The 134,236-nt window shown below is 40.7% G+C and overlaps 4 protein-coding genes and 1 pseudogene across 14 annotated transcripts; 2 read left to right on the top strand and 3 right to left on the bottom strand.

The window, feature by feature from the left end:
- The first annotated feature begins 12,816 nt into the window (after window positions 1–12,816).
- Window positions 12,817–63,758, top strand: LOC132504228 (zinc finger protein 271). 5 transcript variants are annotated; one of them, XM_060121412.1, is made up of 5 exons: window positions 12,817–12,917; window positions 14,236–14,729; window positions 15,005–15,146; window positions 17,813–18,777; window positions 61,213–63,758. In XM_060121412.1, the coding sequence occupies exons 2-5, from the start codon at window positions 14,322–14,324 to the stop codon at window positions 62,959–62,961; spliced, it is 3,264 nt and encodes a 1,087-aa protein (XP_059977395.1). In that variant the 5' UTR covers window positions 12,817–12,917; window positions 14,236–14,321; the 3' UTR covers window positions 62,962–63,758. The 5 variants fall into 5 exon arrangements, with proteins under 5 accessions (XP_059977395.1, XP_059977394.1, XP_059977393.1 ...); XM_060121411.1 differs by lacking the exons at window positions 12,817–12,917; window positions 14,236–14,729; window positions 15,005–15,146; window positions 17,813–18,777 and adding exons at window positions 44,001–44,065; window positions 52,827–53,058 and having other exon boundaries at window positions 60,950–63,758; XM_060121410.1 differs by lacking the exons at window positions 12,817–12,917; window positions 14,236–14,729; window positions 15,005–15,146; window positions 17,813–18,777 and adding exons at window positions 52,080–52,178; window positions 52,827–53,058 and having other exon boundaries at window positions 60,950–63,758.
- LOC132504230 (zinc finger and SCAN domain-containing protein 30-like) lies at window positions 24,454–31,569 on the bottom strand. The gene is made up of 3 exons (XM_060121413.1): window positions 31,122–31,569; window positions 30,708–30,846; window positions 24,454–25,430 (listed from the first exon to the last, which is right to left on the bottom strand). The coding sequence occupies exons 1-3, from the start codon at window positions 31,527–31,529 to the stop codon at window positions 24,499–24,501; spliced, it is 1,479 nt and encodes a 492-aa protein (XP_059977396.1). The 5' UTR covers window positions 31,530–31,569; the 3' UTR covers window positions 24,454–24,498.
- Window positions 52,833–91,599, bottom strand: ZNF24 (zinc finger protein 24). 6 transcript variants are annotated; one of them, XM_060121420.1, is made up of 4 exons: window positions 91,507–91,599; window positions 89,126–89,628; window positions 88,736–88,883; window positions 52,833–52,928 (listed from the first exon to the last, which is right to left on the bottom strand). In XM_060121420.1, exons 2-4 carry the CDS (start codon window positions 89,543–89,545, stop codon window positions 52,921–52,923), a joined length of 576 nt encoding a protein of 191 aa, XP_059977403.1. In that variant the 5' UTR covers window positions 89,546–89,628; window positions 91,507–91,599; the 3' UTR covers window positions 52,833–52,920. The 6 variants fall into 6 exon arrangements, with proteins under 6 accessions (XP_059977403.1, XP_059977401.1, XP_059977398.1 ...); XM_060121418.1 differs by lacking the exon at window positions 52,833–52,928 and adding an exon at window positions 75,890–76,062; XM_060121415.1 differs by lacking the exon at window positions 52,833–52,928 and adding an exon at window positions 81,168–86,629.
- Window positions 72,964–73,820, top strand: LOC132504373 (small ribosomal subunit protein uS2-like; annotated as a pseudogene).
- Window positions 91,600–108,511: 16,912 nt separating the features above from the next.
- Window positions 108,512–114,651, bottom strand: LOC132504232 (zinc finger protein 396-like). Of its 2 annotated transcripts, none has more exons than XM_060121421.1 (5): window positions 114,539–114,651; window positions 112,336–112,826; window positions 111,921–112,065; window positions 110,677–111,018; window positions 108,512–109,902 (listed from the first exon to the last, which is right to left on the bottom strand). In XM_060121421.1, the coding sequence occupies exons 2-5, from the start codon at window positions 112,753–112,755 to the stop codon at window positions 109,841–109,843; spliced, it is 969 nt and encodes a 322-aa protein (XP_059977404.1). In that variant the 5' UTR covers window positions 112,756–112,826; window positions 114,539–114,651; the 3' UTR covers window positions 108,512–109,840. The 2 variants fall into 2 exon arrangements, 1 of the variants encoding a protein (XP_059977404.1); XR_009534801.1 differs by lacking the exon at window positions 108,512–109,902 and adding an exon at window positions 110,236–110,312 and having other exon boundaries at window positions 110,377–111,018.
- Window positions 114,652–134,236: the final 19,585 nt, after the last annotated feature.

Genomic DNA, 134,236 nt, shown 5'->3' with positions numbered 1-134,236 from the left:
CTCAAGTTGGGGGCAGTATTATGGGACTCAACCTTTAACCTGTGGGGTCTGTGCTGACTGGGTAGTTAGTGTCAGAACTGAATTAAACTGTAGGACACCTAGTTTGTGTCCCCAGAGAACTGGAGAATTGCTGGGTAATGAAAACCCACACATTTGGTGTCAGAAGTGTCATGAATAGAGAAATGGTTTTCCTTTAGTAAACAAGTCAGGAATGAAAATACAAATTGGGGGATCATTTATGTATGAGTAGAAGAGTGAAATCACTCCCCCAACAGAGGGAATACATATGGAGAGTGTTGAAGATGAGCTCAGCAGACGCCTGAAGGAAGGAAGTAGGTGGTAAAGAGGAGCTAGCTAGGCAACGCGTGGCTGGAGTAGTAGAGAAAAATAGTGCCCTAGAAACTAAAAAAAAAAAAAAAAAAAAGGATAGGTTGTCAACAGTGACAAAGTGCTTGAGTTCAGGAAGGATAAGGATTGAGAAGCAGTCACTGGATTTGGCAATTACAAGGTTACTATCTTCTACGGTTCAACTTCACTGGAATGGTAAGAGGAAACTGGATTAATAAATAAGAAGAGAGTATACTGAAAAATTTTAAAGCTATCACTTACTTTTACATTAAAGTATGATTTGGGGGAATTATGGAAGTGTGGAGATAAGGATACATACTTCCTTTTTTTTTTCTGTTCTAAGTTCTTTTACTCAATATGCAAGTGTTATTACCTGCAGCAGTATAATCCCAGTCACAAAAAGATGATATAAAATAATGAATTTTTAAAAGCAATACAAATCCAGAAAAAGTAAGCAAACTGGACTGTACCTCCTGAAAAATCTTTTTTAAATAAAAGTATATGTTGGCATTTGGGAGGCCTAGAGGTAATACTGGGTAGTATATATATTAGTCATTTCCCACCATGTTACCTAACAAGATTAAAAGAAATGAACTTCTCATTAGATGTTGCCAAACAGAAACCCAATGAAGATTCAATAAGTTCACTGTTCGATTAAAAATTCAATTAAAACATCAATCTCCTTCTAGTAACAATTAATAAAACAACAAAAGAATATAGGTAAATAATACAAGCTCAAGACAACCAAATTAGATTTTTAAACAGGTCCAGCTTACCACAAATAACAGTTATAATGAAATGACATGCCTTTTAACACCTAAGTCCTACAGCTTTAAAAAAAAAAACAAAAACCACCCCTCCACAATTTAATGTTTCCTACCCACCAAACCATTAGAAAATATTTCATTCAGCTTCTTTAGTAGAGTTGTTCTTTTCATTACTCATAATCCATTCATTTAGAAAGGCATTGCCTTTCCCCGCCCACCCCCCCAATCTTAGAATGTATCTTTCTTTGTTGAATCACCCCTAAGGCACAACAGAATCCTGGTGGAAGATCTTTCCGAAGTGGCTGGCAGGATTAAGAGCTAGGATGAGATCTGTCATTGTGGTTAACCCATAAAGGGAAAAAAAAAAAGTAAACAACAATAAGAGCCTGTCTGTAGCTTTATCTCTGTTCTAGGCATGGTAAATGAAAGAATGTACCTCATGAGCAACCTCAACGGCTTGCTTTGACATTGAGGCAAAGAGAAACAACTCAGTAAATAAGGCCTTTGTTTACTGTCTTGTGTGCTACAAATAAGCATTGTCTTGTTCTGTTAATACATCTATTATGTCTCTAAAAAATACAAAGCTAAATTGGTGAAATAACAGTAACAGTAATAGAATTTGATTGTGTAATAATTATTCTTGATATTCTGTATTAATGATTCGGCATCTTGGAGTCATGGAGCCATGCTAATGATGCAAGGTTTTTTACAAACACCTCCACCATCAGGCATTCGGAAATCTGTCACAAACCCTCCAATCACAAGCATCAGCTGTGTGTTCTGCTTCCCACTCCGTAGGAGACATCCCCACCTAGCTCTTCTCAGCACTATAACAAAGGTTTAGTCCCAGTTCTCTCTACTTCTCCCTGTAAGTGACGCCTTATGGCCCCATGTGGCACGTGGTGCCTACCATCCTCTGGGTAACTGTGAGTAATAAACTCCTCTTTCAAAGGTTGTTGTCTGCACGTCTGTCAAAACCTGATTAAAATAAATCTTAGGTTAAAATAAAGAGTCTAAGTATATTATTCAAAATTTTCCTTTCTGAATATTCTACGTCTTTGAATCCTTCAATTACTATCACTAGTTTTGGTGTTGTTAAAAGGTAAACTAAGGATCATGAAAATTTTGAAGAGTGTATTTGAGCAAACATCAAAGCAAATCAGGCAGCACCAAACTGAAAATGGCTAGGAGCACTCCACTGCAGGAGCTAAAGCAAAGGGTTTATAGAGCAGACCTGGCGCGGAAGTGAAGCAAGGAAATTGATTGACTATCGCTTAAGTGATGGCTTCATTTGAGAAAGCCTAATTGGCTCTTCGTGACTAGCTGTTCTTAAGTTTCACTTTCTTGACCTTGAGGTATTCACACGAATCAACTCTGGCTTAGGTTTTGGTTTGCTTATACAGGCTGCCAAGGCATTAGAGCCACCTCGCTCAAACGACCTCCTTGTTGAATCACTTTAACAGAACCAATGCTCTCTCTTGTGTATTTGTTTGCTAGTCATACTGGGGAGACGACAACAGAAAAACAAAACCCCTGCCCTCATGAAGTTTATACTCTAGGTGTTATAGTTGTAAGTGAAGTGAGGAAACTTATCGTTTATTTCATTTGATTCCCTCACTTTTCTTACATATACTAATATTCAATAATATTTGCTGAGTGAAAGAATGATCCATTTTCCTTTAAGCATCAGAAGCCATTTTTTTATCTTTACAACTGAATAGTGGTTTACAGTTAAGTTTACCTCACTTGATGAAGACCATGAAGTATAGCATTGCTAAATGATATTTACATAATTCAAGCAGTTGGACTTTACTGAATAAATAGCTTTACTCATCAATCACCAGTTTATGAATGAGTAAGTGGGTCCTCACCAGACACTGAATCTACTGATGCCTTGATCATGACTTCCCAACCTCCAGAACTGTAAGAAATAAATTTATGTTGTTTATAAGCCACTGAGTCTATGGTATTTTTGTTATAGCAAAATGGGCTAAGATACTATGTAAGTGGAAATTGTCGACTAAGGCTCTTAAAAGTAATCAGTTGCTATCCCACTAGGAATTTAAACCAAGCCCTAGAAATTTGCTATAAATCTCTAGTCTACATCTCTTGCAACTAAGTAACTGGTTTATATTTTAAATATCTGTACCATCTTGTAAGGGATGATAGGAATTTGAATTTTTTCAAAGTGTCTCACTTTCTTACCCATATAGGCCTATTACCTATAATAAGATTACCTACTGAAGTAGATGCTACTGTTGCACACTCATTATTCATCTATCTAACCCCTTTTTCTGTCTTTTTAACATAATCCTAATTTTGTTCACCTTCCCCAGACTGTGTCTTTCAGGAGAGCCTGGGATATGAATCTCAATTGGCCGAGCCTATCTTGGAGGCCTCACCCCTTTGTTAGTGCTAGGCATGAACAGGTGAAACGATTTTAACTAATGAGATATGAGGGAAAATCTGCTGGGGGGAAAGGTTTTCCTTAGTCTTAAAAAGAGACCGAATATAAGGGTGTCCCCCTTTTCTTGCCTCTGGGTATTATCTGTAATCTGTAACTGAGACCATTTTAGGACCATAAGGAAAACCAGACTGGAGAACAAGCCAACACACTTAAAGATGGAGGAGCAAAAGGAGGGAAGGAACCTGGGTCCTTGACAATATTGTCAATTCATTGAATTAACCAACCCTGGCGATGGCCTGACCTCCATGCACCTAGCTATGTTAAGTAATAAAAAGGCTTAAACATTAAGGATATTTAGTAAGGTTTTCTACCACTGCAATTGAGAGCATTTCTTCTCTCTCTCAATAGCTCTTCTCCTAAATAGTAGACTTCTCAATATAACAAGGTGTGGTAGATTTTGAATGCAATGATAACTGCTTAAATTTCCTCCTATGTTCAAGCTGCTCTTCCTATTAAAAGGTAATCTATTTCAAGACGCTTCCCATGAGACTAGTCCTGCCAGCAGAATACAGAAGAAGTATTATGCATATATAAATATAATGCCAGTTCCAGACCTAGGTCTTAAGAGATCAAGCATCTTCCCTTCCTCCTTCACTGCTGGAAACCAGGATGACGTAAGAAAGCCTAGGCTAACTCCCGAATGATGGGCCACTACGTGGAGAGAAACTTTATGGAGGAGAATCAAGTAACTCCAGCCAAAAGGCAGCACCAAGACCACAACAATGTGAGTGACACCATCTTGGACCTTCCAGTCCCAATTAGGCCAAGAGGACAGACACATAAAGCATCTCTGCTAAGCCCTGTCTGAATTCCTGACCACAGAATTGTGAGCAATAAAACACCTGCTGTTTTTAGTCACTAACTATTGGAGGGCCTTGTTAGGCAGCAACAGCTGAAACACAAGGTTGTATTATTTGTTCTCTTGCTTTGTAAAATTACCATAGTCTGTGCACAACGATTAAGAATTATTTAGTGAGCCACTCTGAATGCTAGTGAATATTTTTTCCAAATATGTGTTTTAATTGTCCTAGCTCACAAAGGAGAATGTGTTTCTATGCATGTATCATCTTGTACTAACATTTACAAAAAAATTAAATACTAATAAGAGGGGAAATATTTGTAACAATCGAGAGTCCATATCCTCAGCAAATAAAAACCTCTCTCAAATACAAAAGAAAAATAGTAACACCTCAATTTTAAAAATGGGAAAAGCCTGAGATTTATTAAGATGGCGGAAGAGTAAGACGAGGAGATCACCTTCCTCCCCACAGATATATCAGAAATACATCTACACGTGGAACAACTCCTACAGAACACCTACTGAATGCTGGAAGAAGCCCTCAGACCTCCCAAAAGGCAAGAAACTCCCCACGTACCTGGGTAGGGCAAAAGAAAAAAGAAAAAACAGAGACAAAAGAACAGAGACGGGACCTGCACCAGTGAGAGGGAGCTGTGAAGGAGGAAAGGTTTCCATACACTGCAAGCCCCTTCGCGGGCGTAGACTGCGGGTGGCGGAGCGGGGGAGCTTTGGCGCCGCAGATGAGAGCGCAGCAACGGGGGTGCAGAGGGCAAAGCGAAGAGATTCCCGCACGGAGGATCGTTGCCAACCGGCACTCACCAGCCCGAGAGGCTTGTCTGCTCACCCACCAGGGCGGGCGGGGCTGCGAACTGAGGCTCGGGCTTCAGTGGGAGCGCAGGTAGAGGACTAGCGGTGTGAACACAGCCGGAAGGGGTTAGTGCACCACGGCTAGCCGGGAGGGAGTCCGGGGAAAAGTCTGGACCTGCCGAAGAGGCAAGAGACTTTTTCTTCCCTCTTTATTTCCTGGTGTGCGAGGAGAGGGGATTAAGAGCACTGCTTAAAGGAGCTCCAGAGACGGGCGCGAGCCGCAGCTAAAAGCGTGGACCCCAGAGACGGGTATGAGACGCTAAGGCTGTTGCTGCCGCCACCAAGAAGCCTGTGTGTGAGCACAGGTCACTGTCCACACCCCCTTCCGGGGAGCCTGTGCAGCCCGCCACTGCCAGGGTCCCGGGATCCAGGGACAACTCCCCCGGGAGAACGCACGGAGCACCTCAGGCTGGTGAAACGTCACGCCGGCCTCTGCCACCGCAGGGTCACCCCGCATCATGCCCCTCGCTCCCCTCGGCCTGAGTGAGTCAGAGCCCCCGAATCAGCGGCTCCTTTAACCTCGTCCTGTCTGAGCGAAGAACAGACGCCCTCCGGCGACCTACACGCAGAGGCGCGGCCAAATCCAAAGCTGAGCCCCGGGAGCTGTGAGAACAAAGAAGAGAAAGGGAAATCCCACCCAGCAGCATCAGAAGCAGTGGATTAAAGCTCCACAATCAACTTGATGGACCCTGCATCTGTGGAATACCTGAACAGAAAACGAATCATCCCAAATTGAGGAGGTGGACTTTGAGAGCAAGATTTATTATTTTTTTCCCCTTTTCCTCTTTTTGTGAGTGTGTATGTGTATGCTTCTGTGTGCGATTTTGTTTGTATAGCTTTGCTTTCACCATTTGTCCTAGGGTTCTATCTGTCCGTTTTTTTTTTACTTTTTTTTTTTCGTTTTTTTTTACTTTTAAAAAAAATTTTTTGTAATAATTTTTATTTTAATAACTTTATTTTATTTTACCTTACTTTATTTTATTTTATCTTCTTTCTTTCTTTCTACTTTTTCTCCCTTTTATTCTGAGCCATGTGGATGAAAGGCTCTTGGTGCTGCAGCCAGGAGTCAGTGCTGTGCCTCTGAGGTGGGAGAGCCAACTTCAGGACACCGGTCCACAAGAGACCTCCCAGCTCCACGTAATATCAAACAGTGAAAATCTCCCTGAGATCTCCATCTCAGCACCAACACCCAGCTTCACTCAACGATCAGGAAGCTACAGTGCTGGACGCCCTATGCCAAACAATTAGCAAGACAGGAACACAACACCACCCATTAGCAGAGACGCTGCCTAAAATCACAATAAGTCCACAGACACCCCAAAACACACCACCAGACGTAGACCTGCCCACCAGAAAGACAAGATCCAGCCTCATCCACCAGAACCCAGGCACTAGTCCCCTCCACCAGGAAGCCTACACAACCCACTGAAGAAACTTTAGCCACTGGGAAACAGACACCAAAAACAACGGGAACTACGAACCTGCAGCCTGCAAAAGGGAGACCCCCAAACACAGTAAGATAAGCAAAATGAGAAGACAGAAAAACACACAGCAGATGAAGGAGCAAGATAAAAACCCAGCAGACCTAACAAATGAAGAGGAAATAGGCAGTCTACCTGAAAAAGAATTCAGAATAATGATAGTAAAGATGATCCAAAATCTTGGAAATAGAATAGACAAAATGCAAGAAACATTTAACAAGGACCAAGAAGAACTAAAGATGAAACAAGCAACGATGAACAGCAAAATAAATGAAATTAAAAATACCCTAGAAAGGATCAATAGCAGAATAACTCATGCAGAAGAACGGATAAGTGACCTGGAAGATAAAATAGTGGAAATAACTACTGCAGGGCAGAATAAAGAAAAAAGAATGAAAAGACCTGAGGACAGTCTCAGAGACCTCTGGGACAACATTAAACACACCAACGTTCGAATTATAGGGGTTCCAGAAGAAGAAGAGAAAACGAAAGGGACTGAGAAAATATTTGAAGAGATTATAGTTGAAAACATCCCTAATATGGGAAAGGAAATAGTTAATCAAGTCCAGGAAGCACAGAGAGTCCCATACAGGATAAATCCAAGGAGAAACACGCCAAGACACAAATTAATCACACTGTCAAAAATTAAATACAAAGAAAACATATTAAAAGCAGCAAGAAAACAAAAAAAAAAACAAATAACACACAAGGGAATCCCCATAAGGTTAACAGCTGATCTTTCAGCAGAAACTCTGCAAGCCAGAAGGGACTGGCAGGACATATTTAAAGTGATGAAGGAGAAAAACCTACAACCAAGATTACTCTACCCAGCAAGTATCTCACTCAGATTTGATAGAGAAATAAAAACCTTTACAGACAAGCAAAAGCTGAGAGAGTTCAGCACCACCAAACCAGCTTTACAACAAATGCTAAAGGATCTTCTCTAGGCAAGAAACACAAGAGAAGGAAAAGACCAACAATAACAAACCCAAAACAATTAAGAAAATGGGAATAGGAACATACATATCGATAATTACCTTAAATGTAAATGGATTAAATGCTCCCACCAAAAGACACAGATTGGCTGAATGGTTACAAACACAAGACCCATATATATGCTGTCTACAAGAGACCCACTTCAGACCTAGAGACACATACAGACTGAAAATAAGGGGATGGAAAAAGATATTCCATGCAAATGGAAACCAAAAGAAAGCTGGAGTAGCAATTCTCACATCAGACAAAATAGACTTTAAAATAAAGACTATTACAAGAGACAAAGGAGCACATTACGTAAGGATCGAGGGATCGATCCAAGAAGAAGATATAACAATTGTAATATTTATGCATCCAACATAGGAGCACCTCAATACATAAGGCAAATACTAACAGCCATAAAAGGGGAAATCGACAGTAACACATTCATGTTAGGGGACTTTAACACCCCACTTTCACCAATGGACAGATCATCCAAAATGAAAATAAATAAGGAAACACAAGCTTTAAATGACACATTAAACAAGATGGACTTAATTGATATTTATAGGACATTCCATCCAAAAACAACAGAATACACATTTTTCTCAAGTGCTCATGGAACATTCTCCAGGACAGATCATAGCTTGGGTCACAAATCAAGCCTTGGTAAATTTAAGAAAATTGAAATTTTATCAAGTATCTTTTCCGACCACAACCCTATGAGACTAGATATCAATTACAGGAAAAGATGTGTAAAAAATACAAACACATGGAGGCTAAACAATACACTACTTAATAACGAAGTGATCACTGAAGAAATCTAAAAGGAAATTTAAAAATACCTAGAAACAAATGACAATGGAGACACGACAACCCAAAACCTATGGGATGCAGCAAAAGCACTTCTAAGAGGGAACTTTATAGCAATACAATCCTACCTTAAGAAACAGGAAATATCTCGAATAAACAACCTAACCTTGCACCTACAGCAATTAGAAAAAGAAGAACAAAAAAACCCCAGAGGTAGCAGAAGGAAAGAAATCATAAAGATAAGATCAGAAATAAATGAAAAAGAAATGAAGGAAATGATAGCAAAGATCAATAAAACTAAAAGCTGGTTCTTTGAGAAGATAAACCAAATTGATAAACCATTAGCCAGACTCATCAAGAGAAAAAGGGAGAAGACTCAAATCAATAGAATTAGAAATGAAAAAGGAGAAGTAAAAACTGACACTGCAGAAATACGACAGATCATGAGAGATTACTACAAGCAACTCTATGCCAATAAAATGGACAACCTGGAAGAAATGGACAAATTCTTAGAAATGCACAACCTGCCAAGACTGAATCAGGAAGAAATAGTAAATATGAATAGACCAATCACAAGCACTGAAATTGAAACTGTGATTAAAAATCTTCCAACAAACAAAAGCCCAGGACCAGATGGCTTCACAGGCGAATTCTTTCAAACATTTAGAGAAAAGCTAACACCTATCCTCAAACTCTTCCAAAATATAGCAGAGGGAGGAACACTCCCAAACTCATTCTATGAGGCCACGATCACCCTGATACCAAAACCAGACAAGGATGTCACAAAGAAAGAAAACTACAGGCCAATATCACTGATGAACATAGATGCAAAAATCCTCAACAAAACAGTAGCAAACAGAATCCAACAGCACATTAAAAGGATCCTACAGCATGATCAAGTGGGGTTTATTCTAGGAATGCAAGGTTTCTTCAATATACGCAAATCAATCAATGTGATACACCATATTAACAAACTGAAGGAGAAAAACCATATGGTCATCTCAATAGATGCATAGAAAGCTTTCGACAAAATTCAACACCCATTTATGATAAAAACCCTCCAGAAAGTAGGCATAGAGGGAACTTTCCTCAACATAATAAAGGCCATATATGACAAACCCACAGCCAACATCATCCTCAATGGTGAAAAACTGAAAGCATTTCCACTAAGATCAGGAAGAAGACAAAGTTGCCCACTCTCACCACTCTTATTCAACATAGTTTTGGAAGTTTTAGCCACAGCAATCAGAGAAGAAAAGGAAATAAAAGGAATCCAAATCGGAAAAGAAGAAGTAAAGCTGTCACTGTTTGCAGATGACATGATACTATACATAGAGAATCCTAAAGATGCTACCAGAAAACTACTAGAGTTAATCAATGAATTTGGTAAAGTAGCAGGATACAAAATTAATGCACAGAAATCTCTGGCATTCTATTCACTAATGATGAAAAATCTGAACGTGAAGTCAAGAAAACACTCCCATTTACCACTGCAACAAAAAGAATAAAATATCTAGGAATAAACCTACCTAAGAGGACAAAAGACCTGTATGCAGAAAATTATAAGACACTGATGAAAGAAATTAAAGATGATACAAACAGATGGAGAGATATACCATGTTCTTGCATTGGAAGAATCAACATTGTGAAAATGACTCTACTACCCAAAGCAATCTACAGATTCAACGCAATCCCTATCAAACTACCACTGGCATTTTTCACAGAACTAGAACAAAAAATTTCACAACTTGTATGGAAACACCAAAGACCCCGAATAGCCAAAGCAATCTTTAGAACAAAAAACGGAGATGGAAGAATCAGGCTCCCTGACTTCAGACTATACTACAAAGCTACAGTAATCAAGACAGTATGGTACTGGCACAAAAACAGAAAGATACATCAATGGAACAGGATAGAAAGCCCAGAGATAAACCCACGCACATATGGTCACCCTATCTTTGATAAAGGAGGCAGGAGTGTACAGTGGAGAAAGGACAGCCTCTTCAATAAGTGGTGCTGGGAAAACTGGACAGGTACATGTAAAAGTATGAGATTAGATCACTCCCTAACACCATACACAAAAATAAGCTCAAAATGGATTAAAGACCTAAATGTACGGCTAGAAACTATCAAACTCTTAGAGGAAAACATAGGCAGAACACTCTATGACATAAATCACAGCAAGTTCCTTTTTGACCCACCTCCTAGAGAAATGGAAGTTAAAGCAAAAATAAACAAATGGCACCTAATGAAACTTCAAAGCTCTTGCACAGCAAAGGAAACCATAAACAAGACCAAAAGACAACCCTCAGAATGGGAGAAAATATTTGCAAATGAAGCAACTGACAAAGGATTAATCTCCAAAATTTACAAGCAGCTCATGCAGCTCAATACCAAAAAGCAAACAACCCAATCCAAAAATGGGCAGAAGACCTAAATAGACATTTCTCCAAAGAAGATATACCAACTGCCAACAAACACATGAAAGAATGCTCAACATCATTAATCATTAGAGAAATGCAAATCAAAACTACAACGAGATATCATCTCACACCAGTCAGAATGGCCACCATCAAAATATCTAGAAATAATAAATACTGGAGAGGGTGTGGAGAAAAGGGAACACTCTTGCACTGCTGGTGGGAATGTGAATTGGTACAGCCATTATGGAGAACAGTATGGAGGTTCCTTAAAAAACTACAAATAGAACTACCATATGACCCAGCAATCCCATTACTGGGCATATACCCTGAGCAAACCATAATTCAAAAAGAGTCATGTACCAAAATGTTCATTGCAGCTCTATTTACAATAGCCCGGAGATGGAAACAACCTAAGTGCCCATCGTCGAATGAATGGATAAAGAAGATGTGGCACATATATACAATGGAATATTACTCAGCCATAAAAAGGAATGAAATTGAGCTATTTGTAATGAGGTGGATGGACCTAGAGTCTGTCATACAGAGTGAAGTGAGAAAGTGAAAGACAAATACCATATTCTAACATATATATGGAATCTAAGAAAAAAAAGAGTCATGAAGAACCTAGGGGTAAGTCAGGAATAAAGACACAGACCTACTAGAGAATGGACTTGATGATATGGGGAGGGGGAAGGGTAAGCTGTGACAAAGTGAGAGAGTGGCATGGACATATATACACTACCAAACGTAAAATAGCTAGTGGGAAGCAGCGCATAGCACAGGGAGATCAGCTCAGTGCTTTGTGACCACCTAGAGGGGTGGGATAGGGAGGGTGGGAGGGAGGGAGATGCAAGAGGGAAGAGATATGGGAACATATGTATATGTATAACTGATTCACTTTGTTATAAAGCAGAAACTAACACACCATTGTAAAGCAATTATACTCCAATAAAGATGTAAAAAAAAAAAAAAAGGGAAAAGCCATTTCCATGAAGAACCATAAACGGTCAATAAACATGTGAGGAAAATACTATAACTCAAGCTCACTAATTTAAAAGAAATGCAAGTTAAAACATGAGGTGGGCTTCCCTGGTGGCGCAGTGGTTGAGAGTCCGCCTGCTGATGCAGGGGACATGGGTTCATGCCCCGGTCCGGGAAGATCCCACATGCCACGGAGCGGCTAGGCCCGTGAGCCATGGCCACTGAGCCTGCGCGTCCGGAGCCTGTGCTCTGCAACGGGAGAGGCCACAACAGTGAGAGGCCCACGTACCACAAAAAAAAAAAAAAATGAGGCATCATTTTTGAATCTACTGAACAAAGAAAAATATAAACCATAAAACTTAAGCCAGCTAAGTTCCAGTGAAAAATGGAAATTGCATTAGAGGTGCAATGTCTGGGGCCCCAGAGTGTCCTTGAACTACGGCGACTTCGGTGTCTCTTGTCACACGTTGCCTGACATTGGGCAGAGTCTATGGCTGTAAAATGAGCATAAATAGCTATCGCACAGAGTAGTTGTAAGGCTCAAACGATACGCAGAGGGAAAAGGAATATAAATGGTTGTTACTTTTTGTTCAGCGCGTTCATCCACGGGTTTACTTCTGTCGGCAGTACGGGAAATGCACAGGAATTACAGGAAAATGACACGACACAAATCAGGAGGAAGAAAGCCAGGGTAGGAGGTGGCCGAGGCCTGCAACAGTGCCCTAGGGGATGGTGACGTCCCCCTAAGATCCCCGCCTCTAGAGCATCCGAGCCCTGGCGTCGATGCTCCACGGGGCCCGCAGCCACCCCGGGAAGGCGGTGGGAGGGCCGGAGTCACGCGCTGATTGGCTGACTGTGAGCACGGGGCGGGACGGATGGAGGTTCGGGAGTGGGGGGGGGGGGCGCGAGCGGAAGACCGCGAGAGCGCACTTCCGGTCTTTGTGGCTCGCAGCTGCAGGTCCGGGGCTCGTGCCCTGGCGGCTCCTGAGCTTCGCGGTGAGGGACACGGGGCCTGAGACGGAGCGGGGGCGGGGAGGGCGCGCGGCCGGGGCGGTGGGCGCTGGGTGGAGGAGCCCCGCTCCTCGGCCTGCCCATCTCCGGGTCTCGGCACCTTGTCCGGGCGGCGTCTCCGAGTGTCCTGGGGACGGAGAGGAGACCAGCACTGTCCCTGCTTTCCAGCGGAAAGGGCAGTTATTCCCCCACCGCCGTGATTTCGCAGATGCTGCGATTTAACCGGGATATAAAAATAGAAAGGCTAGTGCGGCAGGGCTGGTTAATAAACCACGGATTTGTAGGCTAAATATTCTGTTCTCTAAAGTTAACTGTAGTGTTAGTGTTCAGATGTACTGATCTGTCTTGCTAATTCAGGGGTACACCTTTCTATCAATATTCTCCCATCCAAAGATCAGATCATGATCGGTCTATATATTACAAAATTAAAAACAATTATTTGTTGCCATATTTCACTTTTTAAAATGTTTACTCCCCTATCTTCTAAGCTTTTTGAGAGTTGAGATTAACGTTTTTGCTTTTGTGTCTCTATAATATCTGACATTTGCGCACATGGTAAGCATTTAACAAATACTTCTTGGTTAATTTCTAGGTAGACTCATTTATTCACGAGCAGAAACCTTTGTATCTTAATACCTGGCTCGGGACAGAGCCCATAATAAGTGCCTCAATGTTTGTTGAAGAAGCGCATTAAATACTAAATTTAATCAAATGGCAAACGTCCAACAATGTTTTTATTTAAATCAACTCATGTTTAATATGGATTTTTAAAAATGTTTTATTACTACCTAAATGAAAAGCACCATTGTGTGCCATAGGTTAAAGGTAACTAAAAATAAACGTTTAAAAATCCGCATATCAAATCCTAGCTAGATACTGTTACCCATGGAAGTCTGAGGCCTATAGTTTATTTAAAAGGGAATTCTGTAAGTAACATCTTCAGAAGGTGTTAAAGACAGACTATTCTGCTTGATACAAACAGGATTGAAAGAGGATTGAAAAGGAAATTCCTCAATATGTGATTCATGTTAATATTGCATTCTTTTGCCTCTAAAATAATTTCTCATAGCATAAATGTGGTAGGAATTCTACAAAATGAGAGACGTTGAATGAGGTGATTTTTAGTTTCGTCATTTGATTATTACTTAGTTACAGTCTCAAACCTGATCCCTTTCCATATATTACTCCGATGACTGATCTTTATTATTGTAAGTTCTTAGAGTGATGACTGATCTTTATTATTGTAAGCTCTTAGAGGTTTTTTTTCATTGCTGTAAGTTAACAGTGCTTTTATATCCTTCAGGAAAGAAGAGATTACTCAAAAGCAACTGAAGTAGAGGACCCAGTTGTAGTGAGCTTTTTGCTAAGCTGTTTCAGCCCAGAACGGCTATGGAATCCAGAGCAGTTTCAACCCCAGTACCTCAGAATTCTCAGGAACAAGAGCTAATACTAGTGAAAGTAGAAGAAAGCCTTTCTTGGGGTCAGAAACTTAAGCAGAATGGGAGTACCCGATCCTGCCAGGAATTGTTTCGCCAGCAGTTCAGAAAGTTTTGCTACCAGGAGACACCTGGGCCCCGGGAGGCTCTGGGCCGACTCCAGGAGCTTTGCTGTCAGTGGCTGAGGCCAGAGTTGCATACGAAGGAGCAGATCCTGGAGCTGCTGGTGCTGGAGCAGTTCCTGAGCATCCTGCCTGAGGAGCTGCAGATCTGGGTTCAGCAACACAGTCCAAAAAGTGGCGAGGAAGCTGTGACTCTGTTGGAGGATTTGGAGAGGGAATTTGATGATCCAGGGCAGCAGGTGAGAACAGGGAGATGTGATATGTTTTGGGAAAAGGAATCTACTTCCTGGAGCATGTGGCGGCATCATAAGAATGGGGTGAGAATTTGTCTCTACTGAACCATAACCCTGAAGTGACTACCAGGGCCATACCTGTCTCTGTCCTTAAACAGTTCTTTTGTTCCTATCCGTCATCCCTGGAGATGTCTTCGGTGACCTCTTGGAGATTTTTACTAAGCATTTTCCCTAGGGGTTTTCTCACAAAGAAATTTTCTCACAAATTTTACTGATTTCAGGTCCCAGCTAGTCCACAGGGACCAGCAGTGCCATGGACGGATTTGACATGTCTTGGAGCATCCCAGGAGTTAACACACATCGAACTCCAGCCTTTAAAGACACAGCTGAAACCCTGGGAAGCTTGCCTTTCCCCCAGAAGCGGTAAGAAATAGAAACTCATCTGGGAACTGTTATCAGGCCTCTGGTCTTGAGGGTAGAGAATTAACAACATTTTACAGCATGCCCCATGTGAGCCTCGCGTTTATTATTCTCGAGTGGAGGTGCTCACTCTTGAGCACCTTTGTATTCAGCAATCCTGATGAATTGCAGTCAGCCTTCCTTGCGTCAGTTTCCCCATCATTTATCCACTTATTCCTTCATTTCATGACTTAATAAGGTGCTAATACACGTCTGTATTGTGGTAGGCACTGGGTCTCTATCCTGAAAGAACTTTCAAGCCTAGATGGGGTGGTGGACAAGCAAAAAGGCAATTACAATACAGTATAGGGTAGTAAATTACAGAATAATTAATGTACTGTGGGGGCACGTATAAAGGCACCCACCCTAACTCCACCTTAGAGGTCCAAGGAGTACTTCCTGGAGGGAGAGACATCTAAGCTAGGACTTGAATTCTGAGTAGAAGAAAGCCAGGTAAATAGGTGGGAGGAGGAGATTCCCGAGCTAAAGGGAAAAACTGTTTCTCTGCTCACAACATTTCTGCCACTGCATATGTGGGGTTTTCCCTCCCATCAAGCAATTCTGACACTAACTACCCAGAACCAGTGCAGACCCCACAGGTTAAGGTTTCAGTCCCAAGAGACTGCCTCCCACATCAGATGCCAGTTGCATGTAATGAGTCCCCAGATTATCCACACTTCTGTCCGATATGGCTGCAAATTGGTGCTTCCACAACCCCCTCCTCAGGTTTCATAATTTGCTATAATGGCTCACAGGACTCAGGGAAACACCTTACTTACCATTACCTGTTCATCATAAAGGACAGAAATGAACAGCCAGATGAAGAGGTCCATAGCACAAGGTCCAGAAGGGTCCTGAGCACAGGAGCTTCTGTCTCTCTGGAGTTTGGGGTTCACCACTCTCCTGGGTGCATTCACCATCCCTGAAGCTCTCTGAACCCCTTTGTTTAAGGTTTTTATGGAGGTTTTGTTAATTAAATCATTGGCCATTGGTGATTGATTAACTCAATCTCCAGCCCCTCTCCCTGGAGGTCAGAGGATGGGTCCAAAAGTTCTAACACTCTAATCAACCAGCCGCCCTGCCCTCCAAGAGTCAACTCATTAGCATAACCTCCGGCACCTTCTCATCTCTACCACAGAGGAAATTTTCAGGGGTTTTAAAAGCTCTGTGCCAGGAACTGGGGATGAGGCCAAATCTATATTTCCCACATTACAGTATCACATGAGCAAAGTCCACAAAATCCTGAAGGTGAGAGATTACAATCCATTCCGGGAATTGCAGGTAATTCAATTTAACTTGAAGAGAGGACTCCTAGGGGAGAGCTGGTTAGAAGGAAACTAGAGACGAAACTGGGACACAGGTTGTGAAAACGTGTCTGTCATCCTCATTCGTTTGTACAGTACAGTGGGGAACGGTTGAAGGGTTTTAGACGAGTGAGTGACATGATCAGATTTGTGTTTTAGGACTCAGTTGCAGAGCGGGAATGGATTCGAGGAAGGCAAGAGTAGAGTCTGGTTAGAGACAGTTGTAATCCAAGTGGCCACAGTGAATAAATCAAGATGTATTGTGGTGAGAGGTGGGAAAGATCACGGCTGACTCCTGTTCTTCTCCATTTAACTTGAATTGCAGTAGCTGGTCATTGTTAAACGTGGAGCATGTGGGAGAGGAGTTGAGGGTGATACTCAGGTTTCGGTCTTGAACAACTTGGTTAATGGCGGTGCTATTCATATAAGTGGGAAAACATAAGGGAAAAAATACATATGATGATGCGTTTAGTTTGGGACATTTTGGTGCTTGTCAAATATTTACAAGTAATATGGCCAATTAGCATTGGATACAAGAGTCTGGAGCTTCATAGAACTGGGATAGAATTGGGATCTGGGGAGATATTAGCTTATAACATAAGTAGTGATTGAAGCTTAGGACATAGAGAGTTGGTGGAGTGAGGATATATGAGAGCTCAGAACAGAACCCTGAGGAACTCGTGTTCGAGTGATTGACCTTGAATCTAAGAAGGAACAACCACAGAAATCAGGCTAATGTATTTGGAAGAGAATGGCTCTGGAAGGAAGATGTGGTCCCCAGTGTCAGTGCTACAGAGAGGCCAACTAAGTAAGATCCAGAAAGAAGCCACTGGATTTAGCAGCTATGAAGTTGATTTTGATGAGAGTAGTTTGGGGGGTGGGAGGTGCACAGGTATGGCAGAAATCAGATTACAGAATGGGAACGAGTACCGACAACCATTTGAAGAAGCTTTATTCTCAGTGGGAGTGATGTTGCATGAGGGAGATGTGTAGACAAGGAGCTTGATTTAAAAAGATGAGAGAGACTTGAATTTATTTAAATGCTGACGAACAGGAGTCAGCAGAGAAAGAGATTGAAAACAATAGGAAAGGAATAGTGGGTAACTGATCAACTGAAGTCTCAGAGGAAGCAGGAAAGGATAAATTTCAAACTGTAGATGTAGGCCTTAGTATTAGAAAGGAGGAGGGACCCTATTTTGACCAGTTAAAGAAAAGATACATGCAGATGGCTTTATTTTTGTAAGTAGAAGCATCTATTTTCTCTCACATAGAAAGGGAGTATTGAAAGTGGAGAAATAAAAAGGTTTTTTGCTGTTATCATTTCAGATTGTGAGAACAATGGATCAGCAACAAAGAAGGACATTTCAGGAGAGAAATCGCAAAGACTTCCCCAGGAGCCTTCATTTGGAGGAATTAGTGAACATGAAAGCAGTTCAGAGTGGCAGCAAGGAAGTGCTACAGGGGAGAAATTAAGAAGATCCCCTTCCCAAGGGGGCAGTTTTAGTCAAGTAATCTTCACACACAAATCTCTAGGAAACAAAGACCATCCTGAGCCCCAGAGAAGGTTGATTCTAAATACAAACTCTATAATGTATCAGAAAGTTCCTGCAGAAGAGAGACCTTACAGGTGTGATGTATGCGGGCACAGCTTCAAACAGCATTCTGCTCTAACACAACATCAGAGAATCCATACTGGAGAAAAGCCGTACAAATGTAGCCAGTGTGGGAAGGCCTTTAGTTTGAGGTCCTATCTTATTATTCATCAGAGAATTCATAGTGGTGAGAAAGCATATGAATGTAGTGAATGTGGGAAGGCCTTCAACCAGAGCTCAGCCCTCATTAGACATCGGAAAATCCATACTGGTGAGAAAGCTTGTAAATGTAATGAATGTGGCAAAGCATTCAGTCAAAGTTCATATCTCATTATCCATCAAAGAATTCACACTGGTGAGAAACCCTACGAGTGTAATGAGTGTGGGAAAACCTTTAGCCAAAGCTCAAAGCTTATTAGACACCAGCGAATTCATACAGGAGAAAGACCTTATGAATGTAATGAGTGTGGAAAAGCTTTCAGGCAGAGCTCAGAGCTGATAACCCATCAGAGAATACATAGTGGGGAGAAACCCTATGAATGTAGTGAGTGTGGAAAAGCCTTCAGTCTGAGCTCAAACCTCATCAGACACCAGAGAATTCACAGTGGAGAGGAACCTTATCAGTGTAATGAATGCGGCAAAACCTTCAAAAGGAGCTCAGCCCTTGTTCAACATCAGAGAATCCACTCTGGGGATGAGGCTTACATATGTAGTGAATGTGGGAAGGCTTTCAGGCACAGATCAGTCCTCATGCGCCATCAGAGAGTCCACACTGTAAAGTGACTTATGAATACAATGAATACTGTAAATACTTCAGTCAGGCTTCTATCTTTGTTAGTCAAAAGGGTTTAATTTAATTTGGAGTAAGCCTCCATGGAGGTGGTTGTACAGTACTAGGTCTCGAATCAATCTGACTTTATACAGCACTTGCCAGTGCTCATGCACATTGTCCCCTGAAAGCTTTTCCTGTGACTAATTAGAAGAGCAGACAGAAGAATCATTGCTTCCATCTTTCTCTTACCAGTAAGAATACTCAGGAACTGTGAAAGATGGGACTATAACATTGAAACATCATCTTCCATGAGAATGTCACAAAGGGCACAGCAACTCTGTCACTGCATCTAATTGTCAGTGGGCCAGATTTGGAGGGTGGTGTGGAGAGTATGAGGGACATTTTGTCTCAGGAATGCAAAAATTGTACTGACCAGTTAAGAACAGTGGCAGGGCAGCGAGATATGGGGAAACAGTTTCATCGATGACTTATTGAGCCCACGGCAGACCAGAAGTGAGATAGTGAAAAGGAAATACAAATTAAGTTATCCAACAGTTATTTTTTGAGTGGCTGCTTTGTGCCAGGCACTAGGGATACAGTGGAAAATAAGACCATACCTTCAGTTTCACGGACAACACAAACAGGCAGTGACACTATGGTACGATCAGTGCTGTGTGATGTTAAGGAGTACCTGGCCCAACCTTGGATCGGGGGAGGCTTCTGAGAAAAATTATCTGAAGGATGAGTGGCCAGGAAGGTAGGCCGGCCAGGAAGAAAGTCTGGCACATCTGAGGAAAGGAAAAGGCCATTTTGCCTGGAGTATTCCTTTATGAGTTCCTTTTGAAGTGGATTCCTGTCTGTAGGAAAAGCATGCATGTGGCCAGAATCTCTGTTTACTACAGTGCCTATAGTGAAACGTGAGCCAGTGGAGAAATTTGTTAATAGACAAAACCTGGAGTCCTTGGAGCATGGCGTGGTGAGGAGCTTTGTCTTGGTTTGTATGACCCCAGGGGAAGGGTTAAAACGTAGCTTCCTTGTCCAACCTGGAGGCTAGGCCTTCCATGTGGGTGAGGGCAGAGCCCAGTCTAGAAGTTAAGAGTCTTAAGAGTTCCAAATCTCACCCTCGCAGACATAAGGACTCCTTTGGTTCTTGAGACGTGACCAGCGCTTCTGTCGGCTTCCTCCTAACTCCCCAGGCTCCGGGTCGGAAGCTGCTACGGCTGCCGTATCATTTGTTTCTGGGTCTGTACTCCCACAGTTCCTAGTGCACACCCCTAGGCTCAGGCACTAAAAACTTCCTCCACTGCTGGGTCTGTTACTCTTCAGGTGCCTCACATGTGTTCAGTTTTGTCATATCAGCAGTATTTCAGTCTTGTGAACTTTGTTAAAGACCATGCTAAAGGGAAATAACAGTAATAGTCACGGTCCATCCAGAGAGACTGCCCTCTTCTGAGGGACCCAGCAGGAAAAGGATCCCTAGACTGGTGCTTCTCAGTGCAATGCAGAAAGGTGTATAGGTTAGTCAGCAACAGAAAGACATGTTATTTAAAATACCTAATAGGTCAGAGTTACAACACACCTTACCAAAAATTCAAGCCTTTGGGAATCTCGAGCCCTGCACATAGGAAGAGTTTTCATGAGGATGAATAGAGAAGTAATGCTTCTATTGGGGCATGAGCATGTACTAACCAGTAAGAATGGCAGGAGGACTAGATGCCCATGCTTGGAGAGAATGTGAGAAAAGAAAGGGCTAGGTTAAATAACAAAATAGCGTGGTAAAGCTATTCAACTCATATTCCTCTTCCACAGAGGAAGATCCAATCAAACTGAAAAGGGCAGAACAAATGTTAAGTAGGAATTGATACAACATATATTACAAAAGGCAAATATTCTTTATATAGAGAGTTCTTACATATATCGGTAAGAAACAATAGGTACTTGCAAAGGGCTTTGTGTATATGTATTACTTCTTAGCCCATAGTTTGCAGATGAAGAAATGAAGGCTTGAGGTCATGGCTTACTCAAGGTCATGTAGCTACAAAGTGGTGAGCTCAGACTTTAGACCCAGGCAGTAGGAATCCAGAACGTGTCTGGGGAGCCACTACTCTACTATCTCCCCATGAAAAAGTCCCAGTAGAAAAAAGTAGTACTTAGATAGGCAAATCACAAAAGAATAAATGCCAATGGACAGTAAATATTAGCCTTGCTAGAATTAAAAATGTATATTAAAGCAAGAGTTGAGATGGCGCTTTTTTTCCCTCATAAAATTAACAAAGATTCAGGGAAATTGGGGCTCTAATGCTGCTGGTGAGATGTGAGTAGATGCTGTCTGTGGCAATCAATACCAGAAGCCTTAAACATTGCCTTTTGACTTTAAAATTCTACCTGGAAATGTATGCTTCAGAAACCATCATGAATGTATACAAAGTCTTAAAAGCTGTTAAAAGTGATGTTGATTAATATTAAATAAGAAAGCGTTCATATCTTAAGTAAAAATATAAGACGATATGTACAATACGATTTGTGTAAAAATATATTTATGCATTAAAAATATTGGAAATATATATAATCTTAATGCTATACTGGTTATATCTGAATAATAAGATTATAGGAGATTTAATTTTTTCTTGTGTTTGTGTCTTCCAATTTTTTCTACAATAAATACCTAAAATTTCTAAAGTTAGAGAAAAAAAGGTTTAAAAGGGAATGGAAGCCCAGGATAGCTGAGAAGTTATCAAGAAAAGCATGTGCTTTCTATGGCATCTTTGTGCCTTCCAAGTCCTAGGCAGTTAGCTAACTCGTTAACTGATCTGTGACTTCCTAACTGGTAAGTGACAATGGCAGATATACTCATCTGACTAGTGTACAACAACAACAACAAAAAAAGTGCAAATTATAAATCTCTGTGCAAATATAAGTTATTTGCATGAAAGTGATTATAGTTGAGAAAAGCAATAGCCTTGAAGTGAAGACTTCTGTTCTCATTAGTGCTTCTCCGTGAATTCTGCAGCCATAAGGAAGTCACCTGACAACTCTGGACCCTCAGTTTAAGAAAGCTGAAGTAGGTGATCTCTTACAGTTAAAGCTTCAACAGTCTATATGAAACAGAGGGGGCACCAAGTAGGTGGATGTCAAAGGTAATTGTTTTTTCCTTCACCAGAGTTGCCTGAGGAAAAGTAATCCATCCCTTTCCTTTCTGCTCAGAGCCCTCATTTCTTTTGGCGTAGAGGCAGTCCACTGTTTACCTTAAATGGGTCCTGTGCAGATTCATGGATTTAAAAAGATGTGGAATTTAGGTAAAGTGCTTAATATCAGTTTCCTACCTCTCCACTCCTCCCTCCTCGCTTCCACAGGCTGCAGTTAACACTGTCCAGATGAGAGGATTAGAAATTTAAGCAAGTCTGACCTTGGTCTCTCCAAGCCCCCCTGTGAACAACTTTGCTTCTTTTGCCCCGTAAAGTGAATCCTCAGAGCAAGGAGGATTGCCAATCATTTCCATGCAGAAGGAACTGACCTGAAGAGCATTTCTGCAAAGTCAAGAGGAAGGGTGAGCGGGGTAGGCAGACCTACCCCCTGCTCTCTGATGGCCCAAAACCAGATGTTGCTGCTCAGTAACTTTATCGTTCACAGCTCTCTTGTTGGCAGACACAAACGATGATAGATCTAAAGGGTCATGGGGTGTTCCTGCACATGTGTGTCTATTAAGGACCTGCTGAGAGGGGAGGGGAAAGCTGTGGCATTCTCCCAGGCCCTTGCTCCCAAGGTGGGGAAGCGTCCTGATTCTTGTGGATGATGCTTCTGTTTGTAGAGGCTACTTGCTCTCGTTCCCATGTTCTTTCAACCACAGTGCAGCTCCAGATGTCCCCTCAATTTTGTGACTTCAACTGGTGAACTGCAGCCCCAGGGACTAGGCATCGTTTCCAGACATGTTTTGGCCCAGGAATCAAAGCTAAGACCACCAATTCCCTGCCTTCTTCCCACAACTCCTTCCCCCATTCTCCCAGCACATCTCCATTCGTGTTACGGTGTTCCCTATTACTGAATGATTAATTTCAAAGCAAAACTTAAAACTCAAATTTATTAGAAGACGTCTTGTATTACATTCTAATACTAAATAGTTAAAGTATAAACAATGAGGTCCTACTGTATAGCACAGGGAACTATATTCAATATCCTGAGATAAATCATAATGGAAAAGAATATTAAAAAAGAATGTGTATATATATGTGTGTGTATATATATATATATATATATAACTGAATCACTGCTGTACAGAAGAAATTAACGCCACATTGTAGATCAACTATACTTCAAAAAAATTTTTTAAACAAACAGTTGAAGTATATAATCAAAAGTATAAGTGTTAAAATCAGTTACTAAAAATGATTTACCAAACAAGATTTTCACCAAAAAAAGTACACATATATTAGGGATGGGGGGTAAAAAAAAATCTAGAAGTACTCCAAAATGTTAAGAAAGTTTCTATGGATGGTGGGATCATGGGTGATTTATACTTTCTCATTTTCTGTACTATCAACATTTACAATTAATTCACAATCAGTTTAAAAAACATTAAATGGTATTAAAAACATGAAATCATTTGATTGTCACCCATAGGAAAAGGCAACTCTCTATCCATTTGAAGGATCTTTTAAGACTTCTGACTGGCCTCACTAATAATCCTACAACCTCTGGACACAAAAACTGTCTCCCTAATTTCACCTCTCCTATTACCCACAACAGCTTTGATTATCACATCTTCTTCAGAAGTGACAGTATCAGGAAGGGAAATCAGGACATCTTAGAAGAGGACTCAAACTTCCTCTTAGGTATTAACTGCCCTCAGCAATTGTGAGTTAATTAAAACTGCCAAAATAAAAATTGGAGAAGTAGAGTTTTGAGGAATATTCAACAAATATTCATTGCCCTCACGTAGCTTAGCATCTGTGAGTCTGGTGATGAGAGGAGGGAACAGGGAATGAGGAAGGCAGACCTCCCATTCCCGTGTTCCTGTCAGCTTGCCATTTCCTGGGCCCCAGGGTCATGGGACACAAGCACTTCAGTCCCCACTGTCCCTCTAGCCTCCAACATGTATTCTTTCCTTGGTGTACAAACATGCCTTTTTCCATACAACGCAGCAAAGTCTTCCATCACTAATTCTCCTAAGTACTCCAAGAGAACTGGGATAGGCCACCCAACTCAGTGACTAAATAGGAAGAGAGGAACAAACACCTACCCTGGCTTCTGAACCAGGGGCCCCCAAGAAAAAATTCCTGCCAGAGAGAAGAGTTCAGAGGAAGGGATGTCTCCAGATCCTCTGTTCATGCCATTGCATGTGCTATAACCTCTGCCTGTAACATTCTTCTCTTCCTTCTTGCCTTGGTCTGGCTAACTTCTACCCACCTTTTATGCCTCAACTGAGATTTCATCACATCCAGGAAGCCTTTAGTGACTCATGGACCAGGCTAGGTACTCCCCTGCCATACATGCATTTCAACAGAACCATATATATATATATATATATATATCATATATATATATATCATATATCCCATTATATCACATATATATCATATATACATATCCCATTATTCACCCCCAAAGTGAATTCCTAGTATTTCATAGTTGTACAACTCTTACCCAAAGAGTTAAACTCTGGTGTGAGTTCTCTGATGCTGCATAAGGCCTGATCTATGCCTAAATGTTTTCTTACATTCACTACATTCATAAGGCTTTTCTCCAGTGTGGATTCTCTGGTGCTGGGTGAGGGCTGAGCTCTGATTGAAGGATTTTCCACATTCATTACATTCATAAGGTTTCTCTCCAGTGTGAATTCTTTGATGTTCAGTAAGGATAGAGCTTCTACCAAAAGCCTTACCACATTCAATACATTCATAGCCTTTGTCTCCAGTGTGAATTTTCTTATGCTGAATAAGGGCTGAGCTCCGGCTGAAAGCTCTCCCACATTCACCACATTCATAAGGTTTCTCTCCAGTGTGAATTCTCCGATGCCGGATGAGCTCTGAACTGCCCCTGAAAGCTTTTCTACATTCACAACATTCGTAGGGTTTTTCACCACTATGAATTCTCTGATGTCTAACAAGGTCTGAGCTCAGACTAAAGGCTTTGCCACATTCTTTACATGCATAAGGTCTCTCTCCAGTATGAGTTCTCTGATGTCTAATCAGCTTTGAGCTCTGGCAAAAGGCTTTCCCACAGTCGAAGCACTCATAGAGCTTTCCCCCAGCGTGAATTCTCGGTTGTGTTATAACATTTGAGTTCAGACTGAGACTTCCTTCACCTTCATTACATTCCAGGACACTCTCTTCTGTGGAAATTTCCTTGTTGAAGCTTGTCAGGCTAAAATGTCTTTCCTGGGAAGGGAGCTGACTCATTTTGTCCCCTGAAGCACTTCCTTTTGGCTTCTCAAAATTGTCCAGACCTCCCAAAGCTTCTTCAACTACCTGTCCTGAAGGAGTTTCCCCAGGGAGTCGTCTTGAGGATATCATGGCTGCTGATGCCACACATTCAATAATTTCTTGCTTTGCTGTCAAGAATTTGTCAGCCACCAGCTTGCCATCTAAAAATGTGAACAGAAAATGCAAGTGTCATTTGCTTCCCATGTTGGAAGAAAAGAACTTACTGTAGCAGAAACAGAAAATAAACCAAATGAAATAGGTATTTACCTATTAGAAGGAAAACTCTTAAAAACTAGCTTCCCAACCTAGAATTTAGAAAAGTGGCCTGTGGTAGGGAGAGTTGGCACCCTCAGAGAGTAATATAGACTAGAATGAGAGTCAGCATTGGAAAGGAGGGATGGTGAACAGGGCAAGAAATTAGTTAAAGGAGATAGTGATAAACAGGAGTAGCAGTGAGAGACCAGGAAGCTGGGAGACAATCTTGGGTTAGAGGAGAAGATGTGCTTTTAGGTAGTGAGGGAAAGGAAAAGAGGAGATAAAGAGTAATTAGAATAAAGACAGATGTCTAAGAGTCTTGAATCAGCAGTGCTTCTACAAAAATAGGAGAGCAGGAGATACAATTAGGAAATGCTTTAGAGGTTAGAATTGGACAGAGGTAGGTGGTACAAAGGTAAATTGCAGATTCTGGCAGGTTCTAAGTTGATCAAATGATTATAAGCAAATAGAATAAGACATGCAGAGCATAAGAAAAGTAATATTGTGAGTTCCTGACTCATTCTGGGGCCAGGTGGGAGTCTTCTATGTTCACTTTTTTATGTATAAATGGTCAAAGATGGTGGATGGAAACAAGAGGCAGATGTGACTGCCTGGTGCCAAACCTTCCGCTCTCACATGACACGCCCCTCTCATTTCTAGATTTCTAGTAACTCAGAATAGGAGACTACTGGATGATGGCTGAGGTAACTTCAATTATTTTGAGTGGAGAAAATCTGAAGAACTGTTAAGTTACTTTCGTCTCCCCCAAAGCCCTCTAAACTTATATGCATTTTACAGATCAGGAAACGAAGGCTCAGAGAGGCTATATCACTAGGGTAAGGGAATAGAATTAATAACTGGTAGAGTCAGGATTCTAAAGATGCTTAACATCAAGGCTTGCACTTTCCCCCTATGTCATCTGCTTTCCCTACTGGAAGGAAGCAGGGCTGTAGTTGCACTAAGAAAAAAAAATTAATTTAAAAACCATTTTTATTTAGCTTCAGAAAAGTCATGTTTTTCTATAAAAACAAATACTTCTTTTTGATATTCTTGGAGTTCATCACACTTCAAACACAACAATAAAGGCTCACAATGATTACCTGACCAAAGCACGGGGCTATCCAGCTTCCCTTTTCCTCACTTCTTACCAGAAATCACAGATGGACAACACTGCCTCTTAGATCAGAACACTAAAATTCACACTGTTCTTGGATCTTAAATAGAAATTTAAATTACTCAAGGCTATGCTCGTTCAAAAAGGGAAAATTTATGAATAAAAGCATAATATATTAAAAAGGCAGAAGAATAATAAGCACCAACTTGGTTAAAGTCAGAGACCTGACAACCTAATGAGAAATCTTGTGAAAGTAGTAAATAGGTCAAATTATAAAGAGTATACATTATAAAGGGTATAAAGTGGCAATAAAATTGTGTAGGGACAAATTTAGGGCTGTGAAAATTAGAAAAGCAATGTAATTTATAGGATTTAAAATACTTCTTCAAATTCTATAATCACATGAGGACAAATTGAGACCAGAGAAAAATCTTGACCTTAGATGTATCGATCAGGAAAATACCAAGACTCTTATTCTTTCAACTATATATGTATATTACATTTTAAAAAATTAGGATAAACAGTTAACTAGAGTAATTCCTGGAAATGACAGAGATTAAAAGTAGAATATGAGATGATTACTTGAATATTTAGAAATATTGGTACAAAAATAATCCAAATAATCTAATTGATATCTTCCAAGAGTGAATGATAATTTACAATCAAGCCCAAAGTTCAGATGCTGGAGGGCAGAGTACAGATTATAGGAAGCTCTTTGGAAGAGAAATAAGCCACAGGTTCCTCTGTAGAAGAGCTCTGCTATATAACATCCCCTCACCCCATCCCACTACTTCCCTACCTTTTCAGTGACCTGTATGGTCTAAAATCATCTTAACTCGGACTTGGCCTTTAATTGCACATGGACAAATATGATTCAGCCTTAATACTATATAGATGATGCTCCACTACCCACTCAGATCCCCTTCACCAACACAGTGCCTCCTTCCCCCAGCTGCTGTGAGTGTTGGCTCCTAACGACCCACAGCTTCCCTCTTCTCTGGAGCGTTGCCCTGGCTGATGAAAGCCACCTGGCCTAGGAAATTACTTCCACCCTCACTGCCCCCCAACCCCGCCTCAAGAAGGAACAACTCAGCAGTACAATTATGCTCCAGGGGGTCCTCCCAAAGCCCCACCTCATGGATTAAGCCAAGGCTAGGTTTTACCCGAGACCATATCATTGCTTGATCTTTTCCCTTCCTAACCCTACCTCTCTCACTCCATCACAGAGTTCTCCTGAGGAGCATGCCCTCAGTAAACCACCTGCACTCAAAGGTCCATCGCAGGCTCTTCTTCTAGCAAAACATACTGCTAGGCTAGTGAAGAAGCTAAGGAAAATTATATATTATATTATATAACCAAGAGTGTAAGGTTATAAAAATGACATGGCAACTCTTACAATCCTATCAAGGTGGATTCCTCCAATGATTTAATCCTTATTGACCTAGGTAAAAGATGTGAAATGATCCACATTAATTCTTCAGAGGTGGAGCTAAGACCCTCAAGACTAAAAAAAGATCAGCATAATGAGATTTATCAGAAACCCAGTCAAGGCCATTCAAGACCATATACTTAGCAATCAGGCATAAACGGAGGATGAGGACATTTTGCTAAGGCCAAGGAAGGCTGGAAGATGGAATCACTGTGGCCATAAGTTGATTGAGTCAACAACATAATACCACTGTGAAGGGGCAAACAAATAAAAATATATAGAGTGCAACAAATAAGAGTTGGGGCTGTGTGTGAATCTACCTTGTAAATTGACCAGATCTTCATTAGAGTACTTTATTTTTTTATCCCTGTACTTCAAATGAATGTGGAGAAACTGAAGCACATCCAGAGGAATGAGCTGTGATGACCGGAGAGATGGAATACAGATGGAATCAGAGGCAGTGAGATGCTTAGTTAAAACAAAGTCGAAGGGCAGTGTACTCATTACCTTCAAGAACAGGTGTGTTTTATGAGGATTCTGCTAAACAAATAAAATAAAATGGAATTAAATTAAAACTGGAAGTAGTTCATATGGACACAGAGAAGAAGTTTAATACCGTTTTAGTTTGCCAGTCTGCCTGCTGTAACAAAATACCATACACTGGATGGCTTAAACAACAGAAATTTATTTTCTCACAATTCTGGAGGCTGGAAGTCCAAGATCAAGGTGTTGGCAGGTTTGGTATCATTTGAGGTCTATCTCTCCTTGGCTTGCAGTGGCTCCTTCCCACTGGGTCCTTATACGGTTGTCCCTCGATTTGTGTTATGGCCCAGTCTCTGCTTCTCACAAGGACACCGTCATATTGGGTTAGGGCTCACCCTAACAGTCGCATGTTAACTTATTTACTTCTTTAAAGGCCCTATCTCAAATACAGTCACATTTTGGGGTACTGGGTGGGGGTAGGGCTTCAACATAGAAACTGGGGGGACATAATTCAGGCCACAACAAATATCAGTATGAAAAGCACAAGAACGACTTAAAAAATTACAGCACAGTCTCTGTTCCTCAAGACCTTAAAAGAAGGAAATAGAAGTAATTGACCCTAACTGATTTAGATATTTACCTACTTTAAGGCAGGGGACTTGAGGAGATGATTTTTTTAAATCCACTTGAATGTAGTTTTTGCTTGATGCGGAAAATATTTAAGTGGGCTTACTTGGCTAATGATGTGGGGGGAGGCGGGGCTGGGAGGGAGTTTCCTAGGAGGTCTCAGTGTACAGATGCATGGATACCTTTGGTGAATGCCAAGGTCCAAGATCTAGCCCTTGACCTTGTGGCCTCATAAACCTAACTTTATCATCATACAATGCATAGATTTACCTCTTGGGGTTAACTCTCATTAGCCAAGCTCATGAAACTGAGCAATAAAACCATAACAAAAATTAATGAGTAATTTAACTGTCACACAGACCAGACTAGACTAATGTACGTTTTTATTATAGCTAAGCTTCATAGGAATTTAATAAGATTGCTTGGTAAAGATGAAATCAGAAGGGTAGTTGGCTGTAACAAACTTGTTAATGAGAACAAGTTAATAGGCCTGATGTACATGCTGCCCATAGGGATGATTTTGCCAATAACATAATCGAAGCCCTTTTGGTCAGCTTCAAATCCACCCTTCAGTGCCCCGCCTGTGCTACACTTCTCCCTGGCCAGCTGACAACGATGTGAACTTTAACAGTAGGGGCTGAACAGACCCTGAAGGAGGAAGGGGCTTTTCTTCCTGGTGCTGGTGTGCTCTCTTTTTCCCTGCAACGTGTGGGGCACCCAGCAGTGCCAATCAGTTTCAGGGGCACCATCCCTGAGGGTGGCTTTGCAGCAAGTTCTGTGTCATGGCACCTCCCCATGGTGGGGGGGCACACCTGGCACCCCAGAGGGTAGCTTCTCAGTGAATTCTGCCCCCTAGAACACACACTTTCCCCCCACCCATGAATGGCTTTCCTTCATACCCCAAAGAGCAGTTTCCCAGCAAATCTGCCAGCAAGCACTCAGGGAACATCTCCATCCAGTGGGCCATAGCTGTGTCCTCTCCAACAAGATCTGGATCTCATTTCTGCCAAGGGAGGGGGAAGATGCAGCACCCTCTTGCAGATTTGTTCCTTTCTTGGGCGCTCTGCCTCAACCCTAGAGACTCCCTGTATGTGTTATTTCTGCATACTTTATGGGGGTTTTGAAAACTAATTAGTAACTAATCCTCTGTCATAATTAATAATTCTTAACATTAAATTTTCCCTTTTCAAGTTACTATGTGGTTTCTCTTATTGATACATTACGCATCTCCATCTTAGGGACTGCTTTGTCAGTAGGGCCATAATATTAAAAAACCAGAATACTGCTCTTTGAATATTATGGAGGTTATTAGAGAATTTTATTAGAGACCTTAATTCTTAACCCCAAATTAGAAATTATATTGGAATTTCAGGTTCTAGGCAGAGCCAATGGAAGAATATTTCTAGGCAAGGGGGCTTTTTCACAGCACTTAATGACAGTCATAAGAGGCAGTTATTAAGAAAATGACCCATGCCACGGATTTAAGCCCTCACCTCCGCCCTCAACCCCCAATGGACTGTGGCGCCTCACCTCTCTCACAGTAACCCTGGGGCTCCTGAATCTCATTCTTGCCCTGGTTCTCCAAGGGCTCGAGCTGGATACTCAGAGACTTCAGTGCTCCCACAGATGTCATTTCCTTCCAGATCATTCCTTGGCCATGAGCTGTGTCCTAGGAGTAATCAAGTACCAACACTATGATCCTGAGGACATACAAGAGGAAAACCCCTAGATTAACAGGGCAGGGCAGCCAGAATCAGAAACTCATTCAGATGATTAGATAGAAAACAACAAGACGAAAAGCTCTAGTGACTTGATCCCAGTGCACAAATAATAACCCAAAGGACAAAAATTTTATAATTCTCGGGGAGCCCAGTCAAGGCTGCTCAGAATGGCTTCCTCATTAACTTACAGTCAGTAAAACAAGCAAATAAAACACCTACTTACCTGTTGCCTTGGTTCGTCAAGCTCTTTCTCCAGCTCCTCCAGCATCACCACGGCTTCCTCTCCACTCCCTGGTTGGTTCTCTCGAAGCCAGGTCTGCAGCTCCTCTGGCAGGATGCTCAGGAACTGCTCCAGCACCAGCAGCTCCAGGATCTGCTCCTTGCTATGCACCTCTGGCCTCAGCCACTGACAGCACAGCTCACGGAGCCGGTTCAGAGCCTCCCGGGGCCCCGCGGAGTCAGAGTAACCGAACTGCCTGAACCGCTGGCGGAAGGCCTCCTGACTATAGGCATTGCCCTGAAGGCCAAAGTCCTGCCCCCAAATATAATTTTCTTCTTCGACCTTCACAATTATGAGTCCTTCCTGCTCTTTTGGAGCATGGTAGACCAAGGCTGCCGACTTTCCTGCCATTCTGGGCAGAGATAGTCTGAAGAGGCTGCCTAGTTGAAGCAGGGAGGGGATGGACGTCTAGTGTCTGAGAGATTCTTTCTGAATTCCAGTTCTCCAAAGAGCTCCTGAGGTGGACAATGCTAATATCACACAGGGGAAAAAATGTGTTTAGAATATAAATTCAGGTGTTTGAAAACCAGTTGCCACCAAGTGTAGCACTGTAAAGAAAACTGACTAAAAGGGAGCTTCCGTGTAAATAATACATTTATAGATGATTCAGGATTTTTCTCAGGATGTAAAACGGAAAAGTTAAAGTACCACCGAAATAAATTCAACTTTTGGTAACAATGTTAGAGACAACATTAGGGATAATAACTAATGCTTATAAATCATGGAAATCAGGAAAAATACTATAGTATATTATCAGCTCTCAGAATAATAACCACCATTTTACTGAGCACCTACTAGATGCCAAGCACTAGCTAGATACTTGACATAAATTTAATATAATTTCCCTAATAATTCTATAAGGATAATCATAATTATGCCCATTTTCCAAATGAGGCTACTGAGAATCATAAGGGGACCAAAGACACACAGCCAGGAAGCAGCAGAATGGCTCTCTGCAACCAGAGGACTTATTAGCTCTTTCTATTAAGCCATAGGGTCTCCCCAAAGAAGGGAATTTGCACTTAATAAACCTACTATGGGCCAGGCACTTTACAAATACAATTTTTTGACACTTGTAAATAACACTAATAGGTATGTATTATCAGCTCCACTTTACAGATGAGGAAACTGAGGTTCTTGAAAGTTAAGTAATTTGCCCAAGGCCCCAAACTAGTATATGGCAAAGTCAAGACATGAACCTAGAGTAGCCCAACTCTAAAGCACTTGTTTTTTTAAATTACAGAATGGGTTAATGCCCAGGACAATCTTGGTTGCTACTATAAATTAAGAATGAGGGTGGGGCTTCCCTGGTGGCGCAGTGGTTGAGAGTCCGCCTGCCGATGCAGGGGACACAGGTTCGTGCCCCGGTCTGGGAAGATCCCACATGCCGCGGAGCGGCTGGGCCCGTGAGCCATGGCCACTGAGCCTGCGCGTCCGGAGCCTGTGCTCCGCAACGGGAGAGGCCACAACAGTGAGAGGCCCGCATACCGCAAAAAAAAAAAAAAAAAGAAAAAAAAAAAAGAATGAGGGTGAAGGACTTCCCTGGTGGCACAGTGGTTAAGAATCCACCTGCCAATACAGGAGACAGGTTCAAGCCCTGGTCCAGGAAGATCTCACATGCCGCGGAGCAACTAAGCCCGTGTGCCACAACTACTGAGCCTGCACCCTAGAGCCCGTGTGCCACAACTACTGAAGCCTGTGCGCCTAGAGCCCGTGCTCTGCAACAAGAGAAGCCACTGCAATGAGAAGCCCGCGCACTGTAACGAAGAGTAGCCCCCACTCGCCACAACTAGAAAAAGCCCACGCACAGCAACGAAGACCCAACACAGCCAAAAATAAATAAATAAATATATAAAAATTTTAAAAATCTGCTTTCTAGGGCTTCCCTGGTGGCGCAGTGGTTGAGAGGCCGCCTGCCGATGCAGGGGACATGGGCTCGTGCCCCAGTCCGGGAAGATCCCACATGCCGCGGAGGGGCTAGGCCGGTGAGCCATGGCTGCTGAGCCTGCGCATCCGGAGCCTGTGCTCCGCAGCGGGAGAGGCCACAACAGTGAGAGGCCCGCGTACCACAAAAAAAAAAAAAAAAAAAAAAAAAATCTGCTTTCTAAAAAAAATAAAAATAAAAAAATAAGGGTGAAAATGTTAGGAAAAGGTCATGGAGAATGGCCAGGGTGAATGTACAAAAAAAGGAAGAATTTTTCTGTTTTTTTAAAATGTTTAGTTCTTTATTTATTAATTTTAATTTATTTACTTTATTTATTTTTGGCTGTGTTGGGTCTTCGTTGCTGTGCACGGGCTTTCTCTAGTTGCGGAGAGCAGGGGCTACTCTTCGTTGTGGTGCGCAGGTTTCTCATTGCAGTGGCTTCTCTCATTGCAGAGCATGGGCTCTAGGTGTGCAGGCTTCAGTAGTTGTGGCACATGGGCTTAATTGCTCCACCTGCATGTGGGAACTTCCCAGACCAGGGCTCGAACCTGTGACCACTGCATTGGCAGGCGGATTCTTAACCACTGTGCCACCAGGGAAGCCCGGAAGAATTTTTCCTGACTTTAAGTCACAAGGTTCTGAGACAGCACAAAGGAAAGAGGAATGGATTCCTTCATCCACTATCTCAACAATATTTGAGCTATGTGCTAGGCAGTGTACTGAACAGGACTCTCAGGATTCAGAGGTCTGTCTTCAAGGACTCCTAGTTTAATAAGGGAAAGTGACAGGGAAACAGGCAAACACAGTGCAATACATCCAAGGATGGAGGGAAGCAGACAAGGTAGCCCGGTAAGATGACTAAGACCAGGAAGAACTGACTGCCTGGGGGAACCATCTCAGCAGAGTCTGGTATGAGTGAGCTGGGTGGAGCTGTAGAGGGAGGTCATTCAGGCAAGGAGCAGTAGGTATGAGAGGATGTGGCCCACTGAGGAAACTGCAGGTGATTCAGAAAGGCCAGGCTCATGGCTATGGCTCAGAAACAGCCATGCATGGCCCTCAGACTTGTTGAATCAGAATCTCCATGGGTGGGGCTTCAATAAGTGCCACAAATGCTTCCGATGTGCGGCCAGGGTAAAAACCCTGGGCCAGAGCCTTGGCAGAGTTAAGGAATAATGAGAGGAGGAACCTAAACACAGAGAAACTTGGGGACATTTTTCTGCTTAATTTTGTAGTATTTGGAAAATACTAAATACATTTCTTTAGTTCTTATTACAACAATTGACATTTAAGAAATCCCATGATGATGCATTGTCAGATCTATGCATCAGTATAAATACTATGCCTCAGCAACTTGTCCTCCATTGGGGGGCTGAGGAATTATCGGTGTTCCTTCTCCATCTCCTTCGCAAGTCCATCCTCCTTTACATCAGAGGTCCACAGGTTAGCCCTTAGTCCACCACTGTTCTCATGCTCTCCCAGGCAATCTCATCCTTACCCTCGGTTACCATCGATCTCTAGTCTGGACCTCTCATCTGAGCTCCAGCCCTATTTATCCATTGTGACTCACATCCATCACAACTCTTTTTCTTTTTGTTAAAATTTATTTATTTATTTACTTATTGGCTGCGTTGGGTCTCTGTTGCTGCGCGCGGGCTTTCTCTAGTTGCAGCAAGTGGGGGCTACTCTTCGTTGCGGTGCACGAGCTACTCATTGCAGTGGCTTCTCTTGTTGCGAAGCATGGGCTCTAGGCGTGCGGGCTTCAGCAGTTCTGGCTTACAGGTTCTAGAGCTCAGGCTCAGTAGTCGTGGCACATGGGCTTAGTTGCTCTGTGGCATGTGGGATCTTCCTGGACCAGGGCTTGAACCCGTGTCCCCTGCATTGGCAGGCGGATTCTTAACCACTGTGCCACCATGGAAGCCTCATCATAACTCTTTTGAATTTCTCAAAAGGACCTCAAACTCAGCACATCCATGATCAACTGATGATTCCTCCCACCCCAACCTGCTCCTCTCCCAGTGATTCCCCTCTCGGAAGTAGGAAAAACAATACGGCTGCACTGCCAGAAACCTGGAAGCATTCCTAATACCTCCTTCCTGTATTTAATGCAAATTAAGTCCTATTGATTTTATTTCCTATTTCCAGAATCTGCTCTTTCCCATCTCTGCCACCACCTTCTTCATTCCAGCAACTATCCTTCCTGTTACACTGTACAATAACCCACAGTCTATTTATAGTGTAACCACAGTGACTTCTTCAAATTGCAAATCTCATCCTGTTCCTCTGACTAGTTTTAAAAAAGCAAAAGCAAAAACAAAAACAAAAACAATAGATAACCAACAAGGACCTACTGTATAGCACAGGGAACTCTGCTCCATATTCTATAATAACCTAATGGGAAAAGCATTTGAAAAAGAATAGATACAGGGGAGGAGGAACCAAGACGGTGGAGTAGAAGGACGTGCTCTCACTCCCTCTTGTGAGAACACCAGAATCACAACTAGCTGCTGGACAATCATCGACAGGAAGACACTGGAACTCACCAAAAAAGATACCCCACATCCAAAGACAACGGAGAAGCCACAGTGAGACGGTAGGAGGGGTGCAATCACAGTAAAATCAAATCCCATAACTGGTGGGTGGGTGACTCACAGACTGGCAAACACTTATACCACAGAAGTCCACCCACTAGAGTTAAGGTTCTGAGTCCCACGTCAGGCTTCCCAACTGGGGGTCCGGCAACGGGAGCAGGAATTCCTAGAGAATCAGACTTTGAACACTAGTGAGAATTGATTGCAGGACTTCGACAGGACTGGGGGAAACAGAGACTCCACTCTTGGAGGGTACACATAAAGTAGTGTGCACATCGGGACCCAGGGGAAGGAGCAGTGACCCCGGGGGAGAGTGACCCAGACCTACCTGCTAGTGTTGGAAGGTCTCCTGCAGAGGCGGGGGGTGGCTCTGTTTCACCGTGGGGACAAGGACACTGGCAGCAGAAGTTCTGGGAAGGACAACTTGGTGTCAGCCCTCCCAGAGTCTGTCATTAGCCCCACCAAAGAGCCCACTTACGCTCCAGTTTTGGGTTGCCTCAGGCCAAACAACCAACAGGGAGGGAACCCAGCCCCACCTATCAACAGTCAAGTGGATTAAAGTTTTACTGAGCTCTGCCTACCAGAGCAACAGTCAACTCTACCCACCACAAGTCCCTCCCATCAAGCCTCTTAGATAGCTCATCCACCAGAGGGCAGACAGCAGAAGCAAGAAGAACTACAATCCTGCAGCCTGTGGAACAAAAACCACATTCACAGAAAGATAGACAAGATGAAAAGGCAGAGGGCTATATACCAGATGAAGGAACAAGATAAAACCCCAGAAAAACAACTAAATGAAGTGGAGATAGGCAACCTACCAGAAAAAGAATTCAGAATAATGATAGTGAAGATGATCTAGGACCTCGGAAAAATAATGCAGGCAAAGATCGAGAAGATGCAAGAAATATTTAACAAAGACCTAGAAGAATTAAAGAACAAACAGAGATGAACAATACAATAACTGAAATGAAAACTACACTAGAAGGAATCAATAGCAGAATAACTGAGGCAGAAGAACAGATAAGTAACCTGGAAGAGAGAATGGTGTAATTCACTGCTGCGGAACAGACTAAAGAAAAAAGAAAGAAAAGAAATGAAGACAGCCTAAGACTCTTCTGGGACAATATTAAATGCACCAACATTCACATTATTAGGGTGCCAGAAGGAGAAGAGAGCTAGAAAGGACACAAGAAATATTTAAAGAGATTATAGTCGAAACCTCCCTAACATGGGAAAGGAAATAGCCACCCAAGTCCAGAAAGTGCAGTGAGTCCCATACAGGATAAACCCAAGGAGAAACATGCCAAGACACATAGTAATCAAATTGGCAAAAATGAAACACAAAGAAAAATTATTGAAAGCAGCAAGGGAAAAACGACAAATAACATACAAGGGAACTCCCATAAGGTTAACAGCTGATTTCTCAGCAGAAACTCTACAAGCCATAAGGGAGTGGAATGATATAAAGTGATGAAAGGGAAGCACCTACAACCAAGATTACTCTACCTGGCAAGGATCTCATTCAGATTCGATGGAGAAATCAAAAGCTTAACAGACAAGCAAAAGCTAAGAGAATTCAGCACCACCAAAGTAGCTCTACAACAAATGCTAAAGTAACTTCTCTAAGTGGGGAACACAAGAGAAGAAAAGGACCTACAAAAACAAACCCAAAACAATTAAGAAAATGGTCATAGGAACATACATATCGATAATTACCTTAAACGTGAATGGATTAAATGCTCCAACCAAAAGACACGAGCTCGCAGAATGGATACAAAAACAAGACCCATATATATGCTGTTTACAAGAGACCCACTTCAGACCTAGGGACACATACAGACTGAAAGTGAGGGGATGGAAAAAGATATTCCATGCAAATGGAAATCAAAAGAAAGCTGGAGTAGCTGTACTCATATCAGATAAAATAGACTTTAAAATAAAGAATGTTACAAGAGACAAGAAAGGACACTACATAATGATCAGGTGATCAATCCAAGAAGAAAATATAACAATTAAAAATATATATGCACCCAACATAAGAGCACTTCAATACATAAGGCAACTGCTAACAGCTATAAAAGAGGAAATCGACAGTAACACAATAATAGTGGGGGACTTTAACACCTCACTTACACCAATGGACAGATCATCCAAAATGAAAATAAATAAGGAAACAGAAGCTTTAAATGACAAAATAGACCAGATAGATTCAATTGATATTTATAGGACATTCTATCCAAAAACAGCAGATTACACTTTCTTCTCAAGTGCACATGGAACATTCTCCAGGATAGATCACAACTTGGGTCACAAATCAAGCCTCAGTAAATCTAAGAAAATTGAAATTATATCAAGCATCTTTTTTGACCACAATGCTATGAGATTAGAAATGAATTACAGGGAAAAAAACATAAAAAGCACAAACACATGGAGGTTAAACAATACGTTACTAAATAACCAAGAGATCACTAAAGAAATCAAAGAGGAAATCAAAAAATACCTACAGACAAATGACAATGAAAACACGATGATCCAAAACCTATGGCATGTAGCAAAAGCAGTTCTAAGAGGGAAGTTTATAGCTATACAAGCCTACCTAAAGAAACAAGAAAAATCTCAAGTAAACAATCTAACCTTACACATAAAGGAAGTAGAGAAAGAAGAACAAACAAAACCCAAAGTTAGCAGAAGGAAAAAAATCATAAAAATCACAGCAGAAACAAATGAAATAGAAACAAAGAAAACAATAGCAAAGATCAATAAAACTAAAATCTGGTTCTTTGAGAAGATAAACAAAATTGACAAACCATTAGCCAGACTCATCAAGAAAAAGAGGAGAGGACTCAAATCAATAAAATTAGAAATGAAAAAGGAGAAGTTACAATAGACACCGCAGAAATACTAAGCATCCTAAGAGACTACTACAAGCAACTCTATGCCAATAAAATGGACAACCTGGAAGAAATGGACAAATTCTTAGAAAGGTATAACCTTCCAAGACTGAAGCAGGAAGAAATAGAAAATATGAACAGACCAATCACAAGTAAGGAAATTGAAACTGTGATTAAAAATCTTCCTACAAACAAAAGTCCAGGACCAGATGGCTTCACAGGTGAATTCTATCAAACATTTAGAGAAGAGTTAACACCCATTCTTCTCAAACTCTTCCAAAAAATTGCAGAGGGAGGAACACTCCCAAACTCATTCTATGAGGCCACCATCACCCTGATACCAAAACGAGAGAAAGATACTACAAAAAAAGAAAATTACAGACCAATAGTATTGATGAATATAGATGCAAAAATCCTCAACGAAATACTAGCAAACACAATCCAACAACACATTAAAATGATCATACACCATGATCAAGTGGGATTTATCCCAGGGATACAAGGATTCTTCAATATACGCAAATCAATCAATGTGATACACCATATTAACAAATTGAAGAATAAAAGCCATATGATCATCTCAATAGATGCAGAAAAAGCTTCTGACAAAATTCAATACCCATTTATGATAAAAATTCTCCAGAAAGTGGGCACAGAGGGAACCTACCTCAACATAATAAAGGCCATATATGAAAAACCCACAGCAAACACCATTCTCAATGGTGAAAAACTGAAACCATTTCCTCTAAGATCAGGACCAAGACAAGGATGTCCATTCTCACCACTACTATTCAACATAGTTTTGGAAGTCCTAGCCATGGCAATCAGAGAAGAAAAAGAGATAAAAGGAATCGAAGTGGGAAAAGAAGAAGTAAAACTTGTCACTGTTTGCAGATGACATGATGCTATACATAAAGAATCCTAAAAATGCCACCAGAAAACTACTAGAGCTAATCAATGAATCTGATAAAGTTGCAGGATACAAAATTAATGCACAGAAATCTCTGGCATTCTATTCACTAATGATGAAAAATCTGAAAGAGAAATTATGGAAAACACTCCCATTTACCATTGCCACAAAAAGAATAAAATACCTAGGAATAAACCTACCTAGGGAGACAAAAGACCTGTATGCAGAAAACTATGACACTGATGAAAGAAATTAAAGATGATACCAACAGATGGCGAGATATACCATGTTCTTGGATTGGAAGAATCAACATTGTGAAAATGACTCTACTACCCAAAGCAATCTACAGATTCAACGCAATCCCTATCAAACTACCACTGGCCTTTTTAACAGAACCTGAACAAAAAATTTCACAATTTGTATGGAAACACAAAAGACCCCGAATAGTCAAAGCAATCTTGAGAACGAAAAACGGAGCTGGAGGAATCAGGCTCCCTGACTTCAGACTATACTGCAAAGCTACAGTAATCAAGACAGTATGGTACTGGCACAAAAACAGAAAGATAGATCAATGGAACAGGATAGAAAGCCCAGAGATAAACCCACGCACATATGGTCACCTTATCTTTGATAAAGGAGGCAAGAATATACAATGGAGAAAAGACAGCCTCTTCAATAAGTGGTGCTGGGAAAACTGGATAGCTACATGTAAAAGAATGAAATTAGAATACTCTCTAACACTGTATACAAAAAGAAACTCAAAATGGGTTAAAGACCTAAATGTAAGGCCAGACACTATAAAACTCTTACAGGAAAACATAGGCAGAACACTCTATGACATACATCACAGCAAGATCCTTTTTGACCCACCTCCTAGGGAAATAAAAACAAAAATGAACAAATGGGACCTAATGAAACTTAAAAGCTTTTGCACAGCAAAGGAAACTATAAACAAGATGAAAAGACAACCCTCAGAATGGGAGAAAATATTTGCAAACGAAGCAACTGACAAAGGACTAATCTCCAAAATATATAAACAGCTCAAGCAGCTCAATATTAATAAAAACAAACAACCCAATCCAAAAATGGGCAAAAGACCTAAATAGACATTTCTCCAAAGAAGATATATGGATTGCCAATAAACACATGAAAAGATGCTCAACATCACTAATCATTAGAGAAATGCAAATCAAAACTACAATGAGGTATCACCTCACACCAGTTAGAATGGGCATCATCAGAAAATCTACAAACAGCAAATGCTGGAGAGGGTGTGGAGAAAAGGGAACCCTCTTGCACTGTTGGTGGGAATATAAATTGATACAGATAGCCACTATAGAGAACAGTATGGAAGTTCCTTAAAAAACTAAACGTAGAATTACCATATGATCCAGCAATCCCACTATTGGGCATAAACCCAGAGAAAACCATAATTCAAAAAGACACATGCACCCCAATGTTCATTGCAGCACTATTTACAATAGCCAGGTCATGGAATCAACCTAAATGCCCATCGACAGATGAATGGATAAAGACGATGTGGTACATATATACAATGGAATATTACTCAGCCATCAAAAGGAACAAAACTGAGTCATTTGTAGAGATGTGGATGGATCTAGAGACTGTCATACAGAGTGAAGTAAGTCAGAAAGAGTAAAACAAATATCGTATATTAACGCATGTATGTGGAACCTAGAAAAATGGTACAGATGAACCGGTTTGCAGGGCAGAAGTTGAGACACAGATGTAGAGAACAAACATATGGACACCAAGGGGGGGAAACCACGGTGGGGTGGGGATGGTGGTGTGCTGAATTGGGCGATTGGGATTGACATGTATACACTGATGTGTATAAAATTGATGACTAATAAGAAACTGCAGTATAAACAAAGAAACAAACAAACAGAAAAAGCAACTAATACTAAACTTTCTTTGGGTTATTTGTATGGAAATATGTTAATATAACTGTTTCAGACATTACGTGAAAATTCTAAAAATCTTATATGTTCTAGTATAATTTTATGTCATAATTCTAGTTATTACTTTAAAATGTATATCTCAGAAATAACTAAATTTCCTTGTCAATTGCATTATTATGAACTTTCATCAAATCTTTAACCGTGGTCATTCTTAAGTCTTTTGTCATTTACAGACAGTTCTGGGTGTACTCTGATGCTTTTGCAAAAATGTTCCTATAAGAGGGTTTCATGTTCAAGGAATTCATGGAAAAGACTCTGACAAGTACAGGTTTCTGGTAACTTACTATATTGCTGAACTGAATGAATAAGCATTTTCAGAACTCTAATGGAAAATTGATGAATTCATAAAAGTGCTAACAAAAGATCAAGATAAAAAAAATTAATTACATGGGACCGAGTGAACTGATGAGGATGATTATAATTTTTGTGACTTTCTGTTTGAATATTAAAAAAAAACATTCCACAAGGACTCAGAAGCAAAAAATATACAAATCAATTTTCACTGCAAAGTAAAGGAGCTGTTACAGTGGAGGATTACTGGACTGAATGTCAATATTATGACATAGTATGAGTGTTTCGTGTTTGGTAATTGGAATCATTGTTGATTTTGTTGTGGTCATCCATTTACAATGCTTGGTGTCTGTTTATTTATCTCTTGTAAAAATAAAATAGTGTGTGTGTGTGTGTGTGTGTGTGTGTGTGTGTGTGTGAAAAAATCTGATAGCCAAAAAAAAATAAAGGATACAGGTATATGTATAACTGAATCACTTTGCTGTACACCTGAAATTAACAAAACATCGTTAATCAACTATACTCCAGTATAAAATAAAAATTATAAAAGACAAACAAAACAAAATCCTTTAGCCAAGGTGAGGCTTTCTTTGACTGCAGTCACCTCACTTTGCAGATGCCTGGGCCTCATCCCAGCCTGAGCTAGAAACTTGTGGGTGGGGTTTTAGATCTGTAAAACATTCCGCAAGTGATTCTGTTGTGTAGGCAGGCTTGAGAACCCTGGGCCAGTCAAGGAGTCATGAGAGACACAATGAAAGAGAATTGCATTCCTTTCCCTCAGAGCACCTCTCTCATTTTGTCAGTATATATACTTCAGTAGGACTATTGGGGTAATATATATCTTCTCCATGATTAGATTGTAAGCTACACCAACATTTTTGCTCACCACTGTATCACCATCACCCAATCCAATGTGTGGTATACACCCAATCCAATGTGTGGCATAAGTTGACTGCTTTGGACCAGAAGTGTGGATTTAAGTGTCAGTTGTTTATGGAGTTGTCTAGGGAACCCAGTTGGGGGGCTGGAAGCACCTCTGGGAGATAAGATCCTGGTTCCAGTTACCTCTTAGTCCATTCAACCCAAGAACCTCCACGGCACTTTTGGACAATCCTGCTTACTGCAGTATAATGTATCTGCATTGTCTGCTTACTTAAACACTAATTGAGCTTTTATTATAGTCAAGTGCTGTCTACCTGTTTTAAGTGTCTTCATTTCACCTTCATACCACTCTTTGCTCTACAGTTTTACAGAAGAGAAACAGAGAAGTTATGTAATTTGTCTCAGGTCACATGGCTAGTAAGTGATGTAGTCTGGACTGTTTTGAAACCACATGGTCTGACTCCAGAGTCCATACTCTTGGATGTGTTCTGCTGAACTGCCCTTTCACATCTGCCTGCCCCCACCAAACCAAGAGCACTTCTAAGGACAGCCTGTGGTTTTCGCACATTTCTCTAACAATATTTATTGAGTGTCTACTTTGTGCAGGCACTGTGCTAGGCACTGAGCAAAGAGTTATAAACAGTGTCCCTGCATTACAGAACTTAAAAATAGTAAGGAGAAGCAGATGTCAAACAAAAATCGCACGGAACTACCTGATTTAATCGTGATAAGAACTACAAAAGGGAGAGCAGAAAGTGCTCTGAAAGTGGTAAAAAATCTAACCTAGACTGGGAAGTCAATAAGGACGGCTGAGAGCGGACTCAAAAGCGATCTCTGGGCGCGTGAAGTGGGAGGAGAGATTCCATTAGTGCCTCTCCGACTCCTCTGCTAGCGGCCTGGCACACAGGAGGCGCCCGGTAAGTGCTTGTGGAGTCAGTCGACGCAAGGGCGGGTAGATGAACCGGCAAACGGACAAATGCATGAAAGATGGACGGACGGACTGATGGGCTGATGGACAGATGGGCGGACGGACGGTAGCATCGAGGGGCGGCCACCTGGTGCAGCCGCAGGCTCTGCCCGGGGCCGAGGAAGGCCGAGGCCGGTCAAGGGCGGTTTGGGAAACACCCAGGGCCGTGCTGCCGGACCACCACACTCACCCTTCGCTCCGCGGGCTGCGGGGACCGACCCCAGGCGGGGAGCAGATCGGCCTCTGGCCGCGCGCGCCGGAAGTGAGAGCGGCGCGCCCCTCTAGGCCGCCCGGAGGACTGCAGCTCTGTGGCGGGCGCGCGGCATGGTTCGGAGAACCGGTGCGGGGTCCGGGAGAAGCAGCGCGTCTCTGGGTGGGACCTGGTGGGGAGAGCACCAGGTCGAAAACGGTTGACAGGCGACTGAAAGAGGAAAAAAGAAATAGAGATAGAGGTTAGTATAGCATCGAGGAGATAAAAATAGAACCCATCATCTGTAAATTTGGGGAGGAGGACCAGATCACATTCACACACCACAAACACGTTGACTGTCTGCAATGACAGTTCTAGAAGTTACGGGGATGACTGTAGGGGAAGAGGCTGTACCCTGGCATGGCGAGGGGACAAGGCGGAGATCAACCCTACCGTCGACTGCAAGGGCGTGGGGACCCGGGCCGAGCCAAAGAAGGTCAGTAATTTCCCGTAGAATGCGGTACCCAAGCTGAGCCTTGCCGACCGGCTAAAACGGAGATTTGGAGGAGCGCAGGTTTCCCAGGTAGGGAGCGGCAGGAGCGAGAGCCCAGCGGTGGGACGTACAGGGCACGCTGGGGAGTTAGCCCAGCATCTTGGTTGGCCGGAACCTAGGCTAAGGGATGGGTTGGGGTCAAGTTTGGAGAGTTTCAAATGCCAGGCTAAGGAATTAGGAAAGCATTTAGGAACGGTGCAGACCATTTATATGTGAGATGGCCAGAACTGTACTTCAGGGCAGTATCTGACAGTACTTTGTAGAAAGAATTAAAGGGCAAAAAAGAGGAGAGGTGGTTAAAAATGTGAACTTAGCAAGATTTGCTAGTATCTGAAAATATGATTGAAGATGGGGAAGGGAATGACATTACCAAGGGAGATCTTATGGAAAATAAACAGGGAATTATGAAATACTAGTACCTGGGGGTGGGAAGAGGAAGAGTTGGTAAAGAAGAGGGGCTTCTCAGAGAAGTTGGGCCCAGCTGGTTCAAACATCAAAGCCAGGAGAGCATCTCAGGAGAGGGAACAGGTGACTAGGAGTTGTGCCAGAGAGCTGGAGATGATGAGAACTAAGGTGATGCTGGAATTAAGGCGAAGGGCAGAAGAAGGGTCAGAGAGAGATGTTACCTGAGGAATGTCCTTGCCAGGGGTTAAGAAGTGTATGGTAAGGCCCTGAGAATAGATAATAATTCCTTTTAAGAAATGTGATAATGCAGGAAGGAAAAAGAGAGGACACTGGTTGGTCTAGGCAACAGGATTGAAAGGTGTTTCTTTGTTTTCTGAGGAGGGTAGAGACCTAATTATATTTGTAGAAAAAAGGTAAAGTGTGAGTGGGGAGAAAAATTGAAGATAAAAGAAAAGAGGAATAGCTGACAGGGCGAGAATAAGACTGGATAGGTCTCAGAAAATAAGATGAAGCATTATAATAAAAAATGGTGCATTTGGTCTATGTTGTCATGCTTTGAGTGCAGACCAGCCAAGTAGTATCGGTTAGTAATGCTGATTTTACCAGTAAATATGTGCATGTACCGTTTGTTGAATTGTCACAAACTGAACACACTCATGTTACTAGCACTCAGATAAAAAAACAGAATATTATCAGTCCTCAGAAAACCCCCTTGTGCTCTCCTCAAGCAGCTACCCTCCTCTAGCCCTGAAAGATAGACTACACTGAACATTGAGCACGATAGGTTGGCCTTGCCTATTTTTGTATTTTATATAAATGGAACTCAATATGCACTCTTTTAAGTCAGACTTCAACATTGTTTGTGAAATTTGTTCATATTGTTTTATAGATATACACTGTACATTTTCACTTCTAATAATATTATATTGTGTGATTATGCCAACACTCAGACATTTTATTATTGGTGAACATTATTCAGAGTGAAGTATTTAAGTCTCTAAGTACATTAATTTATTTTTGAATATTAAACCAACCTTGTATTACTAAGATAAATTCTACTTGATTATGGTGTATAATTTATTAATATATTAAGGAATTTAATTTACTATTGTTTGATTGAGATATTTGTGTCCATATTGTTAGAGGTATTGGTCTGTAGTTTTCTTTTCCTATGATATCTTTGCTGGCTTTGGTATCAGAGTAATTACTGGCCCCACTTATTTTCTGGGAGAGATTGTGAAGGATTGGTATTATTCTTAAACTGTTTGATAGAATTCACTAGTGAAGTCATCTGAGCCTGTGCTTTTGTGCTTTACTTTGATAGAAAAATTTTTATCACTAACTCAATTTCTTTACTTTTCATATATTTATTCACAGTTTCTATTTCTTTTCCAGTCAGTTTTAGTAATTTGTATATTTCTAGTAATTTGCCCATTTCACTTATGTTGTGTAATGTGTTGGCATAACAATAATCCCTTTAAATCTCTATAGGGTTGGTAGTGATGTCCCCTCTTTTCGGATTTTGTTAATCTCTCTTTTTTCTTCGGTCAGTCTAGTAAAGGCTTGTCAATTTTTGTTGGTATTTTCAAAGAACCAAATTTTGGTTTGTTTTTTTAAAATTGTTTTTCTGCTTTTTATTTCATTAATTACTACTCAAATCATTATTACTTCCTTCCTCCTGCTTGTTTTGGTTGTTGTTAAGTTTGCTCTTCATTTTTAAGTTTCTTAAGGTGGAAACTTAGGTTACTGATACGAGATTTTCTTTTCTAATATAGGCATTTCAAAGCTAAAAAATTTCCTCTAAGCACTGCTGTAGCTGCACCCTATAAAATTTTATATGTTGCATTTCATTTTCATTCAGCATAAAACATTTTCTAATTTCCCTTGTGATTTCTTCTTTGAACCATAGGTTATTTAGATATGGGTTGTTTAATTTCTAAATATTTTAGAGTTCCCAAATTACTCTGTGGCTTGATATGCCCTCTGGGTCAGTGAAAACACTATCAACCCCAGTCTCTGGGCCACATAGGTCCCATTGGCCCCTGAGCCACTCTCAGCTGAGGTGGCCTTGGTGTCTCAGCCCTCAGTAGTGGACCCACCCTCTGGGTAGTCCATTCCCTGGATGTAGAATCCCAGAAGTCTGACAGCTTTCCTTTATTTTGTCCTGTCTCTGTCAGGAGTTTCCCTGGTTGTCCAGTGCTTAAGACCCTGCGCTTCCACTGCAGGGGGCGTGGGTTCAATCCCTGGTCAGGGAGCTAGAATCCTGCATGCCCTGCAGCACAGCCAAAAAAAAAAAAAAAAATTCGGTCCAAGATGGCGGTGTTGTTTCTGGTGCTATAACATTCTCAAGAGCCACGTTGGTCTTCCATGGATATCAGGGGATCCACACAATTGGATACAAGGGTCCTCCACAGATCCTTCCTATGGATAACCCCATTTCTATTCCTGGTTTCTGTTGAGATGGTTGATTGGATCCATGAATCACACATCCAACCTCTTCACCAAAAGGTTGTCCAGCTACACTTATGGCCTTGTCTCCAGAGCATGCTATCTGTGTAGGCTGAGGATTTTCCTAATCATCAAGTACTGATTCCTTTTTGCTTAACAGTTCCTTCCTCAATTTATCTCTTCCTCTCACATTTTACTATAATCAGCAAGGAAAAAACATCAAGCCCCACTTTACACATTTTGCTTGGAAATATCCTCAGTTAATTACCCAAGGTCATCACAAGTTCTGTTTTCTGTCCAACAGCAGAATATGATTCAGCAAAGTTTCTGCTACTTTCTAACATCTATCACCTTTCTCCAGTTTCCAGTAATGTTTTCTTCATTTCTGCATAAGACCTCTTTTTTGGCCACGCCGCGTGGCTTGTGGGATCTTAGTTCCCAGACCAGGGGTTGAACCTGGGCCCCAGCTGTGAAAGTGCTGAGTTCTAACTACTAGATTGCCAGGGAATTCCCCCCACCAGAAGTTTTTTTTTTTTTAATTTTTATTGGAGTATAGTTGCTTCACAATGTTGTAATAGCTTCTACTGCACAGCAAAATGAATCAGCCATACATACACATATATCCCCTCCCTTTTGGACTTCCCTCCCATTTAGGTCACCACAGTGCATTAAGCAGAGTTCCCTGTGCTATACAGTATGTTCTCATTAGTTCTCTATTTTATACATAGTATCAGTAGTGTATATGTGTCAGTCCCAATCTCCCAGTTCCTCCCATCCCCCCTTCCCCCTTGGTATCCATACATTTGTTCTCTACATCTGTGTCTCTAGTTCTGCTTTGCAAATAAGGTCATCTATACCATTTTTCTAGATTCCACATATATGCAGTAATATACGATATTTGTTTTTCTCTTTCTGACTTCACTCTGTATAGAAGTATTTTTTTAATGCTCATTATTTCTAGCAAAATTCTGTTCATGACAATATATGTATTCTCTAAGATGACAGAGGATTCCTCTACTGTCCTTTTCACTTCCTTCTGAGACCCTGCCAAAGTCACCTTTAATGTCCGTATTTCTACCAACAATCTCTTCAAGGCAACCTAGACTTTTTGTATCATGAGCCTCAAAACTCTTCTAACTTCTAGCCATTACCCAATTCTAAAGCCACATCTACATTTTTAGGTATTTGTTAAAGCAGCACCCCATTTCTGGTACCACAGACAGAGTGGTTTAATACAACAAAAATTGATTCTGTCACAGTCTGGAGGTTAGAAATCCAAAATCAAAGGTGCTGGCAAGGGCCATGCTCCTCTGAAGGCTCTGGGGAAGGACTGGTTCCATGCCTGTCTCCTAACTTCAGGTGGTTGCTGCCGTCCTTGGCGTTCTTTCCCTTATGGACGCATCACTTCAGTCTCTGCCTCCACATTCACATAGCATCCTCCTCTCTCTGTGAGTCCCCTCTGTGTCTGAATTCATCTCTTCGTATATGGATACCAGTCATTGGATTAGGGCCCACCTTAAACCAGTATGACTTCATCTTTACTTGATTACATCTGCAAAGACCCTATTTTCAAATAAAGTCACATTCTCAGGTAACAGAGGTTAGGAGTTGAACATATCTTTTAAGGGGGGGGGACACAATTCAACACAACAGTGTGGTAAGTACAAACTAAGAGTTGTTTAAACCACTGTGACTTGGTTTTGAAGTTGAAGACTTCAAATTGTTGCCAATGACCTCATTTGATTGAAGACAAAAGAAATGATTTGATCTGAATTCAACACTAAAGGTCTTGGAGAATTCTAGTGTTTCTGATACAAGCCTACCCATCTCTGCAAAGTGAACCTAGGGAACTCTGATTATATTGGCCATTATTTCCCCTTCTGAATCTGAGTTTTCAGCACTTGTTCTGTTTTTGAAAAGTCAAAGTCAATTGGACATGCACATTAACATTTCAAAGGTGTTGTATTGTTGTAATTCAGATGTCTTATTCAAAACAAACAGCAGCAGCCTACTCATTAATACATACTTGATCAAAACGAAAGTTAATTTTTTTAAATTTGGCTTCACAATTTGGATTTATATCCCTTTTTTACCTAAACCTAGAGATTGAGTTTTAAGTTGAGGTTCATTCTTTGTGAAGATTGCTTATATAGTCTAAGTATCGAAGGAAATTAATTTCCAATGCAATGTAATACATGGTAAGCAAAAGTTCTCATGTAGGTCTTCATGTTCAACTTTCTGAGGAAGAGGTCCATAGTTTTCATCATATTCTCAAAGGAATTATATTATCTCAAAGATTAAGAACCACTACTCTACAAACCATGCCTAAATCAGACATATGTTAGTTTGGCCTAGTTTCTCCCAAGAGGAAATGGAATAGGAAATAGAAATCAGGTAGAATATTGGGGGTCGGGGGTAACATATCAGTTTCATTCTTGAGGCTCTGATATCATTTTCATGCCTGTATTACCACCCCGATCTCTCTGGAAACCTCTGAATGTCTTTTACCTTACTGAGATGAGCCTCTTCAGTGTCAGCTGGAGTGGACCACAGTTGGGTCTAGGTTTGTTCTGGCCAATCCATCGAACTGTTGAACTCCAAGCTGGTTTCTCAGACTCACTCACAGAATGTAACATCTCTGGTAGGACTCCACAAAGCAACAAATCTAGCATAATCTGAAAGAACAGTTTGGTTTTCTTGGTTAAACACCCAGAAAATTTATGTTCACTTCATCACTTCTGGGTAAAAGATTAACAAAACCCTTACATTTGTACGTGAGAATTAACCTTTGGTTGACTTTCCCATTCTCTTTTACTGGAAACCTATTACAAGTATGTCAGCTGTGGCATTCTCATACACTGTTGGTGGGAATGCACAATGATTCAGCCACTCTGAAAAGCAGTGTAGCAGTTTCTTAAAATGTTAAACATACACTTAACCAGGAAAGAGAAAAAAGCATATGTCCATATAAAGACTTGTACACAAATGTTCATAACACCTTTATTCGTAATAGTGAAAAAACTATAAATAACCCAAATGCCCATCAGCTGGTGAATGGATAAACAAATTGTGGTGTGTACATCCAATGGAATATTATTCAGCAACAAAAAGGAGGAGTGGACTATTGATACACACAGCAAGATAGACAAATCACAAAATAATAATGCTTAGAAAGAAGTCTGAGTGCAAAACAGAGTGCATTCTGTTTGATTCCATTTAAATAACTCTCTAGAAAATGCTAATTAATCTATAGTAACAGAAAGCAGAACAGTGGTTGGGGGCTGTGGTAGGAAAGGGAGGGATTATCAAGGGAAGGAGGAAACTTTTGGGGATGTGGTCACAATTTTCATTGTGGTGATGGTTTCACAGTTGTATACATATGACAAAATTTACCAAATTGTATACTTTAAATATTTGCTGATTATTGTATGCCTGTTATACATCAGTAAAGCTATTTTTTAAAAAGCATCTGTACTCCCTACTTGGGAGGGCTGGACACAAACGAGCTCCTTACATTTTATCAGGGTCTCATTCACACATCCCTAAGATTTCATAAATCAGAACAGGGTCTTAGGCTGGAACAGAAAACCCTCTTCCTCTACCTCAATCATTACTTCAGCCAGTCACCATTTTCTCAAACCTATACCTTTTCCTCCGACATCTTAACCCAAGTCACATGTCTCACCGGTCTCAATACTTCTATTATTTCTTATTTCTATATCTTCCCCCCCTGCCCCCCGCCCTTATTTCCCAAGATATTTCCAAGGAAACAGCAATATCCTTTCCTACCCTGATGCCCTCCCCCACCCCCTTTCAGGTCCTTCTCACCCTGATCCTTTAGCCACAATGAGGATTGTATTGGCAAGCAAACATTTTAGGAGACCCCATGGCCTTTCTTGATAGCAAAGTAGGTGAAAATCCAGCTTCGCAGCAATTTAGGGATTAATTCCTGAGCATTGTTTATTTTTAAGGCAGTGGTTCTCAAAGTGTGGTCCCAGGACCAGCAGCATCAGGATCACCTGAGAACCTGGGCTCTCATGACAGACTTACTGATTCTAAACCGGCGTGGGAACCAGAAATCAGTATTTTATTAGAGGCATGCCACTGTGCTGGGGGGAAAACCAGAGAGGACAGGAAGAAAGTTAGAATGGAAGCACCCCAGCGAATCTGATTGACAGGTTTGGGGTTGGGTGGGTGGGGGAAGGGATTAAAAAAAAGAGAGAGAGATAATTAAGGAAGAACTCATTTTGTAGTCAGAAAACCTACCCTGCCCCCAGGGAGCTTTCTAGAAAGATGTTTTCTGACATTCACGTCAAGAATTGGCAGATAGGGGGACTTCCCTGGTGGCGCGGTGGTTAAGAATCCGCCTGCCAATGCAGGGAACACAGGTTCGATCCGCGGTCTGGGAAGATCCCACATGCCGCGGAGCAACTAAGCTCGTGCACCACAACTACTGAGCCTGTGCTCTAGAGCCCGCGAGCCACAACTACTGAAGCCTTCATGCCTAGAGCCCGTGCTCCGCAACAAGAGAAGCCACCGCGATGAGAAGCCTGCGCACCGCAAGGAAGAGTAGCCCCCGCTTGCCCGCGACAAAGCCCGCTCACAGTAACGAAGACCCAACGCAGCCAAAATAATTCATTTTTAAAAATCCGAAGTGATTAAGTTATGTGTGTGCATGTATATATATACACACACACACGTATTTAAAAAAAAAAAAAAGGAATTGGAAGATAGTGCCAGCCAGGCCCCTCGCTACGGCTCCGCTAGGGCCAGATCCGCAGCTGTTCAGGGTTAAATCTCGGCAACTCCCGGCCCCCAGCTCACCTCGCCGCCCCCCGCCCCGCGCGTGCGCACGTGCGAAGCTACGCGCCATAGAGCTGAGCAATCCTCCCAGATTCCTAGAGCGGTCGGCGGTGATGGCCGGTTTACAGGGTGTGAGACTGGACGGTGACCTAGAGAATACATCGAGGTATGGGTGATGTCGGCTCACGGAAGGCGGAGGAACTCGGGTGATCTGCCCTCCCCAGCGGCCTTGCAGCGCCACCGGGGAACCGTATGCTGTTTCTTGAGTCCGTGGGGAGTCGAGGCTGCCGACGTGGCCCCCAGGCGCGGCTCCTGGGCACTGCGAGCTGGTCGGTTCTCGGCCTGGTGTGCTTTTGGTACGCGGTCAGCCCTTGACTAGCGTTGGGTTCAGCTGAATGAACACCAGAAACTTTGGGGGCGGGTGGAATCCAGAGCTTGGATGCATTCACACGAATCAGCGGACGAATGCGTGAGTGTGATAAGAACGGAAGGAGGGAGAGACAGATCATGATGATGGATCAGTAGTGTCATTTCGGTGTAGAAGGGGCAGCGAATAACATAGAGCTAGCTAATCGCTAGGGCAAAATTCTGAAATTCCCTCCCCTGCCTTATCTTTACAGTTATATCCTGATTTTGGTAGCATTAACCCCCTGATTATCTTTGAAGATCTCTAGGTTTGGAATGGAGAATGTATGTCCAAGAGGGGTGATGCCTGACTCCTGAATGATAGGGAAAGAAGCGTAGTAAATTTGAAAGAAAAGCGCTTGAAAGTTAAATGAGATTTTGTTTTCTCTTTAACTTCTTTTATATCTAGAGGATGCTCCTGGTGGTCTAGTCTCAGAACTTATATCTCCAGTCTCCGCAATGATTCCCTTCCAAGTCCAGTGGTGCCCAGTTGCCTCCAGGTCTCAGACTCCTATGTGGACAAGAAAAGCTTAGTGAGGAAATGGTAAATCTACAGTTGCTCCCTGAGGTGTCAAGTGTCCAGTGGCAGTCTATGGAGATCCAATTCAATTATGAAGCTCAAGAACACTACCTTCTGTCAGGTGAGAAGCAGTGTGTATCTTTCTTAGTGGTTTGGGTGGGTTGGGGGGTGGGCGCCGTGTTACCTTGCTATGTTAGTGTCTTCAAGTGCTATTGGTATGCCTCATTGCCTACCCCTCACTGTATTATGCAGTACCATTTCTTTTGTGCTCCAAGCTCATGGCTTTATTGTACATTCTGTCAATCAAATTCTCTTGGTTTTCCTTCCTCTCTTTAAGTACCCAGTGTCATCCATTTTTCCCATTATAATCACCTTATTACCAATCTGTCAGTGTTTGGTATTTGCCCTTTAAAATCTTTTCAAGTCATCTTTCTCATGTACTGTTGGGGCATAGTTAAAAGTTTTGGAGTCTGACACCTGGATTCAAATACTAGCTTTGTCATTTACTAGCTTCAGTAAGTTACTTACATTTTTTAAAAATAATCCTGTTTCCTCACTTTATAAGTGTATAATAACTCATACCTTGGAAGTTATTTTGAGGGTTGTGTCTATCTATTACTCCATAATAAAGGACCCCAAAACTTAGTGACCTAAAACACTAAGACATTTTTCAACCATGTTATTTTCTTATGGTTCTGTAGGTCATTGGCTTGGGCTGGGTTCAGCTGGGCAGTTTTCTTCTGGAATCACTCATGCTCAACTAGGGCCAGGGTCTATGTTGGTATCAATCATAACATGTCCAGCTGTTGGTGCTGGCTATAGCTTGGGTCATGTATCTCCGGCAGGCTAGCCTAGACTTCTTCACGGGGCAGCTAGTCTTTAAAAAGAGAGAGGGATGCTAAGCACTTTTCTAACCTGTGTTTGCGTTACATTTGTTATTATCTCATTGACCAAAGCAAGTCACATAACCAATTCCAGAGTCATTGTGGGAGAAAACCACACAAGGATATAGATATTAGGAGATAGGATCATTGGGGTCCATTACTATTATAACAGATACCACAAGCACTAGATAAGATTCCATATATACGGCTCTGAGCAGATACCTGGCTGGTAGTAAATTCTTTACGAATGGTAGTCACTGTTATTTTTAGTAAGATAATCTTGGTGCTGACTTTGTTCAGATGTTCTGCAGGCTCTCATTTCCACATCATATTTTGCTGCTTTTTGATTTTGGTCTTTCCATTACTGCTGTTTTGCCTATGAAATTAACCTGTTGTCCTTTTCTTTTACTCTAAATCTTTTGCCTGTCTTTAGTTTTGGAGTATCTTTTTTTTTTTCGTACGCGGGCCTCTCACTGTTGTGACCTCTCCCGTTGCGGAGCACAGGCTCCGGATGTGCAGGCTCAGCGGCCATGGCTCACGGGCCCAGCCGCTCCACAGCATGTGGGATCCTCCCGGACCAGGGTACGAACCCGCGTCCCCCGCATCGTCAAGTGGACTCTCAACCACTGCGCCACCAGGGAAGCGCTGGAGTATCTTTTATTTTATTTTATTTAGTTTCTCTCTCCTGTATTTAGAATTTGTTTTTCCTTAAGAGTCTATTCTAAGGCATCTAGCTGTCTTCTTTCCTGAGAATCACTGCCTCCTCCTTGTTGTTTTACTTAAATTGACATACATACTATATGTGTTTGTATCTCTTAGAATGTGTATAAAATACTTTTTTATGATAAAGAAATATAATTATATTAAAGTGCATTTATAAAATATAGAAAGGCACAAAATAGAAATTTTAATAACCTACAACTCCACCATTTAGAGGTAGTCACTGGATACATTAATACATTAATGTATCCTTCAAATCATTTAATTAACTGTTCAACAAATATTTATTGTTGATAAATGTTTATTAGTTCATAAGATCATAGCTTATTAATGATTATTAACCATTAATAATAATATTATTAGTTACTGAGGGTTTACTTTGTATCAGCCACTGTTCTAAGTTCTGGGGATGTAGCAGTGAACTAATCAGAGAAGCCTTTGCCCTCAAGGACTTTACATTCTAGTAGGGGAAACAGGAAATATATAAGTATACAGTGTAGTATCAGATAGTGATAACGGTTCTATAAGATGTATCAGTCAGGATTCTGGCAGGAAACAGATGGCTCATTCAAATTGGGTAATTCAAAGTTTCATAAAGAGGATGGGAAGGATTACAGAAATCAACAAGGGATGGAGAACAGCATACGCAAAGCCTAAGCTGATAGTCGTAACTATCCTCTCCCATCACCCACTCCATATTGCCCTTACCTTCTGCCAGAATCTCAGTGGCACAGAGTTCTTTATCTAGTCAAATAAAATAAACCTTTTCTAGATGACCTGAGTCCTTGGTGATCCTGTCTCTTTCAGGTTACTTCCGTGAACCATTGACTGGGCCTATTAGACATGAGAGAACTACGAGGCACCCCCACTGAGTCCTCTGAGTTCCAGTAGCAGCAACCATTTCCCCACTGGTGATTGGTATCAGTCATTCTGGCCGGTAGAGGGACCCCATCTCTGCGGGCTGGTTTGGCAGTTTGAGGAGCCCAAAATGCTGAAGCAGGAAGCAGTCTCAACTTCAAATTTAACAAAATTATGACTTTGTCCCATGGTAGAAGTATTTTTCCTTTGAGAATCAGAACCTTGAACCCACCAAGCCCAAGATCATAGGGATAGGAAGCAAAAATAATATAAGTGGATTATGAGGTATATAGTAAGAAGAGACATTATTACTTTCTCTACCACCCTTCGTTCCTATACCCATGTATTATGGCCATGGGGGAGACAACACTGTTTATCACCCTTTAGTTTAATGCGTATATTGCATCCTGTATGACAGCACCCCAAACTTATCAAGGTGTTGTTGTCTAGCTTGTACTGTAACTGAGCCTACATTTAATCATTCCACCATTATCACAATCCACTTACTTCTGGATGATGGGACATGTGGTAAGACCCATGAATTATATGTGTATTAGATCATTGCTTAACTTCCTTCCCTGTAAAATGACTCCTTTGGAGGTAATATTATAGAGAGTACCATGATAATATATACTGCATTCTCTTAAGTCAATGCAAATTTGTATCTAGACTATGTATTTAGTCCTTTGAAGTTGCTGCCCTTTCCATAATAAAAGGGGTCAGATGTAATAAATCTGTCCCCAAGTGGCTAGCTGTTTCCTCTCTAGGGAATGGTACCTTATTAGGGCCTTAGCAGTTGGCTACTTGGGCACATAGCAATGATTATAGGCATATCAATCTTGATAAGTGGAGGTCCGTATTGTTGAGCCCATATATAGCCTCCATCCCTGCTGCCATGACCTCTTTGTACATGAGTCCATTGGGCAAACGTTGGTAAAAAGGCTGATTAACATTCATAATATAGATCACCAAGTCCATCCTTCTGATTGAGAGGCTTCTCCACAGTGGATGCCCTTTGGTGAGGATTCACATGGGCCACAAACATAGTCATTCTTTGGTTTATCCTCATACTTTTCCTCCAGAATTCTTATTTCTTGTCTTCCAATCTTGTTCTTTCCAGGTACCTAACTAATCAAATAACCCATTAGTCACTATCCATGGATCAGTATATACATGTGTCTTAGGCTATATTGCCTTCCATGGAAAGTAGACCACCAGGTGTATACCTGAAATTCTGCCCACTGGAAGGATTTGCCTTTACCAGCATGTTTAAGGCCACCCCTGAGTAGGGGTGTAAGTGAAAGGTACTCACTTTCAGGTGGTGCCCACACACTGGGCAGGCCCATCTACAAACCAGTTCTGTACATTTTCCTCCTCTGTTAACTGGTAATAGGGAATTCCCATAGGGCCATGAATATAGGTTGAGGGGGAGAGGTAGTGGAGCAGTAGGAACAAGTACCATGGGAATCTGAGTCACTAGCACATGGAATATACTTGTCTTCCAGATATGCTTTTATAATGGAATACTGGTTTGTATGTTCAGTTTTATGAATTGATGGGTCAAATAACAACTAATACATAGTGGTCAGTTTGCAATAGTTATTTGGTGCCCTGTGGTCAAGCATTAAGTTTCTGTTAGTGCCCAAAAGCAAGCCAGGATCTGCTTTTCACTTAGAAAATTGTTGGCAGAAGACAGTATGGCCTTACTCCAGTGTGGTTCTCTTATAGAGGCTTGCAAGAGGCTTCATACAGCAACCAGGACTGCTGCAGACACTTCCAATACCATTGGTTATCCTGGTTAATGAGGGTCATGTGACAGGACAGCTTGCATTGCAACATGGTCCTACTGCAGAACGTTTTTTTACTCTAAGCCTCACTCAAAAGTAGCAACTGTGCAAGTTACTCAAATTGGTCATTTCAGCACATTTAGTATGGTATCTGTTGCCTCAAAAATGCAGGGCCCACCAACATTGTGCCTTTCTGAGGTGGTAACATTTGGTTAGAGAGATAACCAAAGTGAAAGCATAAGCCATGTAACCATCTGAGAGAAGAGTCTTCCAGGTGGAGGGAATAGCAAAAGTCAGAGGCCCATAGATATAGCAGGAACAGAGTAATAAGCCTGGGGTAGACATGTGATAGGGGTGGTTTAGAATGAAATGAGGGCAGAGAGAAAGAAAGGGACCAGATCATATGGAACCTTCTAAGTCACGGTAAGGACTTAGAATTTATTCCCAGTGAAATGGGAAACCATTGGAACTCTTTACACAGGATAACATGTAAAGATCACTCTGACTGTTGTATGGAGAGCAGGAGAAAGGTAAGTTAGCAGGAAGAAAGCAAATGATTTAAGAGAGTAGTCAACTATGTCAAACAAATCAAGAATAAGATTGAAAATTGACCACTGGATTTGTCAAGATAAAGCATATTAGGGACTTTAATAAGTGCAGTTTTGATGGAGTTACGGAGATAAAAGCCTGATTGCATTGGGTTAAAAAGAGAATAGACTTGATGTTGGTTAGAATATAGAGCAATGTGAACTATATACACCTGATGGAAGTGTGAATTGGCTTAACCACTTTGGAAAAGTCTAGTTGAAGACCTAACAGTTCTGATCCTAAATTTATATAACCTAGAGAAACATTTGGATATGTGTATCAAGATAGACGTACCAGCATATTCATATCAGCATTGTTTGAAATAGCAAAATGTTCTTATCCATTGAAGAATGGATAAATCACTTGTGGTGTATGTCACACTATAATAGTGAACATGAGTGGACTACAGCTACACACATGACTGTGGATGAATCTTCCAAACATAATGTTGAGTAAAAAAACAAGTCACAGAATACGTGTGGTATGATTCCATAAATGTATAAAGTTAAAAAACATGCTGTATTTGCCTGCTAGGGCTATAAGAAAACCACAGACTAGGTGGCTTAAACAACACAAATTTGTTTTCTCAGTTCTGTGCATTAATTTTAGTCATCTATGCTTTGCTTTCTTCTAGAAGTATTATAGTTTTAGCTTTTATATTTAGGTTTATATTACATTTCTAGTTAATTTTTGTGTATAGCATAAGGAAAGAGTCAGAGTTAATTTTTGTTATCATGATATCCAGTTGTAACACTTTTTTTGAAAAGAGACTACCCTTTCACCCTTGAATTATATGGGCAACTTTGTTGAAGGTCAGTTGTACATATATGTTTGGATCTATTTATAGACTCTGTTCTATTCCATTAATGGATATGTCTATCCTATGCCAGTACCTCGCTGCCTTGATTACTGTAGCTTTGTAGTAAAGCTTGAAATCAGGGAGTATAAGCTCTCTAATTTTGTTCTTCTTTTTCAAAATTGTTTATACCCTTCTCTGCCTTTCTACACAACGTTTAGAATCGGTTTGTCAGTTTCTATGAAGAGCCCTGCTGAGATTTTGATTGGGGTTGCATTGAATCCATAGATCAATTTGGGGAGAATTTCATCACTTTAACAATATTAAATCTTCCTATACGTAAATGATGGCATATATTTCTATTTATTAGATCTTTAATTTCTCTCAGCAACATTTTGTAGTTTTCATTATGCAGATACTGCACATATTTCATTGAATTTGTTTCTAATTATTTCATTTTTTTGGTGCAATTGAAAAAAATTGTTTTTAATTTTAGGTTCTAATTGTTCATTGCTAGTATACAGAAATACAATCAGGTTTTGTGTATTGCACTAATAAAACCATTTACAAGTTCTAATAACTTTTTAAAGACACTTTAGTATTTTCTGTATACGTGACTGCATAGTCTATAAGACAGTTTGACTTCTTGTATGCCTCATTTATTTTTCATGTCATATTGCATTTACTATGAATATTGAGTAAAAGTTGTACAATATTGAATAAAAGTAGTTAAGAGAGGGCATCCTTATTTTCCTCCCTTGTTCCTAGGACAAAAGCATTTAATGTTTAACCATTAAGTATGATGTTAGCTGTTGGTCTTTCTTTGCTTTTTATTGAAGTAGTTAATTTACATGTAACATAGTTGATATTTGGATTTAAATGTACCATCTTATTTTTTGTTATTTTCCCATATTTTGTTTCTTTTTTGTTTTTCTTTTTTCTCCCTTTGTGCCTAATTTAATTATGTTATCAAGTTTTTTATTTTTCTGTTTTTTTCTCTATTAGCTTATTGTTTATACATCCTTTTATTGTTATTTAATTGTCACCTAATAGCAGCCTTTCTCAAATGTGATTCTGTGAGAGAATTAAGCCAAAATGCTCTGAGGCATCCACTGTAAGTTACATATTAATGTTTCTTCTGTACATCTATTGATTTACTTGCTATCTACCATCTTTGGGAGAATTAAGAAAATAGGCAAATTATTTTCTTTTTATTTTTTTGTGGAACCCTAGTTGAAAAAGGCTGCCTTCGAAGTTACAACATACACATTTGATTTATTACAGTTTATCTTAATTTATTATTTCTAGGATAACCCAAAGACCTTGTAATATTATAGTTCTATTTACCTCCCTCCTCTTGTGCTATTTTTGCCATATATTTTAACTCTACATATATATTGTAAAATCCATGAGACTTTCATATTGCTTATATCATTCAGTACATACACATTTAGATTTACCGCAATACTTTACTTTTTCCAGTACCCTTTGCCTTTGGCAAAGAGGATAAGCCTCCACTTGGAGGCTTGGGATTTTGGACTTTAGCCCTTGAAATTAATCTTTGTCATGTTTTCAGCTCTCTAGACCATTTGCAGTCTGAGAATGGTGTGCCTTTTATAGTAAACACCACTTAATAATGGACTGATAGTCTCAAGAATTTCAATGGAGCTCCCATGTTCTCTACCATTACAGGCCTCTGGTATTGTTGAGCAGAGGAATAATCTCCTCAAAAATCAACTCAAAAGAGATTTCTGATCCTACCTCCCTAACCTTTTTCTGGTCCACATACCTTAGTAAGGAAGTTTGGTCACTGAATATGGCTGTTCCCCAAAGGATCATGTTTTCTAGGCCACTTCTTTCTAATAATCAGGGCAAAAGAGGTGGAGGACTATGTAGACCTCTTTTTGAAAATTCAGGCTTCTTTTCTAACCATTCCTGAGCTTGATGCTTCTTTCTTTCCACTAATGACAACATGTGACCAGCCTGGTTGGTATACACTCACAGTGACAGCCTGGCTGCCACTGCCTCCTCCTCCTCTCCCTCCCTTTCACCTTCTCCCCCACTCCTTCACCCAAGTATTCATTCATACTGCCTACTTTATATATGTCAGTAAGTTGTTTATGTATTAGCTCTAATATAGTCAAACTTTCCTAATCACTGTAATTAGGTTTCAGTATTCCCAGATCTCCTGTGACAGACATATACAGAACATATCTGATAAGCCACTTCAATAAACGATTATCCATTACTTGTTGATTCTTCTTAGTTTCCCTCTTAGAAGATAATTTTCAGTATTTTCATAGGAAAATACTAATATATTTCACCTGAAACTTTCTTACAGTATGGAGAACATATTCCATTTATATTTTATTGTTCTAGATGGTGAGACTAAGGCCAAGGTTGGAGAGCTGGCTTCCGAGGAGGAAATTACAGCAAAAATTGAACCATTGACTGAAGAGTCTGGTAACCCCAGAGATGATGTTCTCCAGGATTCTGAATGCAGGGAATTCTGTGGATTTGGGGATAAATTCAATGAAAAGGATCAGAACCTCTTCAAAAGAAGACAATATAACTGTGATGAATGTGGGCAAAACTTTGCTTGTAGTACAGGCCTTATTAGGCATCAAAGAACCCATTGGGAGAAACCCTATGAATGTGATAAGTGTGGAAAGGCCTTTAATGTGAGCTCAGCCCTGGTTCTGCATCAGAGAATTCATACTGGGGAGAAACCCTATCCTTGTAATTGGTGTATTAAAAGTTTCCGTCGGAGCTCAGACCTTATTAAACATCAAAGAGTCCACACTGGTGAAAAACCTTACAAATGTGACGAATGTGGGAAAGCCTTCAGTCAGAGCTCTGATCTTATTATACATCAGAGAATACATACAGGAGAAAAACCCTATCAGTGCAGTCATTGTAGTAAAAGTTTTAGCCAGCGCTCAGACCTGGTTAAACATCAAAGAATACATACTGGAGAGAAGCCTTATACATGTAACCAGTGTAACAAACATTTTAGTCAGAGTTCTGATGTTATAAAACATCAAAGAATCCATACTGGTGAGAAACCATATAAATGTGATGTGTGTGGAAAAGCCTTCAGTCAGAGCTCAGATCTTATTCTACATCAGAGAATCCACACTGGAGAGAAACCATATCCATGTAATCAGTGTAGCAAAAGTTTCAGTCAGAACTCAGACCTTATTAAACATCGAAGGATCCACACTGGAGAGAAACCCTATAAATGTAATGAATGTGGGAAAGCTTTTAATCAGAGCTCAGTCCTTATTCTGCATCAGAGAATTCACACTGGAGAGAAACCCTATCCATGTAATCAGTGTAGCAAAACCTTCAGTAGACTTTCAGATCTTGTTAATCATCAACGAATTCACACTGGAGAGAAGCCTTACCCATGTAACCAGTGCAATAAAATGTTTAGTCGAAGGTCAGACCTTATTAAACATCATAGAATTCATACAGGTGAGAAACCCTATGAATGTGATGAGTGTGGGAAAACCTTTAGTCAAAGCTCAAACCTTATTCTGCATCAGAGAATCCACACTGGAGAGAAACCCTATCCATGTAGCGATTGTACTAAAAGTTTTAGTCGTCGTTCAGACCTTGTGAAACATCAGAGAATACACACTGGAGAGAAACCGTATGCATGTAATCAGTGCAATAAAAGTTTTAGTCAAAGCTCAGACCTCACTAAACATCAGAGAGTACACTCTGGGGAAAAACCCTATCATTGTGATTGTTGTGAGAAAGCCTTCAGTCAGAGTTCTGACCTTATTCTTCATCAGAGAATTCACACTGGAGAAAAACCATATCCATGCACACAGTGCAGCAAAAGTTTCAGTCAGAACTCCGACCTTATCAAGCACCAGAGGATCCACACTGGGGAAAAACCATATAAATGTAATGAATGTGGGAAGGCTTTCAGTCAGTGCTCAGCTCTTGTCCTACATAAGAGGATCCACACTGGGGAGAAACCATATCCATGTGATCAATGTGGCAAAAGCTTTAGTCGACGCTCTGATCTTATTAACCATCAAAGAATCCACACTAATGAAAATCCATATAAATGTGATGTGTCTGGGAAAGCCTTTAGCGCATGCACTGATCTTACTGAACACCAGGGAATCCACATTGGAGAGAAACCCCACAGGTGTGTTCAGTGCAGCAGAAATTTTAGCCAACTCTCTGATCTTATTAATCATGAGAAAGTCCATTCTGGGGAAGACACTCTAAATGTGATGAATATGGGAAAACCTTTAGTGTATACACCAACTTTATTCAGTACCAGAGACACTCTGCCAGAAAAAAATCTTATGAACGCTATGGATGATTATGAAAAAGGTTTTAATCAATGCTCAACTCTTGTGCTACATTAAAAAAGACCACACACACTAGGGAGAAAACATATTAATTCAATTTTTATAATGAAAGTTTAACTCAGAGCTCAGACATTACTAAAGAAAAATTCTGAGGAGGAATCCTGTGAGTTGTTGGAAAAACTCTCAATGTGAAAAAATTTTTACTGAATGTCAGAAACAATGGAAAAAAATTCTATCTGCTGTAATGTAAGAAAAGCTCTAGTCTTTTATTCAAACACTGCACAAGAGGAAAGTTTTATCATTATAAGAAATGTCTAACCAAATTAATGCAGAACCTTATCAGATATTGTAAAAACCAGTGTGGTGTTGTGTGCAATCAGAAGGAAATATATTAGTGTTATAATCTCAAACCTTTTGTGAGCCCAGATCACCTATTGCATATCACAGAAGTTATTTTAGCGAATGTAGGGAAAATTTAAACCCTTCCCATATCTTAATTGGCATTCACTCTGATAATTTGCATACCACTTATCTCCTGAAAGCTGGAGAATCCTACCTTATGCAAACATTAGTTATTAAATTCCCTCTGTGTGAACATGCTATGCTATTCTGGAATTAAACTTATTAACTGCATAACTCTAGTGCCCCATTTTCTGAAATATCCTTTTTTTTGTGGGGGTGGCCAAGTTTTGGTCTTCCTAGTGAGCATGAGTTTTCAAGTTCCTGTGGTGTTCACAGCAAACATGAATTTATTTTGCTCTTAATAATGTAGCCCATCCATAAACTTTAGTGGTTTGGAATTACTTCTTCAACACTACCATTTAATTACAGTTTCTAAATATGTGAAACAATTTTTTAAAAAATAATTCCATATGTTAAAGTGTGAATATTTCTCTACTACTATGTTTATCCTGTCTGTCATCTATAGATTGAACAAAAATGTTAGCTAAAGTAACACCCACATGACTAATTGATATTGCATATTCTGTCTAAAAATAAAAAGACCTATTGATCTTTTTTTTAATGGCAACATTCATCAGACTTTGTTTTGTTTGTTGATTTCTGACATATATATTGATAATATGCCATGTGTACACAATGTTTTCAACTGAAAAACAAATAGTTTTTAAAAATAAGAAAAATTGTCTTTGTGGTATTAACCATTTGTTAAAATCCTGCTACTGTCATTTACTTTGACTATCCCCCATAATTATCCAGTTAATATTTTAATTTAACATACATTGTTAAATTATTATGTGCAAGGCATTTTTTTAGGTTTTGTAGTATACACGAAGAATATACTGTCCCCAAAAAACATGTACTGTACAGTGATAAAGGCTGATGTATACAGAAAATATATGGCTCAATATAATCATAAAGTTAGGCAAGACACTTATAAGAGCTCACAGGAGGTAGGGTTCAATTCTGATTGGAAAGAAAAGGAAAAGCTTTGTGGAGCTCCTGAGATTTGAGTTTTGAAGGATGGGAGTAGAGGCATAAAGGCAGAGGGAATAATCAACAAAGGCACAGAAGCAAGAAAATATAAGAAGTGATGTCGAGTATGGTGCTTAGTCATTAATTCAATAAATATTCAGTGTCAGGCACTGTACTGAGTGCTGCTGAAGAAAAAATGATTCCTGCCCTCATGCTTAAGTGTTTAGGAAAATAATGACTGAAGCATGTACTTAAAAGAGTAAGAATAAAGTGGAAATTAAAATGAAGGAGAAAAGACAGTTAAGAAATGTGATGCTAGGGCTTCCCTGGTGGCTCAGTGGTTAAGAATCCGCCTGCCAATGCAGGGGACATGGGTTTGAGCCCTGGTCCGGGAAGATCCCACATGCTGGGAAGCAACTAAGCCCATGTGCCACAGCTACTGAGGCTGCACTCTAGAGCTCTCAAGCCACAACTACTGAGCCTGTGTGTCACAACTACTGAAGCTCGTGCGCTTAGAGCCCGTGCACCTAGAGCCTGTGCTCCACAACGAGAAGCCACTGCAATGAGAAACCCATACATCGCAGCGAAGAGTAGGCCCCGCTCGCCACAGCTAGAGAAAGTCCACACACAGTAACGAGGACCCAACGCAGACAAAAATAAATAAATTTTTTTAAAAATTAAAAATATAAGAAATGTGATGCTAAACAAGCAGACACTTCAACTTTCTGGGGTTTAGTGTTATGTGTAAAACAGAAAAGTACTAGGTATGGTTGGAATAGATTTCATATTTCTGCATTTTATTCTCAAGGTAATGAGAAGCCATTAAGATCTCTCAACCAGGGAATGGCATGATCATCTTCCTGCTTTCAGAAGAGTCTAAAATTAAAAGGAGGAGCAGAAAGGAAAACTATTTGGGAAGTCTGGAAATAAAATCACAAGGTCCAGAAGTACAGGAGCTAAAATGCATAGACATGATGATAGGTTGAGAAGTGAGTAGGGAAAAAAAGCGTACAATCAATTATCGTCTGTTCCTTAGGGAATTTTTTTTTTTTTTTTTTTTTTTTTTTTTTTTTTGCGTTACGCAGGCCTCTCACTGTTGTGGCCTCTCCCGTTGTGGAGCACAGGCTCCAGACATGCAGGCTCAGCGGCCATGGCTCACGGGCCCAGCCGCTCCGCGGCATGTGGGATCTTCCCAGACCGGGGCATGAACCCGTGTCCCCTGCATCGGCAGGCGGACTCTCAACCACTGCGCCACCAAGGGAAGCCCAGGGAATTTTAAAAGTGAAGAAGAAAAAATAAGATGATCAAATTTATATCTGAAGGTTAGCCATCTTTCCTGAGAATAAACGTTAAGAGCCAACTGCTTACTACACGTTACTATCTAGTGTCCTACAGGTAAACTCAAATTCATGAAGTTGACACACACCCATGATATCTTCCTCCTGAATCCCCTACTAAACACCTTGCCATCCAGATAAAATAACTGGTTGCTATCCTACACTCCTCACTCTCCTCCAGTTTTCTAAATCTACTTGCTCACTAGGTCATTTCTGAGTTAAAAAAATAACACTACCTACTGTAAAAATTTAAACAGTAGTGAAATATACAGAGTAAAATGGGAAGAGAAACACAGAGAATTGGACCTGACATTTTATGTCAGTTGATTTCCCCCAGGCATTTATTTGCTGATTCTCAAACTGGCAGGGCAAAAGGCCAAGAAATCTAACCAAAGGACACTGGAAGGTTAAGTGGAATTCAGCAGACTCACTTTGATAGTGGATAAAAATTGGGAATACAAGACATGCCAAGTAGGAGGTGTTCTTATAAACACCCCACAATTTCAGGATAAACATTAAAAGGCTATATATACCCTCAGAATAAGAATGAAATATGTGTGAACCAAGTCTAAAAAAAGTCTGAAATGCAATCTCAAGTCAGGTCAGCCTTTTAGTGAATTAAGTTATCTACTCCTAATCTAGCTGCCAACAAGAAGAGAAGAGGGTGAATCCTGTCTGGAGAATGACAACCTCATCCAGAGACTATAACTTTTCATGCACAATGTCCAGTGTTCAAATCAAAAACTACCAGAATCATTAGAGTCATAGACATTAATATACATTTACACACCCACACAGATGGATAGACCAGAAACAGTTATAGAATGTGTGTATACATGGATTAGTAAACATATATATATATATATATATATATATATATCACATATACATACATATATAACATAGCTCTGTTCTCTGAGAGGACCCAGGGCAATGATACTCCAGTATCAATAGGCATACCTAGATCATGGTTTGTAGATAGCATTCTACAAATTAAAGGAACCAGTGCTCCTTTGAGAAATGGCTGATTCTAGGGCTAGGGCAGGGAAAATACAAGATGAGCCAGGAGCATGTTATAGCATCAGAAAGTAAGCAAGAACTCAAGAAACAAAACACTGGGAGCAGGTCAAAGGAACATAGGAGCCAACGTGAAAGTATTCCCAAGGCCAAATAAATATACATGGGTCCATACTGATATAAATAAATATGGCAGAAGAGACAAATCTTCCTTATAGAAGAATTTCAAATAATATATGTAGATTTTCCCCCCTCAGGATGTGGAGTTTAATCCCCACCTCCCACTCCTAGAAGAGGCTGGACCTGTTGACTTGCTTCCAAGGAATAGAGTATGGGAAGGGAAAAATAGTAACCACAGTGGAGAAACCTGGCAAAAACTACTTTAACCTAAGTTTTCTTAACCTCAGTACTATTGACATTTGGGACCAGATAATTCTTTGTTGGGGATGGGGGCTATTTTTTCTGCTTATAGGATTTTAAGTATCATTCCTGGCCTTTCTCCACTAAATACCAGTAGCAATCCTCCCCCTGCCCCACCAGTTACAACAACCAAAAATGGACATTGCTAAATGTCCCCTGAGGGCAAAAATTACACCTGCCAGAGAAGCACTGCTTAAAGTTTAACAGCACCAGTGATATGTGGATATCATGAACCACTTGGTATGATGTAATAAGGTCACTTCAGCTCTGTATATTCTTTCCAAAAACCTATAATCTCAAAATAACTAAAGTCAGAAATGAAAGAGGGCACATTATTGTGAATATTATAGAAATAAAAAGGATTATAAGAGAGCACTAGGAACAGTTGTACACCAACAAATTGGATAAACTGGACAAATTCCTAGAATCATGCAACCTACCAAGTGAATCATCAAAAAATAGGAAACCTGAATAGAACTATAGCTAGTAAGGAGATTCCCAACAAAGAAAAGCCCAGGACCAGATGGCTCCGCTGGTGAATTCTACCAAACATTTAAAGAAGAAACACCAATCCTTCTCAAACTCCTTCAAAAAATTAAAGAGGAGGGAATGTTTTCAAACTCATTTGATGAGGCCAGAATTAACCTGACACCAAAGCCAGACAAAGACACTACAAGAAAAGAAATCTACACACCAGTATCTCCTATAAATATTGATGCAAAAACCCTCAGCAAAATATTACCAAACAGGGCTTCCCTGGTGGCGCAGTGGTTGAGAGTCCGCCTGCCGATGCAGGGGACACGGGTTCGCGCCCCGGTCCAGGAAGATCCTACATGCTGCGGAGCGGCTGGGCCTGTGAGCCATGGGCGCTGAGCCTGCGCATCCGGAGCCTGTGCTCCGCAACAGGAGAGGCCACAGCAGTAAAAAAAAAAAAAAAAAAAAAAAAAAATTACCAAACAGACTTCAACAACATATTAACAGGATTATACACCATGACCAAGTGGGATTTATTTCTGAAATTCAAGGATGGGTCAATCAATGTAATACATCATATTAACAGAGTAAAGGATAAAAACCACATGATCATCCCAATTGGTGCAGAAAAAAATTTTTTTTGACAAAATTCAACACCTTTTCATGATTAAAAAGTTAAAAACACACTCAACAATCCAGGAATAGTACTTCAACATAGTAAAGGAAAGTACCTCAACATAATAAAGTCCATATAAATAAAACTCACAGTTAACATCTACTCAGAGGTGAAATACTGAAAACTTTTCCTCACAAGAATGCCTGCTTTTGCCACTTTAACGTAGTACTGGAATTCCTAGCCAGAGCAACTGGCAAGAAAAATAAATAAAAGGCCTTGAAATTGGAAAACAGGAAGTAAAATTATCTCTCTTTGTAGATAACATGATCTTATATGCAGAAAATCCTTAAAATTACACACACACACACAACTTGTTAGAACTAATAAATCAATTCAGAAAAGTTGTAGGATACAAAATCAATAGGCAGAAATCAGTTGTGTTTTAATACACTAACAATAAACAATCTGAAAAATAAATTAAGAAAGCAATTCCATTTAAAATAGCATCAAAAATAATAAAATACTTAAGAATAAATTTAACCAAGGCAACAACACTAGAAACTACAAAACATTCTGGAAGAAATTAGACACCAATAAGTGAAAAGATATCCCATGTTTAATACTACCCAAAGAAATCTACAGATTCAGTGAAATCCCTATCAAAACCCCCACAATTTTTTTCAGAAACAGAAAAATCCATCCTTAAACTGATATGGGATATCAAGGGACCCTCAATAGTCAAAACAATCTTGAGAAAGAACAAAGTTGGAAATCTCACACTTCCTGATTTCAAAACTTACAAAGCTACAGTAATAGAAACAGTGTGATACTTGCATAAAGACAAATGTATAAACCAATGGAATAGTATAGAGAGCCCAGAAATAAACCCACCCATAAATGGTCAAATGATTTTCAACAAGGGTGTCAAGACCATTCAATGGGTAAAAGACAGTTTTCTCAGTAAATGGTATCGGGAAAACTGTATATCAACATACAAAAGAATGAAGGTTGACCATTGCCTTACATCATATACAAAAATTAACTCAAAGTGGATCAAAGGGGACTTCCCTAAACATAAGAGGAAAACTACAAAACTCTTAGAAGAAAACATTAAGGAAATCTTCATGCAATTGGATTTGTCAGTGATTTCTTGGATATGACAACATAAGCATAGGAAACAAAAGAAAAAATAGATAAATTGGACTTCATCAAAATTAAAAACTTTTGTGCATCAAAGGACACTATTAACAGAATGAAAATGCAATCAATGGAATGGGAGAAAATATTTGAAAATCGTATATCAGATAAGGGATTGATATCCAGAATATATAAAGAACCCCTACAACTCAACAACAGCAAAAACTAACCAGATTTTTTAATTGGCCAAATGGTTTGAATAGACATTTCTCCAGAGATGGTATATAGATAGTCAAAAAGCACATAAAAAGATGTTCAACATCACTGATCATTAGGATAGCCATTATTTATTTATTTTTTTTTGCGGTACGCGGGCCTCTCACTGTTGTGGCCTCTCCCGTTGCAGAGCACAGGCTCCGGACGCGCAGGCTCAGCGGCCATGGCTCACGGGCCCAGCCGCTCCGCAGCATGTGGGATCTTCCTGGACTGGGGCACGAACCCGTGTCCCCTGCATCGGCAGGCGGACTCTCAACCACTGCACCACCAGGGAAGCCCAGGATAGCCATTATTTAAGAAAGAAAGGAAGGAGGGATGGAAGGAAGTAAGGAAATAATATTGTTGGTGAGGAAGTGGAGAAGTTGGAACACTTGCACAATGCTGATGGGAATGTAAAATGTTGCAGCCACTGTAGGAAACAGTATGGTGGTTCCTCAAAAAAGTGAACATAGGGTTTCCCTGGTGGCACAGTGGTTGAGAATCTGCCTGCCAATGCAGGGGACACGGGTTCGAGCCCTGGTCCAGGGAGGATCCCACATGCCGTGGAGCAACTGGGCCCGTGAGCCACAACTACTGAGCCTGTGCGTATGGAGCCTGTGCTCCGCAGCAAGAGAGGCCGCGGCAGTGAGAGGCCTGCGCACTGCAATGAAGAGTGGCCCCCACTTGCCGCTTTCGCTCGAGAGCCCTCGCACAGAAACGAAGACCCAACACAGCCAAAAATTAATTAATTAATTATTTTTTAAAAAGTAAACATTGAATTACAATATGATCCAGCAATTCCACTTCTGGGTGTATACCCAAAATAATTGAAAGAAGGGACTCAAATATGTGTACACTGATGTCCATAGCAGCATTATTCACAATAGCCAAAAGCTGAAAGCAACCTAAATGTCCATTGACAGATAAATGGATAAACAAAATGTGGTGTATACATACAATAGAATATTACTCAGCATTACAGAGAAAAGAAATGTTGACATACACTACATCATGGAGGAACACTGAAGACATCATGCTAAGTGAGATAAGCCAGGCACAGGGCAAATATCTTATGATTCCACTTACATGAAGTACCTAGCAGCTTGGATACACTGAAATGGGAGTTAGTGAAAGCTACATAAGTAGAAAACATGAAGGCTGAAACATGGAGGGAAACAAAATTATAGAAGATACAGCAAAGAGCCTAGGAATCATATCTGATATGGGAAAAAAGGCCTAACATACACATATCTGAGTCTCAAAATGAAATAAGAGATGATGGAACAAAGGCTATATTTAAAGAAAGAGTGGTCAAGAATTTTCCAACCCTCATGAATAATCAAATCATGCATTAAAGGAGCACCACAGACAACAAAAACTACAAAGAAAAGTATACCTGGGGACATCATAGTACCTAACAAAAGCAAAGAAAAAGAGAAAAATCGAAAAAAGGGGAAAAAACATTATATTCAAATAAACAACAAATAGACTGAGGTTTAACTTCTCAACATAAAGCCAGAAGGTAATGAAATATCTTGGAAGTATAACTTTCAAAAACAAAGACAATGTGAAGACATTTCCAGACAAACAAAAATGAGAGAATTCATTGCCCACATACTCAAACAAAAAATACTAAAAGGAGTTCTCAGGCACAAGGAAAAAACAGTTTAGGAAGAAATGAAGAGCCATGGAAAGTGTAAATCTGAAGGTAAATGTAAATGAATATTAACTGTAAGAAAAGATAATAATGCCTAAAGTTAGGAACTAAATACATTCTCAGAGAGATTGTAGAAGTACTAATTTATATTAGGTTCTAATAAACCAAGGGTGCATGTTGTAATCGCTAGAGTAAAAGAGGAATATAACTAACAAATTAACAAAAAGTAAAATGGAGAAATAAAAATTGTTGATTAGGGCTTCCCTGGTGGCGCAGTGGTTGAGAGTCCGCCTGCCGATGCAGGGGACGCGGGTACGTGCCCCGGTCCGGGAAAATCCCGCATGCCGCGGAGCGGCTGGGCCCGTGAGCCATGGCCGCTGAGCCTGCGCGTCCGGGGCCTGTGCTCCGCAGCGGGAGAGACCAGAACAGTGAGAGGCCCGCGTACCGCAAAATAAATAAATAAATAAATAAAATTGTTGATTAATCTCAAAGAAGGCAAGGGAAAAAGAATATAAATAGGCAAGACAAATAGATAACACATAGGATCATGACAGATGTAAGCCCAAATACACCAGTAATTATATTACATGCAAGTGGACACAACACAAAGATTCTTGACTAGAATTTTTAAAATTAATCATGTAATACTTACTTGAGATACAACTACCAGAATCCAGGAAATTTAAAATACAAGTATGGAAAAAAGATACTGCATTCAAACACTAACCAAAAGAAAGGTGCTAATCGCTGTACCAATATCAAACAAGAAGTAGACTTTAAAGCAAAAGTCTTACTAGAGATAAAATGGGACATTTCTATTGATGAGTCAATTTACCAAGAAAATAGAAATATTTTAAAAGTGTATACATCTAATAATTTTACTTCAAAGTATATAAAACTAAAATTGACAAAACTAAAATGAGAAAGAGATAAATCTACAATCCTAGTAGGAGACTTTTACACAACTCCCTTAGTAAAAGAGGACAAGCAGAAAAAATGTCTAAGAATATAGTATATGTGGACAATATGATTAACAAAATGACCTAATGGACCTATTAGATAACAGTACAACCAACAATGACAGAAACCTTGATTCTTTTTAGGTGCACAGAGAACATTTTCCAAAACTGAGCATATGCGGGTTTGTATATTCAACAAGCCTCAACAAATTTCATCAGATTGAAATTGTTTAGAGTAGGGCTGTGCAGTAGAATTTTCTGTGTTCTACCTGCATTGTTCAATACAATAGACACCATAGTCAACACAGTAGTCACTAGCCACATGTGGCTACTGAACACTTAAAATGTGTGCCTGATGAACTACATTTTATTCATTCTAATTAATTTATATAGCCACATCTGGTGAGTGACTACATATTGGACAGCACAGACTTAGCACATGTTTTCACATAACAATGAAATTAGCTAGAAATCAATAACACACACACTTTAAAAAATTCCCAAATGTTTGGAAATTAAGAAAAACAATTTAGCTTACCCATGGGTAAAGGAAGAAAGCACAATAGAAATTAGAATATATTTTTATCTGGATAATAGTGATATTATTAGGGGAAAAAAAGGCTAAAATTCAATGATTTGAGTATCCATCACAAGAAGTTAGAAAAAGAATAGCAAGTAAATCTAAAGGAAGTAGGATGAGGTCCATAAGCGTTGTTCTGGTTTCTCATCATAACTTAAAGAGAAATATTCACAATGTCCAGAGCCCTTGATGTCCTGCAAATGAAGGAAGAGGAGGTCCTCAAATTCCTTACATAAGGAACCCACTTAGGGTGACACCAGCCTTGACTTCCAAATGGAGCAGTGCCTCTACAAAAGGAAAAGTGATGGCATCTGCCTCATAAATCTGAAGAGAATCTGGGAGAGGGTTCTGCTGGGAGCTTGTGCCATTGATGCCACTGAAAACTCAACTGATGTCAGTGTCCTCCAGAAGTACCGGCCGGCAAGCAGTGCTGAAGTTTGCTGCTGCCGCTGGAGCTACTCCTACTGCTGACTGTGTCACTCCTGGAAGCTTTACTCACCAGATCCAGGCAGCCTTCCAGGAGCAGAGACTTCTGGTGGTTACTGACCCCAGGGCTGCCCACCAGCCTCTCACACAGGTGTCTTATGTTGACCTGCCCACCATTGCTCTGTGTAACACAGACTCAACTCTGTGTTCTGCGGGCATTGCCATTCCCTACAGCAACAAGGGAGCTCACTCAGGGGGTCCGAGGTGGTGGGTGCTGACCCTGGAAGTTCTGCACATGCGTGGCACCGTCGCCCGTGGACACCCACGGGAGGTCATGCCTGATCTCTACTTCCACACACACCTGGAAGAGACTGAAAAGGAAGAGCAGGCCACTGCTGAAAAGGTTGTGACCAAGGAGGAATTTCAGTGCGAATGGATGGCTCTAACTCCTGAGTTTACTGCTACTCAACCTGAGATCCCAGACTGGTCTGCAGATGTGTAGGTTCCCTGTGTGCCTATTCAGCGGTTCCCTCCTGAAGACTGGTCTGCAGCTCCCACTGCTCAGGACACTGAATGGGGAGGGACAACCACTGATTGGCTTTAAGATGTTCTCCCATAGCCCTTAAAGAGAAAATGGAAATGAAGTTGATGAAAAATCAACAGTTTCTTTAAAAAAAGAAAATAGAAGGAAGGAAATAGTAGAGCATGAATTAATGAAATAGAAAGCACACATTTTAAAAAAGAAAAGCCAAAAGCTCATTTTTGAGAAAGAATTAAATTGACAATCCCCCAGCAAAACTGATCAAGAAACAGAGAGAAGTCCCGTTTGTCAACGTAAGGAATGCAAAAGTGGCCATCAGTACAGATCTACAGCCACTACCAGTGTAATATAAAGGATATGATTCATAATTTTACCTAAAAAATTATAAAATTTACCCAAAATTAACACAATAAGAAATATAAAATCTGGGACTTCCCCAGTAGCACAGTGGTTAAGAATCCACTTGCCAATGCAGGGGACACGGGTTCGATCCCTGGTTGGGGAAGATCCCACATGCCATAGAGCAACTAAGCCCGTGCACCACAACTACTGAGCCCGTACTCTAGAGCCTGCGAGCCACAACTACTGAGCACGAGAGCCACAACTACTGAAGCCCACGCTCCCACAGCCCGTGCTCCACAACAAGAGAAGCCACCGCAATGAGAGGCCTGCGCATCTCAACAAAGAGCAGCCCCTGCTCACTGCAACTAGAGAAAGCCAGTGTGCAGCAACAAAAACCCAACACAGCCCAAAACTAAACTAATTAATTAATTTAAAATAAAATGTCCAGCTCAATGGCTTTAAAAAAAGAAAAGAAAAGAAATATAAAATCTAAATAGCTCTGTGTCTATTAAGGAAATTATTGGGAATTCCCTAGTGGTCCAGTGGTTAGTATGTGGCACCTTCACTGCCGGGGTGGCCAAAAAGAAAAAAAAAAGGAAATTATCTGTAACTTAAATTTTTCCCATCAAGAATAGTCCAAGCCATATATCTCAGCAGGGAAAAGTTCCAGACATTAAAGGAAGAAATAAAGCAATCTTACACAACCTCTTCAAGGTAAAAGAAAAAGACAATACACTACCCAACTAATTTTATGGAAGCTGTGGATTATGTTCCTTACAGAAGAAGATTTCCTTCCTGGAACTAGACCAGGAGGCATGACTTTCCCAAGGATTTTGGCACACGCATTTCTCCGCATCTCCCTAGGATGCCTTTCAGGCCTTTGATCACTCCAGCTGTCAGGCAGCTGCATCCGAGCCTCCAGGGCACATTAAAAGGAATCTCTTTCTAACAGTTGGGATCCAGTGGCAGGCAGACTGAATCTAATTATCTACAATATCATACAATGCATATTTATCACTTACACTACACTTCTCCAGACAAGGTGTTTGTTATTTGTTTATAAATGTGGTTCTGTTTAAATGCTTTCATTAAATTTTATTTAGTCAGCTTACTCAATGATATAGCTAATTACAGGGGGCCAGTGGAATTCCCAGACTGTCAGTTGGTCAAGGGGGCCCTATAGAAAACTCCAGAAGAATGAAAATATTCCTTTCCTGTGAGCCATGCTTTAGGGAAAAAGTATTCTTCTAAATCAGGGGTCTACAAACTACTGCAGGAAGACCAGCCAGCCACTGTTTTAATAGAACACAGCCTCACCCATTTGTTTGTGAGTTATCTAAGGCTGCTTTCTGCTATAAAGGCAGAGTTGCATAGTTGCAGCAGAAACTGTATGGCCCTCAAAGCTGAAAATATTTGCTATCTGGCCCTTTACAGAAAATGTTTGCTGACCCATGATCTAAATGAAAATTTTTTTTAACTTTTATCGATTTTTTTTTCTTTTTGCTGATTATAAATGTGCTGCTAGCTTGCTGTTAAAAAAAAAAAAGATACTATGTAAAAGAATAAAGATAAAAGTCATTTATCTCCAGAAGCCTACTTAGCAAACTTAGTATTTTGATGAGTGCCATTCTACATATATATTTGTGTACTTTTTTCCAAAAATGATATTGATGATGGCAAATGAAAATTTTCCCATTGTTGTATCATAAACATTTTTAAAATAAATTTATTTATTTGTTTTATTTTTGGCCGTGTTGGGTCTTTATTGCTGCGTGCGGGGTTTCTCTGGTTGCGGCGAGCGGGGGCTACTCTTCATTGCGGTGCGCGGGCTTCTCATTGCGGTGGCTTCTCTTGTTGCACAGCATGGGCTCTAGGCGCGTGGGCTTCAGTAGTTGTGGCTCACAGGCTTAGTTGCTCTGCAGCATGTGGGATCTTCCCGGGCCAGGGCTCGAACCCGTGTCCCCTGCATTGGCAGGCAGATTCTTAACCATGCGCCACCAGGGAAGCCCTATCATAAATATTTTACACATCCATAAACATAGCTCTTCATCTTCTTTTTAAATATGGCTGTAGGGGATATTTATAACTGCTTTCTCAATATTCCCTTCTCCCTCTCCCTGCCCCAAGCTTTCTCGATAACAGCACCTTACCTGATTCTCCTTTAGTAATTCACTCTCTCCCTTTCGGGGCCATTAAGTTTTCTTTAACTTTGAATTTTGAGATAATTTCAAACTTATAGAAAAATTGCAAAAACAGAACAAAGAATTCCTATATTTGCTTCACCCAGATTCCCCAAGTAGTATTTTATCACATTTGCTTTATAATTCTCTATCTACTTATGCTATATGCCCAGATATATCTATATCTATATCTATAGATATGTTAAGTTTTCCCTGAATTGTTTGAGTAAGTTACAGACACAATGCCCCTTTGACATTCAAACAGAGCGAGGAGGAAGAGGATTTTGAGCAGAGAAGTGACGCAGTCTGAACATGATCTGGATGCTGTGGGGAGAGCTGAGTGAAGCAGAGCAAGCAGGAAATCAGGGAGGCTATGGCCTGACCAACTGGGAGGACAAAATTGCCACTTTCTAAGATGAAGAAGACTACAAGAAGAACATGTTTGGGGAGAAATTAAAAATTTGATGGGGGCATGTTGGGTTTAAGATGCCTAATTAGTCACTGTACCAAGCCCAGTTTATAAGCCTCCTCCTATTTGCAGGGCCAGAGTTTCTGCTCTGTGATACTGATGACCCTCTAAGAAGACTACCTGCACCAACCCTTGAGGTTGCAGGCCCACCAGGCTGCAGGCAGAGGGAGCAACTGACTCCCGCTGGATCTCTTGCCTGCCACTCCTCCTGTGCTATTGCATTGTCTTGGAACCTGACTGCTGGAGAGGCTGAATGGTGCACCTGGAAGTGTGGAATTGATGTTCTGTGGTGGAAACTGACCAGAGGGCAAGCAAGGGGAGCCTGCAGAAAATTCTTCTCCCTCCTCCTACCCCATGGTGAGGTGAGATGACATAGTTCATGCCATTTGCCCTCTGAAGATAGTCAGTGAGACTAAGCAAACAGCTGTGCCTAAGCTGTAGACACTCAGTAACACCCACCTGTGTTTGTTCTCTCTTTTCCCTGCTTCACCGCCCATTTACCTTCAGTCATCCTGTTCTGGGATTGCATCACCCCAATAAAGTATTAACAATAAGGTTTAATTTTATGCTGTTTTCTTAGGAACCCAGATTAAAGCAGGTATCAAAGTGGAGATGTCTGGTAGGCAAAGCGATATATGAGCCTGTAGTTCAGAGAAGAGATCTAGGCTGAAATATAGATTTTGGAGTCCTAGGTAATAAAGATCTAAGACCAGATGAGATTACCTAGGAAGTGAACATAGGTAGAAAAAAGAAGAGATTTGAACACTGAGCCCTCAGGCACTCCAACATACTGAAGTCCAGAGAGGTGAGGAAATACCAGCATCGAGACTGAAAAGAAATGTCCCATGAAGTAGAGAAAAACCAAGCATGTTGTTTCTTGAAGCCAAATGAAAATACATCAATTATGCAAAATACTGCTGATGGCTCAAGCAATATAAGTAATAAATGAATATTGAAATTAGCAATATGGAGGTTAGCAAAGTTGATTAGCACTCTTCTTTTCTTTTGTCTTGTTTGGCCACACCATGCAGCTTGCGTGCGGGATCTCAGTTCCCTAACCAGGGACTGAACCTGGGACACGGCAGTGAAAGCGCTGAGTCCTAAGCACTGGACTGCCAGGGAATTCCCATTGATTATCACTCTTTATGTGGAGAAGAATTTGTGTAATATACAGTAATGTCACACCTCTCATTCCTGTTATAATTTGTATCTTCAACTTTTTTTCTTTCCTGATCAGTCTGGCTGGAAGTTTATCAATTTTATTAATCTTTTTTAAAAGTTAGCTTTTGGTTTAAACAGAGTACAGAAATTGATTTTTCTCTTGTTTTTCTGTTTTCTATTTTGTTGATTTCCAATCTAATCTTTCTTCTCTTTACTTTGGGTTTAATTTATTCTTTTTCTGGTTTCTTAAGGTGGAAGCTGAAGTATCAAAAAATTGAGACTTTCTTTTTCTAGTATAAGTATTTCATTACTAAAAGTTTACCAATAAGAGCTGCGTCCCAGAGATTACTTTTTTCAAATATTTCGCTATTCCTCCTCCCTCCCCTCACCTTCAGGAACTCTAATTACTCTTACACATATTAGGCTGCTTGAAGTTGTACTACAGCTCTGTTCAATTTTTCTTAGTGTTTTATTTGCCCGTTTTTCATTTTGGATGGTTTCTTTTGTTATGTCTTATCTACCATGATTTTTTTTTATTCTTTTCTTCTATTATGTTTAATCCACAGTTAATCCCATCTGTGCATTTTTTAAAAATCTCAGACATTGCAGTTTTTATCTCTAAAAGCTTAATTTGGTTGATTTTTTTATAGCTTTCATGTTGCTACTGAGCATGTTCAATACTTCCACTAGCTTCTTGATCACATGGAATAGTTTAATAATTGTCTTAATGAGCTTGTCTAATTCTTTGTCATTTCTGGGTCAATTTGATTGAGTGGTTTTTCTTATTATGGGTTGTATTTTCCTGTTCCTTTGCATGACTTATGAGTTATCCAATTTTTGATTGGATGCCAGTCATTTTGTATTGTACGTTGTTGGGTACTGAATATTTTTAGTATATATATTCTTGAGCTTTGTTCTGGGATGTGTTTAAATTACTTGGGCAGTTTTACCCTCTTAGGTCTTGCTATTAAGTATCTTTTAGGCAGTGTTTAGTCTAGGGTTCATTTTTTTTCTCCTATGCAGGCAAGACTCTACTATTCGAATCCAGAGTTTCTCAACCTCAGCACTATTGATATTTAAGGCTGGATAATTCATTGTAGGATGTTTAGCAGCATCTCTGGCCTCTACCCAGTAGATGCCAGTAGAGCCCATCTTCTCTGGTTATGAAAACCAAAAATGTCTCCAGATACTACCAATTGTCTCTTGGCGGGGGTGGGGCGGGGCATAAAACTGCCATCGTTTGAGAGCCATTGCTCTGACGTCCTGTGACTTAGGAGGTTTTCTGCCCTCGTCGATGGTACTATTACTGGCACTTTGTGAGTTCCAGTGATTTTTTCCCCCTAATTCTTCTGGATGATTCTTTCCCCCACCTCAGGTAGTTTCTTTACACAGGTGTTCATCAGCAATCAACTGAATACTTGTGAGGGACCCTCTGCAGACCTCCAGCGTTTAGGTCTCTCCTCTTTGGTACTCTGCCCTGCCAATCTAGTCCCTTGGCCTCTCAGGGCGCCTTGCTCCGTCATCTCAACTTAGGGATACGGTCAAGCTCTGCTTGAGTTCTCCCTCCCTGTGCTGTAGCCTAGAAACTCTCTCCAGGCAGTAAACTGAGGGAACCCAAGTTTGCTTCATGTTTCCCATTTCAGGGATCACGTCTCTCCCATCCTTTGCTTCTGATATATTTTGTCTGGTATTGTACTTGTTCAGGCAGGTTAGTCATCTTGGTCTGCAGGCTATGTGAGTGACTTTTAAAAAGTATGTTTGCATGCTAATTAAAAAATTCAGGAGAGGAAAATTTGATAATGCAAGAGGTGAGGACTATTGGGGTATGCCTTTGAGTAGGTGTGAGAGGGTGGCTTAGATCCAATGAAGATGCTAGCCTCAGGCAGAAGCACAGTTGATCCAAAGTTAAGAGGAAAGAGGCACTAAGATTAGCAAACCAAGATACGGACATTTTGTTTACTGTTTTCTAGATTTTTCTTTCTGTTTTAAACATGGTATAATAGGTATAGATGGGGATAGGTATATAGAGAATAATATAGGCGTAGAGAGAACATAAAAATGTTAATGGGCTGTTACTATGTGGACTCATGGGTGACTTTTGGGGTGATTTCTATTTCTAAACTTTTCCTATTATATATTAGTTTATATATTAATAGTTATATTATAGAATTATATTTTTTAAGAATTTAAAGAAACGAGATAGCTAGACACTGCTTTGTTCTATTCTCAGCACCTACTCATTACACTCCTTTGCCCAAAACCTCTCTAATAGTTTCCCATCTCATTCAAAGTAAAAGTCATAGTCCTTACCAATGGCTAACCAGGTCTTCCATGATCTGGCCCTACCCTCCACCCTTAACTCATTTCTCTGGCTTCATCCACTACTTTCCCCCTTTTCATTCTGCTCCAGCCACTGGCCTTCTTGCCGTCTCTTGAACAAATCAGGCATTGCTCCTACATCAAGTTCTTCGCACTTGCTGTTCCCATGCCTAGAACATCTTTCCTCCAGAGTCTCGTGGACTTCCTTATACTCATTCGTATCTTTTCTCAAATTTCACTATCAGTGAAATCGTCCCTGGACAACCTATCTAAACTGCAATACTCTTCCTCCTTGATGTTTTGTGATCCCTTCTTTCCCAATATATTTTCTCTTTACCATTCATCACGTCGAACAATATGCTTTCCTTTTTTTCCACTGCCATCTATAGTTTCCAAAATCAATAGATGTAAACCCCAGAACACTCTTGGACCTGAGCAACTTCAAATCCACAGGCCTGAAAATTTTAAAAAGAGAACTCCAGAGAACCTTGTTGGGGGGGAGGCAGGGGAGTGGAGGCCATGGGGAGGAAGTCCAAGGGTCACATACAGGGGATGCTTCAGGGAAACACCCCAGGAGCAATGGTTGGAGGTGGGTACAGCATAGACTCAGCAGTGTAATCCCGTCTGAGTCCCAAGTTAATGAATCTGTAGGAAGGACAGAAGAGAAATGCCAAAGACCTGATTGTGTGAAGTTTTTCATCTACAGACAATGCCAACACCAATGTTCAGTTATTATCGGAATTTAAAGTATATGTGTGTGGTGTGTGGTGTAGAGTAACAAATGGCAGAGGTTGACAGAGGCCAAATCATGGAACGCCATGCTAATTTTATTAACCTATGTAGTGCATTAAGTCTAGAATTTAAAATTACAAAGGTTTTCTAAAAATTGATACGAAAATACAAATAACCTATATTAATCAGGAAAGAAATCCAATTCAATTATCTTAAACAAGAAAGGGACTTTATTGGCTCACAAAACGTTAAAGTCCAGAGGTAGGGCAAGCTTTAGGCACAGCTGGATCTAGGGCCTCCAGAAAATTGACATCAGAACTTAGTTCTCATTCCTTTCTGCTAGCCTCTGAGTTTCCCCTCAGACTCTCTCCACATGGTACAAATTTTCAGGCTTACACAGTCATTAGTTCGTGAGATCTCTGTCGAGCGTTCTTTCCAAGAGTTCCAGCAGAAGTTCTGTTGAGGGCTTTCTTTAGCCTGGCTTGAGTTACATGCCCATTCTTTAATCACTGTGGCTAAGGAGCTGTGGGACTCAGGAGGGCCAGGCCTGGTTATGTACTCACCTAAGCCACAGGGAATGGGTTCCCCACAATAAATAAGGATTCTGTTATCACAAGATGGGGAAAGAGATGCTGAACAAAAACAACATATATCCACACATAACCCAACAGAAGAGCAGGTAAAGGATACAAACAATCCATGATAAAACTATAAACGGCCAATAAATATATGTAATCAACCTCACCATTAACCAGGGAAATGCAAAATGATCCTTTTTTTTTTTTGCCCATCAGATGAAAATTATCAAGTGTAGGTAAGGCTATATGGGGAAATAAGCACTTTCTATACAGTTGGTGAAAATAGAAAGTTATGAGGGCCTTTGGGAAGGCTAAGGTGGGTCTACCAGAGCACACCCTTTGTCCCAACAATCTACCTTATACTCCATTCTAAAGACATATTCACACACGTGCACAAAGAGATATGAAAGAGATCTTTACTTCGGCAATGTAATAGCAAAAGAAAAAATAAGGGAATAGTTAAATAATGGTATTTTCATAGTATTGAATACTATTCAACCATTAAAGAAATTTAAAGACCTCAGGATCTGAGACAAAAAAAAAAAGCAAGCTGCAGAATACATATATATGATCCTATTTATGTAAAAACAGCATTTATATGTGTATGTATATTCACATGGAAATTATGGAAAGGAGATCAGAAGAACGTATACTAAACTGTGGGCAGTGGAATGTGATAGGAAACGCTGCAGAAAAGGGTCTCTCTTCAGTCTTGTGTAAGAGTTAAGTACACTGAGATGGTAGTCATTTATACTTCCATAATTTAAAAAAATGGGGAAATGCAATTCACAATAGGAAATGAAAATGGCCAATAAACATATGAAAAGATGTTCCTTCTTATTAACAAAGAAAAGAAAGATAAATTTTTGCCTATCAGAGTGGCAAAAATATTGAAGGATTCAGTGTTGGTTGGGAGTGTAGGCAAAGAGGCACTCTGACTACTGATGGAGTTGTAAAGTGGTACAATCTTTTTGATGGTATTTCTCAAAATGTTAAATGTGCATGTTTTCTGACCCAATAATTCCACTTCTAGCTATTTATCCCACAGAAATACCAACACAGGCAGCAAAATATATACGGATGTTAACTCTACCTTTACCTATAATAAAGATTCAGAAATAACCAAATTACCTACCAATAGGGGTTGGCTAAATAAGTTACAGTGTATTGATGCAATGGATTAGTATGTAGCTATAAAAAAACAATGTCTACATCAAAGTGGGAGGGAGGAGGCAAGTCTCAGTGCAGTTCACGTAAAATAGGGATATGTACCCACCACACTCATATGATCACTGTGACGATTAAGAGTTAATCCATGGTAAAGCACTTCCAACAGTGCTTGTATACAGTGACAAGTGTCAGCTATTAACACATTTTTGCTTAATTATGTATATGTCTAAGTCTGGAAGAACAGCAAACCAAATAATTATTACTTCTGTGTGCAGACCATGAAAAGGAATGTCCTTTTTCATTTTACATTTCTGTACTGTAGAAGACTCAAACGTGCATGTTTTAATAGCTTTTACATTTGTTAACCATAAGATAAAAGCATAAAATTTATCAATCAAGGTTTAATAGCCATCATTCATTGCATTGTGAAAAAATATACATCCCTAGAATTCACAGAACTAGATTTTGAGTTTTAGCTCTAATTGGCCACATGCAAGTCACACAATCTCTAAATCTTGCTTTCCTAGTCTACAAATCTAAGTGAGATAGGTAAAGTGTCTAATCCAATGTCTGGCATGCAGATTACTTCAGTACATAGAACTCTCCCTTGAACTTACACAAATGTATTAGACATATTGCTAAATGATCAAGTGCCAACTGGGTGTGAATGTGGGGAGTTCAACCTCCAAGAAAACCAAAAGAAAATTTAGCAGTAATGAGCAAATAAATGCTCAGTGGCTACTGGACAGGCATCAGCAGTCTGCATGCTGTTAACAATGACTGCTCATTTGATAACCCAACAGATGCCACTGCTTGGCAACTGCCAGATCACCACTTCATCAGAGGCTGGCACCCCCCCAGAATCGCCAATATGATTATCTGTGTTAACGTATATGAATGTCTGGATGAAATCATAAATCACCAAATAGTTATTTAAAATCAAATTGTCTAGCGGGAACTTAGACTAACCAGAGATGGCGAGTACACAGACCATCACTTCCTTTTCATGTGTATTGTCACACAGTTTTTTTGGGTCCAACCCATTTTCCCCAGAGCCTTGCCTTAGTTTCAGAATCCTTTCTAAACAACGTACAGGTATCAGAGATGGCAAGACAACCTCATATTTGCCAACTCAAATACTTTCTCTAAGCTCTCACATTATACCAAACATCTTTGGCATTTATGAAAAATGTACCACAGGAAAGCTTCTTTGTATATAGGAAAAATAAGATCTAAAAAAACCCATGAAATTCTAGCCACCAAGAGGTTATTCCCTTCTTACCTACTCTGATAAAGGAATTCTGTCATCCCAGCAGTATTCCAAATATGCCACCTCAAAACCTACTTGGAAAGAAGCCAGTTATAAATAAATCAATCAACCCAAGACCGTTTTATCTTAGAGTGGAGGAATTTATAGCTTTATTGGACATTGACTTGTTTCCTCTCAGCCACAAAGAGAAGACCCAAACAAAAGTCCCTACATATTCTTGTATAACTTAAAATACATTATATCATTACTACATATTTATACTTCAATAAATCTTAATCTATAAAGCACATTTCTTATAATTGTTATCAGAAAATCTATAGACAAGCTCCATTCTGCCTCGCTTCTCCACCAGCTGGCCTCGCATTAGTATGCTTTTTAACAGGCTCATGCAAATCTCACCTTCCATTTTTTAATTTGATCCAAGTACCAGATGTAACCAAAACCTCTGGAACTATGAAATATTTTTATTCACATGGGTCATTTTCCACACAATTATGCCCACTATAAAAAAGCCTTTTCTCATATCTATATTTTAACTTTCAGAGTTTTCCACTAAACAGAACCACAGTACTTGGGATTCTCAGACAAGGAGTATATGATCCTACTACTACAATGTGTATTATTTTTATACATTAAAAAAATGTGTTAAGACTTAAAATGAAAAAAAAAAAGTTCCACCAACTCTTGACAGTTAAACTAGTTGTTATAACCTAGTTTTTTTTTTTTAAATAGAACCCATTCAACTTAACATGTAAGTATAACCTCAATGCTACTAGAGATTAATTAGTTTTTTTTTTTTTATAAAAGACCCACAAACCTCCAAACTGTGATAGTTATCTCAGACTCACCTCTGAAGATTGCTGAAGAGCTGGCTAGCTCTTTGAGCTGAGTCTTCCTTTACCCAAATACAACACCCTGGTAAGACAACTATGGCTCTAGGAATCTCAGAGGTGGGGGAAGAGGCTAACTCACATGCAACAGCTTTGTACCAACCCCCAATGATTTACAGTGGAAGAAATACCTACCTAATTATGGCAGGGTTACAGTACCTAGCACAGTGCCTTGTCGGTAGAAAATTTAATAAATGCATGGCTGCTTTGTTAGCCTGGTGTTCAATCCTTTTGTACCAAAGGAGTAAAATCGCAAACCTGATACTCACTGCCCACCTGTCATGGATTTTTCTGTCCTTAAAAATGAAGGAAAAATAATAATGACTTAGATCTTCAAGTCTTTTGTTTTCTAAAAGCCAAGACAGACCATCACTCTTGTTTACATTTGCCCTTCAACACTGCCATTCACTACAAATCTTTCCCTAGTGTTATAATTTCTACCTTCATAGTTTTATAACTGCTTATTGTTTAGACTGTCCACTTTCTAATGATACATGAGAGGACATTATTTTCATTAGTGGGATGCTTCCCAATTACAGGTAAGATGAGCTATTTTTGAGTTTTCCTGCAGGCAGGAAACTAACTACACCTAGATAAATTCTTGATATACTTCAATTCATGGATCAAAGTATTTGTCAATCTTCCCCAATCTAGGTGTCCCATTCACTTTTTGATGTTTCATCACCATCACTTCTTATCTGAGTTTTAAGGCTCATTACACTTAGAGGTTTTTGGTCATCCTTTATCTTCTATTTTCTGAAATGCATATTCAAATTAGGTAAAAGAAAACTGGTAAATTTGGAAAAAATGGTTTCAGTTTTCAGATTTTACAATTCCTACATTGCTTTTCAATGTAGAAAGGAATGTATCCTTGTAAAGAACATTTCAATGATCAACACAAATAACATATCTGTCTAAGGAGGAAAGTTTTAACAAAGGGACAAAGAATCAGGTAGTTTATCGTTTGGAAAAATAATAAGAATATAAACATCACATGGAAGATTTAGGCATTAACACCTGAATTAAGTTTAAAATGTCAGTTTCTAGGCAGGTATGACACCATTTCTTTCAAGATAAGATAATAATAGTGGGTGAAAATTTTCTACATTTCCCAGTGGATTTTCTAAGTCTATAGGAAAACTATTATGTATCATTTCATGTTTTTAATTTTGTCTTCATTTCAGAAGAAAAAGACCTGAGTGCTGATTTTTTTTTTCATTTCTTAAACTTTCACAACATTGAGAAGTTTCTCTGCATTGTGTCTTCGTTGATGTCTAAAAAGATTCGAGCTTTGACTATAGGATTTCCCACACTGAACGCATTCATAAGGTTTCTCCCCAGTATGGATTCTCTGATGATTAATAAGCCCAGAATTCTGGCTAAAGGCTTTTCCACATTCGAGACATTTGTAAGGTTTTTCTCCAGTATGGACTCTCTGGTGTTGCACAAGGATAGAACTCCTGCTGAATGCTTTCCCACACTCAACACATCCATAGGGTTTCTCCCCACTGTGGATTCTTTGATGAAGAATAAGGGCTGAGCCCTGACTGAAGTGTTTTCCACATTCATCGCATATATGTTGTTTCTTTCGGGAGGGATTTCTCTTTCTTTCAAACCTGCCCTTGGGAAAACAGGTTTCTCCATATTTAAAAATTTGAGGAACACCTATATTGAGAGTGCCAGGAACTTCATGAGATTCTACTGCTGAAGGAATCTCCTGCTTTGGAGCTAGCGCTCCATTTTCAGTCCTAGCATCATCATCTGAAATAAACAGAAAATGTAAATATCACTCATTTCCTATTCTGAGAGGAAAGAAACTTGAAGAAAAAAATTTTTTAAAAAATTAACTAAAAGTAAATAGCTTGCATATGTCTATAAACAGCACTATGAAAACTGATGATAAGGGTACCTACTCTCAAAAAAGAAAAAAAATGAAATGGCTGATTATGAGGTTAACGAAGTGAGAGCATGGGAACATGAGAAATTAAAAGGTTGTATCCTAATAAAAGTGGTAACATAAGGGAGTGGGTTATACAGTAGTAGTCAAAAACCAAAGGGCAGAAAAATGGCAGATTTTTTAGAGAGTCTAAGTTAGAGACAGTCTAAGTTAGAGTCTAAGTCTCTAAGTTAGAGACAGTCAAAGTGATGCAGCTAAGTCTGGAGAAAAATAAAATAAAATTGGCTGTTATAAATCATTTTAATATTCTTTTGCTTTGAAAAAGGGAGAAATTATATCAAAATACAATGTGTAAATAACCACCAATCTGTCAGAAAGTGACTATTTCTAAAATGAGCAGGACAAGGCAGGTCACAGCCAAGATCAGACTAAAAGGAGAATATAGGAGTCCTGACAAAAAGCTGAAGGTAAGCCGAGAGTTTCCTGTGTTAACTTGGGACATGACACTTACAAATTCAATGCACCTTTAATAACTGAAAGTTTTCCTTTAAAAGCAGCCTCATGTATTTGGTATTTGTCATGGTTTTTAGACGAGTTGTTACTTCCAGGCCTCAGTTAGATGTGTTCAGTGAAAGAACGGCCCAAATTACCAACATGAGGTACCATGACCCACCTGTAGGCAGGCAGTGATTATGAGCGAGTCTCATTTCAGACCTTCCTGAAACTTCAAGCCTTAAAGAATAAACACAGTTACTAAAGGGTGAACAGCACTGCTCAAAAAAGTTATAAACAGTGAGCAAATCTGTAACAAATGATTAAGAAAGGAACAGTCAGGAAAAAGGCGGACAAAGAGACGCTGAAGAGTTAGAGGGGATCAGTGAGGTCTGGAGACTTGAAGAACAGAGAAGTGAGTGTGAAGGTGACAAATGGCACACAAAGAATTGAGCTCCCAAGTGTGGTAGAGACCAGACTGCTAAAATGAGGCTACTTAAAAAGAGGCGAGAATTATCCTAAAGTTCAGGCAGGGGAGAAGTTCCCAGGAAGATACCACCTCCAACAACCAAAGACAGTGGTTCTCAAACTTTATTGCACAAAAGAATGCCCCATAATTCAGAGGGGAAGCCTGCTCAGAGCTCATTACACTAGCATTACCTCCTCCAACTACCTCAAGGAATGATTCCCAAAGCAGTCTCAAACAAAATTTCATTTTAATTCATATAAATATGAAAAAGAAATGTAGCGGTTTTAGGAATATACGGGGTTGTATCAAAATAAGTAAGTATGTGGCATTAACTGCCAAGATACTGGGAAAGAACAGCCTTAGTGAATTATGAGCTTTCTACTTAATTTTTCTATACTTATATTTATTATAGCTAGGAGCCATATTTTTGCATAAATACTTAGAAAAGGTGAAGAATTTTCTCTAAATATCATTTCTACAAAAGAAGCTTCTTAGGAAACAAAAATGACTTTAGGTAGGATGTTTGAAGAAAAAACACATACAAAAAGCTAAAAATTCAGAAAAGGCTTCAGTAATAAACTATAAACAAAAAAACTAGATGTGAAGAGGTATCAGGTAAGCTTATTGTACCAGGAACACTAGGCAAGAGACTAAAAGGATGTGAAACAGATGGCAAATAAGCAATACGGCAAGTGAAACAGAGCGACCCGGTCTACAGGTGGGCGCTGGCTCAGAGTAAGGCAAATGCCAGCCTGAAATGGATAGGCCTTCAAAGAAAGAAGTAAAAGAGAAGAAAAGGCTGATGATGTTAATGTTGAGGAATAAAAAGACCTGAGGTTAGCAAACCAACTGTTATTAGAAAAGAATCGAAACCCTACAGTGTGTCTATGTCTAAGCAATCAAGTTAAGGTGATTATCCCCCCCCCTCCCTCACAGTAAAAATAAGCAAAGAGTTCCAGACAAAAGGTCCACACCCTCTTTCATCCTCCTGCCCACATGGGGTCCTCACCACAGTGCCTTAGGGAATGGAGCTCCCAGGATGCCCACTTGAGCTGGTTTTCCACTGCATCGAGCTCAGAACTTGGTAATCCCTGAGCTTCTTCTTGAGATACCATCTCCTCTACTAACACTTCCCGTTTTCGTCGTCGAAGAGAAACCTGGAAATGAAAGGGTTTGGTTCAGTTGAGAACGAACGTGATGAGAATCAAACCTAAACGCACACAAAAGAAACCATACAAAACATATGCTGCAGAGGCCTAGATGGCAAACAAGCATAGATAATGCGGGGAGGAGCGACACAGAAACATAATTTTAACTTAGTTGAGTGGAATTAATTCAGCAGCTGCGCCTACTGCCATGCCAATGCTCCTGACCCAGGAACGTGACGCAGCAGGCTTACCGGCTGTCCAGGGTCGTCCAGTTCACTCTCTAAATCCTCCAGCACCGTCACTGCCTCCTCTCCATTCTCTGGATGATGCTCTCGAACCCAAGTCTGTAGCTCCTTGGGTAGGATGGCAACAAACTGCTCCAGTACTACCAGCTCCAAGATTTGTTCTTTTGTGTGTGTCTCTGGCCTGAGCCATAGACGGCAAAGTTCCCGAAGCTGGCTCACAGCTTCACGGGGCCCAGGTGAATCCTGGTATCCAAACTGCCTGAAACGCTGCCGGAAAACCTCCGGGTCAGGGAGATGGTTCCAGGGGATACTTGACCCCTCTTCGCCATCAGGATCCTCCTCCAATTTCACTCTCAGAATTTTTTCCTCTTCATCTGGAGTTGGGATGATAAGTATTGAATCCTCTTCCACTGACTGTGCAGACATCCTGATTTATAATACTTCAAGAAAAGACAATCAAGGTAGGATACAGGCCTCAGGGAAATACCCCGTTTTCTTCACAGGCACTCCTGAGGCACAAGAAATGAAAAATATATAAATGACCAAATATTCTAAGAATTTGGACACATACCGATTAAAGGAAATAAAAATGTATTCTTTTACTAGGTTAAAAATTCCAGTCAATAACCTAAAAACCAGAAGTTGGCAAACTACAGCTCATGGCCAAATCTAGCCTGGTGCCCATTTTTGTACAGTGCTTGTACTAAGAAGAGTTTTCACATTTTGACATGGTTGAAAGAAATCAAAAGAACACTCCATGACATGTGAAAACGATACGAAATTAAGTTGTCTCCATAAATTTTATTTGTTCACGCTACAATAGCAGAATTGAGTAGTTGCAATAGACACTATAGGGCATGAAAAACCTAGTATTTACTCTGGCCCTTTAGAGAAAAAGTTTGCCTATCTGTGATCTACAAAACCTATTTCAACAATCAAAAGAATCCAAGTAAGCACCAGACCACTTCAGTGTTATTTAAATGCATCTGACCCTTGAATACATTATTTGCAATTCATAACTGGTGTTCCCTGACACACTTAGGTCACCTCAAAAGCAGGGACTGCTTTTTCATTATCCGCTTAAAAAATTTCTTTTGACAAATGTTTTTTAAGGGCTAAGAAATATTTTCAAAATGTTTAAGAACTCCCTGGAGTTAAAATATACGTGAAAAAAACATTCACTTGCTCAGTAACAGATACATAATGTTGACAAAAATTAACCACCATGTGCCATAAAACAAGTATTATTCAGTCACCCACCAAGCCGTAAGTACCTTTACATTTGTAATGACAGGCATTAATCACAGTAAAATTCTTCAAAGAAAAGGCACTCTCATAACACCGTAACTTCATGCAGTGGTGCAGACTCTTGTCCTTACACTGGGTGACTCACAGGCTCCCTGGCTTCTACCTTCAGGGAAACCTTGTACTATTTCTGATCCTTTCCTTAGTATTTGCACAGTCATGCCCATGCCATTGTTTACAATACCCATTAGGAATGAGCCATGCAGCTACTCAATGTACCTATTCAGGACCCGGAATGTGAAAGCCAGTAATTTCCAAACAACTTCCCGTAACCCCATGAGACTAGGAATCGGAAAATATCTTATCAGGTAATATACATACAGGTGTAATTAAATACTCTGGAGTGTGGCGGCCCTACAAACACGTAGGTTTGGCCTACAGATTCGTTTGTTCCTATTCCAAGACCCTACCTTATCGACGGCTCAAACAGTCTACAGAAAATAAATTTCTCTTCCTTTTACGTTCTCATACAGCACCCTGCCCGTGGGACGTGAGGAGGTGCGGGGAGAGCAGCCTCGCTGTCCCGACGGCGCGTGGGCGGGGAGCCCAGTTCCCCACTCACTCCTGCAGACTGCCGCTGCGAACCCCGCCCCCACCGCAGCGATTCCAGCCTTCTTCCCCGCACTCGCGGCGGCGGCTTTCGTTAGACCAAAAGCCACCGTGCCACAACAGCGTCGAAGCCACGGTACTTCCGCCCGCGTCCGGCTGAACTACAAGTCCCGGCAGGCCCCGCGCGAGGTCCGCCCACTCCCACCTCCGCCCGAAAAGAATCCCAGAACTCTCCGCGAGATGCCAAGGCCTCGAAATAGAACAAAACCGCCCGATGGGGGAGGGGAAGGCAAGGGTCGCGGAGGACACAAGGGATGGAGGAGTCTCCGAAGGTGCTGAAAGCCGAATCTGGCTTTCCGTCTACCCCTCGCCGTCCCCCAACTGCCGGGCATGGAGACCGCGGCCTGCCCCCCGCGCCTCCCGGGAAGCCGAGAAAGGTCCCCGCCAGGCTTCTTCGCTGACTCTTGCCAAAGCGGTCCGCAGCCCGTAGCCCAGAGTCTCCCTCACACACTTCCCCCCACTCTCGCGCAAACCTCGGGCTCGGGAACCGCAGCCGCTTCGCTGTGCACGGCGGACGCACAAACGCCACTCACGAGCGGTTTCCCAGCAGCCCCCGGCGCAGACTGCTTCCGGTCTGCGGGCCCCAGGAGGCGAGGGGGAGGCGAAGCACCGCGTTACCATGGAGATGCGCTCCGGGCGGAGGGAAGGGCTGTCCGACGACAATGACTGCTTTGAGGCTACGCTTGGCCTCGCGCCTCTTTCCTCCGGATAGCCCAGCCTTCTGTGTTCCGCTTAGAAGACAAGGAAAAGAAAGAATTCAGCCACTAAGATAGTCTTACGGTTTCATAAGCCTTTTCGCATGCATTATCTCATGTGATCCTCACAGTAATCCTCTGACAGAAGTAACAAAAGCTAATATTTATGAATGCTAACTACATCGTACCAGGCACAGTCACCATGCTTTACATGTATTGTAATTTAATTTTCACAACAACCCTAAGATGGTAAGAACTTTTATTATCCCCATTTCACAGCTGAGATAATCGCGGCACAAGTAAATAGCTTGCCCAGAGCTCATAACTAGTAAGTGGGAAGCAAGATTTAAAACCAAGGCATGACTCTAACCTTTGCCTCCCACTTGCTGTGCTATAGGCCTTTAGTATGACCAATTTATGTGTCAGGGAAACAAAATGAGACTCTTAACCAAGAGCTTTGGCAATGATCACACGTTGAATTTGCAGAATGCGTGGTCACCTTCTGACTTCAGGCTTGACATTTTATACTACAAAACAGCTGCCAAAGTGATCGTTTAAAAACATAAATCAGATCATTTCATCCCCTATTTAAAGGCCTTCAGTGGATCCCTACTGCCTTAATTATGACATAAAAACTCGTGACGTTTGTCTGTAAGGCCTCCTGTAATCTGTTCCTTGCCCCCAATCCCATCTCCACCCCACCCCACTCCCCAGCTCTTAGGCTCATTGTGACCCAGGATCCTCAGCCTCCCTGACCACCTTTCCTCCCAGAAGCCTCCCCACTCTCAAGCACTGGGTAGAAGTGAGCCCACTTATTCATTTCTCTGGTTTTTGTTTTCTTTTGTTTTTCTCCATAAGTCTCCTAAGGGCAGGGACCTTGCCTGTCTTGTTCACCACAGTATCCCCACCTAGTAGTCCCAGGATGCTGACTGCCTGGTACATAGAGAACCCAATAAATATTTATTGAATAAATGAATGAAGCATGGGCTGCTCAGATTGCTGCCTTTGCTAGATCACATGTCAGGCCTCAGAAACCACACAAAAGAGCCCTGTTGTTTAAGTTCTGTGTTAGAAGTGCAGGTCCAGCCTTCCAGAAGCATTCCAAGATCCTCAGGCTTCAGCTTTCTGCCTCCTTCAGGAAAGTGTCCTTTGCAAAGAGCACTCAAGTCTCTGCTGGATTCATGAATGAGAGAGCAAGTGAGCTAGAAGCTGATGGTATAGCATTACTCTACTCTATGACTAGAGCTTTGCCTCCCCAGAACCCCTGCGACTTCTGATGCCTCTTCTCTCTTCATTTAGGCAGTTTCCGAAATCCAGACTTTTTTCTCTCCTGCTTGCCTACTGCCACCAACTACCTGGCTGCTCTTCCCAACCTTTCTCTCTTCTGTGACTCTAAAAGCTAGCTCAAGTTATTTTTGTTTTGCTTTAAGAGTTCTTTTTTTTACATCTAATTAATGTTGGAAAACTAAAAGGATACACATCAAACAGAAATACTTGGGGAGATTAAAAATGTTGCAAAATTTTACAAAACCCTTTGCCTGGGATTCGTTCTGTCATTCCTAATTCTGAGAGAATAAATGGTAACCACGATGAAGTTTTCCTCTCTAATTTACTCGTTTGAGGGCAGGGACTACCAACCCCGGTTTTGAAACACCATCCTTCTGAGCCCCACTATGTGAGCTCTTTCCTGAATGGTGGACCCTGTTGCTATCTTAAAGATCTAGTCTTAAAGATCTAGGACTTCCCTGATGGCGCAGTGGTTAAGAATCCGCCTGCCAATGCAGGGGACACGGGTTCAAGCCCTGGTTTAGGAAGATCCCACATGCCACAGAGCAACTGAGCCCATGCACCACGACTACTGAGCCTGTGCTGTAGAGCCCTAGGGCCACAACTACTGAAGCCCGCGCACCTAGAGCCCGTGCTCCACAAGAGAAGCCACCACTCTCCACAACTAGAGAAAAGACCATGCGCAGCAACAAAGACCCAATGCAGCCAAAAATAAATAAATTTATTTAAAACAAAAAAGATAGAGCATCATGATCCTCTGGGCAACCTGAGTGTAGGGAATAGCTCCGTGCCAGTGCCTGACGACCTTGCACATAGCTACAGAGGCCACAGAGACGAGGCTTGTGCTGCAGCTGACCTGAGTCTTGGCAGAACACCTTGTGATCCCCCTGGAACATGAGAGGCTCATGAGGAGCTGCTATAGGCCACTTGCCACTCAGCTCCCTGTCCTCCCAGGAGGCTGTCAGGGAAGTTTCTCCAGGCTTCCCAGGTTGTGATGAGGCTTTCTGCCTCACCAGCCTAGAGTACAGCTGCAGATTATACACAGGTTTAGATATGCAGTGTGGCATTAGCCCCTCAGCAACAAGGGGTCCCACATCTCAGGTTGCAGTCACCCAACTGTTGTTTTGGTGTCATCCTTTTGGTGTGTGAGATAAAAGCTCATGGGGAGCTGAAACCTTTGGCTACTCTTGCTTTGTCTCTGTAAGTAATAATCTAAATCTAAAAACGGCTTGTTGTTTCTTTACCAGCCAAATCTTTTAACCTTGCCTTGAAAGCATCTCATCCATTAATTAATGGTAAAAATTAAAAGCAAACAAACAAACAAAAGCAGACAGATGCTACCTGGCTGAGTTCCAGAGACCTAGAAATGATTAAAATGAAGTCATGATTCTCTCTTTTAACATTACCGTCTCGTTTAGGAGATAGACATAGAAAACAAGGAGATAGACATAGAAAATAAGGAGATAGACATAGAAAACAAGTATTTACAAGACAATGTAGAAGTGCTACAGTAAAAGCGCTTAAGAATACCAGCAGGAAAAAAAAAAAAAGAAAAGAATACCAGCAGGGGCACCTAAATGAATTAGTATGCTGAAGGGGAACGGAGGCACCCCGAGAGGGAGGAAGTGGAGTAAGAAAAGTTTTCACGCTGAACAAAAACACAGACCTTCAGATTTGGTGTTACCATATTTCATCCCAAAATTATCTTTTCTAGGATTTTCTCTAACAATTATTTTGGAGCTCTCATACCTTCTCCTCAGCTCAAAAGTATCTCCCTCTGGGCACTTAAAATACACTGGTTAAATATTCCATTTTAGCTAATAAATGCACTGCACCAGGAATCTTTTCATTGCAAGTGACTAAAAAGGTAACTGTGGCAGGCACTGTTAGCTTCCTACATAAAGCACTCCCCCTTACTTCTAATACGCCCCTCATTTTTTTGATTTTGGGGGCCCAACACTGTGCCCAGCCCATAGATAATAAGTTGTGATTGAGCTAAGCCATCCATGACTTCTCTGTTTCTCTTTGCCATGTATTCTCTTTGCCATGTATTCACTTTGCCTTCCTAATGGCTAGGAATGGCCAAATGATTCTGTTCTGGTCAATGAGATGTAAGGGGCAGTAGTTTGTGTATTTCAAGAAATTTATCTAATTCATGTAAGTTGTCAGATGTATTAGCATAAAGTTGTTCATAATATTTCCTTAATATCCTGTCTACAGGATCAGTAGTGATGTCCCCTTTTTCGTTCCTGAAATTGATACTCTTGCTTCTTTTTCAGTTTTGCTTGAAGTTTATCAATTTTATTAATCTTTCAAAGTAACAACTTTTGGGTTCATTTGCTCTATTACTTTTGTTTTCTATTTCATGGAGTTCTGCTCCTTTTAAAAGAAATTAATATATGGTAAAATTAGTTCTGTTTTAGCAGATAGCTCCAGGAGTTTTAAAACATGTACAGATTGTAAAACTACCACCAAAATCATGATACAGGATAGTTCTATCATTCCACAAAACTCCCTCAAGATGTACTCACAACTTTCCTACTCCCTAACCCATGGCAACCACTGATTTATAATCCATCAATGACTTTTACACGATGTAATACAAATGGAATCATAAAGTATTTAACCTTTTACATAACTTTCATCAAACATACTACCTTTGAGATTCATCTATGTTGTTGCATGTCTCAATAGTGCATTTCATTTTATTGCTGAGTAGTATTTTACTGTAGATATCAGTTTGTTTATCCATTCATCCATCGAAGGACTTTTGGGTTGATTCCAGATTTGGGCGATTTTGAATAGAGCTACTATAAATACTAATGGACATGCTTTCGTGTGACCATAGTTTTTATCTCTCTAGAGTAAATATCTAGAAGTGGAATTGCTGGGTCATATAGTATTATGGACTGAATATTTGTGCCCGCCTCCCAAACTCACACGTTGAAGCCTTAACCCACAGTGTGATGGTATTTGAAGATGGGCCCTTTGGGAGGTAATTAGGTTAGATATGGTCGTGAGAGTGGGGCCTCCACGATGGGATTAGTTCCCTTATAAAAAGACATGTAGAGAGTTTGCTTCCTCTCTCTCTCCACCATGTGAAGACAAGGCAAGAAGATGGCCATCTGCAAGACAGGAAGAGAGCCCTCACCTGGGAACCAAATCAGCTGGCACCTTGACCTTGGATTTCCCAACCTCCAGAACTGTAAGAACTAAATTCCTGTTATTTAAGCCACCCAGTTTATAGTATTTTGTTATAGAAGCTGGAGTTAATATATATGATTTTTGCTTTTTTTAGTTTGAATAAATTGAATTTTAAAAAGTGAAAAAAAGAAAGAAATATTGAGCCAAAATCAATATTTGGTACATAAAGTATGAATCTGGAAAAGCACTATTAAAAATTATATCTATCTCTATATTCTTTTAATAGTGTGCTTCACAGAGAAAAATGTTTAATTTTGATGAACTCCAATTTATCCATTTTAAAATTTTATGGCTAGTCCTTTTGGTGCCATAGCTAAGAATTCCTAACACCAGGACCTGAAGATTCTCTCATGTTTTCTTCTAAAAGTTTTATATTTTTACATTTAATATTAGATGTATGATTTATATTACATTAATTTTTATATAAGGTATGAATTATAGGTTGAGAGTTTGTGTATATGTCTGTTTCCATATAGATGTCCAGTTGTTCTATTTGATAAAAAGGTTTTGTTTTTATTGCATTGCATTTCCATCTTTTTTTTTTTAATTTATTTTTGGCTGCATTGGGTTTTCGTTGCTGTGCGTGGGCTTTCTCTAGTTGCGGCGAGGAGGGGCTACTCTTCATTGCAGTGCTCAGGCTTCTCATTGTGGTGGCTTCTCTTGTTGTGGAGCACAGGCTCCAGGCATGCAGGCTTCAGTAGTTGTGGCACACGGGCTCAGTAGTTTTGGCTTGAGGGCTCTAGAAGGCAGGCTCAGTAGTTGTGGCGCACGGGCTCAGTTGCTCCATGGCATATGGAATCTTCCCGGACCAGGGCTTGAACCCGTGTCCCCTGCATTGGCAGGTGGATTCTTAACCACTGCACCACCAAGGAAGCCCTCCATCTTTATAAAAAAAAAAGTCAGTTAGCCATATTTGTGTGGATCTTTTTCTGAACTCTCTAATATGTTACATTGATCTCTGTGTCTATCTCAATACCACATCTTTGATTACTATAGCTTTATAATAATTGTTTAAAATCTGGTAGTGTGAGTCCTCCAACTTTGTTTTTCTTTTCAAAATTATTTTAGGTATATATATATATATATATATATATATATATATATATATTAGCATTCCATAAAACTTTTAGAATTAGCTTGCCTATATCTACACAAAATATCCTACTGAATTCTGTCAGAATTGCTTTAAATCTATTGATCAATTTTATGGACAACTGGCATGTTAATCATATTGAGTCTATCAATCCATGGATACACATTATATCTCTCCATTTAAATTTTCTTTGATTTTATTCATCAGCATTTTGTATATTTCAGTGTGTAGATCCTGCCCATGTTTTATTCAATTTATTTGTGAGCATTAACTGATTTTTGGAGCTATTTAAAATGATATTTTAAAACATCCAGTTATTCACAGCTGTATTTATAAATATAATTGATTTTTGTGTATTGACTTGTATCCTAGAACCTTGATAAATTCCTGTATTAGTCAAGGTTCTCCAGAGAAACAGAACCAACAGGATATATATCCATATATCTGTATCTATCTATCTAAGATATGTTCTAGAAGTTGCCTTACAGTTATGAAGGCTAAGAAGTTCCACAATCTTCTATCTGTAAACTGGGGAATCCGGAAAGTTGGAGATGTAATTCATTCTGGCTGATGTCTGAGAGGCAGGAAAAAATGGATGTCTCAGTTCAAGCAGAGAGAGCAAATATGCCCATCCTTTGCCTTTTCAGGTCCTCAAGAGATTGGATGATGCCCACCCATATTGGTGAAGGCGAACTTCTTTTTTATTTTTTTATTTTTTATTTTATTGAAGTGTAGTTGACTTACAATGTTGTGTTAATTTCTGTTGTACAGCAAAGTGATTCAATTACATAGGTACATTCTTTTTCATATTCTTTTCCATTATGGTTTATCACAGGATTTTGAATATTTCCCTGTGCTGTACAGGAGGACATTGTTGTTTATCCATTCCATATATAATAGTTTGCCTCTGCTAATCCCAAACTCCCAATACAAGGGTGAACTTCTTTACTTAATCTACTGATTCAAATGCTAATCTCTTCTGGAAATACCTTCACAGGAACACCCAGAAATAAGGTTTTACCAGGTGTCTGGGCATCCCTTAGCTCAATCAAGCTGACACATAAAATTAACCATCATAACCCCATCATTAGCATTTTGAAGATTTTTTATAGAGTCAGTGAAATTTTCTATGGAGATAATCATGCTATCTGTGAATAGGGAAAATTTATTTAATTTCCAATCTGTATTATTTTGATTTCTTTTTCTTTGCCTTATTGTACTGTCTAGGACTTCCAATTCAATACTGAGTAGGAGAGGAGAGAGTAGATATCTCTTAGGGGAAAAAGTATTCAGTCTTTCACAATTAAGTATGATCTTAATTCTAGAGGTTTTTGTTTGTTTGGTTTGGTTTTTTTGCTTTATGTAAAGACCATTTTTGGAGCAGTTTTAGGTTTACAACAAAATTGAGAAGATATCCCCTGCCCCTACACATGCATAGCCTCTCTCATTATCAACATCACTCACCAGAATGGTATATATATATATATATATATATATATATATATTTTAAACCAAGGATGAACCTACATTGACACATCATAATCTCCCAAAGTCCATAGTCTACCTTAGGGGTCACGCTTGGTGTTGTACCTTCTATGGGTTTGGACAAATGTATAATGTCATATAACCATCATTATAATATCATAAAGAGTATTTTCATTGCCCTGAAATCCTCTGTGCTCTGGCTATTCATCTCTCTACTCTCCCCCACCCCTGGCAACTTTTTACTGTCTCCATAGTTTTGCCTTTTCCAGAATGTCATACAGTTGGAATCATACTGTATATAGTCTTTTCAGGTTGGCTTCTTTCACTTAGTAATATGTATTTAACGTTTCTCCATGCCTTTTCATGTCTTGACAGCTCATCTCTTCTTTAGCCCTGAATAATATTCCATTGTCTGGATATACTGCAATTATCTTTTCGAATTAATGTTTTCTTTTTTTTGGATACATACCCACAACTGGAATTGCTGGGTCATATAGTAGTTCTATTTTTAGTTTTTTGAGAAATCTCCATACTGTTTTCCACAGTGGCTGCACCAATTTGCACTCCCATCAAATGCTGGCTCCTGGCCAGCATTTGTTATTTGTGTTCTATTTGATGATAGCCATTCTGACAGGTGTGAGGTGATATCTCATTGTGGTTTTAATTTGCATTTCCCTGATGATTAACGATATTGAGCATTTTTTCATGTGCTTGTTGGCCAACTGAATGTCCTCTTCGGGAAAATGTCTGTTCAGGTCTTCTGCCCATTTTTAAAATGGGTTGTTTGTTTTTTTGATGTTGAGTTCTATGAGTTGTTTATGTATTTTGGATATTTACCCCTTATCGGTCATATCATTTGCAAGAGAGTATGTTTAGTTCTGTAAGAAACTACCGAACTGTCTTCCAATGTATCTGTACAATTTTGCATTCCCACCACCAATGAGTGAGAGTTCCTGTTGCTCCATATCCTCATCAGCATTTGGTGTTGTTGGTGTTCCAGGTTTTGGCCATTCTAATAGGTTTGTAGTGAATTCTAGCTTTTTAATAGATGTCCTTTATGAGTTTGAGGAAGTTCCTATTTTTTCTTATCAGTGGGTGGTGAATTTTGTCAAACACTCTTTCTGCATTAATTGATATGGCCATGTGGTGTTTTCTCTTTGCAACTACTAATCCGGTGTGTTTCTTTGATTTTGAATACTGAGTCAACCTTATAGTCCTGGGATAAACCCCACTTGGTCCAGGTGTTTTATTCTTTTTACACATTGCTGGATTCAATTTGATAATATTTTGTTGAGGAATTTTGTGCCTGTGTTCCTTAAGGATTTTGGATTGTGGTTTTCTTTTTTTATACTGTCTGGTTTTTCTTCCTGTTTTTCAATCTTTTATTCTCTGTGTTGTTTAAATTGGATGATTTCTACTGATCTATAGCTATTTCCTCTGTCATCTACATTGTTCCATTAAGCTCATCAAGTGAATATTTTATTTTGGTTGTATTTTTCAGCACTAAAATTTCCGTTTGGGTCTTCTTTATACCTTCTGTTTCTTTGCTGATGTTTCCTGTCTTTCCATTCATTCACCCTTACTTCCTAAGCAGGGTTATAATATCTGATTAAGGTCTTTTTCTGATAACTCTAAAATCTATGTCATCTAGGCCTTGATATAATTTGATTTTCTTTCTCTTTGCAAATTGAGATAGTCTGGTTCTTCCTATGCTTAACAATTTTGCATTGTATACTGCACATTTTGAATATTATGTTATCAGATTCTGGGTATCATTTAAACCCTAAGTTGAAGGTTGACTTGTTTGTTTGTTTTAGCAAGGAGCTGCCCTTGTTAGGGTCAGGTTACAAGGTCTGATCTGCATTGTTTGGGCTTTCCAAAGTCAATTCCGTTTCCAAACATTTCTAGTCCTATGTGTATGCCACTCAGTGGCCAGTCTGGATTCTGGGCAGTAGTCTGCCCTGTAGCTCAGTTCTCAATGCCTGTGCTCTGATATTTAGGGTCAGATCCATGCATGCATAGTTTAGAGGTGAGCAGAGGAGTTCATACACTACTTGTGGGAATTACTCTTGATCTCTCTAGTCTCTGCAACAAATGCAACACTTTCTCACTCCTTGAGGCCTCCCTTACTAGTCTTCCAGCTAGAAAGCTGGGGTTTTATTTTCCTTGCTCTGATATTCACTCCTCTCAACTACATCTGCATCCTGGTCAAAGGAGTGATAGGACACCAAGAGAATAAAAGTAATGGGGATTGGCACCATGCTCTTGGGACCAAAGCTCCTCGATCAGAGTGAAGGGTTCCCCTCTCTCTTAGTTTAGGGTGACTTCCCTGTGACCCCTGCCATTGCTGTGCTGCTGCTGCTGCCACTGCCACTGCCATAGGGAGAGAAGTTGAATGAAAAAAAAAGATGCGGGATTTCCCCTATTTTCTGGACCCTTAGAAGCCCCTTTCCCATCCCTTGGGCCAGACACAGAACACTTCTCTTGGAGTTCTTCTCTTTGTGCACTTCAGGGTTTCAGGCTCCCTTTGAGTCCAGGCCAGGTGATACCAAAAGGGAAAAAGGGTAAATTCAGTGGAACTTGAAATTCTAGTCCTCTTCCCCAGTCTGCTTGCTATTATTTACATTGAGGAGTCCTCAGCATGAAAGTTGCATGCTTTCTGTCCAGGATTCTGTGGGAATCTCTCTTTAGAGAGAGACAGGTTGGAGTGTACTTACTCCGTCTTGCCTAGAAACAGAGCCTCTGTTTTTATTCTGATCGTTTTCCCCCTTTGGCTTACTTTAGTTTTAAATTGCTCTTTTGTTTTTTCCCTGACTTCTTCTACTTTTTTTTTCTTTAATTAATTTATTTTTGGCTGCGTTGGGTCTTTGTTGCTGTGCACGGACTTTCTCTAGTTGCGGTGAGCGGGGGCCACTCTTCATTGTGGTGCGTGGTCTTCTCATTGCAGTTGCCTCTCTTGTTGCAGAGCACGGGCTCCAGGCGTCAGGGCCTCAGTAGTTGTGGCTCGCGGGCTATAGAGCACAGGCTCAGCAGTTGTGGCGCACGGGCCTATTTGCCTCTTGGCATGTGGGATCTTCCTGGACCAGGGATCGAACCTCTGTCCCCTGCATTGGTAGGCAGACTCCTAACCACTGCGCCATCAGGGAAGTCCCATTCCCTGGCTTCTTAAGGTAGATAGTCAGATCATTGATTTTAAGTCTTTTGTCTCTTCTAATATAAGTATTTAAAGGAATGGTACCTCAGGAAAAAAAAAAAACTTGTTACCTCAGGGCTTCAGTCCTGCTTGTCTGTAGTACTCTTGGCTCCTTCCTCCACATGGGTCTGCTTCATCTTCCAGCTGTTGCAGCACTGCCTGCTGTCATAACCAGTCACAACAACATCTGGAGATAGAAAAGCATCATCTCTTCTTCATGTCTCTCTTTTTTTTTTGACCGCGCTGCGCAGCATGTGGGATTTTGGTTCTCCAACCAGGGATTAAACCCTCACCCCCTGCAGTGGAAGTGCAGAGCCTTAACCACTGGACTGCCAGGGAAGTCCCTATGTCTCTTTTTTAGAAGAAAGCAAACTTTTCCAGAAGCCATGCAGCAGGCTTCCCCTAATGTCTCATTGGTCCAAACTGAGTGATATGCCTGTTCCTAAATCAAAATTACTTGCAAGTGGAATCGGATTATCATAATGGGCTTAGACTAATCATTTGGGGTTGAATGAATATTTAAAAAAATCAAACTGTAAAACACCTAGGTGACAAGACTGCTAATAGGCAATGAATCAAAAGTAAAATTTAATGGACTAACTCAGTTCTGATGCAGCCTCACTGACATGTCCAGCTGGAGATATTCTACCTAGAATCCTGACAACTCCTTCTTCAAAAGGCTGGAGCCAGCAAAGCTGCATAGGAAAAGACTGCAGATGTCTACCTGGCTGATCATTAGCTCTGACAGTAGAGTTCCTTAGTTTAGCTGCCACTCAATGTCTTTGCAGTCTTTGAATAAAAATAATCCTTCATTTGAAGACAAACCAGTTAATCTGAGCTAAGTTCAAACACAAGTATGATTAAGAGAGCCAGATAGTAAGATACATCCATTAGCTTAAAATTTCAGGAATCAATAAAGTAATTAACTTAGCATATGGCTTTATATAAGGAAATACATTGAATCCAAGATGGAAATTATAACTAATTTTAATATTATTTACTAGCCATCCAGGAGTTGTAGCCCATATAGTCCATTCAAATCTTCTTTTAGGGCTGCTGGGATAGTCTCATCATTGCCTGTCCTAAGTGTTAGTGGCAAAGAGAAAATTATTTGTTAGTCCCTTCACCAAACACTCGTCTGGATTTTATCTTCCAGATCTTCTGCTTTTCAGCATTCCACAGAGTTTCTTCTTATTACTATTCCTTTTTTTTTTACTAGAATATAAATGTTATTAGGACAGGATTATAGAAAAGTGATTTCCTTTTTGTTTCCTCCAATGCTCTTGTGGTAAAATATACATAAAGTTTACCATTTTAACCATTTTTAAGTGTACAATTCAGTGGCATTAAGTACATTTATAATGTTGTACAGCCATCACAATTATCCATTTCCAGAACTTTTTTATCACCCTAAACAGAATCTCTGTACCCATTAAACAACTCCTCATTCCTCTCTCCCCCCAGCCCTGGTAACCACTATTCTACTTTGTCTCTATGAATCTGCCTATTCTAGATACCTCATGTAAGTAGAATCATACAATATTCATCCTTTTTTGTCTGGCTTATTTCACTTAGCATGTTTTCAAGGTTCAGTCATGTTGTAGCATGTACAAGTTTCCTCTGCTATCCCATAGCAGGGAGTTTCTATGAAACCTTTCGGAAGCCGAAATGGTGTAAAGCAAAGAATCGATTACTTTACATCTTGCTGACGGATACGTGAAATAAATCAAGATAAAGCACATATGCTCACAGACACAGTTCAAAGCTATGGCAGCTTGATGCTGAGATGCTTGGTGTAGTTCCAGGGAAGGAGCTTGGCTGTGCCAGTCTTGCCGTTTGGGGAGCATACTGCCTCTATTACAGACCGTTAAATAGGTACTAATGTAGGTCTTTCATAAAAGTGAAGTGATGGAAAGCAAACTTTCAAAAAGCAGAGGATACCTGTACCTGTTTTCACTAACTGAAATAAATCTGAGGAGGATTTTCACTTTCAAGGAAAAAGGCAAAAAGCAATGATAGCATTCCGCCTTTGTTTTGGTGGCAAGCTGTTACAGAGGCAGCAAGCAGCCCAAGCAGCTAGAGTGGCACTGCCAAGCTCCTTCCTGGAGAACGACTCTCAGCATCTCAGCATGAAACCGCCATAGCTTAGAGCTGTGTCTACGGTAACTGCTTCTTTGCTTTACACCATTTCGGCTTATGAAAAGTTTCATAGGAACACTCTACTTTCAGATAGTGGGAAAAACCTGTACTAATGTAGGTCTTTCGTAAAAGCGAAGTGGTGTAAAGTGAACTTTTGAAAAGCGGGGGATACCCGTATCAGAATTTCATTGCTTTTTAATGTTAAATGATATTCCAATTGTATGTGTATACCATATTTTTGCTTACCCATTGATTTATTGATGAACACGTGGGTTGTTTCCACATTTTGGCTGTTGTAAATAATGCTGCTATGAACATGAGTGTACAAGTATTGGTTTGAGTCCATGCTTTCAATTCTTTGGGGTATATACCAGGAGTGGAATTGCCATACCATGTGGTAATTCTATGTTTAGCTTTTTGAGGAACCACCAAACTGTTTTCCACAGTGGCTGTACCATTTTACATTCCCATCAGCAGTGCACAAGGGTTCCAGTTTCTCCACATCCTTGCCAACAGTTGTTATTTTTTGTATTTTTAATCAGCCAGCATCATGGGTGTGAGGTGGTATATCACTGAGGTGTTGATTTGCATTTCCCAAATGATTAGTGATACTGAACATCTTTTCCTGTACTTACTGGCCATTTATATATTTTCTTTGGAGAAATGTCTATTCATGTCTTTTGCCCATTTTTGAAATGGGTTGAGTTTTGTTTTTTTTCCTGTTGAATTATAGGCGTTCTTTACATATTCTGGATATCATCACATTTAAGATTTGCAAATATTTTCATTTCACAAATATTTGAGTGCCTGTTATGGGCATGTACTGTGCCTGATGCTTGAGAAACATGTGAATGAGGCAGCTCATGCTCTGGAGAAACATAGCATAGTGAGGTCAATACAGGAGTAGATATAGTATCAATTTAGTGGATAAAAAGCTACCACATTGAAAAGAAAAGTGGAGCTTATTTTTTATAACTGATGTTTTTGCTTCTTGAATTCCCACCCCATTGAGTGGGGAGTGGTAGTGATGAAAGAGTTGAATTAAATTATTCAGTCCATTTTAAGTTCAACTCCCTATCACGGCTATTTCTCCCTCTGCCCTTCTCTGCCATCTAGATGTCTGGGAAGAGAGTTTCTATTCCCTGTGGTGAGGTGGTGCTGTGGATTGGGTCTCAGATGGCCTTGCTATCCTCCTGAGCCTCTCTGGTTTCTATTCTGGGCAGTTAGTCTGAGGTGCTTGCTCACCAAACCTGCAGCAGTTAAGTGATCTGTTCTGGTGAGGCAGGAGGCCAGTATCCCTTCCTTCATGATTTGCCTCCACCTTGGCTCTAGCCACCCCTCTAAGGTGTAGCTGAGACTCACAGTTCTGGCCACAAGTTCCACAAAGTTACTTTGTCCAATGATCCCAATTCTCCAGGTGGTTCAACCAGCTCCTTTCCAAGGTCCCCATCAGGTAGGGGGAACGGCTACATATTTTCGAAATCACATGGTAGCTGGTAGACTCTTCACTAACTCTGTATTGCCATTTTTACAATAGTCCAGTGTTGGAGCACAGGAAGTCTGTTGAGCAATTGTTTCCCAATGCACCCCAATGCACTCAATGACAAGTAAGCCCAGCTTTCTCCCCTTTCAAGTTCTCTCCCAACCCCCTCCAGCATTTCTGCAGAGGTGAAACGTCACCTGTGTCTGACCTTCTCTTTGTCTCACCATTCCCAGGATCAGGAGGGCTTTTTTTTTCTTTTACTATTCCGTGACTTCTTTCTTCTCAAAGTATCATTCCTCCTCTTCCTTGGGCCATATTTGCAGTTTGATATTTTATCTTTTAAAAATTATTGGAGTGGTTTTCCCTGGTGGCGCAGTGGTTGAGAGTCTGCCTGCCGATGCAGGGGACAGAGGTTCGTGTCCTGGTCCAGGAAGATCCCACATGCTGCAGAGCGGCTAGGCCCGTGAGCCTATGGCCACTGAGCCTGCACGTCCGGAGCCTGTGCTCCGCAACGGGAGAGGCCACAACAGTGAGAGGCCCGTGTACCGCAAAAAAAAAAAAAAAAAAAAATTATCGGAGTATAGTTGATTTACAATGCTGTGTTAGTTTCAGCTGTACAGCAAAGTGAATCAGTTATACATATACATATATCTACTCTTTTTTAGATTCTTTTCCCGTATAGGTCATTACAGAGTCCTGAGTAGAGTTCCCTGTGCTATACAGTAAGTCCTTATTAGTTATCTATTTTATATATAGTAGTGTGTATATGTCAGTCCCAATCTCCCAATTTATCCCTCCCCTGACACTTCCCCCCTGGTAACCATAAGTTCTACATCTGTGACTCTACTTCTGTAAATAAATTCAACTGTACCATTTTTTTTTTTTTTTAGATTCCACATATAAGCAGCATATGATATTTGCCTTTCTCTGTCTGACTTACTTCACTATGACAATCTCCAGGTCCATCCATGTTGCTGCAAATGACATTATTTTGTTCTTTTTTATGGCCGACTGTAGTTTGATATTTTAAAAATACCGTATTTCATGTGATAAATGTAATGCCAGGGTGAGAACAGATTACTATGGAATCAACAGAAAGGTGTGGAGGTGGTCCCAACCTATTCTTAGGATGTTACAGTAGGCTTCCTGGAAGAAGTGGCATTTAAGCTAAAACCTGAAGAATACACAGGAGTTAGATAAAGTGCAGAAGCTGGATAAGAGTTTAAAAGGAACACATACAAAGGCCCAGAGGCAGGAGAAGGACTTCTAATTCAGAATGTCCTTGGCATAGAGTATTAAGGAGGCAGTAACAAAAGAGAAAGCTGAAATGGTAAACTGTGGTCACATCATGAAAAGCCTCAAAAACCTTGTTTAGGAGTTCTGATTTTATATTAAAAGCAATGGGGGGAAATCCCTGGCGGTCCAGTGGTTAGGACTCCATGCTTTCACTGCTGAGGGCCCAGGTTCAATCCCAGTGGGGGAACTAAGATACCGCAAGACTCGCGGCTTGGCCAAAGGGGGGAAAAAAGCAATGGGTGGCTTGTGTTTTAAGCAAGGAGGGTACATGATCAAATTTATGTTTTAGAAAGATCACTGTGTTTGAAAGAGATGGATGCATATGAAGGAGGCAAAACTAAGGGCCATTTTGCTCCCCCCGACTCAGGGATTAGCCACCATCTTGAATTTTTAAGAACATGCTAGAAAAGTCACATCAGCATATTTGAATGTTGAAGAGATGGATCCTGAAGGAAAGCAAAAGGATGAATAAAAAAGAGAATAACTGATGGCAGCCAACATCCTTCAGAGGTGGGAAGGAATGCTGAGGGACCAGAGAAGAGAGACCCCTCTTTCATTCTGAAAGGAAGGGGAGAGGAAATGATGGGGGAGATGTAGATAAGTTGACAAACTTGGTGGAGTTCTCATCTTTTTTTTTTTAATTGATAATGAAGGAGGCAAAATCATAGCCATCTGCTCATGAAAAGGAAAGTGGCCAAGAAGGAGTATGGCAAACACTGTTGGCTGACTCAGTGTGGTTCCCAATCCCCGTCTGCCCTGCTGCTTTCCCTCTAGGAGTTGAAAACACTGGCTTTACTAGACACACCTGCAACAAGGAAACATAAGCAGAATTTTGCTAGGGTTTCTTGGAAAGCTTTCCCTTTTCCTAGTAGAGGACATGGCCATGGCTGGAGTCCCTCTTCCTCTCTGACTTGACCCCAAATGCCATTCCCAGAGCTGGGACAGCTCTGTTGTATATCTGAGAAAATAAGTATGAAGGAAAGGCCCAAAGAAGTGCAGAGACAGCAGCCAGACAAGTCATTGTTCAGCTGCCGATTGACAGCTAGCAGCAACTCGCCTCCAGATTTCTGGTTGCAAAGTCTAATTTGTTTAAGCCACCAAAGGTGGATTTTGTATCCAGAAGCATTCCTGATACAGGAAGTTTCAAGGACAGTGACAAACACCTGACCGTATTTCATGTGAAATACGGTCACATGAAAAAGAAAAAGAGGGAAAAAGAGGGAACACAGGATTAGAAATAATAATAAAGTCTCAGATGAAGTGAAATTCATTTAAAAAACACCAATTTCATTTTGGAGTATTTACTATCTGTGGAAATTAATCAGTTTGATGGGATGCTAATATGCTAATTTTATCAAGGTTACACCAAGTCATATTAATTCTCCAGTTAGATAAACTAGCACCTTCTACTTATTAGGAGACCTGTGTAAGTGCAAGATAACTTAGAGTACTCAGCGACACCCTTTAAAGATTCGTTATTCTAAGATGATATGATTCACATCACTGTCTGGTGGAGAAGTTCAGATTATTCACACTGAAGACAATGTAATCTTGCAAAGTTTATGGCAGAAGCAAGTGAAGAAAGACGCTTCCCTCAGAATACTTGATTTAGATTCTGTCATTTTATTCACATAGTACCCAAAAAACTTTCCATGATTAAGCAGTAATTCACAATACATGTATCTTTTGAGGCATTTGCTGCTTTAATAGATGGCTTGTTCCTCTCTTTAATTACAAAAAGAATGAGACCCAAATAAAAAGACTCCTACATTTTTAATAAATGAAAATGTACAAAACTCAATACTTATTCATATTTACTAGAGCTACAAAGTATAATCACTATCAGAAAATTCTAAAATTAAAATTTGTATTCTCCTCTCCCCTTACTAATCTAATATTTATCAATATTCTAACTAAGCAGAGCATGTAATCCCACATTTGTCTCAGGAGTTACTCCAAGCACTAGATATGACTGGATTTTCTGATAATGAAATGTTTACCCTTCATGAGGTACTAAGTTCACCATGAGGCCTATCTTCCCTTCTCCTTCTAAGGACTTTCATTTCTCATGGTTGCCTCCATATTGGGTAACGGTGGCACCATAGGAGACATGACAATCCATGTATTCTTGTAATACATACAGAGTTTTATTAAGAATCCCTGGAAAGGGGGACATTATGTTATATATTGTCAGAATACTTAAAAAAAAAAAACCAGTCATTTACTTTTTAAACAAGAGAATCTGATTGAATTAAATGTGGGTTAAACTCAATGGACTCTTTAAATTGAACTTTAGTGATTTTCTCATTTGTACAAGAGTATCAAAATCCAAGGTCTTAACATCATGATAAATTGTCTAGAAACTCATTTACTAAGAATGGATAAGACCCTGAAAAGGTTGTCCTGGGATGCCTGAAACATGTTCACAGCTGATTTATGCCAGAACAGAGGCCATGAAGAACTCTGAAGGATAGTCACCAGCTGTTAAGGGTTCCCATTTCCAGGTAAGTACAGTTCTCCATTATGTGCTGCACTTACCAGGTAACATCAGTCTCGTTTGGACAGTCTTTTCTTCATCTTCCTTATTTCTTTATGTTAAGGTGATCATCAACTTTATATAAGCACCCACAGATAACTGTTCATTATTAGAACACTCATCATATTTAGGCCACTTCCTAAAGACACGTAGAGCAAATCTTAATGCTTTCACTGAGGTATTTCCAATATAAATTGTAAAGGAGATAATTTTTTTTTTCCTACACAGGAAATTACTTAGTATCATCAACAGTATGTATAGATGATATTATACATCAACTAAACCTCAATTTTAAAAATTGAAACAAAACAGTATGTAGGTTCTCAGGTTTTTGTAAGAGACGAGTAAAGTCCCTTTACTCACCTGCTTCCTAACAATGACCCTGGACATTTCAGCTTAGGTCTTGAGGTACATATTCTTTTGGGTCTCCTCAATCCTATTCTCATATTTTGAATCTGGTAACAGAAAATAAAACAGGAAATGTATTATATTTTATTATTATTTTTGGCCATGCCACGTGACTTGGAGTATATTAGTTCCCTGATCAGGGACTGAATCCAGGCCTGCAGCAGTGAAAGTGTGGAGTCCTAACCACTGGACTGCCAGAGAATTTCCAGGAAATTTTTTTAAAAAACTGATTTAATCTTTGGTCTAGTAACTCCAGTGTGCAAGTAATGAAATGGAGAATACCCACTTATATACTAACTCACACACTCCTTCTCAACAGGGAAAATGTACTTGTCTAAAAAGGAACATACTAGTTCATTATTTGTGTTAATAACGGAAACAGTAGAACGTGTCTGAGAGTATATTTTCAAGAGTTGCAATAGGGATGGAAATCCGATTTAATCTTTAGAATCTCAATCATCTGAACTGACACTGTACTGCAAAGCAAAAGCAAAGCAAAAGCAAAGCTTTAGAATCTCAATCACCTGAACTGACACTGTACAGAAAAGCAAACAATGCTGACAGAAAATATTTTACATTCTCTCCTGTGGCTTTTACAACCTTTGAAAGGAAATTGGTGCCCACTGAAACTACCGATTTATGCTAAAGGAGTATTGGTGCCTTGTGTCTGCTCCCCTGTTGAAAAAGTTCTCAATAAATGTTTTGACTCCCTCACAGCACTGATGGGACTTTCTCTCTAGTATGTTTTTTCCTATGTCTGAAAAGATTCGAGCTCTGACTAAAGGCTTTCCCACAATCATGACATTTGAAGGGTTTCTCCCCAGTGTGGGTTCTTCGATGTTGAATCAGGATTGCACTTCGGCTGAAAGCCTTTGCACACACGTCACATGTATAAGGTTTCTCTCCACTGTGGATCCTCTGATGTAAATTAAGGGCTGAGCTCTGAGTAAAGACTTTCCCACATTCATTACACTTGTGTTGTTTTTTTCGAGTACGGTTTCCCTGTCTTCTTTCAAACTTTCTATCTTGTTCACAGGTTCCTCTAAATGTGAAACTCTGGGAAGCATTCATTTGAAGAGTGTTAGAAACTTTGTGATGCAGTTCTTTGCCTGAAGAAGTCTTTCGCCTTGAAGCTGATTTCACATTTATAGTTCCGGTGTCTCTATCTGAAATAATACATGGAAAAGCAAATGAAACCAGTTCTCTGTCCAGAAGGAAGGAAAACGAAATAGAATGATCCAAATGAAATATATATGGACTATTTTTTAGCTGGCATGTTTGAAATATAGCATCACAATGTGGAGGATGGAGAGGGTAAGGCAGAAAACACTGAGAAGATCAAAAGGCGAAAGAGATTTATATACGGATGAGGCGGGCAACTATAAAGATGAAAAGCTCTAAAAAAAAAAGATGCAAAGCTCTGTGCAAAAGGTAGAATGGTGGGTAGGGGTAAAAAGATATATTAGAAACTGAGGAAAGTCTGGAAGAAAAGAAAGGGCCTAAGATGAGGAATTACTGGAGAAGCAGAGGAGCAACTGAAGGAGAGGAATTAAATGTGGTAGTGGGTAGCAATAAGCAAGATTTAGTACAAGAGTATCAATAAACAAAAGTTATAAAAATAAATGAATCAGTCTTTAGACCGTGACCTTGGGGTCCCTCAAAAGGGCCTCAGGGACTGCCTGATGGCGGAAGAGGTGGGACGACACTGCTTGTTCCTGCTTTAGTCAGAGTAGCTGTGTTTTCATCTGTTTAATATATTGCAACTCCGCATAAAATTTCATTGAGAAGAGGGCCATGCTGCTTAAAAAAAGGTTTGAAAATCCGGATGGAGATGATGTCAAGGATTCAAAAATCTGAACGATATTATAAGGATCTCTGAGAAGGAAATGAGGACAAAATACTGAGAATGTGCACTGGCAGGATATATAATGGTGGAAGTTCCCACAGGAACAGGAGGCAGGAGGGGAGATTGGAGACCTCTTACAGAAAGCAGCCTAGATGTGTGTGATGGGTGGGCTGAGAGGCCACCTTCCCACCCCCCAACCATGACCTGAACCCTGCCCCTCACCATTTTGTCTTAAGGTGTGATGCTCCTTCGATGCCCACTGCAGTTGCTTTTTTGTGGGCTTAAGCTGGCTACGTGGTGTCTCCTGAGTGATTTCACAAGTTGATAGCTTCTTTGCAAGCATGTCCTCATTTCGTCCAAGAGAGACCTAGAAACAGTTTGGTACTAACTGAGGCTGAAGAAGGGAATCAGGTTGGAACTTGAAGATAAAATAACAGAGAAGAAACTATCCTGGGACACAGGAAAAGGGAGGAAAAAGGCAGAGGCGCATTCTGTTTTCTGGCACAGCTGGGAGTCCACTCACCACACTCTACATTTAGTTGTGCTGAGTGGGAGTACAATTTGGGAGCTCTAACCCCAGTGATGTGCCAGAGCTCCTGACTCAGCCTTGTCCCTCATGCCCACAGCCCCTTCTCACCTGTTCAGCCGCCCTGTCATGCTCTTTCTCCAGCTCCTCCAGCATCACCACGGCTTCCTCTCCACTCTCTGGTCGGTTCTCTTCAAACCAGGCCTGCAGCTCCTCAGGCAACATGGCCAGGAACTGCTCCAGCACCAGCAGCTCCAGGATCTGCTCCTTGCTATGCACCTCTGGCCTCAGCCACTGACAGCACAGCTCGCGGAGCCGGCTCAGAGCCTCCCGGGGCCCAGATGACTCTTGGTAGTCAAACTGCCTGAACCGCTGGCGGTAGGTCTCTGAGCTGTAGTAGCTGCTCCAGTGGCGGCTGGAGACCATATTAGAGGCCTGCCCTCCCTCTTCCACCTTCATTACCAGAATGCAGTCAGGGTCCCCTGAAGTTTGTGGAAGGAGTTTTGATGTCTCTCTCAATTTTGCAGACATTTGGACTAGGAATAGCTCAGAACTGCTGGGCTTTAATCTTCAAGAAGGTGAAACTCTCCTTATGGACACTCCTAAATATGATTAAAGAGACAAGTGGAAACAAGACAGAGACAAATGCTTCTTAGAAGGATACAACTAAGATTAGAAACATAAAGACTGTACAGAAAGTGCTGCCCTTAATCTTAACATAAACCATGCTTTCAAAGAACACTTCCTTCTCTAAGAGAATCAAAGAGCTCAGAGGCATTAATTTATATACATGAGTAATTTGCAATTTATTCTGAAAATCATGCACGTGAGGCTGACTAAATATCACAATAAGAGTTCAGCTGGTGTTGCAGAGGAGCTCCTGGAGAACAGAAATAAGGGAAGGCTGAGGAAAGTTATGACTCTGGGTCAGCCTCGAAGAGCCAGTTAATTTTTTCTAGACTGCTGCAAGGAGCTCTAAGGAACAGTCTCACGAGAGAAGTACTTTTGCATAGATTTTTTTTTCGATGCTTACTAATTTTTAAAACAATATTACTTTGGCATTAAAGGGACCATTCAAAAGAAAAAAGCATATTCCTCCATCTTAATGTATTTCCATTTTTTCATGTCCATGTCTACTGCTCATCTGTGACATCCATATTATTTACTTAATTATCTCTTTACTGTAGAATATTTAGGCTGTTTCTAATTTTTACTATTATAAACAATGCTAGGAAGCACATTTTCAGAAAATATACTATTTTTCTCCTTTCAAATTATTTCCTTCAAAGATGTCCCAAGGACTTGACTTACTGGGGTCAAAGGAAAAGGGACAAATATCTTGCTATGTATTATCAAATAGATTATAGAAAACGCTGTATCAAATCACAGTGTCACCAGCAACATAGTGATGTATGGGGGCAACAATTTCTCCAAGTATCACTAGCTTGTTAGCAGGAAGGGGGTGGGAAGACGTTTTCCTTAGTAGCATTTTAGTATATGTATCACTAGTAACTGACAGCTAATTTAAACTGTTATATGTGCCCCTATTTTTCCTCTCTACCATTTTTTTCCCCACTTCACCGAGAACTCTTCTAGGCACTGAAGATATGGCGGTGACCCGAACAAAGCCTGCGGCTGCATAAAGCTTATATTCTAGCCCGAGAAAGACAAGGTTACCAAATAAATGACACAACTTTATACAGTGCTCCACAACTGAAACGCAGAGAATTTACTATGTGCTAAGCACTCGTTTAGGGATCTTAATAAATATAAACTCATTTAAATCCCCACAAAAGCCCTGTAAGGTTCTTTTCATCCCCACGTTGAGGAACCCGCCAGGGCAAGCTCAGGTAACGAGACCAAAGGCAAAGGAGCAGGGCTGGGGTCTGAGTTCAGGCCATCCACACCTTCTACGGTGCTGCGCGGTCCAGAGCCGGTGGCCGGGGTCCCAGAGCAAAGGAAGGCAGCAGACCCATATGATCCTGAGCTGGAACCGAATCTGGGATCGAGACCGGAGCGACAGGTGGGGTTTGAGGCCACGTGTCTGGAGCCGTCTAAGGGAGTTACACAGAGGGCCCCTAAGCTAAACCATCCTCTGGAAGTCGCAGGAGTGGCCACCGGGACGCACTTTGCGTCTCCCGCACCAGGAGCGGAGTCTGTGCCGGGTCCACAATTGCTCAGTTCCACCCAAGAGACCAAACCCCCAACACCGCGCGAGGGTCCGTATCGAACCCGGTCCCTGGAGGGGAGGTTTCGCCCAGAGTCCCAGATCCGGGGGTCTTTCCCGAGGGGACCGACTCTCCCTTGGAAATACCTCCTCTGCTGAGCCTGCTCCCGACGGTCCCGGGACACCTTCCTCCACCACACGGCGCCGCTCCCGGACGGGGACCCGACTCCGCGAGACCACACGAGGAGAATGGGCGCGGGGGGAGGGTGCGCGGGAGGTCAGGTAAGCGCGCGGAGGGTGATGGGAGGAGGTCGGCTTCGGGGGCGGGGGTCAGGCGCCACAGGGTACCCGGACAAGGAGAGGGGGTGCACGCACGCGTTGTAAGAGGCCAGGAGGTGCGGGGACGAGGTGGAGGCCGCGGGGAAGCGCCGGGAGCGTGAGGAAGAGGTAGCCGGGGTGGGGGCGGGGAGGGGTATGAAGAGGGGGTGCGCGGGCGCGTGCTAGGAGTGGTGGTGGGGCTCCCGTGAGGTGGCCCCAGGCCGGCAGCCATCCCTTCCCAATCCCCCGGGTGCCGGTCGCTTCTCCCAGAGGCCTAGCAGAGCGAAGAGACCTCAACTCTCACCTCCGGCCTCGGCAGGACGACCCCGCGTTTTGGGGGAGAAGCCGGGGAAGCGCCCAACAGGACGCTGCTTCCGGTCCTCGCGGCGGGTGTGGGGGGCGGGGCTCGGGATGCCGGAGACGTTGCCATGGAGAAGAGCCGAGGCCCGCGCCTCAGGCTTCCAGAGAGGTAGCTCTTGGACTGCGGGGAAGAGCGAAATACCGACGGATGGGAATCCAGCTGCTTGGGATCCCCGTTCAAAGAAACCAGCATTATTTTTCTCAGAGTACTTTTACTTACATTATTTCGTTTACTCTTTCGATAAGCCAGTACGGTTATCCCCATTTTACAGGGAATAAACCCAAAGTTTCTGTGACTTGGCCAAGGTCACGGAGGAGACTCCCGGGCTTTCCACCGCTACGCACAACTTTCTGTAATACCATCTGCGCTCCTGAGGCTGGCTACGCTCCAAGTATCGTCGTAAGAAATGTGTTTGACCCTCCCATCCTCACCCCATGTTTTCACGAGAACCTAATGGCCCTTGAAAAGGTGTGAACCCGCGCACGCACATATTTTGGCACTAATATATACATATATATGTCCTCAGATAATCTTGAGTAAATTTAAAAATAAATTTGAGGCTAACTGAGCTACAAGGCCACAGCCCCACATATTGGCTCCCTCCTCCACCCACTTTCCCTAGGGACTCTTGGAAATATAGAGGGAAGTAGGGAATCAGGGAGAGGACAGCAATGCTTGAAAATTAATAAACGACAATAAGAAGAAAAAAACCCTTTTGGTATGAGCAAACAAATAAAAAAGAAAGGTATATTAGTAATGGAGTCTGAAGTGATGAGAGAAAAGGCTGGTTTACTCAGTCTATGCCAGACCTAGGGGATTAGTGGAGAAACTTGCATCTTAATTAACCTACAATGTTATTAAATTTGAAGAATTTATTTTTTTTAAAGAAATTCTTGCTTCTACAGCGATATTTCATGGGGTAAGATTTTTTGTTCAGTTAATTGCTAACACAAATAGCAAGACAACCCAAAATTGTACAAGGGAATGTATTTATGGTAATGGTGGGTAGGTTAAATGACTCAAGGCAATGAGGAATCTGAAACAGATCCTCAAGGGCGATCTTGGCAGTGGTGTGAAGTCATAGAAGGTGGTTTAAGGAGAAAATGGACAGCAGTCAAAAGCTGCAAGGAGAATAAGGAACTGTGAAAAGCCATGTGATTTGGCAGGAAGTCAGAGGTGAGTACATCAGCTAGGATTCTACCAAATAGCTGGACGCAAGAACCTAAAGTTTCTTTTAAAAAAGGGAGGCTTCTGGGCTTCCCTGGTGGCGCAGTGGTTAAGAATCCGCCTGCCAATGCAGGGGACATGGGTTTGAGCCCTGGTCCAGGAAGATCCCATGTGCCACGGAGCAACTAAGCCCGTGCGCCACACTACTGAGCCTGCGCTCTAGAGCCCACGAGCCACAACTACTGAGCCTGTGTGCCACAACTACTGAAGCCTGTGCTCCTAGAGCTCCACAACAAGAGAAACCACCACAGTGAGAAGCCTGCGCATCGCAATGAAGAGTAGCGCCTGATCGCCGCAACTAGAGAAAGTGCGCGTGCAGCAACGAAGACCCAACGCAGCCAAAAAAAAGAAAAGAAAAATTAAAGGGAGCAAATGTAAAAGATTGGTTGTAATAAATAGTTCACAGTAAGCTTGATAAAGGGCAGGCTTTTGTTTGTTTGTTTTTATTTTTTTAATGTTTGGGTGGAAAGCAATTAACAGGAACAAGCTCCTAGTAGAGCAAGCATCTAGCTGTATACCAGATGCATGGTAAACACTGGGAATTCAGATCTGAGATACAGGTTCTTTTTTTTTTTTTTTTTTTTATTTGGCTGCGTCTTAGTTGTTAGTCTTAGTTGCAGGCATGCGGGATCTTCGTTGCATCATGCAGGCTTCTCTCTAGTTGTGGCTCGCAGGCTCCAGACTATGCAGGCTCAGTAGTTGTGGTGCTCTACACGGGTTAGTTGCCCCGTGGCATGTGGGACCTTAGTTCCCTGACCAGAGATCGAACCCACGTCCCCTGCATTGGAAGGTGGATTCTTAACCACTGGACCACCAGGGAAGTCCTGAGATACATATTCTTGCTCTTTAGGAACTGATAGACTACTTAAGGAGAAGAGTATATAAACTGACTATTCCAAACAAAGTGGCAGATGTTCTGATGGAGCTACCTACAGGATACTACAAAAGCACAAAGAAAGGGAGGTGTTGGGGAGAGCTGAGTGTTGATACATTTCAGACTGAGGGACCAGAGCAGAAAGTTTACATTTGTTGGATTGAAGGATGTCAAAACATGAGTGGCTGAGGATGAGGGTGAAGAAGTAAGCAGGGGTCTAGTTTTGAAAGATTTGGCAGGCCAAGTAAAAGGCTGTGAACTAAAATTTTAAGCAGGGTCTTGAGCGACTGGCTCAAGCATATCTGCAATTCAGATAAAATTCTGATGGCAATGTGAAAGATGGGTTTGAGTGGAGACCAAAATAAAGGTAGGGTGACCAGCTCTGAAGCTATTTCAAGGTTCCAGGCTGCAACTGATGGAGGTCTGAACTAGTGGAGGCAGATTCAGGGAATATTTGGGAGGCTGGTGTTTGTTGGATGGTAGGCTGACCATTGGATGGATAGTGCATCATTAAAGAAGTTTAAAAAAAAAAAACAGTATGAGTAGGTTTGACAGTGGCTTATCTGGACTTTTGAGGGGAGTTTTCAGTAGCCTGAATCTGAGTCTGAATGAGATGAAAGCAATACCATACAATCACACAACACAAAATTGGACACTTTGTGAGATTATGTGAAAGTAAATATCAAATGTGCTCTATATCTGAATGCTTCTCCTGTATATTAAACTCCTTGTAAATTTTTTCTTTTTTTTTTTTCCCTGCGTGGCGCAGCTTGCGGGATCTTAGTTCCCTAACCAGGGATTGAACCCACGCCCTTGGCAGTGAAAGCTTTGAGCCCTAACCACTGGACTGCCAGGGAATTCCCTCCCTGTAAATTTTATAAGCTACTTATAAACACAGTGAAGGAAGAGGGCAATCACTTTATTTATTTTTTTAATTTTTGAATTTTATATTATTTATTTTTGTATACAGCAGGTCCTTATTAGTCATCAGTTTTATACACATCAGTGTATACATGTCAATCCCAATTGCCCAGTTCATCACACCACCACCCCCCACCGCTTTCCCCCCTTGGTGGCCATACATTTGTTCTCTACATCTGTGTCTCAATTTCTGCCCTGCAAACCAGTTCATCTGTACCATTTTTCTAGGTTCCACATATATACGTTAATATACGATATTTGTTTTTCTCTTTCTGACTTACTTCACTCTGTATGACAGTCTCTAGATCCATCCACGTCTCTACAAATGACCCAGTTTTGTTCCTTTTTATGGCTGAGTAATATTCCATTGTATATATGTACCACATCGTCTTTATCCACTCGTCTGTCGATGGGCATTTAGATTGCTTCCATGACCTGGCTATTGTAAATATTGCTGCAATGAATATTGGGGTGCATGTGTCTTTTTGAATTATGGTTTTCTCTGGGTATATGCCCAATAGTGGGATTGCTGGATCATATGGTAATTCAATTTTTAGTTTTTTAAGGAACCTCCATACTGTTCTCCATAGTGGCTGTCTGTATCAATTTACATTCCCACCAACAGTGCAAGAGGGTTCCCTTTTCTCCACACCCTCTCCAGCATTTGTTGTTTGTAGATTTTCTGAGGATGCCCATTCTAACTGGTGTGAGGTGATACCTCATTGTAGTTTTGATTTGCATTTCTCTAATAATTAGTGATGTTGAGCAGCTTTTCATGTACTTCTTGGCCATCTGTATGTCTTTGGAGAAATGTCTATTTAGGTCTTCTGCCCATTTCTGGATTGGGTTGTTTGTTTCTTTAATATTGAGCTGCATGAGCTGTTTATATATTTTAGAGATTAATCCTTTGTCCATTGATTCGTTTGCAAATATTTTCTCCCATTCTGAGGGTTGTCTTTTTGTCTTGTTTATGGTTTCCTTTGCTGTGCAAAAGCTTTGAAGTTTCATTAGTTCCCATTTGTTTATTTTTGTTTTTATTTCCATTACTGCAGGAGGTGGATCAAAAAAGATCTTGCTGTGATTTATGTCAAAGAGTGTTCTTCCTATGTTTTCCTCTAAGAATTTTATAGTGTCCGGCCTTACATTTAGGTCTCGAATCCATTTTGAGTTTATTTTTGTGTATGGTGTTAGGGAGTGTTCTAATTTCATTCTTTTACATGTACCTGTCCAGTTTTCCCAGCACCACTTATTGAAGAGGCTGTCTTTTCTCCATTGTATATCTTTGCCTCCTTTGTCATAGATTAGTTGACTATAGGTGTGTGGGTTTATCTCTGGGTTTTCTATCTTTCTATCTATCCATTGATCTATGTTTATGTTTTTGTGCCAGTACCATATTGTCTTGATTACTGTAGCTTTGTAGTATAGTCTGAAGTCAGGGAGCCTGATTCCTCCAGCTCCTTCTTTTTCCCCTCAAGACCGCTTTGGCTATTCGGGGTCTTTTGTGTCTCCGTACAAATTTTAAGATTTATTGTTCTAGTTCCGTACAAAATGCCATTGGTAATTTGATAGGGATTGCATTGAATCTGTAGATTGCTTTGGGTAGTATAGTCATTTTCACAATATTGATTTTTCCAATCCAAGAACATGGTATATCTCTCCATCTGTTGGTACCATCTTTAATTTCTTTCATCAGTGTCTTATAGTTTTCTGCATACAGGTCTTTTGTCTCCCTAGGTAGGTTTATTCCTAGGTATTTTATTCTTTTTGTTGCAATGGTAAATGGGAGTATTTCCTTAAATTCTCTTTCAGATTTTTCATCATTAGTGTATAGGAATGTCAGAGATTTCTGTGCATTAATTTTGTATCCTGCAACTTTACCACATTCATTGATTAGTTCTAGTAGTGTTCTGGTAGCATCTTTAGGATTCCCTATGTATAGTATCATGTCATCTGCAAACAGTGACACTTTTACTTCTTCTTTTCCAATTTGTATTCCTTTTATTTCTTTTTCTTCTCTGATTGCCGTAATGACATTATAGAGACATTCACTCCTCAACTTTCTATTCACCTTCCTCACGACATTCCTCATTCCAGCATATTTGCTTTCCACCTAGTTAAAGGCTTTTAGTGGTGTGGCTCTGTTTCCACCTGTGCATAGAACCATTTTTTTCCCTGCCCAGGGTATGTGAAGCAGATGTGTTAGAGACAAGCTGCCATATTTCTATAAGGATAATAGGTTAGAAAGTCAAGAAATTTAGCTTTAGAAATAAAAAGCAATTTGCCTGCAATTGAACTACAGTTTCCAGAGAGTGGTGGATAGAGTGTGTGTAGCAAGTCCAAGTGTGGATACACACTGAATGGCTATGAGAGTTTGGATGTGTCCCTTTGTGGAAGATACGAATTAGGGAAACAACTAAGGAAGATATGAATTAGGGAAACAACTAAGATACAAGTTAGGGAAACAACTAAGGGGGCTTCCCAAACTGAGTTCATGTTCTTCCCCTTATACCCTCAACTGGCCTCGCTCCCCCAATTCCTTGCTTTGATAGTGAAAACTACTGTTAACTCCATGCTCCAGGCAAAAATCTTAGAATTCATCTTGGACATTTCCCTCTCCCTCATTCTACTACCCCCAGTGGGTGCAGAAGTCAGCAGAGGGACCTGGTTCATGCCCTGACTCTGCCACAAGCTAGCTGTGGGCAAGTTCCTGCAATCCTGTACTCCTCATCTCCTCATTTATAAAATAGGGATCATAGTAGTCATCTCATTGGGTGAAGATTAAATAAGATAATGTACGTAGGTAAGTTCCACAGGTGATTCCAGTGGGCAGCTGTATCAGTTTCCTGGGGCTTCTGGAACAAAGTACCACAGAATTGGTGCCTTAAAACAGCAGAAATTTATTCCCTCACAGTTCTGGAGGCCAGACATCCAAAATCCGTTTCACCAGGCTGAAATCAAGGTGTCAGCAGGGCAGCACTGCCTCTGGAAGCTCTAGGGGAAAATCCATTTCTTTCCTCTTCCAGCTCCTGGTGGCTGCCAGCATTCCTTGGCATGTGGCTGCATCACTTCAATTTTCAAGGCCAGTATCTTCAAGTCTCCTTCTTCCTCTCTCTTGTAAGGTTAAATGTGATTGCATTTAGGGTCTACCTATCCACAAAATCAAGGATAATTTCCCTATCTCAAGATTCTTAATTTAATCACCCCTGCAAAGACACCTTTTCCAAATGAGGTAACATTTACAGGTTCCAGGAATTAGGATCTGATATCTTTGGGGGCCATTTTTGGGGGGTCTGCCACAACAGACAAGGTTGAGAATCTCTATATTAGGTAGATAAGGAACTGCCTCAAAAGGAAAGCTTTGGAAAAACAAGCATTTAAGAGGAGAGTTCTAACCCATGGTCTATGGGCTCTCTATCTGTGTGCCTGATGTGGTAACCACTAAATACCTGTGGCTAGTTAAGTTTAAATTTGAACTAATTAAAATTAAATAAAATTAGAAATCCAATTCCTTGGTCACATCTGCCAGTTTCAAATGCTCGTAGCCTCATGTGTCTCATGGGCTACCATATTGGACAGCACAAATACAGAACATGTCCACAATCGTAGAAAGCTTTAATGGACATCATTTCTCACCCCTGAAATATGTTTCTAGATGCATACGTTCACTTTTCTGGGGACAGGGTCTAACAGAAGACACAAGTTACCAACACTGACAAAGACCAGCCTGTTGATGTGTTTTATTGGCTCACGGTTTTAAAATTGAATTGGTTCCTAACATGGACATTTTGATTCAATACATTAAAAAAAAAATCGGGCTTCCCTGGTGGCGCAGTGGTTGAGCGTCTGCCTGCCGATGCAGGGGACACGGGTTCGTGCCCCTGTCTGGGAAGATCCCACATGCGGTGGAGCGGCTAGTCCCGTGAGCCATGGCCGCTGAGTCTGTGCGTCTGGAGCCTGTGCTCCGCAACGGGAGAGGCCACAACAGTGAGAGGCTCGCGTACCACAAAAAAAAAAAAAAAAAAAAAAATCACACTACTTCTTTTGAAAAACTGAAAAATCTAGGAATACTGATCCCGCATTCCCTCAGAGCAAACATTTCCTGGACAAAGTATCTGCTACCTGCTTTAGACAGATCATGCTTTCCCCAGTTGCCATTGTCCCCACCTACCCACTGCCATTTCTATCACTAGTCTAGCCCCTACAGGTTAGTGGAGTTTGAGGCTTCTAATCTTCATCTTCTGATTCTCAAAGATGTCCAAGATTATCGCTTCTCAAACTTGAATGTATCAATACATACAGATCACTTGGGGATCTTGCTGAAATGCAGATTCTGATTCAGTAAGTTTGAGGTGGGGCCCGAGTTTCTGCATTTCTAATACATTCCCAGGTGATGGTAATGTTTGAATAGCAAGGCTCTGATGGAATCTAGAATCTATTTTCTATCAATAGAATAACTTAGTGGAGAGCCAAATTCAAGCTGCCAGAGACATGTTCTGAATATTGGAGAAGTCACAGCACTAGTAGCGGTACTGAACAATTGGTAAATGAGGCTTCTTCCCCCATCTTTAAAATGGCTTCTTTGGTATTTAATAGTGAATTTGTACCAGTTAAAACCCAGTTTAATTATTCACAGATATGAGTGGAGATGTTTTTAATTGCCCACTCAGCAACTGTTTTTGAGGTAAAGGCTGCCAAGATACTTAGCATAAATCATTTAACCAAAACATCTGAAGAGGGGATTCCCTGGCAGTCCAGTGGTTAGGACTCAGCGCTTTCACTGCTGAGGTCCCGGGTTGGATCGCTGGTTGGGGAAACTAAGATCCCTCAAGCGTCAAGGTGCAGCCCAAAAAAAAAAAAAAAAACTGAAGATGATCAAACAACCTGAAAATGATACACATCTCCCCAGTGTGGATTCTTTGATGATCAATTAAGAGGACAGAACTTGTCCCCAGTGTGTATGCTCTGAGGCTGAATAAAGGTTGAGCTTTGAGTAAAGGTTTTTCAAGAAAATGTCCCAGGACTGAAAGACAAGAATTCACAGATCAAAAGGACCAGCCCTTTGTGTACTCAACACATGGAATGAAGACCTATATCATTATGGAATTTCTCAAAATTTGGGAGAAATTTAAGATCCTAAAAGCTTCCAGAATCTAACAGGCCACAAACTAAAAATTGAAAAACAAGATGGTATTAGACTTCTCAGTTTAGAAGGTGATAAACAGTGCCATCAAAATCTTGAGAAAAATTATTTCCAATTAAAATCCTGCTGGGAAGTTCCCTGGTGGTCCAGTGGTCAGGACTTAGCGCTTTCAGTGCCGTGGCCAGGTTCAATCCCTAGTCGGGGAACTAAGATCCCGCAAGTCATGTGGCATGGCCAGAAAAATTAATTAATTAAAAAATTTAAAAATAAAAAATAAAACCCTGCTGCATCATTATGTAAAGCGAGAAAAAGGACATTTTCAGGCATGCAAAGTATTAAAAAAAAGTTACCTTCCATGCAGCCTTTTTCAGGAGACTATTGGATGTCTACCAAAAAGAGAGTAAACCAAGTAAGAAGATACGAATAGAGAATTCAACACAGGAGATAATTAAGAAAATTCCCAAGAGGGTGATGAAAAGAGGTCCCAGGTGGCAGTCGGAGTTAAGCAGCAGAGGGATGGAGAGCTCAAGGAACATGACTTCAAGGGGGAAAAAAATGGTGCAATGGAGTACTGGGTGTGTTTGTTTTGTTATGTTCCAGTGTTGAGAGGAGATTTATACTCTGGCTGAAAGTCAGTGGAAAAATTAGTGGTAGATGGATAGAAGACTAAACAAAGGGGGAAAACAATGTTATCGTTTATCATTAGATCCAGGTAAGCAAAATAGTATATAAGAAATTTAATTATAGTATATCATAAGGCTTAGCTATGGATAATATTTATATAGTCATAATAATGTAAACACTGAATTCTGATCTAACCAAAATACGTTAGAAGTATATTGGGAGGATTGGGGTTGCAGGGAGGAGAATCCTGTGTGATGAAGATGCCTGTGGATTTATAAGAGATCTAAGTCCTTATCTTCCATAATATGAGCTTAGTCAATAGTAGTTAAAATGAAATATCAAGAAGAAGTAGCTGTATTAACAAGTTATTTTTAAAGTGTAAGTAAATCCCCATAGAAACAGCTGTAAGAGTTGAAGGTAGATGCAGTCCTGGGGAGCAGGGGATGGGGAAGGGACTGCCCTTGTCCATTCTAGGTCTTGTAGACCAATTTGACTTTTCAATTATATGTATTATGACATCAGTTATAGAGAATAAACTATAATTGCACCTCCCATCCTCTTTAAGCCTTCTGTATTGAGGCTTCCACCCTCACCCCCTTACTAGTCTTCCCTGTTGCCAAATCTAATTCACTTGTTTTAGTTCTCATCTTCTCAGAATTTCGCATTATTAACTACGGTACTTCTTCCACTTTGAACTCTTTGTCCTTCATTTTCACTACTCTTCTGTCTTCAGGTTCTCTTCCTTCTTCTGAACACTCTTTACAGTGGTTCCTCTTGCTCTGCAATCCCACATATTGAGTGTTCCCCATTGTTCTGCTTTGGTTCCTGCACTTTTCATGTTGTAGGCTCTCTGTGGGCCAGCTCATCTATTTCCACCTGTAACTCTTCATCAACCATCTCTAAACTAATCAGTTCCAATTTACATCTTGAGCCTGATCTTCTCCTTGAGGCTCCTCCCCACAGAGCTGAGTGCTTATCAGACATTAACACTTGTTAAGTCAGACAGAGAAAGAGAAATACCGTGTGATATCCCTTATATGTGTAATCTAAAAAGAAATGATACAAATGAACTTATTTACAAAACAGAAACAGACTCACAGACTTAGAGAATGAACTTACGGTTACTGGGGGGAAGGGAGGAGGGCCGGGGATAGTTAGGGAGTTTGGGATCGACATGTACACACTGCTGTATTTTAAATGAACAACCAACAAGAACCTACTGTATAGCACAGGGAACTCTGTTCAATGTTATGTGGCAGCCTGGATGGGAGGGGAGTTTAGGGGAGAATGGATACATGTATATGTATGGCTGAGTCCCTTTGCTGTGCACCTGAGACTATCACAACATTGTTAATTGGCTATACGCCAATATAAAATGAGTTAAAAAAATTTAAAAAAACCCAAAAAAACCACATTACCACTTGTTTGTTTTACTGACAACCTTAAACTAAACATGAGTTATTCCTCACTTCTCCCACACTCACCTCTTTTTCCTCCTTATCTCTTGAGCTAGCACCACCATCCACTCATTCCCCCCAGTAGAAATCTGGAATCTTCCAGATATGTCTATTTCACTCCCATACATGTTAGGCAGTGTCTGTGTCCCATTCATCCTTGGGCTCTCTGTGTCCTTTATTCCCTTTATGGTGGCTGGCACATTGATCTCTACTTAATTCATGCTCCATAAATGCAGGAATAAAAAAGAGGGGGATCAAATTGATAAAAGATTCAGTTTCCCACTAGCAATGGGATTATGGGAGTGGACTGGAAACGATATAAAATTTGATGTATACTGGTAGTGGGAGTCCAGGGTAAGGTCTGAAGGTGATGAAGGACAAAGTCAAAATGTTAGATCTGAAATTTAGCGAAGAGTGTTCCGGTGGATTTAAAGGTGTAGTTATCAGAGAAGACAGATAATCCACAAGGAGAGAGCAGTGGGTCAGAGAGCTGCTACGGGTACAAATACTGCAATAAAAGCATAACGGCTTCATGACAGTTTCATGTGAAGAGATGAAGATAATACATTTCATACAATACTGAGCAGCCATGTCTGGGAAGACAGTAAAACCCGATGAGAGGGAGATAAATGGTAGAGTTTCACAGTCTGCTGTAAACTTGGGTGTTTAGCACACTGCCTGCATGGAGTCTTGCTTCTTGCCTCTCTCCCGAAACATGGGGCTCCAGGTATTCATTTATGAGTTGGTTCTGTACAAACTGCAGCTGAACATTTGGTGCTGTATTAGTATCTTAGAGCTGCCATAACAAATTACCACAAACGGTGCCTTCAAACAACAAGAATTTGTTATCTCGTGGTTCTAGAGGCTAGAAGTCTGAAATGAAGGTGTTGGCGGGGCCATACTCCCTCTGAAGGGTCTTTGCCTCTTCCTAATTTCTGATGCTTGCTGGCAATCCTGCATCACTCCAATCTCTGCCTCTGTCATCTTATGGCCTTCTTCCTTCTGTGTCTAAGTGTGGCTTCTTGTCTCAGCTCCTTTTGAAGGATTCATTGGATTTAGGGCCCACCTTAATCCAGTATGACCTCATCTTAACTAATTACATCTGCAAAAAATGTCCATTTCTAAGTAACGTCACATTCTGAGCTTTCAGGTGGACATGAATTTTGGGAGGACACTATTCAACCCAGTTCAGTGCCTTTGCCTTCTAGCAGTTTATTGCAATTCACCTTTCTTTGCCTGCTCTGTAAACCTGAAATTGGCCTCCTAAATATTTTCCCTTTACCCACAAACATGATGTTACGATTTGTCAGTTGGGGGCGCTGGAGAAACGTTGCAGGAGGAAGGGGTTTCCCTTCCCCGTTCTGGTGTGCTGGCTCAGCTTGTGGCTCTCCAGAATCCAGCAGCAGCTCTCCCTGCAGCAGTTTTCTCCTGCACCCTCTCAGGCAGTTTAGTAGCACACTGCCTCTAGTGAGATACTCCCTTGCCCTCTAGAGGGAAGACTTCCAGCAAGATCCACTACCATGGCACAACAGTTGACTCCTTTCTATCCAGTGAGCCATGACTGCACTGCAGAGGAGGCTCCTAAGCAAGTAAACAAAATGACAGACTCGGTATACATAAGTCAGTCCCTTACCCCAGTCACCCCAGTGCTTGCTCTACGGGCCATAAACAAAGTGGCCACAGTGGCAGGGATGGAGGCTATGCGTGGGCTAAAAACACGGACTTTACCTACCCAAGACTGGCCTGACAAGCATTACTGCTGAGTGTCTAACCTGTCAACAGCAGAGGCCAAAGCTAAGCCTCTCAAATGGCACCACTCCCCATGAGGACCAACCAGCCACCTGGGGCACATGGATTACATTGGACCTCTTTCTTCTTAGAGGGAGCAGAGATTCATCCTCACTGGAATATTCATGACTCTGAACATGGATTTGCCTTCCCTGAACATAGCACTTCAGCCTCACCATCTGCGTACTTATGGAATGCTTTATCCATCATCTTGGTATTCTGCGCAGCACTGCTTCTCATCAAAGAGCTCATTTCACAGCAAAGGAAATAGAGCAATCGGCTTATGCCCATGGAATCAACTGGTCCTACCACATACCCCATCACCTGGAGCCGTTGGCCTAATTGAAAGTCGGAATGGACGATTCAGTTGTGGTGCCAGTTGGGAGACAACCCCCCCAGAACCATGGGATTCTGTCTTACAGGGTAGAGTATAGGTTTTGAATCAGTGACTGTTATAGGATGTTCTCTCTCCTGGCCAGAACACATGGATCTGGGCATCAAGGGGAGGAAGTGGGAGTGGCTCCTTTCACTCTTAAACTCACTAAGAAGAAATGTTCTTCCTTCCCCAGAAACTTTGAGCAATGCTGGTTTGGAATTCATAGTCCCCAGGGGAAGAATGTTTCCACCAGCAGACACAATGGTTGGATTGAATTGGAAAGTGAGAATGCCTCCTGAACATTTTGGACCTCTTATACTATTCACCAACTGGCCAGAAAAAAAGGGGAGGGGGTTACTCTAAATGAGGTACTTGAACTTGGGCTGCTACTACACAGTGCAGGCAAGGAGGACTATGTCTGAAACCCAGGGAGTTATGTGGGTGTGCTTCTTAGTACTTCCATGCCTAATAGTGAAAGTTAATGGAAAACTACAGAAACCAGGAAAGGCAGGACTGAAGACTCAAACCCTCTTGAGAGTGAAGGTTTGGGTCACTCTGGTGAGTAATGAACTCCAACCAGCTGAATTTCTGGCTGAGGGTGGGGAAAATGTGATGTGGACTGGGCGGTGGGAGAAGAAAGAGATGGGTACCATTGACAGCCTCGTAACAAAGCACAGAAATAATGGCAGTAGTAGCTTCATATATATTCTCATTACATACATGTGTGTTTATTGAATGTACTAAACATTTTCTTCTTCTATCTCCTTTCTGTTTTTATGTTACATACATGTAGTTGAAAATTAACTTTACAATTTATTCTTTAGGTGACAGAATAGTCAGTGGGACTCCACCTGAATTTGAGGAGTGAGTCATATAACCACTGATGGATATGACAGAATATTCAGTGGGACTCCACCTGAATTTGAGGAGTGATTCATATAACCACTGATGGATACGGTGCCTGTTGGAACTGTGTGCCTCTACATTTTGAAGAAGAGGTGAGAACTTTACTTTTAATACAGAAAGTTGTATTTTGTTACGGGAAAAGTTAGAAGTGTTTTATTGATGTACAGAAGTTCGAAGCTGTGTAGACGGCTGCACGTGGAGGCTGAGGAGCCAGAGGGCTCTCCTCACTGGTACTGCTGTGCTACTGCTCCAGCTACTCTTGGAACCTTTAAGTGTCTCTTCTTGTCCTCTTCAATTTGAGACACAGCTTGTACCACCATGAAGTTTCTTCCAATTTCCCTATTTTGTAGTGATTTTGTGCTTCTCATGACCCTGAAGAACTTGACTATATCACACATTTAGCATCTAATTGTGCTCTGAGTATAATTCTCCTCTCATTATTCGGTGCATTACACTGCTCCTCCACCAGCCCCTGTCCATTTGATCCTCAGCTCTTTTAGGACAATGTCTCATTCCTCTTTTGCCTCATCCACCAAAAATACACACATGAATACACACGCAATGAATGTCTCTTAATTAACTGCCCTTGCTTGACGCACTGATCTTCTGCTTCTTGCTCCAAATTTAGTGTTTCAGCTAATATAGTGTTTCCCAACCTAATCTGACTAGAGATTGCCTTTGACATTAATATGTCAAACTTACTCAAAATTACTTGGAAATTTAAAAAATGCATCAAGGTTTGCTTGATATAGAGCAGGGATTTATGGAAAATATTTTATTCTGGATTAGTACATTGTATCATAACATGACTTTCCTCCACTACTTAAAAATAATTCTATAAGAATTAAAATGACATACTGTAGTTCCAAAGAAATTAAAAACTAAAATTACTATATGATACAGCAATTCCACTTCTGGGTATATACCCCAAAGAATTGAAAACAGAGTCTTAAAAAGATATTTGTACATCCATGTTTATAGCAGCATTATTCACAGAAGATGGAAGCCAACAAGTGTCCATCAGCAGATGAATAGATAAGCAAAATGTGGCATAAACATGCAATGGAATGTTAGTCAGCCTGAAAAAGGAAGGGAATTCTGACACATGCTACAACATGGATGAATCTTGAGGATATAATGCTAAGTGAAATAAGCCAGTCACAAAAAGACAAATACTGTATGATTCCACTTATATGAGTGTAATCAATAGAATAGTCAAATTCATAGAGACAGAAAGTAGAATGGTGGTTTCCAGGGGCTGGGGGAAGGGGTATGGGGAGTAGTTGTTTGATACAAAGTTTCAGTTTTACAATATGGAAAGAGTTCTGGAGATTGGTTGCATAGTAACATGAGTATACTTAACACTACTGCACAGTACACTTGAAAATGGTTAAGGTGGTAAATTTTGTTGTGTATCTTTTACAGCAATTTAAAAAATCTAACAGAGTCCATAAAATAAAATTTATAGATGAGATTGTTTAGGAACCAATGGAAAAATTATTGAGAGAAATTAAAGACTGAAATAAATGGAGTGACATCCTGTGTTCATGGATTAGAAGACCTGACATAGTAAAAATGACAGTTCTTTCTAAAATTATCTGTAGATTTCATGCAATCCCAATAAAAATTTCAACACTTTTTCTGTAAATTAAAAAACTGATACTAACATTTATATGGAAATGCAAAGACTTAAGAAGAACCAAGACACTCTTCTTTTTTTCAATTGAAGTATAGTTGATGTACAATACTATATAAGTTACAGGTGTACAATATAGTGATTCATAATTTTTAAAGGTTATATTCCTTTTATAGTTATTATAAAATATTGGCTATATTCCCCATGCTGTACAATATATCCTTGTAGCCTGTTTGATACTTAATAGTTTGTACTTCTTAATCCCTAACCCCTATATTTCCCCTCTCCCCTTCCCTCTCCCAGCTGGTAACCACTAGTTTGTTCTCCATATCTGTGAGTCTGTTTCTTTCTTGTTATATCCACTAGTTTGTTGTATTTTTTAGATTCCACATATAAGTGATATCATACATTATTTGTCTTTCTCTGTCTGACTTATTTAACTTAGCATAATATCCTCCAAGTCCATCCATGTTGTTGCAAATGTCAAAATTTTCATTCTTGTTTATGGCTGAATAGTATTCCATTGTATATGTATATACCACATCTTCTTTATCCATTCAATTGTTGATGGACACTTAGGTTGCTTCTGTATCTTGGCAGTTGTAAATAATGCTGCCATGAACATCGGGATGCATGTATCTTTTCAAATTAGTGGGTTTTTTTTTTTTTTCAGATATATACCCAGGAGTGGAATTGCTGGGTTACATGGTAGTTCTATTTTTAGTTTTATGAGAAACCTCCATACTACTTTCAACAGTGGCTGCACCAATTTACATTCCCACCAACAGTGTGTACAAGGGTTCCGTTTTCTCCACATCCTGCTCAACATATGTTATTTGTGTTCTTTTTGATGATAGCCATTCTGATAGGTATGAGGTGATATCTCATTGTGGTTTTGATTTGCATTTCCTTGATGATTAGCAATGTTGAGCATCTTTTTATGTGCTTGTTGGCCATCTGAATGTCCTTTTTGGAAAAATGTCTGTTCAGATCTTGTGCCCATTTTTTAATTGGATTGTTTGGTTTTTGATGTTGAGTTGTATGAAGAAGAGCCAGGACACTCTTAAAGGAGAAGAATGAGGTGGTGGGACTTGCTCTGTTGGCTATAAAGACATATTCAAACTCTGCAGTAGCTAAAAAATGTGATATTAATGTAAGAATAAATAAACATACCGATGGAAGAGATTAAAGGTACCAGGAATAGATTCACACATACATGGTTAGTTGATGAGTGACACAAGTGGCACTGCAGAATAGTGGGTGAAAGGTGGTCTTTTCAATAAATGATGTTGGATCAATTCATTATCTATGTAGAAAAAGTAAAGTAAAATTTTATCCCTACCTCACACCATACACAAAAATAATTTTCAAGTCAATTTTAGGCCTAAATGTGCAAAGCAAAACAATAAAGATTTTGGCATATAACGTAGGAAAGCATCTTCAAGGTATTGGGATGAGAGAGATTTAAAAAATAGGACATTAGGGCTTCCCTGGTGGCGCAGTGGTTGAGAGTCCGCCTGCCGATGCAGGCGACACGGGTTCGTGCCCTGGTCCGGGAAGATCCCACGTGCCGTGGAGCGGCTGGGCCCGTGAGCCATGGCCGCTGAGCCTGCGCATCCGGAGCCTGTGCTCCGCAACGGGAGAGGCCACAGCAGTGAGAGGCCCGCGTACCACAAAAAAAAAAAAAAAAATAGGACATTAAAAGCACTAACCAAAAAAGGAAAAAATGACAGATTTGTCTTATTAAAATTCAGAACTGCTATTCATCAAAAGATTGAAAAGGCAAGCAAGTGTGGGATCTCAGGATTTTAGCTGTGCACCAAATGAGGGGGTAAATAACCAGTCTCATTTTAAGTGGTAGCACTGAAGATAGCTCCAGTCATTTTTATTTAAAAGACATTTAATTTAAAGGATATACCGTATAGCATAGGTTATACCCATTATACTCATTATCTTGTGATAACCTATAATGGAATATAATCTGCAAAAATACTGAATCACTATGCTGTACACCTGAAACTAACATGATATTATAAATCAAGTATACTTCAATAAACAATTTAAATTTTTAATTTTTTATTGAAATATGGTTAATGTATCATATTATGTTAGTTTTAGGTGTACTACATAGTGATTAGACTTTTGTATACATTATGAAATGGTTACCACAATATATCTAGTAACCATCTGTCTCCATACAAAGTTATTACAATATTATTGACCATATTCCTTACACTGTATATTATATCCCATAGCTTATTTATTTTATAACTGGAGGTTTGTGCCTCTTAATCCCCTTCACCTATTCCCCCCATCATCTTACTCAGTTCCAGTAATTTTTAATAGTATTTTTGAAGGTTCCAGATTTGTTTAACCATACTGAGCGGACCTTACAGCTTCATCAGAGAGTGTGGACATTAATTTTGACAATACCTAGAAGACTAAGCAAATAAAAAAATGAAGCAATGTAATGACCTTCCAGGAGCAAAAACATACAAGGATATTACCAGGAGAAAAATATAATTATATAATACTTTCTAGTTCATCTGTGAATAATACTTACAAAATCATAAATCATAATATGGTAAAGATGATTTATTAATATCCTATTATAACTATATTTAGAATAGTTATATATAAATACAGACTAATATTAAGTTAAAATTAAATATTGAAAGATATATTTGTAGTTAAATATATTTTAATTTATTAATATTGTATTACCAGTATAATTAGAGGAGGAGGAGGAGGTGGGGGTAGGGAAAGAACTAAATCCGCATCTTCCAAGGTAGTAATACAGTGTTCTTTGCCTTCTTCTCCACAAGAGGGCGCAAGGTGAATACGATTTTCAAGTCCATTGTTTCAGCCAGGGCCTTCGGCTGTGACCAGGGACTGCCACTTACCTCCATTTTGGTAGAGTTAACAAACTACTATTGTTAACAGCTAAACAACTGTCTTTGAGGTCCGGGAGCTGTTGAAGGGATACCCAGATGAAGAAGTCATGATTTAAGCACTCACAATCTAGTGGGGTCCCAGAGGGAACAAAAATAATACATTTGGAGGGCGTGCTAAGGGCCCCAGGAGTCCCGCAGATAATGAGTTGGGGTGTTCCTTCCGAGAGGTTGGCATGGTTGGGGGTGATGCATTGGATGAGGCAGAGCGCTGGAATAGACTGCACATGGAGAGATCAACTGTGGGAGCACTGAGGGCCCAGGGCTGCTGTGGGAACGCAGGAATTCTTCACCAGCAGACTCGGGGGCAATGATGAAAGAGGCGAAGGTTTCTTAACCAACACTCTGCCTGCAAACACTGGGCAGTTTCTGAGGTCTGTTCTCCCTTCTTTGTCCCTTGCAGTCTGCTCTGTTCCCTTAAGGGCCCATGACTTTCACACAGACACCACCCCTGCCCGCTCTGCCCCACCCCCATGACCTTCTTCAGATGCGCTTTACCCTTTCCTCACAGAGGCCTTTCCTTAACCAGGGCCATTTCCTCTTATTCTTTCAGGCCTTCCCCACTTATCTGAGGGTTTGCTCTCTGGTCTCTAGGCCTCTTCTCGTCTCCTGGACCTTCCTCCCCAACACCAGGATTCCTGTCCTTCTTCCCCCTGGTCTCTCATCTGTCGCCCAGTCAGCTCCCTTTCTGGAGGGCTGGAAAGGGACAGACCCTCAGGACCCCTGGGGCTCCGGTGAATATGGCTGACGCTCTTTTCACACCTCTGCTTTTCCTTTTGTGGCCAGGTGTTCACGCTGTATCCTCGGCATTTTAGTTTGATATTTCCAAAGCAGTAGCACTGCTTATGGACTCTGAACTTGAAACGTGAGAAAGTTCTGCACCGCCCTTTCAGTTCTTAAACCTGGTTCCAAGTGAGCTTGTCTGTCGTGTGGTGTGATGATGTGATGGATATCACAGGGGTCATGATGCACAGGCCCGCCTCCTGGTGCTGACCTTCCCGGCCAGGGTACTCAGGCAAATGAAGGTACTCTGGGAGTCTCAGTTTCCTCACCTGTAAAATGAAGCCAATGAGAGCAATTACCTCATAGGATTGTCCTGAGAAGTAAATGAGGTAACAATAAATGAGGCAGTGTTTCCTAAGCATCTAGGAAATCCTTTACACTAAAAGGAAGTGCTAAAAAATGTAGCTATTATTATTATTTCTTCATCTGTGACACTCAGGTGGGATTGCCGAGGGCAGATGAATGATCTCCAAGAGGCTCCTT

This window comes from Lagenorhynchus albirostris, chromosome 14 (genome assembly GCF_949774975.1).
Source record: "Lagenorhynchus albirostris chromosome 14, mLagAlb1.1, whole genome shotgun sequence".
Classification (NCBI taxonomy): Eukaryota; Metazoa; Chordata; class Mammalia; order Artiodactyla; family Delphinidae; genus Lagenorhynchus; species Lagenorhynchus albirostris.
Note: the sequence above shows the minus strand (reverse complement) of the source record. Positions and strands in the feature narration are given on the sequence as shown.

Bases quoted from the DNA above. Each gene is read 5' to 3' on its own strand.
- LOC132504230 (XM_060121413.1), bottom strand. From the start codon at position 31,529: ATGGCAGGAAAGTCGGCAGCCTTGGTCTACCATGCTCCAAAAGAGCAG. The intron at 30,847-31,121 runs GTAAGTAGGTGT...GATTACTCCTAG, and splicing joins TTGACGAACCAAGGCAACAG to GACACAGCTCATGGCCAAGG. The intron at 25,431-30,707 runs GTGAGGCGCCAC...TCACATTTTTAG, and splicing joins CCAGGGTTACTGTGAGAGAG to ATGGCAAGCTGGTGGCTGAC.
- LOC132504228 (XM_060121412.1), top strand. From the start codon at position 14,322: ATGGAATCCAGAGCAGTTTCAACCCCAGTACCTCAGAATTCTCAGGAA. The intron at 14,730-15,004 runs GTGAGAACAGGG...TACTGATTTCAG, and splicing joins TTGATGATCCAGGGCAGCAG to GTCCCAGCTAGTCCACAGGG. The intron at 15,147-17,812 runs GTAAGAAATAGA...TTATCATTTCAG, and splicing joins TTGCCTTTCCCCCAGAAGCG to ATTGTGAGAACAATGGATCA.
- ZNF24 (XM_060121415.1), bottom strand. From the start codon at position 89,545: ATGTCTGCACAGTCAGTGGAAGAGGATTCAATACTTATCATCCCAACT. The intron at 88,884-89,125 runs GTAAGCCTGCTG...TTTCATTTCCAG, and splicing joins TGGACGACCCTGGACAGCCG to GTTTCTCTTCGACGACGAAA. The intron at 86,630-88,735 runs GTGAGGACCCCA...TGTTTATTTCAG, and splicing joins CCATTCCCTAAGGCACTGTG to ATGATGATGCTAGGACTGAA.
- LOC132504232 (XM_060121421.1), bottom strand. From the start codon at position 112,755: ATGTCTGCAAAATTGAGAGAGACATCAAAACTCCTTCCACAAACTTCA. The intron at 112,066-112,335 runs GTGAGAAGGGGC...AACTGTTTCTAG, and splicing joins ATGACAGGGCGGCTGAACAG to GTCTCTCTTGGACGAAATGA. The intron at 111,019-111,920 runs GTGAGGGGCAGG...GTATTATTTCAG, and splicing joins TCACACCTTAAGACAAAATG to ATAGAGACACCGGAACTATA.